We start from the raw sequence: 144,179 nt of genomic DNA on the forward strand, positions 1-144,179 counted from the left end.
GGGAGCACACTGACCACCAGGGGGCAGCTCCTGTGTTGAGCATCTTTCCCCTGGTGGTCAGTGCGCATCATAGTGACCAGTCATTCTGCCATTTGGTCGATTTGCATATTAGCCTTTTATTATATAGGATGGGGTGGTTTTGTTGTTATTGTTTGGAAACCAAGATATTTTTTAAATTTTTAAGAGAGAAATCACACACAATTATAAGCCTGCATATCTCTAGTGATTGAGTATGATTCAGAGGCCACTGGTAGCTCATCTTACTAGAATTGCAGAAAGAAAATGAAGATTATTGTTAAAAGAAAAAAAAAAACATCAAGAAACCATTTGAAAGGACTGAAATCTGTATGTTGGGATCTTATAAATGGTCCCTATAATCTTCATTTTAATGATCTAATAGAGTACCTACTTTTCTATTAATGGAATACATTTATTTTTCTTCTGACACGCGTAGCCATTTCTGATGACACGCGGCCACTGAGGCAGCCGCATGCCGAGGATGAAACATTTGCGAAATAATGTTTTTTCCTCAAAGTGACACACTACCCGAGTTATGCTCAGTTTTTTGGTGAAGTTTGACACACCAAGCTCAAAAGGTTGCCCATCACTGTGACCTAGGGCTTATGGGTAATATTTTGGCTACAGTGTGTAGTTTATATTTTATTCATATTGGCTAAAAATACAAACACTATTGTGTCATTAGTAGTTGGCTAAACATCATGGAGTGATTTACATGAATGTTATGTGACATATAATGTAAAATATTAAATTATTGTCTCTTCTAGTTTGAATTAGCTGGTTTATATCCAAATATCTTGTTTCTTCAATAGTATTTTCTGTTTTTCTTTTCTATGCTCCATCAGCACATTAGTTAAGCTTGCATTATTCTCTTCAGTTACTTTTCATGGTGGAAATTAAAGCTGTACATGACTTTTAAAATATCCTTATCAGTGTACACATCAGTAAACCCAACTGCAAGTGTCTGAAACCAAGCTAATCAAGATTAATGCATTCATTTAACAGATGGTTACAATGTTATTAAAATGCAAATGATTGGTTTCTGCTAATTGTTCCACATCAGAAACAATTAATCAGGAGATTTTTTTCATTTTCTAATAGCCTTTGTAGAGTTTACCTCCAGAGATTAACATAAAAGACAAATATGTACATTTCTCTCACTAACCCCAGGAGAGTCACTCAACTTGAAAGAAAAGTAGAATAATGATTATATATTAATAGTAATGGGAAGAATCCTTTTAGTACTATAATTTGCTTCTGAGTTGTTTTGTACCCAATTTAACTAGTCTCTATATAATTATGTTTACTGGAATAGCTATTCAAACATAATGGGATTTAATGCCTTACTTTGAGTCAAAAAAGACAATTTAACTTGAGTAAATAAACAGATATTGATACAGTTGTAATAAACTGGCCATTAATTAATAACAGGAAAGGAGTAAAGGGAAGGCCAGATAATATTGGCATGCCATTTGTGCCAGGAAGTTGCAGTTTAACATTCTTTAGGTCTTTAGATTAATGGGAGAAGGGACTGGACAATGGACACATGCCCAGTAAGGTTTGGGTGACTTGGGAAAGAGCTTGCTTGTCAATCACACCTGGGAGTGAGTCACTGGCCAGAATAGGCATGGCCACTGCAAGGGTGTGGAATCTGAAATACTTAACTCCTAAACAGAGTGCCCTTGGCCCTCTTGCTCTCTTGGGACTCTTGTGTGGGTGAGCACTCATGCTCTGCACTGACCCAAATGACTCATGGCCACGTTGACTGCCCACACAATGGACTGGTTGAGTGGGACTAGTCTGATGCTGTACCGAGCTCAATTCCCCTATGGAACGGAAACTTTGGACGTTGACTTGGCTTCTAGCTCTACTGAAGCCCCAGCTGCATATTTTCCAGGACTAGTTTAAGGGAAATGGGAACCAAGGGATATAATTACACTTGAATAAACCTTTCTACCACATCTCATTCTCCCGTGCAAGGCTTAGAAAATTATTTTTCCCAAGATATCATAAGAACCCCACTCACACTAGCATTGGAGAAATCCCACCGTGCAATCCTCTGATAACAATATGATGGTGGTTCTCACGAGAATAGTAACATCATGACAATGAGATAGAGAACATTTCAGATATACTAAATAATGTGAAGATAAAGCCCAGAGTATTTTATTCATTCATTCTTTCACTCAATAACATTCTATTGAATAATTCTTTGTATCAATTTATATTTTTTACTTTCAAACTATACTATAATAGTTATTAGAAGTTTAAAAAAGTAAATAAATAGCTAGGATTATTGTAGTTTGGTCTGGCATATTTTTATAGAACAGGTAGACACTTGAAATAAACATAGAGTTTTATAATGAACTAGAGGCCCAGTGCATGGATTTGTGCACATTGAAAGGAAATTAATTAGAAGAAATATTTTAATATCACTATTTGCCCTTTCTTTATAATAGAAGTGTCAACCAAATTTACAATCTACAATGACAGATGGAAACAAATGTGTGCTATGGGTGCCAGTGAGAGCTTTATATGTATCACACATGCATGAGTCAACTTAGCCTTTTATATATATAGAATTAGCTGCTTAATCAGACCTGCTTTCTGATTTAGCTAAACATTTTCCAGCCCAGTGAAGCACCCCAACTTCTCTTTCAGGTAATTTTCAGCAACACAGCAGTAAATATCAACACGAAGCAGATTATTATTGTAGATCATGCAGGAAGAACAAATGGTAAAATATTTAACTGCAGCAGTGTTTGACTATATTCTGTGCAGTGAGAAAACCTGAAGTCATTTTCAAGGTCCAGCATTTCTTACTTCTTTTCAGTTGGGTCCAGTTTCTAAACTTTCTAAATCTCCATTTTATGGCTAATGAAAAGAAAATAGGATTCTACCCAGTCTCCTTTCTACCTCCAGAACTTCTGTGAGGATCAGATGAGATGAGGCACAGGAAAACGCTTCATAGACATTTGTTAAAGTGTAAAATGTTTGCACCTGGCTATAAAGGAAGTTGTGTTCCTGGGCTGAAGAAACTACAAGGAGGCTAGGGAGAGGAAGCCAGGCATTGCTATGTGATGTCATTAACCAGCACCCACAGCGACCATTTCTGGTCTGGGCTGGTCTGGGCTGTGGGCCGCATTTTGTGCCATGGGGTCTTGGCATTGTCTGCTGTGATTTGGTGGGCTGTCGTTCCAGGGTGGTGGTGGGGGCCTGTGTCCCACTTGGGGGAAGCTGAGTGGTCCACGGTGCCTGTGCACATCACAGCAGCTCCTGCGTTGAGCATCTGCCTGTGGTGTCAGTGCACGTCATAGTGTTATAGCAACCAGTTGGACAGTTGGACACAGCATATATATATTTATATTATTGTCCATAGAGTTTTACAATGAAAACTCGTACTATATCCAGCAGTGCACACATCAGGATGGGTGTGAGTCATGCATTCTTACTCCCTCAGGAAGCTCACAATACAGGAATCCAAATCCCCACCAGCTGCTCAGTTGTCAGCATGGAATTAAAATAAGACATTTGGATTTATATTAAATATGACCTGAAAAAGAGACTGATTCACTGAATCATCTTAACCTTTTTTTAAATCACACTTTCCTCTTTTGTGTTTCTATTACTAAGTATTCATGCCAAAATTTCTGACTGACAAATTTGTTGCCTAAGCGTCTAAATATTTCAGGGTAAACTTTCACCAAGAGCCACAAAAGGATATATTTCTCAAATATGCCAGTTCTCTATGGATGTATCTAAATTTGCATTCTAATTTTGATGCTAATCTAGTCACCTAAACTCTCATATCACCAAAACATATACTACACTCCTTTTCAAGCCTAGACTATGACCTAAAAGCTTTTAAGTAAATATTAGCAACTTCCTTTGTATTTATGCCATGTACTATTATTTTAATTGCTTGTAGATAATGAGAAATAAAGGTGGACTTATTCAATAAAGCAAACACTATTTACAATGAAGGCTGAACAATTTAAAGACTAATTGACAATAGGTCAAGTCCAACAGAAATGGCAGATATGTAGCTCATAAATCTGTCTAGTTTTACTCCCACAGGATTAACCAATGAGTAATAATTATATACACATGAATGTAAGAAATGTCAAGGAAAAAAAAATCTAAACTTCTGATGTACCTTGATAAATGTAAACTATAGCAATATTGGTCCCTTGTTACCACTTGGAAATAATGTGCTGGAACTGAGATTTGGTTGCTTCATTCATATAGTTAAGTGTCTTCAGCTATCTTTCTATAGATGGCTTCATTAATGTATCCTATAGACCAGCAATTTTCAACCTTTTTCACCTCCTGGCACACATAAACTAACTACTAAAATTCTGCAGCATACTATATATATTTTGTCAATCTGACAAAAAAATAGATGTAATTTTGATTCATTCACATCAGACGGTTCTTTTGCTGGCTGTTGCCTTTTTTTCTTTTTACAATCTCAGGAAAAAGAAGTCAGTGCCCCTGACTAAATAGTCAGGTGTTACATGTTTTAAAAATTCTTGCTGCACATCAGTGAGCCTTCCATAGCACACAGGTTGAAAATTGCTGCTATAGACATTTGGAATGATATTCCTTCTGTAAAATAAGATAAATTTTGAAACACCTGATTTATATACCACACTTGATTTTAAGTATGATGCACTAAAAGCAAATTAGTATTGCTAGATAATACCATCTATTTATTTGAAAATGTTTTATTTATTTTATTGGCTTTATAGTTTTATTTGATATTAATATACTGTTACTTTTGGAGAAAATTAATTCTTAGTTTCAGTCTATGCATATTACTAAATTTAAAGCAAGTTTCTTATAACATGCTCTGTTTTTGTTACTGTTTTTTATTATTATCTTCATTGTTGAAAATATTACAGATGTCCCCCCACTTTTTCTCCTATTGTCCCCCTTCACCTGGCTCCTGCCCTGCCCCAGTCCTTCACCACTCTATTGTCTGTGTCCCTGGGCAATGCACCCATGCATATAAATTATGTGATCTCTTCCCGTCCCATCCTCACCTGCCTTCCCTCTGAGATTTCTCAGGCTGTTCCATGTTTTCATGCCTCTGGTTATATATTTTTAAATCCAGTCTGCCAGTCTCTGTTCTTCAGGTAGTATATTTATACCATTTACACTTAAGGTAATTATTGCTATTAGGGTTTAATTATTGCTATTGATCATGTGTTTTCTGCTTCTATTTCTCTGTTTCTCTTTTCTTGCTTTTCTCTGTGTTATATAAATATTTTTTTAGAACTCCTTGATTTATTTCTAGTGTTTTGAGTGAATCTCTTGGTAGAATTTTTTCAATGGTTGCTCTGGATATTTGTCTACAACAAATTACCTACCATAGGCTAGGTGGCTTAAACAACAAACATTTATTTTTCACTGTTATGGAGGCTGGGAAGTCCAAGTTATCTGTGGAACTCCATTGGTACAAATGTTAGCTTTCTTTATTGTCCCACGGGTTCATGAGGCTCTGTTTATTTTTATTTTTTAAAACATTTCTGTTATTGCAGTTCCCAGTTCTATAATTTTTATTTTTTTATAGCCTTTATTTCTTTCCTGGAGTTCCTAGGTGCTTTTGTGCATTATTTTCTTTATTTTTTCAAGAGAATTTATAACTTATGTTTGAACTATTTTTATGATAGCTGCTTTAACAACCTGATCAGATAATGCCAACATCTGGTTCATCCCAATGTTGGCAGCAGTTGATTATCTTTTCTTTTTTATAGTCTTTTTATTTTTTTAAAAATTCTTTATTGTTGAAAGTATTTAAATTGAGATTGTGATCCCCCTAGTTTTGGGCAGAATTAGTGTTTTTAATTATATTCCAGACATTTTAGCTGGTATTTAAGAGGTTTGGCTCCTATTTATTTTATTATTATTCATTTTTAATTTTTAGCAGACATTCATTCTGTCAAGTTTTAATATGCGGGTCATGCCTACGTTTGTGGGCTGTTGTGACAATGACCAATTTCAGAGTCTTCATGGCATTATTTTGGTCGGGTTGGTTTATCTCCTGCAGTTGATTCTTGTTCATGCTACTTGATGGTGGAAGAAGTTTCTCCAAACTACATCAAATGTTGCCTATATGGGGAGTAAGAGTCTCCAACCTCAAAAATGAAAGTGCTGCCGAAACCGGTTTGGCTCAGTGGATAGAGCGTCGGCCTGCGGACTCAAGGGTCCCAGGTTCGATTCCGGTCAAGGGCATGTACCTTGGTTGCGGGCACATCCCCAGTAGGGGTTGTGCAAGAGGCAGCTGATCGATGTTTCTCTCTCATCGATGTTTCTAACTCTCTATCCCTCTCTCTTCCTCTCTGTGAAAAATCAATAAAATATATTTAAAAAAAAAAATGAAAGTGCTTCCCTAGCAGGTGTCATTGTGGTAGAACACCCCTCTGCCTGTGGGGGACAAAGAGCTCTTTATGAGCTGAGCACTTGTGGAGGTTGGATCACACTTGCCAGTGCCCTGGTTGCACAGTATCACTAGGCGGAAGATGGGAGTCTGGGGTGTGACGGAGAAGAGCACGTCTCCTGGCTATTTATTGTCAGCAGTGTCTAAGCAGTCCTCCTTGCTCATTCTGTCAGACTTGCCTGGTGTTGTCGTCAGGACACCTGCACAGTCCAGCAGATGAATGAATCTATCGGGGCCATATTCTGTTGCTAGGTTGGGTGGCAGAAATGCCATGCCTGTGTCCTTGTCTTCAATTGTTCATACGAACCTTCAGAATGTAGGAACAATATTTAAAATGCTTTTCCAACATGTGATTCCTTCAGTCTTTGGATCCCTAATCAATTTTCCAGCATCTTTCCATTTTTCAGAGTTCTCATTGAGTTGCTGTTTGCATTATTTACAGGGATTATCCTATATAATAAAAGCGTAGTATGCAAATTGTCCCCTTGACCAGGAGTTGTCTGGGAGTTCAACTAGGGGGCGGGGCTGGCTGAGGGAAGGGAGGAAGGCCCTGGATGGTGGCAGCGGTGGCAGCAGGTGGCCAGGGGAGGGGAGGGAGTACCCGGCCAGCAGCTGACAACTGCTAGGGATCCTACCAGTGCACAAATTTCATGCACTGGGCCTCTAGTCCTATATAATAAAAGCCTAATATGCAAATCGACCGAAAAGCAGAATGACCGGTGGAACGACCAGTCGTTATGACACACACTGACTACCAGGGGGCAGACGCTCAATGCAGGAGCTTCCCCCAGACTGCAGACCCCAGGCCAGTCAAGGCAGGTGCCAGCGGGGGACCCCCAATCACCCCACCAGTTGCCCCACAGATCAGCCCTGATCTCCAGCCAGGCCTAGGGACCCTACCCATGTACAAATTTCATGCACCAGGCCTCTAGTACATATATATATATATGAGAGGAACATGGAGAGAGAGAGACTAGTCTATGCCAACTTGCATGGACCAAATGTGGCTTTGTTTAAAGATCTTTTGCACACAGATACTTTTTCTTGTTTTGCTTGTTTGATTGCTTTTGTTGGGTGGGGGTATTATTTTCGATGAGCTAGATTTGGTTTACATTAAATCTAGGTATAAATAGTTTTAGCAATATTTAAATGAATTCTCAATACCTGTGATTGTATTTTGGAGTGTTGTTTGTTTGTTTTTCTCATTTTGGTTATTTTGAGTTTTTTAAAAAGGTTAATCTATTACTTCAATGTGAGAAACATTACATACACACAGCAGATATATTAAAACCTTGGCTTTCTCAATATATTAAATCATATTACAGTAAGATTTTGCTGACCTGAGACATTTAATCTCTTTAAGGTAACTTAACATTACTTCTCAGTTCTATCATGCATACATTTTATAGTCGAACTCTCAAAAATCAATAATACGTTCCTCATTTTAAGTATCTTTTAACTCATATTACTGTAACCATTTATTACATATAATACCGTGCTTAATCTTAATGATCACTCTATGTAATAGTTTTTTGCTATCCATTTTTCACAGAAGTTCAAAAAGGTTAAGTAATTTTCCTATAGTTGAACAGAGATTGATGCACATTTCTTTCATTTTAATCCTCTTCGTTTTTTCATGCTATATTTTTATAAATAAACCTGTATAAGAAATACCTTAAAGTTTATGATTATCTCATCTTGAGAAACTTCAAAAGGAGAATAAATAAACAAATAAAATTTGTTTGTAAATACATATTACTATTATTTTTCAAAAAAGCAAGGACAATTTTTACTCATAACAGATGACAACTATAATATTTTGCTTCCTAGTATTAGTAATCATGCCTCTTTAGCAAGATAACAAAGTTAAGCAGCATAGAAAGTTTTTTCCTCAATTATATGATACTGCCTCTTATCAAAGGCAAAAGAAGCTAATAGTAATTTTTGATTAACAGCAATTTCAGTGGAAACATTTCTTACCTACTTTAATTAACCAAATCTCAGATTAACTGACATTCTCTATGTCTTCTCGAACACACACTGGGCTCCTCTATTAGTGATTTTCCCTCTGGCACACCTATGTTTTTTCTCTCCTATGAGTTACGTGCTTACCAAGAATCAATTATGTTTGTTCCCCAACCTGTGTATATAAATTACACATTTTATTGCCATTACATATTCTAATTAAATTTTGTTTCTAAAAATTAATTTAATACTGTGTAAATATTTATAAATATAGTCAATAAAATTACTACTAAATTAGGTATCTGCAAGACAATATTAAAACATGAGAAAAAGTAATATAAATCTACAGGATTATGCTCCTAATTGGATTCATAGATGCTTTTAGATCTTTTTTTTATTATTAAGGTATTATATGTGTACATATTTTACCATTGCCCCCCCCCACTCCCATACATGCCCTCACCCCCCAGAGTTTTGCGTACATTGGTTATACTTATATGCATGCATACAAGACCTTCGGTTGATCTTGTATCTCCCCCACATCTCCCTAACCTTCTCGCTGTAATTTGACAGTCTGTTGATGCTTTACTGTCTCTGTATCTATCTTTTTGTTCATCAGTTTATAATGTTCTTTATTATCCATAAACGAGTGAGATCATGTGGTATTTTTCTTTCATTGATTGGCTTATTTCACTTAGCATAATGTTTTCCAATTCCATCTAGGTTGCTGCAAATGGTAAGAATTTCTTCTTTTTGATGGCAGCATAGTATTCCATTGTGTAGATGTACCATAGTTTTCTGATCCAATCATCAGATGATGGGCACCTAGGCTGTTTCCAAATCTTAGCTATTGTAAATTGTGCTGCTATGAACATAGGGGTGCATCTATCCTTTCTGATTGGTGTTTCTAGTTTCTTAGGATATATTCCTACGAGTGGGATTACTGGGTCAAATGAGAGTTCCATTTTCAGTTTTTTGAGGAAACTCCTTTAGATCTTTTTATAATACTTCAAAATCATTGAAATTAGAAATCATACTTTGCATTGAACCAATGAACTGTCTCTTAAAAAACATTTTTAAAATAAGGGATATTATCAATGTATTGGGCATCCTTATTCAAGATACTTAACTGTTCTCTTTCATTAATTAAATTCAAAAAGGTGTCTTTTATTTTTTTTCCTTTCTATTAAATTTCACTTGCATTTATTTTGCATTCACTTGCATTAATTTTTACTATTTAATATATATCCACAAATTTATATGGAGAGAAATTTAATTTGCATTCATTCTATAACCTTAATGATCAAAGAACAATATCAGCAATTCTTTATATATAAAATCATTCCATAAATCTATTTTGCACATTTCCAATAGAATACTGAAATAAAGAGTTTATTTCATAAAAATAAAGTTGCTGCATGAAAAGGTAGATATATTTTTTAAGTATTAAGACATATTGCCAATTCTAACCTTCAGGAAGTATATACCAATTTACACTAATAGTAATTTATAAAAGTGGAGATTTAGAGTTAGTATCTAATAACGTGGTCAACTTGGTTGCTTTCCTTCATAATTTCCTGATTCTCATCAGGCTCAGGGGTAGACAGTCAATTGCAACATTCTTTAAGCTCCTCTGACACTGACCTAAACCACAAACTTGCTTTTTTCCAGTTTCTTTCTCTGTAATCTGTATGGTTAAAAAAAAAAAAATTATCTATATTCAGTCAAGCTACTTATTTTCTAAACTGATTCCAAACAATATTTTTTTCATAGTTATGTTCCTTGGAACATCTCCATATCATGGACAAAGTGATACATAAAATCATACTTCAGTTAACTCCCTCACTTTGAAGGCACAGGCGTCTTTGCTTATCACTTACTTATCATCCAAACTATGGATGAGCCTACAGTGTCCTTTAGACACTGTGACTTTAACAAAATTCCAGCTTCCCTGTCAACTCTGTCAAAAAGTTCATTTCCCTTCTCCAAAACTCTTTCTACATCTTAATAAATGATTATCCTCATGTCTTCCCTTAATCTCTATTCCTTATATTATCTCTCAGGTAGAAGGGGATCTGTCTCCTATCAAGGCTTAACTACAAGTGAAAGTTCAATCTTGGATCACTTACAAAAGTTCATGAACATTTCAAATCTAACAAATTATTCAAATATGCATATAAATCCCTCTAAAATAAAACAGATCCCAGAATTTAAAAAAAAGAAAAAAAAGTACTGACTGCAGATGGAGAACAGTTCATGGCCTACCAGTTGATTAGTCTACCACTTTTTCTCCTCTCAGAGGATCAAAACTTCATCTACGATAGACAATAGTAGCTTATAATTAGAAATGCACAATGTATTTTAAAACATTACATAACAAAGAAATTGTGAAATTCACTTACTATATGGAAGAATACTTTTTCTCATTTTTTAAAATCCCCTGTGAATTTGGCCCCTTAAATTGTCCATGGGGATATGTGAAGATACCTCCATATTTAAAGAATCTATCCTAATCAGCTGCAGGATGATGTCAGAATCACTGCTCGGGAATGTCAGCCAAAACCCTGCACAAATCCTTTCTTTCACTTCCCAGCCTGCAGGGTTTAGCAGACTCCTTCAGATCCACACTAGCAGAGGTAAGGACAAAAAGAAGCATGCTTTCACATTCGTCATAACCAAAAGGATTCCGTTGGTCAAAATCCTCAATACGCTCACATTACCTTACTCTTCCTTGTTTTTCCCGTACTCCAGTCATTTATCTTCAATTTTACTCATTCCATATGAGGATTTTATATATTCTCAACTCCACACCAATACTCATCTGTCTCTCACCTTTTAACAAGCATGTACCATGAAATTCACTCAACTAGTCAAACACTGATTCGTTATCCTACAAATACTTTGAAGGCTTGTTATATGGTAGATCATGTTCCAACCAAAGAGAGAAATCAGTATCAACATTTCTTGCTCTGATGCAGCTTCTCTGACAAGATGTGAATAAAATAACAAGAAATCAAGAATTAAAACTAGAATGTAGAAAGTTAAAGTAAGGAGTGAGCTTAATGTGACTTGGTGGTTGATTTTTATTGTTGTGAAGAACTGTGTCTTTCATATAAGTTTGCTAGATCAAATATAATATACTCAGTTGAGTTTTAGATCAACAAAGTCTTTATATGAGTATGTTTCACTATTGCATGGGACATACTTATGCTTAAAATATTATTTTTTCTTTAGCTGAAATTCAAATTTAACTGGATGATTTTATTTTTATGTTAAATATGATAACCTTACTTTCACAAAATCTCTTTAATCTTATAATTTTTAGGTAATATACTTATGAACATGCTAAATTCTTACATTTTTCTCTATTGTATTATAATCATTTCTTATAGTAGACCACAAATGTCTTACTCAATTTTGTATTCATAAGAATATAAAGCCAGAGTATCTTAGTAGTAACAGTTAGTGGTCCACAAATATTTGCTCAGAAAAATGAGATTAAGCCCTGGCCAGTGTTGCTCAGTTGGTTGGGCGTGGTCCCCTATAGCAAAAGGTTGCTCCTTGGATTTCCTGGTCAGGGCCTATTCTGGGGTTGCAGGCTAGATCCCCCGTAGGGGGCGTGCAGGAGGCAGCAGATGGATGTCTCGCTTTCACATAGGTGTTTTTCTCTCTCCCTCTCCCTTCTTATCTCTCTAAAAATCAATTAAAAATCATTTTACTGGGTCAAATGGGAGTTCCATTTATAACTTTTTGAGGAAACTCCATACTGTTCACAGTGGCTGCACCAGTCTGCATTCCCACCAGCAGTGAACGAGGGTTCCTTTTTCTCCACATCCTGGCCAGCACTTGTCGTTTGTTGATTTGTTGATGATAGCCATTCTGACAGGTGTGAGATGGTACCTCATTGTTGTTTTGATTTGCATCTCTCAGATGATTAGTGGCATTGAGCATGTTTTCATGTGTCTCTTGGCCTTCTGGATGTCCTCTTTCGAAAATTATCTACTTAGGTCCTTTGCCCATTTTTTGATTGGATCATTTATCTTCCTTTTGTTAAGTTGTATGAGTTCTCTGTAAATTTTGGACATTAAACCCTTATCTGAAATAGCATTGGAAAATATGTTCTCCCATGCAGGGGGCTTTCTTGTTGTTTTGTTGATGGTTTCTTTTGTTGTGCAGAAGCTTTTTATTTTGATATAGTCCCATTTGTTTATTTTCTCCTTAGTCTCCTTTGCCCTAGGAGTTGTGTCACTAAAGATACTGCTACAAGGTATGTCTGCTATTTTGCTGCCTATGGAGTCTTGAAGGATTTTTATGGTTTCCCGTCTTACATTTAAGTCATTTATCCATTGAGTTTGTTTTTGTGTATGGTGTAAGTTGGTGATTTAGTTTCATTTTTTTGCATGTATCTGACCAAATTTCCCAGCACCATTTATTAAAGAGACTATCTTGACTCCATTGTATGCTCTTGCCTCCTTTGCCAAATATTAATTGAGCATAATGGCTTTGGTCGATCTCTGGGTTTTCTGTTCTGTTCCATTGGTCTATGTGTCTGTTCTTGTGCCAATACTAGGCAGTTTTGAGAACTGTGGCTTTGTAATATAGCTTAACATCTGGTATTATGATCCCTCCATCTTTGTTCTTCTTTCTCAGGATTGCCCTATTTGACCCAGTAATCCCACTTCTAGGACTATATCTCAAGAAAACAGAAACACCAATCAGAAAGGATATATGCACCCCTATGTTCATAGCAGCACAATTTACAATAGCTAAGATTTGGAAACAACCTAAGTGCCCATCAGCAGATGAGTGGATTAAAAAACTATGGTACATTTACACAATGGAATACTAGGCAGCTATAAAAAAGAAGGAACTTTTACCATTTGCAACAGCATGGATGGAACTGGAGAGCATTATGCTAAGTGAAATAAGCCAGTCAGAGAAAGATAAAAAGATAAATATGACATCATCTCACTCATATGTGGGATATAATGATCAACATAATTTGATGAACAAAAATAGATCCAGAGACAAATGTCAGGGGAGGTGGGGGGGATAGAGAGCAAACAAAGGACTTGTATGCATGCATATTAGGTTAGTGTCTGTAACCAATGGACACAGACACTGGGGCAGTGGGGGCTTGCCTGGGGTGGGAATGGTTGGGTGTGGGGGGGGGTCAATTGGGGGAAAAGAAGACATATGTAAAACTTAAGATAATAAAATAAATCAGTTTAAAAATGAGAGAAAAATACAACCAAAACACATTTAAATCATCTACATATTGATTATAGATGTTTGTTTCAAATACATAGAAGCTTCTGGAAATCCAGGGAAGGATTGTTTTTAAGCAGCTACCAGGTTTAAGCACTGGGGTAGATGTCAGGATAATTTACAAGGCGGCTTAAAAATCACATTAAGGAATCAAAATGATTACACGACAAGCAATCAGGGAAAATAGAGATTGACTTGTTATTAATGAAATAGTAGTTTGAACATGTACTTATAAGGGCACTGGACCAGCATTCATACTTCTTGTTTTCATTATGTTTCTACTACTTACTACACAACAACTTAGGACACTTCACTTACTCTACCTGGTCCTTAGATTAATAATTTTGACATAAACTACATGTTGAAGGGGTAACATTTTGGATATGCTGAATTTAATATACTATATTACTAAAATTTATTTGGTGTGTTTTGTTTTTTCTGGGGGGGGGGGAGTTTGAGGGGATATGGAGAGGCCTTTTTATTTATTTCGTTTTTTCCTTTTTATAAAATTTATTCAGGTGACATTGGGAAACAAAAGTATACAGGTTTCAGGTGCACAATTCCACAACACATCATCTGCATGCTGTATTGTTAATTGGTTTTGTTTTACCTTCTTTTAGAGTGGATATATCCTATATAATAAAAGCCTAATATGCAAATCAACCAAATGGCAGAATGACTGGTCGCTATGATGCACACTGACCACCAGGGGGAAGACGCTAAATACAGGAGCTGCCCCCTGGTGGTCAGTGTGCTCCCACAGGGGGTGTGCTGCTCAGCCAGAAGCTGGGCTCATTGCTGATGAGTGCAGCAGCAGTGGCAGGAGCCTCTCCTGCCTCCATGGCAGTGCTAAGGAGCAGTGAGCTGAGCAGTAAGGAACAGCAAGCAGAAGGGTGGTAAGGAGCGAGGGTTCCAGGACTCCGAGAGGGCAAAGGCCAGGCTGAGGGACTACCTCCCAGTGCACAAATTTCATGCACTGGGCCTCTAGTGTGTGTGTGTGTATATATATATATATGCTTGCATTATATTTTACACTGAACACCACTGTTTTAGTAGTGTTGAAATTATGAAAATTGTATCTCTAAGTGAAAAATCTGTTTTTATTCTTTTAATATTTAGAAAGAATCTTCTGGGTTCGTTTTGGGTTTTTATATTTTGTTTTTTTACCTTTTCAAAGAAATAAAGCATCAACAAATATAAGAACTAATTATACAATAATAAAGTTATTCTAAGAATATATTTCTCATATTATGCATAAATCACTAGTAATAATTTGAAATTTATTTCAATACAGTTATTTACTGAAAATGTAGCCAACTAATAAAGAACCAAAACACACGAATCAGCTTTATAACTGTCTATAATTTGCATTTTAGTACATTTGCTCCTCTGAGGGAAACATTTACATAACGCAGTTTAAATTATCATGCTAAACTAAGATGAACATTTGTTCATGCTTTATTTATAAATGTAGCTGACACAAAAACACTGTAAAATAAATTAAGACTCCTACTAATACTACTAATAATTCTCTGAGTTAATAAAACTTTGCTTAATTTTTAACATTTCCTATGAGAAACAAGAGTATTCATTATTTAATGATTCATGTGAATTAATTCTTTCATTTTCTACAAACTAAACCCCTACATGAATCTTGTGATAAAATCACTGGCTGCTACTGAGCAATTGTAGACAGACTTGGTGGCCACACTGCCTTCACACAAAGAGGACCAAGATTCCATCCATTTTGGCTCCCTCTCCAGTTTATTTCCCACACTGGAAGACTTTGGGGATCATTTATCATTTCCCAAACCCTCTGCTGCTCTGTAAATCTCATCTGGTCCAAAACCCAGAGGGGTAGCCCCATTGCAACAAAAGTAGTTAACATTTATGTGAGCTTAGCATTCATTTAAATTTTTTCTTTTATGTAATAAATCATCTCATCTTCCCAAAAAGTCCATCAGGTGAGTAGTCTTATTATCTTATTATTCATAAGAAATGAAGGCACAGAAAATGTTCACTTGTCCCTGTTTTAAACTTGGAAATCACAGAAGTAGAATTAGAATATTGGAAGTCAGCTCAATGCTGGTGATCTTCACCACTATGCGACACTGATTCATGGTGCAAGAAATATTATTTTGTTTGTCATTACACTTTACCTAACAGCTCAAATCCCATGGATACATCACAATGCTTAGAAGTAGTAATTGTTAGTAAATCCTAATTAAGCTGTAGTTTAAATAAAAAAATAAATACATATACTTTGGTTATTGTCTAGTCTACATTTTACAGGTATTTAATTTAATGATAAATTCACAGAAAATATTTTATTTGTTACTATACCAATAAAACCCTTGAGCGTTTCTATCTAATTACCAAAAACATAGGATAACATTGATTGCACACTGTTTCTTGGGTAATAGTCGACCAGTGACTGTTATTTTTCAGTGTATATTGTAATGTTATCATAGTAATTTATGACTGTAATTTAAATTTATAGACCTACAATTGGGTGAGTATTATTTTCCTTCCTCTACCTCCTTTTCCTCTTCGTTTATATGTTAACCTAATTAGAAGTTGTTTTATAGCTCTGTCAGAATTGTTAAAATATTTAGCACTTTAAAATATTAATCAGAAATCATTACATATTCATTTAAAGACTTTCTGACTACCTGACATGAAGGGATATAAAAAATGAAATATCTCCCATAAAGCCATTGAAAGAAAATAAAACTGTCTGTAATATATTCATTACATGAAATAAATCCCTATGGACCTCTGGACTTGAACTCATCAGATTTCTTCCTGTTGAACGTTAGTTTGTATTTTGAGTAAAAATTGTGCAGTTTTCAATTATGAAGCTTTCATTCACTTTAAAATCAAAATTGCTAATTGATCAACTTCAAACACTAAATATCTGATGCATTGGGAACTTTACTGTCCTATAAAAAATGTATATGGATAAGCACTACTATAAAGATTATTCAGTTATATTGAGACTAGAGGCCCGGTGCACGGGTTCATACACCAGTGAGGTCCCCTGGCCTAGCCTGTAGGGATCGGGCTGAAACTGGCAGTCTGACATCCCCTAAGGGGTCCTGGATTGCGAGAGGGCGTAGGCATATAAAATCTTTGGTTAGTCTCTTCCTGCCCTCCCCCCCTTCCTCCTTCCCTCTGAGATTCATGAGTTTGTTTCATGTTTCCATGCTCTTGGGTTGAGCGTCTGCCCCTTGGTAGTCAGTGCGCATCACAGCTACCTGTCGAATGGTCGAATGGTCACTTAGGCTTTTATATATATAGATGACTATTTGACTTCAATTCCCAATTAATATAAATGTTTCCATTAGAGAAATTTTACATCTCTATGATGTTTTTCTTTGTAATCATGTTCAACCATCATGGATGTCACCATACCCCAACATCAATTAATAAGTACTTTTCATTGCATATTGAAAATGGATAATCAAAATGTGTTCCTTCCTGTATCTATCATCTTGCCATTTGTGACGTTTCATTTCATAATAAACTAGGAGGGGAAAGAGCACAGATACATTGACTGCCAAACTCCTGAACACTTTCCATCATCATCCGCTTCAGAATGGTCTCTCTCTTCCCTGGACATCCCCTTCATGCTCTGATAGACACATGCCTCTCCCCTCAGAACAGATTCTCATCTGAGCTTCTCAAGGGATACTTGTTTTATGTATTTGTTTTTTCTCCTCCTCACTGTGGAATAATTGGCTTGCAACATGTACCTATTTAATGTGCACAACATAGTACATTTTGGTATATGTGTACACCTGCAAATCAATCAGCACGAAGTATTGAGTAATATATCCATCCATCTTCTCCAAAAGTTTCCCCAAGCCCCTAGGATATAATCCTTCCCTTCTGCACTTGCATCTGTTTCCCTGTCCCAGGTGACCACTGACCAGCTTTCTGTAAGTTCTGTGATTTATCTTTTTTTTTTTTTTCCCTCTGTAGGCTTCTTATCAACACACCTCCAAGTGGCTAAGCCATTGCTGCTTCCAGACACCCTCTCTCACTTTCTCTTTCTCCTGGATCTTTAAATAGATGCTCCTTTCATTGTTCAACAGTATGTTCTCAAAAGTCTCCTGTTTACTTTAATATCTTTATATTTTCAAATAAAGGGAGATCATTTTGAGACCAGAGATGCCAAGAGAACATGTCCAGTTTGTTCTTGGTGCTGCTCTGAGCACTGGGTGTTGATCGCTTCCCTTTCTCAGACACGCTGCTGCACACCTCACGAGGCTTTCCTGGACTGACCAGTTCCTCCTCCTTCTGATGCCCGGGTGTGCAGGCAGTGAGAAGAGATGGCTACCAGGAAAAAGGCTAAATGTCACTGCGCTTCGTCTCAGTACGGATACTATGTTTCCCAAAATTCAAAGCGGCTTTATTAGTCTTCACCTTTTGTCTGTCTACTCATTTGAGCTATCGTCACTCGTGGGTCATCAATGTACTTTTTCATTTTTATCTGATTTATGGTGTGAGGAAGTCCTTCTGAAATTGTGAGATATGAACTGTCACTGTTAGTTATTAGGTGGTGAATTTTTGTTTAATACCCCTCTCTTTGGTATTTTAGTAGTAACCAGGGGAGAATATGACAAGTACCATGTGTCAAATGCTATTTGAAATAGTAAATCTTGAAAGCAACATTAATACTATTTTTTGAGTGAACTGGAGCAATTTAATCATGTTTCACCTCTTTTAAGAGACAAGAGGAATGCATTGAATCATGGTTTTCTTAAGCCACAGGCGTTCGATTTAAATATTTATTTCAGTCATACCATTTATAGCACATATGTGTACACTTTCCACTCAGTGAGTTTTACCACACATAGTCACAGAAATTGAGAACATTATATAAATATGAAGTTTATGTCATATACATCAATATCTAAGCAAGATTTTAATTTCAAATGCACTCTATGAAGCCTCTAATAATTAATTAACCTTCACACACTTTCTTAAGGGCAGGGATATTTTAATTACTTCAAACAATAACAGAATGATTTACCTATATATTTAAACAAATTTAAATTTTTATGTTTACCAAAAAAAAGATACAGCAAAAGTACTTCTGTATATCTAAATATTACTTGCATTTCCAAAAGAGTAATTAATTTTATTACATACCCTAGGAAAAGGGCACACTAACACGAGATTTTAGATAGCTCTTTTAGCATGAAACTAATTCAAATTAATAGAGGAATAATTGTCCCTCTCCGTTGCTACATGTATTATCTAATTAAAGAATGAATAAAATGTCACAGCAAAGAGAGTGACATTTATTTAACAAGAAATCATTAACAATGTGTCTGTTCCTATTGAATTCAGGAAAAGCTACCAGCTGAATGTGCCTGATAATCTAGCAACTATGTCAGTTCGCTTTCATCCACACAGCATGTGAGAAAAGACACACATCATTTTATACTTTCATTTTGGAAGCGTAACTGTGTATTTCTCCCATAAAATAATAATTAAAAAGAAGAGTTAAGACAGTTGTATGTCCTGTGGAAATATGGAAAATCAGTTAGCCATTTTCTCTCCTTCTGTAGGCTAAACTCTAATTGTTGGGTAACCTTAAAGTCAGCTCATAGCTGAGAACTTGAGGTTAGACATTTCTGTTTATAAGGGGCCTTATGCTATTTTCACCAGGGTTCAAGCAAGAAAGTAAAACATTTAAAGAGCCTGAAAATGGGCTTCATAATGGCAAGCAGACCTTTCTGTTCTTTTGTTTGGATATGGTTCTGAGTACATTTGTTCCTAATCACATATTATCAAGTAGAGGCCCGGTGCATGAAAATTCATGCACTGGAGGGGGGTCTCTCAGCCTGGCCTGCCCCCTCTCACAGTCTGGGAGCCCTCAGGGGCAGGAGGCGACCCGGCAATCAGGGGAAGGCAATGCCCCATTACACCTCTGCTGCTGCCACTGCCAGCAGCACAAGCCTTGGCCGGCCCTGGTTACCTGAGCCTTGGGTGGCCCTGGGCAGCTGGGCAGCTGCCATCTGAGGCTTGCCTGCACCTCAGGCTAGACCTAGGCAGCTGGGGGGCCGAAGGCAGGTCCGGCCGCACCGTTGCCTGCCACCCCCACCCCTCCACTGGGCTGAAAGGACTGTGGGACTCCAGTGGCAGGCACAAGGAGCGGCTGGACCCACCTCAGCCACACTATGTGTCTGCCACCTCCCCTCCCCCCCAGCTGGGCTGAAAGGACTGGGGGACTCCAGCAGGGTTGAGGGGACTGGGTGCCGCCATCTTGTGGCAATGGGACCGCCATCTTTGTGACAGTGTGATGGTCAATTTGCATATTCCCTCTTTATTAGATAGGATTTCCAATGTGGTGTGGGTAAATTTGATCACATGCAATTTAAACTGTAGCTTCCATCTCTAGATTCTCTCTCCTATTTAACCATTGTTAATGGTGCCTTCCTATTGCTGCTGCTACTATTGCCACTTCCACACTTTAATAGCAACTACAGCCACCATTGTAACTGCTACTACATGTGCACACACTGGCACACACACACAATGTGTTTGGCTTGCAATTGACAGATATATCTTCATCTCGTTATTCTGAACTTTTTTGTATCTCTTGTAATACTCAATATAAAACTGTATTTTTCTATTTACTTCAATTAGAGAAACTTTATTTTTCAATACAGTAAATGTGATAATTGACTTATGGCTAAATATTTATGGTATAACTAGAGGCCAGGTGCATGAAAATTCATGCACTGGAATGGGGGTCCCTCAGCCCAGCCTGCCCCCTCTCACAGTCCAGGAGACCTCAGGGGCAGGAGGTGACCTGGTGATCAGGGGAAGGCGACACCCTCATCACACCTCGGCTGCTGCCACTGCTGCAGCGCAACCCTCAGCTGGCCCTGGTTACCTGAGCCTCGGGTGGCCCTGGGCAGCTGGGCAGCCACCATGCGAGGCTTGCCTGTGCCTTGGACCGGCCCTGGGTGGCTGGGGGACTGAGGGAACTGGGCACTGCCATCTTGTGGCTGTGGGTGCCACCATCTTTGAGGGCAGTCAATTAGCATATTGCCTCCTTATTGACTGTGGGTGCTGCCATCTGTTTGAGGGTGTGACAGTCAATTAGCATATCCCCTCTTTATTAGATGGGATAATAAAATTATGGTAGTAAAGTTCTGCCATGGCATGTTTGAAATTGTGTAAATAATTGTATTCTCGTGTGTGCATGTGTGAATTTCTAGGTAGTTGTTGGTTTTATCAGGTGGTGGTGGTCTTTGTCTATACATGAGGGAGGGTAATTAATATGACACTCTAGTTAGTATATCTTCCAAGGTGTTATTAAAATCTGTAGGTAAGTAGGTTTTATGTTCTCACTTCTCCATTTTTCTTCTATCATTATTGCTTGATTTTGAAATAGGTGTACTAACATCAATATAAAGGGTCTTACAACATACTAAGTCCTATTTTCAGAAACAGAAACTTATCCAAGGCCTCCTGCTCTGTACTATACAATTTTATATTCTCACAGTTCATAAGAAGTTTAACTCCAAAGTCATTCTGTGGTGATTTTTTTCAGCCATAATTGCTGGTTTTGATGAGAGAGAGAGAGAGAGAAAAAAAAGAAAAGATAATTGCAGTTTTTAAGTGGTAGTCCCACTTGAGTCTGGTCTGTGGCAGCTGCCCCTTTAAGAGTTACGTGGTTCTTACCATTTGCAACAGCATGGATGGAACTGGAGAGCATTATGCTAAGTGAAATAAGCCAGTCAGAGAAAGATAAATATCACATGATCTCATTCATTTATGGAATATAATGAATGACATAAACTGATGAACAAAAACAGACCCAGAGACAGAGAAATATCGACCAGACCATCAAACCTCAGAGGGAAGGTAGGGAAGGGTGCGGGTAAGAGGGAGAGATCAACCAAAGGACTTGTATGAATGCATATAAGCCCAACCAATGGACACAGACAACAGGGGGGGTGAGGGCATGAGTGGGGGAGATGGGAGGGTAATGGGGGAATAAGAACACATATGTAACACCTTAATCAATAAAGAAATAAAAAAAGTTAAAAAAGAGTTACGTGGTAAGGACTACACTTGAGGTGAAGTGGCCACAGCACTATTGCTGTCGGATCATTGCCCTGGTTTTTATGACTGCATGACTGTACACTGCTTGTGAATTCTGACTGCTCTTGGCTACCTAGTTTGTTAAATGTTAGCATTGAGGAAATCCAGTTAATCAGCTGGCCAAGACCTTAGAGTTTTTAAGTAGTAGAGTTAAATTCACAGCCCATCGAGATGGCTCCCAAGTCTTTGCTTTTTCTTCTTTCCCACACTGCTACTCTAATTTTGTGTTGTTTAATTTTCCTCTTTCCTCTACCAAATGCTTTCTACAAGTTTTCAAATGACATGATAATAAACTCCAAAGTATTTAATAAGGCCTACAGGTCATGCATGTGACTTTCTGAGTGTATTTCTCTGGTCTCATTCTGATAGGGGGACCTCTAATCTGATAGAGCACTTGAATTAATCTGAAAAATAATAATATTATTTTAAATCTTCGAACACACATACTTATGTGAATTGGGCCTTAAGTTTTTCTTAACTTTCCTTTTCAAGGCCTGTGTGAAACAATTGAGGAGGTGACTCAGCTGTGAATCCAGCAAGCAGAACCAATAAGCATGGTCAGGCCGACCCACCAGGAGTCAAAACATCATTCATCAGCATCATCTCATCGCCTGATGATTAAGGACAATAGCTGACTTCTTCGGACCCCCAGGCCTGCACATAGCTGCATTTCCATTCCACTTCATAATCCTGTCCCCTGCACCTTGCTGGAAGACAGGATTTGCATGCTTGCAAGTGCCCTGTCTTCTTGGTTGGATAGTCTTCTCAATAAATGCCTTGTATGATTCAACCCTGCCTTCGTTATTGGAAACAGTGACAGGCAGCCGGAGCACAACTGGGGGTTTCCCGGTAACAATTCCATAAATCTCTCTCCATCACCTTGTCTACTGAGTGTAGCCCCAGTGAACTGCTTTCTGTTTTTTGAGGGTTCCACATGTTTGCCTATCAGAGTCTTTGCATATGTAGTTTTCTTTGTCTGAGAATTCTTCATTACCGAGCATGACCTTCTATCCTACATCTGTCTCTTAAACTCTTAACTTTATATAATTCATCTTCCAAGTCTCAGGTGAAATACACAAGAAGGCACTCTTAGCCCCCAGTCTTGATTATATGCCCACTATGTCCACATGCTTGAGCACTGTCTGACCCTCCCCCCTTTACTTAACCTCCCAGATCTATCTCTAGTCCTGCTGAAATCCTAGCACATTTCTCTAATTCTATCAAAAATTATTTTACATTTTAGATGTATGAAATCAGAATGCTATTTACAACCAGTATGCACATTTGTAGGAGCAGTTGTTTTATTATACTGGTACCAATTGTTTTCCTAAAATGCTGCTATTAAGAAGGCATATCTTATTTCTTAAGAGATATTAGAGATTTAAAAAAAAGCCTGCAGCGATATTTCACAAATAGCTCTAAGCAGTTTTCATATGATTTATGAGGCCGTTATTAGCACTATAGCCACTTAGTGACTGAGGAAACAGAAGCCAAAGCGGAAGGTTCTAAATACATTACTGGGTGAGGAACAAATGAATAAATCCGTCAAGTCTTTTATGGTACTGAACCAACCCCCTCTGTGACAATTAGCTTGTGCTTGCATATGTCAAAGTACCCTTGCCTCAGTGCCTTCCACCCCTTCTGCTGTCAATGTCCCTGGTCTCGATGGGGTTTTTTACTTGCTTCTCTGACCTTCCCATAAGACTGGTTATTTCTTAGAAACCCTTTCTTTCAGCTCAGGCTGAGGAAGCCTCTGCTGCCCTCTGCTGGCTGCAGCTTGTAGTTAGGATTTGTTTTTGAGATTCCAGTTCCATCTCAGTACAAATCAGGAGAAAGCAAAACAAAATGAGGAAATACCACCCAGCCAATTACATCACTAAAAGTGCTTTGTTTCATCCCCAAAGAGGGCATTATATTTGTCATAGGAGATATCAATTCAATGTTGTTTCTCTTCCTTTTGAACAAGCATGTGTGTGCCCCACGTCTATTTAGAGTGAGACTAGAATGTACAAGAAGACTGGATGGTGAATGGCCTTTCACTTTGCTCGCGCTATCCCTACCAAATAAAGTTTGTGAATGACAGGTGAAAAGGAAAGGCATCCCAAGAAATGATTACTCTAAAGGTTGAATTTTTATTGCAATCTTTTATCTGGTATATTCGGACAGAATGGCACATCATTCAGTAAACCGTCTTACTGTAACTATCAACCAATGTAATCTAGGAATCTATGCATTGGTAGGGTTCCCATTTTCCTGACTGCCACCAACATGTTCTGTGTTGCCACCCAAATTGGCACGTGTTCCTGAAATTGGCCACTATAAGCTAAAAATGGCCTCCCTTTCCCCCAATAGGAACAGTCATACCTCTATTATTCCTGGTCACTCCTTTTGCTCTTTTGTAATTTTTCTCTCCATATACTAGTGTTAGAATTGGCAGACTTTTTCTTTCTAATTCTTTTTTTGTTTGTTCTCTAAGTTTTCTGTAGCAAATGATATTTTGTGGTCAGAAGAGGACAGACTTCTAAATCAATACAATCAATACAAGTTTATTCTAAAAATAAGCAAGCTAAATTAATTAATTCAGAGAAATACATGTGAAGTGGAAGGATGAATGGCACAAATGAGAGACAGCTTCCCTTTTTTCACTGCTAAAATGGGGATGATGTAATATGCATGATCACGTTGGGTTTGTGGTGAGGATGTGACTATCGCCGCCCTTATTCTTTAAAATGTAATTTTAATATAATTTAAGTGTAGAGGAAAATGTTCACTTTTGATGACTGGTTCAGTAAGTTATGAAAAATACATATGGTTGTATAAATGCCACTGGAGTCAAGATACAAATGTTTTGTTGCCCTCTAAAATTTGTCTTGCTGACCCTTTAAAGTCAACCCCCAAACCCAGCTTTTACTTCTGGCAACAACTGGTTTGTTCAGTCCCTTGAAGCTGTCCCTTTTCCAGGTTGTCATATGAATGGAATTATATGTTATGTAGCCTTTGGCATCTAATGTGCTTTACCTAGGACACTTGCATATGAGATTTGTCTCTTGATGCTATTGTGCATATTAATATTTTTCTTCTCATTATGAGGCAGGATCTCAGTGATAAATGTATCACATATTGTTTATCCACCCACAAGATTATTTTTGGTTTTTGATGATTGAGAATAAAGTTGTTACAATTAATTCAGGTTTTGTGTAAGCATAAGTTTTAATTCTTTTGGCTACCTGCCTACGAATAGGATGAAGTATTCATATGATACGTGATAACTGTATATCTAACTCCATAATTAATTGCCAAAGTTTTTATCAAAGTCTGAGTAGTATTTTACATTCCGACGAAAAAATACATGTTGCTCTATGATCCACTTTTAATTGATTGTTATATAAAATTTCATCTTTTGGGGGTATAGATGTGTGTATGTACCAGACTGTTTCTTGAAAGGAATGTTTTCTCATTGGTTGAATTTTCTTTTTACCTTTGCCAAAAGTAGACTAACTATATATTTTTACTGTCTTTTGAGACTCTCTATTCTATTATATTTATCTATAACTTGATAATTGTAGTATTAGTGTAGCTTTAAATCAGTATATAGCAAGTATTTTTTTCCTTTTCACAATTATTTTTTATTGTATTCCCTTTGCATGTCCGTATAAATTTTAGAAACAGCTTGTCAAAATCTACAAACAAATCCTGCTGAGTTTTTTATTGGGTTGTGTATAGATTGTGTGTAAAATGATGTGTTGTCTGTATCTGTTTTTATTTTTTAATTGATAGCTCTAGCAATTACTAAAGGCATAGCTATCATTTAAAATGCTAATTAAAGTTAGCATTTACCAGTTCCAGTAAAGTGTTTATTTTTAAAGCCACATAGGTGGCTTTTTCTCCCTCATTTTATGTTATAGTTGTTACAAATATATTACCTCTATATACATTGAAATCCCTACTAGAAAGATTTTTAAATTTAGCTTGTAACATTCATGATTTTTTTAAATAAAAAGATAAGAAAATAGTCACATTTACCAAAATATTAACCTTTTCTCTTTTTTTTCTTTCTTTTTTTTTTTTTACTGTCATTCTTACAGTTTAAAGACTGCCTCTTTGCTTTGCCGGCATGGCTCAGTGGTTGAGTGTCAACCTATGAAACAGGTGTTTGTGGTTCGATTCCTAGTCAGGGCACATGCCTGGGTTACCTAGCTGGCTAGGTCAACGGTGGGGGGCGTGTGACAGGCAGCTGATCGATGATTCACTTCTCATCATTGATGTTTCTGTTTCTCTCTCTCTCCTTTCATCTCTGAAATAAATAAAAATATTTCCCCCAAAAAATGAAAAGATTGCCTCTATAATCATTTTTCTTAAGTGTGAAAAATTTCCTTTAACATTTTTTTATTTTTTTAAATATTTTTTAATTGATTTTAGAAAGTAAGGGGAAAGACATAGATACATCAACGATGAGAGAGAATCATTGATCGGCTGCCTCCTGCACACTCCCTACTAGGGATCAAGCCCACAATCCAGGCATGTGCCCTTGACTGGAATCAAACCTGGGACCTTCAGTCCATAGACCGATACTCTATCCACTGAGCCAAACCAGCTAGGGCTAACATTTTTTTAGAGTGAGACTGTTCACAGATCTTTTCATTTTCCTTCATTTGAGAATGTCTTTATTTAGCATTCATTCTTGAGGATATTGGCACAGCATTTAGAACTCTGGGTTGAAAGTTTGTCCCCTCTCACTTCCTCCCAAGCAATTTCAATGTATTTCCAATGTCGTCTAAATTACATGTTTTCCCGAAGAAATTCACAGTGATTTGAATTGTTAACCCCCACACCCCCTTAAGCCAAGTGCTCTTTTTTGCTGTCTGCATTCAGGAGTATATATATTTTTATCTTTGATTTGAGGTCTTTGATCATGATGTGCCTAGGTATGAGGTATACTTTTCAAAGTTTGCTGAACTGTAATCTATATGTTCATGATTTTTTAACCAAATTTGGGGAATTTTCACCATTATTTCTGCTTTATTATTCTGAACCAATCTCATTACTTCTTTCTTTCAAGGACTCCAAAGTAGTAAATATTAGATTTTTTGATACTGTCCCCCAAATCTCTAAGGCTCTATTTTTTTCTTTTATCTGTTTTCCTCTGTTCTTCTAATTGGACAAGTTCTATTGATATATCATCAAGTTCTTTGGCACCTTCATCTATCTTCTACATTCTGCTGCTATTAAGCCTTCACGGTGAATTTTCTGTTTTGGTATTGTATATTTCAGTTCTAACATTTCTACTTAGTTTTTTTTTAATAGTTTCTATTTCTCTGATAAGAATTCTATATTTCCCTTTTAGCCTGGTTAGGTTAATTCCACAAATGTGTCTGAGCTCTAAGTGATGACTCTGGGATCAGTTTGGTTTCCATATTCTTTGCTATCCTGTTCTTGCCACTCAGTGTATGTGCCATTGAGAGGTTCCCTGGGAATTGGACAGTTCCAGGGATCAGCAACTTTTCTTTATAAAGGGTAAACATGTTAGGTTTTGAGGACCACGTATGCTCTCTATTACATATTCTGCTTTGTTTCTCGTTGCTTGCTTACTTGTTTTACAGCCCTTTAAAATTTAAAAACTATTCCTACCTTTTGGGCTGTCCAAAGTCTGTCCATAGGCCAGACTGTTCTGAGGGACATTGTTTTTTAAACTTGACTTACAGAGTATTTAGTTCTCAAAGCCTCTACAGTGCTCCTTGCAATCTGTTCCGTGAATGGCATGTTCAAAAGTAAGCTAGAGATATTTACTGATTTCTGCAGAAAATTGCGGGGTCAAGGGAGTAAGCTCCCCTCTCACCAGGATCTCCTTCACAGTCTCTTAATCCCGGAGCCACTGGAAGTCAATCATAAAAAAATGTAACCGCAAAAAACACTATTTCTTGGTTTCAACAATTTTTACATTGTTAATCTTTCCAAGAAATGGGTCCATGGCACACACATTCATCAACAGAAATATTTTATGGTGTCAACTGCACTAGACATAAATAAAAAGAACTTCCAAGATACCTGGAAGTCTACAAAATGTTAACTCATAGCCCTAGCTAGTTTTGCTCAGTGGATAGAGCGTCGGCCTGCGGACTGAAAAATTTCAGGTTTGATTTCGATCAAGGGCACATGTCCGGGTTTGGGCTCAATCCCCAGTGTGGGGTGTGCAGGAGGCAGCTAATCAATGATTCTCTCTCATCATTGATGTTTATATATCTCTCTCCCTCTCCCTTCCTCTCTGAAATCAATAAAAATATATATTTTTAAAAATGTTAACTCATAAAACTGTCAATGTGAGAAACATCTTATGCAAACATATCTCAAAATTATACAGCACAGAATTTCTATATTAACCAGATTACAAATGATTTCTTCCAATGTTTGCATTTCCAAATGTTAACATATTCAAAATTGTGTCTATATGTACAGAATCATAATTTCACATTTTTCCATTATGTTAAGGTGAATAATTATGGGCTCAATTAAAATAGATAGGGAAGAATAGTTTAATAATAATATAAATATTAAAGTACACACTTAATGATCTGAGACCCTGGTACACTTATAGGGATAATGTAGGTATGCATGGTAAATATGAATTGACCTGATATTAATTATACAAGAAAAAATAATAAATCCAGGTGTATTCATTAATGTAATCCCAAAACCTTTAGTAGATAGGACAAATAATGTGAGGATGGATAAAGTTTATAAAGTTCTAGCCAGAACATTCTTCCTGAACATTTATAAATATTTTATAGTCCTAAAATGCATTGGTCTTAGTAGCAAACTGACGTCTTCTTGCATGCTTGGAATACTCTTAAGTCTCAAAACTTTAAAGTTATGTATTGCATAATTAGAGAAAAACATGGAATGAGAAGTGTGCACAATAAAATTCAAACCATCTACTTAAAATATGTGTTTTCTATAACAATGACATCAAAGCTTACTCTATGCAATTTCTTTATAAAACTAAATTATTTTGCTTTTAGCAGAGTCCTAAAAACTAACAACATCCTTTAAAATACAATGGAAGCAAGAAATCAATTTGTTAATTAAATAAACATCTATTCAGCATGTATTATTGCTTCCAATAAGAAGGCAGAAACCACACAGAATTCTGAGAGAGAGCTATTAACTGTAAGAGAGGATTGGCATAACAAGAGATTGGTAGTAAGACGTAAAGAAAACTCTCACATTACAGGGAAAGCGGATGGATAAGCACCGATTCTAGGCCTGAGGAAGAGGTGCCCTAGGCTGACATCCAGGCAGAGATGTGGTCGTGGTGCATGACGGCAGAACCTGCTGGAAATTTACCCTCCGTGGTACCAGGGAAGGCTATTCTAAGGTTGGTTTCACTCTGCTTCAAAATCACCAGAGGGCATCAGGAGCAGCTGCTGTCCAGGTTGCAGCCATACAAAAGTCAAGAGCTGGAGAAGCTGTGTGTGCTGCAGAAACATGGCGAGAGCAGCAGCACAAGCAAGACAGGAAAGGCAAGTCAGAAATTCAGAAGGGCCTGAGCTCTGAGTCATTTGAATATATTAGAAAAGAGCATTGGGAAAGGGAAGGAAAGGGGGAGGAGCATGTTGGGGGTTGAGTAATAACAGTTACAAGAATTGTCTTATAGGAGTATATTGGCCATGAGGTGAATAAGCTCGTTTGTCAGATGTGGTTATAGCAGGGTGGGTGACCAGGAGATTGGTGGCCAGAGAAGGAATGGGGTTTAGCCTGGTTAAGTTTGACAACTTCTTTGGTTTTCATTCCATGTGAGATGAGGAGCAATTTGACGATTTAAGCAAATGAGTGGCATGTTATTTAAAGGTGTCACACTGGACATTCTTAGGACTGAGTGTCGGGGAAAATAAGGTAGAAATTTTACAAACACTTCAGTGCCACAGCTTGACACTGATTTTGTGGCAGATATTTCGAGGGCTCACCAATATTTGTGTTTCCCCTTTTTTCCTGATCCCAGATATACTACATTTTCTGGCCTCCCTTTTTGTTAGCATAGCCATATTACTGATTTTGGAGGGGAAAGAATGTAAGATTTGAAGGATTTTTATTTTGATACAGATATTCTTGAAATGATTCACTGCCTAAACTGAAACTAGATGAGCAACTTACAGATACATAACAATAAACTCAAAATGCATAAAAGAGTTAAATGTAAGTTGTGAAACCATATCACTCCTAGAAGAAAACATAGGCAGTAAAATCTCAGACATCTCGCCTGGCCGCGGTGGCTCAGTAGTTGAACATTGGCCTATGAACCAGAGGTCATGGTTCGATTCCTGGTCAGGGCACATGCGTGGGTTGTAGGCTTGATCCCCAGTATGGACATGCAAAAGGCAGCCAATCAATGATTCTCTCTCATCATTGGTGTTTCTATCTCTCACTCTCCCTTTCTCTCTAAAATCAATAATTTTTTAAAAATCTCAGACATCTCCTGTAGCAATATTTTTGCCAATTTGTCTCCTTAGGCAAGGGAAATGAAAGAAAAAGTAAACAGATGGAACTACATCAAATTAAAAAGCTTCTGCACAACAAAACAAACCACCAAGAAAATGAAAAGGAAACCCATTGCATGGGAGAACATAATTGTCAAATTCTATAAATAATTTATACAACTCAACACCAGGAAGACAAGTAATTCAATAAAGATGGGCAAACAACCTAAATAGACACTTCTCCAAAGAGGATATATAGAAGACGAAGAGACATATGAAAACATGCTCCAGATCACTAATCATCAGAGAGATGCAAGTTAAAGCTACAATGAGATATCACCTCACACATGTCACAATGGTTACCATCAATAAATAAATGACAAGTGCTGGCAAGAATTTGGAGAAAAGAAAACCATCGTGCACTGTTGGTGGGAATGCAGACTGGTGCAGCCACTTTGGAAAATAGTATGGAGTTTCTTCAAAAAATTAGAAATGGAACTGCTGTTTAGCCCAGTGATCCCACTTCTGGTAAGGCATCCTAAGAATACTGAAACACTAATTAGAGACAATACATGTGCCCTGATGTTCATTGCAGCATTCTTTATAACAGCCGAGATATGGAAACTGTCCACGTGTCCATCAGTAATGAGTGGATAAAAAGATGTGGTGCCTTGGCCAAGTGGCTTAGTTTGTTGCATCATTGTCCCATACACCAAAAGGTTGTGGGTTCAATTTCTGGTCAGGGTACATACCTAAATTGTGGGTTCGATCCCTGGGAGGCAATAGGTCGATGTTTCTCTCTCACATCTATGTTTCTCTCTCCCTCTCTCTCTCTCTCTCTCTCTCTCTCTCTCCCTCTCTCTCTAAGAATCAGTAAAATTCTATATCCTCAGGTGAAGATTAAAAAAAAAAAAACCAACCTGTGGTACATTTACACAATGGAATACTACATGGCTACACAGCTATAAAAAAGAAGGAAGTCTTATCCTTTGCGACAGCATGGATTGACCGAGAGATTATGCTAACTGAAATAAGCCAGTCTGAGAAAGACAAATGCCATATGATCTCACTAATATGTCGAATCTAATAAATAAAATAACTGAAGAACAAAGTAGAACCAGAGGCCTGGAGGCATGAAACAGACTGACAAACATCAGAGGGGAGAGGATGGGGGAGGGACTGGATAAAAGAAGGTGAAGAGGCTAGCCAAAGAAGATATGTGTATAGCTTATGAACACAGGCAACAGTGTGGTGAAGGCCAGGGGAGGGGGGTGTGCAGGCTGAGTGAGGTGGGCAAGGGGGAGGGGAAGGGGGGACATGACATCTGTAATAATGTCAACAATTACAAATATATATGAATGTGATAATTTTTAATGGCCAGATGGAAAATCTAAACATCTGTTATGAGGGGAGATCGCTTAGAAGACAGACCTAATGCATATAAGCCTGTATCTCTGAGTGAAGTGACTGGAAGAAATCAGAGTAATGTGTGTTGTCTGGCTTCAGCCAGCTAATATGAAAAAGGAATGAGCGTGGGTAAGAACAGGCTGGTCTTTAAACAGTGATCAAATGAAATAGAGACTCAGTATTCAAAGGCCTGGCAACTGGAAAGGATGAGAGCTACTGGACCCCAATAACAAGCAATGAGACTAAAATGATTTTGAGCAACAAAGGCCAGTAAAACTAAGTTGAATAAAGTATTTCATGTATGAGTCAAAATGAGATAAAGTGTTTCAAAATAGCTGCCATTTGAGAAAGAAAGGCAAGGGAGTAATAGAAACTTTGTGAATCGGATCTAGGAAACATCTTTGAATATGGAAACTCACCTGCAAAACTGTGTAGAAGCAGACACTGGAAGCTTATGAACACATTTAGGAAATGGTATTGCCAATGAAATCTCCAACCTAGGATGAAAAATAACCTTAGGTCAGTGATTTTCAACCTTTTTTTATCTCACGGCACACATAAACTAATTGCTAAAATTATGTGGCACACCAAAAAGTATTTTTGTCAATCTGTCAAAAAAAAAAAAAGTATAGCCTGGCTAGTGTGGCTCAGTGGTTGAGTGTCAATCTATCAAGCAGGAGGCCCTGGTTAGATTTCTGGTCAGGGCACATGCCTAGGTTGTCAGCTCGATCCCCAGTAGGGGGCACACAGGATGCAGCCAATTGATGATTCTCATCCTTTGATTTCTCTCTCCCTCTCCTTTCCTCTCTGAAATCAATAAAACCATATTTTTTAAAAAATAAGTAAAATTTTTATTCATTCGCATCAGAAGGCTCTTGTGTTGACTGTGGTCAATTTTTTTTTTTTATTTGACAATTTAAAAAAAAAAAAAAAAGAGGTCAACATTCTCCTGACTAAATAGTCAGGTATTGCCTGTTATAAAAATTCTGGCAGCACACTGGTTGAAAATATCTGCCTTAGACAATTCAAGCAGGAAAAAAACACCTGCCCCTCCCCCCGCAAAACTTGCATATGTAGGAAGCAAGCTGAAAACCCTAGAACTGTAGAAAAACTATAGCACACCAAGGGGGGATGCTCCCAAACACCCACTTTCCATGTGGCTAAGGGAGATAAAGGAAACAGAAGAGTTTCCCAAGGTCAAATTAGGGTTTAGTCAGGGACTCTCTCTTAGAGAAAGGAACCTCACAAGGGGGAACAGCTACAGTCAAGTAGAAAGCTATAAATTATATGAAATTGCTTTGATATTCTTCTTCCACTTTTAAAAAATATTTTAATGAAATATGACATATAGGCCATTTTGTTGTATGCCATTGTTTTGTAGAGAGATAAACATAGCATAGCATAAATTTATCTATCTACCCCCTCATCATCATCTATTTATTTTGCAAAGAAAAGGATAAATGTGTTAAGGTAATTATACATAGAAATATCAGGGTTAATCGACACACAGAATTGTATAGTTTAAAATGTGTTTTCTTTCTATTTTAGTTCAATATAGAAGTATTTGTCCATTCTAAAAATAAATTCCAGGCCTAGTATTTCTACTTTGGTATGTTTCTGTTTTATTATAAATATAGGAGAGTTCATCTGTCCTTAGATAATAGCTCAGAAGCCATAGAAACTGCCTGTTTATATTATCTCTTCTCTCCTTCTTCTTCATAAACCTTTCCAACAGAGTGAAGGTACATTTTGGTTTTATTAGGCCATAAAACTTGGTGCAATACATCTCTCCCTTTTAAGAATTGTCTTGAGAACATTTTAATTGCATTTCATTGTGCCTTGGTGTCAGATCTGCTCTTTTATGACCGACTCTTCAAACCTTACTCATTACTCTTCTCAGTTCCTCTACTAATAAGCAATATTGTATTTCTTAACATCTTTTGTCAGTTCCAAAGCTGTTAACTTCTCTGAAAAAGTATTTTTGCTTGTGTTTGCTCATGTTTAACCACAGACTTCAATAGCACTTCGGATTCTTTTCCTAATTCTTTTCTGCATCTCCATTTTTCACTGTGACAAATTTCCCTTGTTTATTTTCTCTTGCCTGAAAAACTCATCTACAGTCATTTTGAAAAGTTGTGCTCAATAAAATAATCTATATTAATTTGTGTTCAATTAAAGATTTGCACAAATTAATTGTACCAATTAAGATGTTACAAATCCTTGATGGTTAACATTGTAGAAATGTTGTTATTCCTGACAGAATGCAGCTGGTAGTTGTATACAATATGGAAGTAGTGCTATTAGGGATGAGGGTGCAGTTTGAAGGTGTTTGGGAAAGAACTAAGGACAAATAGACCATAACTAAGCTCTGAAAGGCAATGGCAATCTTTGTTTATGCCAAGTAGGATAACTTAGAGACAATAAAAAACTAGAGCTATGTTGTTTTATTGGTATTATTTCTGTTTGCTCTCCTCTGTATCAGGCTTATGGAGGTTCCAGAAGATATTTTTTATTTAAAAAATGTATATTGTTATTGATTTAAAGAGGAAGGGAGAGGGAGATAGAAACATCAATGATGAGAGAGAATCATTGATCGGTTGCCTCCTGCATGCCCCACAATGATGATGGATCTCACAACCTGGGCATGTGCCCTGACCTAGAATCAAACTGTGACCTCCTGTTTTATATGTTGATGCTCAACCACTGAGCCATGCTGGCTGGGCAGATATTTTTTTCTTCATCTACAAAACTGTTTCTGTGAGGTGAAATCTGAGACTTCAGGAAGGGCAGTCTGGAGTAGTGACTGAAGGAGACACTCCCTTAAACCTCCAGATGAAATGCACAGCTTTAGAGGCAGTGAATGAGGAGTCTGAACAGTGCAGAACACTCTCTGATCCTCCAGGATGGAGATATGTGCAATCAACATATTTTAGAATTACGTGCAAAGGGAAGCCAAAGGCTGGGTTATTTGGAAGATAATTATATAGGTACTAGAAGCCTGGTGCACAAAATTTGTACATGGGTAGGGTCCCTAGGCCTGGCCAGCAATCAGGTCCGATTGGGGCCTCCCGCCTGCCAGCCGGGGCCTTCCTTTCAGCTGCTGGCCAGGGCCTCCCTTCCCCAGCTGCTGGCCTCCAGCTGCTGGCTGGGGCTTCCCTTCATTCCATGCTGCCCCCTGGTGTTCAGTGCACATCATAGCGAGCCATCAGTCTCCTGGTCAAACTCCCCCAGGGACAATTTGCATATTAGGCTTTTATAGATAGATAGATAGATAGATAGATAGATAGATAGCCTATTGACTGTGATGTCCACAACTGAGGATTCAAAGAGCAGAGAAGCCAGAAGGACTGCATAAGAGCAAAAAATGGAAGGCAGAGAATTTGGCTTATCTTTGCCTCCACTGGAAGTGAAGGATTAAAACTGATAAAACAAAAATTGAGATTTGGTTCACTACTTCATTTATTGTCTATATCTGTCCTATATATATCTTTCAATGTCTACATATCTATATTTATACTATAGGCCCAGCACGCGAAATTACACAAGACCCAGACTCGCCACACTGGTGGGACCCCAGACCTGCTGCGCCAGCAGGACCCCAGACCCGCAGCACTGCGAGACCCAGACCCGCCTCGCCACAAGACCCATCAATGCACCTCTTGCTGACCGGTCGTTTGGTCGTTATGGTGTTATGGCCACTGACATTTTATAATATAGATTACCTTTCTTAAATATAAATATGTAGGGCAGACTATTCAGGGCAATGAAAGAATGATAGAAAATGCACAATTAAATGTAACTGATTCCGGGGAGATATACTTGAAGGTTGCACAGGCAGAGTTAAGCTACTTGACTCAGCACTGTTTTATTTGAAGTACACTTAACATTTGGTTAAGTGTTAAATATTTTCTCTTTCAGATCTTTTGGGATATAAAATGGTTTGATTTAATCATTGTTCTTTTATTTTTCTTTTATACTTTTTATTAATGAGGTTTCTATTAAATGCAAAAGGCTGTACTAAAGAGATGATGCTGCCGAAACCGGTTTGGCTCAGTGGATAGAGTGTCGGCCTGCGGACTCAAAGGGTCCCAGGTTCGATTCCGGTCAAGGGCATGTACCTTGGTTGCGGGCACATCCCCAGTGGGGGTTGTGCAGGAGGCAGCTGATCGATGTTTCTCTCTCATCGATGTTTCTGACTCTCAATCTCTCTCCCTTCCTCTCTGCAAAAAATCAATAAAATATATAAAAAATAAATAAATAAATAAATATTGAGTGTTTGTGTTTAAAAAAATAAAATAAATAAAGAGATGATGCTATTTATATTAAAATTGATTTCAGTTTCATTAGTAATCATACCAAAGTAACTTCTTTTTAGAGAAAAATAATAAAAATTGAGGACTCACTTTTAGTTTTCTAGCATTTCCTTAGTAATAGAACTGCCATTATGCTGTTACAGGGAAAAGAGAACCCTGGTACACTGCTGGTGGGAATTCAGACTGGTGCAGCCATTGTGGAAAACAGTATGGAATTTCCTCAAAAAATTAAAAATGGAACTGCTATTTGACCCAGTGATCCCACTTCTAGGAATATATCCTAAGAATCCCAAAACAACAATCAGAAAGATATATGCATTCCTATGTTCATAGCAGCATTATTTATTATAGTTAAGATCTGGAAATAACCCAAATGCCCATCAGTAGATAAATGGATAAAAAAGCTGTGTTACATTTACATGATAGAATACTATGCAGTTGGAGTTTTTACTCTTTGAGATAGCATGGATGGACCTGGAGGTTATTATCCTAAGTGAAATAAGCCAGTCAAAGAAATATCACAAGATCTGACTTATATGTGTAATCTAATGAACAACAACAACAACAAAAAAAAAAAACGAAGAACAAAATAGATCCAGAAAAATGGAAGCATAGAACAAAATGACAGATTTCAGAGGGAAGTAGAGTGGGGGAGCAATTAACCCAAGAACTTGCATGCATATATGCATAGCCCATGGACACAGGCAATAGTGTTATGAAGGCATGGGTGGTGCAGGAGCTGGGTGGAGGAGAGTAAAGGATATAGAAGGGGGACATCTGTAATACTCTCAACAATATAAATAAATTTTAAAAACTCATTCCTTAGTTACTAGGAATTATTTTTTTTTAATTAAAGCAGACTAGCATAAACACCATTTAAGCTTTTAAAAAATTTAGACCTATTTCATAATATCTTGGTGATTTAATGTATCGCTTGGAATAAGTATCCCTATGGTACTGTGGCTTTGCTCTTAAAACAGAATAAAAGTTCATTACATTGTATATAATGTTTATGTTTAGTTACCTATATATAATTTTTATAATGTTCGATAAAATATGTATAGTTACCTTTAAATTAATTTGTTTGAATGATTTACACATGTAGATAATATCTTTCTTCAACAATTATTTATTATGTACCTACCATGGACGAGACACTGACTTCAATGCTGAGGATAGTTCTGGAAGAAGAAATCTAATTTCCTACTCTCTTGGAACGCCCATTCTAAGGGAGAGGAAAGAGGTGATAACTATATAACACACTAGAGGCCCAGTGCACAAAATTCATCCATGGCGGGGGTCGGGGGGTGTCCCTCAGCCCGGCCTGCAACCTTTCCAATCTGGGACATCCCTCTCACAATCTGGGACTGCTGGCTCCTAACTGCTCACTTGCCTGCCTGCCTGATTGCCCTTAACCGCTTCTGCCTGTCAGCCTGATTGCCCCCTAACCACTCCCCTGCCAGCCCGATTGATGTCTAACTGCTCCCCTGCCAGCCGGATCAAACACAACTGCCGTCCGCTGCCAGCCTGATCACCCCCAACTGCCCTCCCTTGCTGACCTGATCGCCCACAACTGCCGGCCATCTTGTGGTGGCAGCCATCTTGTGATGACATGAGGACATCACGTGAGGGCACCTAGGCTTTTATTAGTATAGATGTCTTATGTATATGTGTATGTGTATTTACAGTATACATAAACTTAATATTCAAAATGATAAAATCAGATTATATTACATGAGAACACTTTAACCTAGAGTAAAATTAATAGTTTTATTTTTTCTTAGTGTAAGTTTAAATAACTTATGAGGTAAATAGACTATCACTATCTTTTCACTGGATATGCCATGGAGGTGGCAGGTGGGGGTGGGGAGGGAGATACATTGAAAATCTAAGCACATATACAACAATATTGCTTAAACTTCTGTAAAATTATTTTGCCAATCAAGCAAAATTACCCAACAATTTATAGTCACTGATGGGTAGTTAAATCAAATCAGAACAGATGCATCATTCTGGAAATTAATCATACATTGCCTCTTATCCAAAGGATGTACATGGTAATTGATAGTACTAATTTGCATAATGAGAAGATCTTTAAGATGTACAAGAAGAAATTATTATTTTTGATAATGTTGGTACCTTAAATTAAATTATAAACCATTTAATTTAGTAATATGCATCCATAAGTTTCTCAGAACATAATGTTTAAAATGAAATGAACTACCAAATGAGTATAAATTTACTATAAAACATTTGATCTATTGTTTAAAGGTAATTCAATTTAGCATAACCAAAAAAGATTTATTAGGTGATTTAGAACTATTGTTTAGCTTTTCTGGTATTTCATGTTAGTTTTTTAAAATAAAATTTTTGTTGAGATGTAACTTCAATACAGGCAGTGATGTTATTGTAACACTCAACTTTTGTAAAGAAAAGGAATGCAAGTTATAAACAAAGTCAGGAAGAGTATTGAAATTTGTGGTTTACTTATAGATAGTGGAATTGTTAAAATAAAATTGTTCTATAGATAAATATGCACTAAAGAACATAAAAATCATTCAGAGTATGTTCATTTCCTTTGAACGGATTCATAAAACTCCTAGTTTAAGAAATATATAATTTTTAAAAACTGTTATATTTATTTCCAAACTGCCTTCTAGAAAATATTAAGACTTTACACCTCTACCAGTATATGTTAGTTTCAACTTATCCACAATTTTACCAACACAGATTGGTCAGCCAATTGACAGGTAACAATTGCCTAGTGTTTTAACTGGCACTGGTTTCATAAACTGGTCTCATTATGGGTGAGGCCAAATACTTACCTACTGGAACTAAATCTTTGCTGATTTGCCTTTGTATATTTTTAGGCTTTTTCTTATTTGCCTGTTATCCTTCTCATTGATTTATAAGAACTTTTCATACACTAAGAATATTAATCTTTTAGTTTTCATTTATATGGTAATCATGTTGCCTGATTTTATTTGTTCTTCAATTAAGGTTAGTGTATCTTTTTTTTCTACATAGCTTAATTTTGCATAGTGGAAGTCACCTACACTAATAAAAGAGAAAGATGCAAATTGACCATACCTCCGTGATGCCCACCAGCCCATCAGGAGTGAGTATGTAAATTAACCCAACAAAGATAGTGAGTTAATTTGCATATGCTGGCATGGAGCAAAGACTGAAGGCTCCAGCCCAAGCGAAGACTGAAGACTAAAGACTGAAGATGACTGAAGACTGAGGACAACTAAAGACTGAAGAGGCTTGTCCTCTCTGCTGTGGCCAGAACGAAGGCCTGGGTCCCGGATGCTGGAGGAAAACTGGTGCTGGCACCCAGGGGAAGGAAGGCCTATTGCACAAATCTTTGTGCAATGGGCCTCTAGTGCTTTTATGTTTGTCCAGCAATCTCTTTCCTGAAGTTGGTCCCTGCTATCAGCTCTTCCTTAATGAACAAGAACCATAATCATATGGTATAGAACTAGAAGTCTTTAGCATAAATTCAATGTCATGTAGAACCCCAAATATGTACACTGTTCATTCAAAGCCACAGAAGAGGTAAATTTATAGTATAATAGGAAATAGCAAGCCATGATCTTCAATGAGGAAACAGCAAGCCATGATCTTCAATGCCAATATTCTTGTCCATTTTCAATAGAGACAATGAAAGGCATGTTCTAGAAGAACACCTAGCCCTTGAGAAAGAGATCGTGTTTTCCAGACATTTAACTTTCCTGTAGGTCTGTCTCTTATACCTGCATCTCATTTCAATGAAATTTTCCTTTATCTTTTTATTAATTCTAATTTCAAATTAATAAGTTCTGCAAATGCTTATATTTTGTAGCTACCATCACAGTCATCACACGTGTTAATAAAGTCTGTGCTCTGTCCATGTCTGTCCAAGGAAATTAGGTCCTAAACCTGTACTCGGTATAACAGAGCTTTGCACCACCACTGGAAAAGGTTGATGCATGAAGCAAAGTTACAAAAAGTGTGTATAAACTAGCTAGTGATGGATTTTATTAAAGGTACCCTGGTTAAAAAGGAAATAAAAATCAGTAATGAATTCTAATGGAGTGAGAATAGTGAAAAATTCTCCAAACTGGTTTGTAAATAATTTATACTGTTTTATGCTGAGAAAAGAGCTTAATAATAAATTGTTTCCGTCACTTTATACTTCATGCCTAATTAAAGTGATAGATTGGTGAGATTTTTAGCCAAAAATAGGAATCTGTGATTGTGTGTATCATTTATATTGTAACTTTGCTTCCTGTATCAACCTTTCCCAAAAGAGAAGAAAATGCCCCTGAATGCCTAGCTACAAGTCTATACAGGGAAAAAAAAATAATTATGAAAAATTATAAAATCCCATTCGTCCAAATCTAGGACTACTAGATTTTAAATATGAAAACTAATGGTACATTTTGTGTTGCCCCAGTTTTTGTGTGACTTAAATGCATTGATTTTTTTTTTTTTTAAGACCTGGAATTTGGCAATTGGAATGAGAAGGTTAGGAAGTTATTAGAAATTCTGGCATCTTAAAGGGCACTTCCCTCTACATTAGCGACTTCCAAGCTTTTTCAACTCATTGTGCAACATAAACTAATTACTAACATTTTGCGGCACACAGAAAAATGTATTTTTACAGATCTGACAAAAAATAAATCTGAATAATTTTTATTCATTCACATCGAATGGCTATTGTTGTGTTGGCTGTTATCTTTTTTTTTTTTTTTTTTAACAATCTAAGGGAAAAGAGGTCCGTGCCCCTGACTATATAATCAGGTATTGCATGTTGTAAAAATTCTTGCTGTATACCAGTTGAAAATTGCTGCTCTACACCTAACTTTCCACTTCTTAGCACTTTCTGACCCAGTGATGTTAGTTCTCATTCTAAAGCCAGGGAACGTTGGAGGATGGGGGCCATAGGTATATGTTTCCTGCAGTTTGTCTCTGTCATTAGTCTCTAAATAGGAGCCTGACATGAGGACCATTAAGTGCATAACAATGCAGGAAGGTGGAGCCCTCTGCCATCTTATTCCTAAGCAACAGAAGCCCACAGGCCATTTCCCTTCTGGGCTACAGGCAGCTGTTTAGAACAAGCATTCTAAACTGTGCTGAGGATGCAGCAAGAAAATGGAAAATTGTAGGATCATACCTGTGTTGGGTTTTAATATCGGTTCCCAGGTATGAATGCAATAGAAATCTCACTGATGTTTCAGGGAGGTCATATTGCCAGGAGACCCCAGGGTCTATTAAACAGGGCTATCTCTGCCTATTTAAGCATTCACAGTATGAAAACTCCTTTCAGAAATCTGCCTACAGACTAAGAAAGTCAGTAGTGCTTTACCTAAAATGTCTTTTCACCCACCGGTTCCGTGTGAGTGAAGCCCTGATTTGTTGAGATTTTTGAGAAGGAATATCCACAAAGCAGTCACTAATTGTCATGGCAGGAATTTCAGAATATGGAAATTAGTTCATTAATTGGTTAATATGTAAAAACTGATGTTCTAGTATAATAGTTCTAGTACAATTTACCTGACAACCCAGCAGCAATTGTCCTCGAAGTATATATTGCATCTGTAAGTTGCTAGTTCAGAAGAAATGGTATCTCTATGTTCTAGGAATAAAATATGGTTGCACTCTGGAGAATTCTGTGAATTCCACTTTGATTCACTTCGCTTTTACTTTTCTTCTTTGTACTATAGTTCCATTTTTCATTACTGTTACACATAGAGTATGTTAACATCATTTAATCAATAGGTAACAAGATGAGAATTGTGTATGCCTGATTCTCAATATAAGTATGTTTCTCCTGAGTACTTTGAAAGCTGCAAGAAAGATCCCATGGCATCAAATCTGTATGCAATAGGGAGATAAGGTAGTGTTTCCCCTCCCATTCAAGAAAGTCTAACTGCTCTCTCCAACTCTCTCCCTCCCTTCCACTCTCTCTAAAAATCAAGGGGGGAAAATATCCTCAGGTCAGGATTAACAAAAAAAATTTTTGTATCATATATTCTTAGGTAAAACATACATTAAAAATTTCAGTAAGATGATTCAAAAAGACATCAATATCTCTTAATACACCAACTTCTTTAAGAGCTACTATCTTATTCTACTACAGGCATAGACACAAGGAAGTATTTTTAAAATATGTATTTTGAGATTTGAAACGATCACCTTGGCAAAATTTTAATTCAAGTATGCACAACTTCCAGAGACTAAATAAATGTAGTCCAACAATTATTCTGGTTATAATGCACATGCACTTGGGCATACACAATCACACCCACAGATGATTTGCAATGAAGATTGAATTTTAAACTTGGGTTATGTTAGTTTGACATTAATTTAAAGGTATCAAAAGATTTTAAAATGATAAATCAAAACTTATTCATATGCATATTATTTAATTTTAAATGAAGCTATATAATTATATGCTAGTGATTTGAAATACCCAGCAAATTAATGCTATATATAATGTCTCTAATTAAATGATTAGGTAATTGCACATTCTAAATAAGTAGTGATGTGGGAAGGCTCTATAGCAAGTTGGATTAGCATCTAAGAAGATACATGGTAGAAAATGTTGATCAGTTTAGCATACCTTTTTGAACATTATAGCAGAGTTACATTGGAAAAAAAATATTTATTACCTTTTGCCTATAAGGGAAATATTTAACTGATCTAACACAAAAAGAGGGGATTTATTGAAGCTATCTTGGATGAAGCATTCTTTCCCTTTCTCAATCTCGCTCATATACAGAATGTTTCCATCTCACAGGTTATTTCTGCACTTACTTTTTCCATTTCTCTTTTACTATTGATTAGTTTGACCATTCTTCTGTTCTATATATCTTTCCTATATTCTAGTATCTCCTTATTCATGATGTGCTTCCTTATAAATGCATCTTACCATGGGCTTTCATGAAATTGACTCTAACACCTGCCTTTTTACCATGTTCTTTCTTTCATGTCCAGCTCCTATTGTTAAATGTATCATTTGATTCATGTTTTGCAGTTCAAATTCAATTTACCAAGCTTAACTTTTATATATATATATAAGCCTAAGCGACCAAACGACCAAACGACCAAATGACCAAATGACTGGTCAGCCAGTCACTATGATGCGCAGATGCTCAATGCACAGGATCAGGGTTCCTCTTGTCTGGATCAGGCCTGTGGGGATCGGGCTCCCTCCTGTCTGGGTCGGGCCTTGGGGGTATGGCCAAAACCGGCTATCTGACATCCTCCGAGGGGTCCTGGATTGCGAGAGGGCACAGGCTAGCCCAAGGCACCCCACTGGTGCACAAATCCATGCACCGGGCCTCTAGTATCAATATATTTTGTTAATCTACATAATTTGTTCTTGAATCACAATCCAACTCTGGTTATATCAGCTATATTCACGATCATCATGACATTGATTTTCTCAGGTAAGAAAAATCAATTATGATGGGTTAGAATAAAATTTTATCAGAAGTGATAGAGCAAAGTAGAGGGGATACCTTTGGTAATGATGTAATACTGGCAAGGCTTGCTGTTAGCTTGAAAGTTTATATCAAAGATGGGTCAATGATGACTCATAGTTTTCTTCCTTCCTTTCTTTATTTCCCTCTTTCTTTCTTCCTCCCCCTCTTTCTTTCTTTCCTCTTATAACCTAGCACATGAAAGTGCCTTTTACTAGAAACTCAGGCACAGTAACAGATTTGATTTAGAAGGTTGAAATGGTTTTGGGAGTTTGTAAATTTGTGAACCTATAGAACATCCAAATTGACCTGCCTTGCAGATCGATATCCCAGTGAAGATTTCAGATATATATTTGAAGTCAAGTACATGAAGTATTTCCTGGGTAAGGATAAACCAGGAAAGTTAGAAATCTTTTTTATAAAAGGCAACAGCCAGCCATAGGGGACTCCTAAATTTATAGAGAAGAAACATCCTGAACAGGAGACTAAGACTAAATGCCCACTGAATTCCCAAGGCAACCAAGAATGCAAGGAGAGAGGATAGCCATCTGTGATTAAAGCTTCTAGAATTCACAATGTAATGAGAATAAAATATTCTTCATTAAATTTGGTAACATAGAGGTCATTGATGACCACGTAACATGTAGACTTTTGAAGTAGTGAGGAGGTAACCAGATTACAGTGTGTTAAAAAAGTGAACCAAAAGTGGGGAATTAGAGCTAACACGGGAGTTCAATAAATTTGAAAAGTTTTGTTGTGAAGAGGAGCATAAAAAATGAGTTAATATTTGATGCTTTGGCTGCTAATAAGAGAAAAATTAACTAAAAGAAGCTTAAATATAAAGAAAATTAAAAGAGATTTAAGTATTAAGAGAAACATGAGTATGAAACAAGAATCCCATAAGGTGGGTGGGTGTCTATAGAGTGTAAATTAGTGCATCAAACATCGGAGACTTGAGTCCTTTTCAGCTCTGCCCAGATAATTTCAACAGGTAAGCTACTCTCTCTGCATCAGATTTTATAAAGTATCTCTTAGGAGGTGACACAAACAATATATTTACAAATCAAAATAATTTAAATTTTAAAAGTTCTATGGAGAAAAACAAATCATTGTAATGTGATAGCTAACTCCTAGGATTAAAGACAGAGGTTGCTTTGGAAATAGTTTAGAAAGATCTCATTAATGAGGTAACATTGGAAGTAATATTTGATCCAAAATCAAAGAACTTGGGAGAGAACATTCAAAGAGAAAGAGCAAACAATAAAAGGAAAGTCCTAAGATGGGTCATAGAAATGTGGCTGCATAACCAAAACAAAGAAAGAAAATTATTGAGCTGGCATATATAGAATACAATGAAGCGTAATAGTGGCAGATCACATGAGAGAGGTAGACTGTGGTCAGGACCTGTAGGATCTGTTAGAAAATAGAGAGAATTTTACAAATTATTCTAATTAAAATGAGAAACTATTAGCAGGTGTTAAGCATGGGGATCTTATATTGCCACTTATTTCTTTAAGAGATCACACTGTCTGTTTTACTGACATTAAATTGAGTTGTGAAGTGCAGTTAGGAGGCTGTAGAAGTTCTCCAAGAGAGAGATGGTGATGTCTTGAACTAGATAGGTAGCAACAAAAGAGTGAGATCTTGACTGTACTCACAATGTATTTGAATGATTTTATAAAATTTACTGAGATTGTATTTGGGGTGTTGGAAAATACTTATATAGTTATATATGATCCCTAGATTTTGGTGTTGGGCAACAAAAGAGTTGATAATTCTATACAAGACAAGTGAATGCTTGGAGAAGTTTGGAAAGGGTGGTTATAAATTACCTGGTAGAATAAGAAATTGACAATATTGGTGGACAGGAGGACTATGGAAGGAATCAAAGTCTTTATAAGATCAGGAAGAATGTTTTCTAGATAGTAAATTGAATGATACTTCCACACAATTACTGGAGAGGAGTAGAAAGTTTGGAGAGAGAGGAGAAAACTCAATTTTGTTATGCCAGAAAATCAAACAGAACTTACTAGGCCATCCAATTAAAAACTGCTGATAAAAAATAAAATAAAATAAAAAAAATAAAATAAAATAAAATAAAATAAACTGCTGAGATGAGATACAGTATTTGAAGTTTTTCAGTTCAACTTAAGCAGATCCAGTATTGAACATTCTATTTTTTTTAGCTCAATTTCCTAAAATGGTAGATACTTATGATCAACTGGCATTGAAGTGTTCCCAGTTATTTAGGATGAAGAAATAAAGACAGGGATTGTATACATTTTGAAGGGAGAAATTTAAAGATGTATCCTGGGGACTAAGCTAGAAAGATGAGTTTAAACTAGAGGTGAGTTTAGAAGGAGTGTGTGCATAATGGGATCAATGTAGTAAATTGACTGAGGTTCAATAATTATATCAGTGAATGTACAAGATCTAGGAGGCTAGAAAAATAGGAGATGAGGTTGATGAATAAAGTATTTTAAATAAGTGTTTCATAAATAATTGTTGTTAATCAAAATGTACAAAGTGATGACAAACAGGATGACAAAAACCTAAAGAGTTGTTTTGATTTGTTTTCATTTAGCAAATCTATAAGAAATTTTCATTTAAATTATTTTAGACTGTTATCTTCTACTAGAGGCCTGGTGCACAAAATTCATGCACTCAGGGGAGTCCCTCAGCCCCACCTACACCCCTTTTGCAGTCCAGGAGCAGTCAGACATCCTTAGTGCTGCCACGGACGGGGGAGAGGCTCCCGCCACTGCCGCTGCACTCGCCAGCTGTGAGCCGGCTTCTGGCTGAGCGGTGCTCCCCCTTTGGGAGCGCACTGAATACCAGGGGGCAGCTCCTGCATTGAGCGACTGCCCCCTGGTGGTCAGTGAGCATCATAGCGACTGGTCATTCTGCTGTTTGGTCAATTTGCATATTACCTTTTTATTATATAGGATTTGTCGCAGTTCCCACAAGCTCCTGTGGACTTATATGCACTTTATCTATTATATCTTACCTGACATATCCCTGAAGTCACCCGGAAGTAAAGCTGTAGCCTAAGGCATGGCCATGGGAATAAATGAACAAAGTAAGTTTGAAAAAGTAAAAAAAACTGAGGTTCCAAGGTGTTAAATGGATCACACAATGGATTCAAAATCTTTGAGAGTTTTTACAGAAATAAGAGTAAATAAGAGGACAAATTAATATTCAGATTATCCTTGAGTAAAAATATAGGGAATTCTGTAGGTAATAATTTTGAATTAGGGAAAGGATGGTATAGTTGAATAATAAAAGCTGCAAAACAGCAGGGGATTTTACCCTCAGTTGCAACTTCTGCTCTTAAGATATGTGAAATATGAGACACAGGCTCCACTTGAGTTGGCAGCAATACGTATGGGCTCTTTTAGATAATATCAAGATAACTCACCCTAACCAGTTTGGCTCAGTGCATAGAGCATCGGCCTGTGGACTCAAGGGTCCCAGGTTCGATTCTGGTCAAGGGCATGAGCCTTGGTTGTGGGCACATCCCCAGTAGGGGGTGTGCAGGAGGCAGCTGATCCATGTTTCTCTCTCATCGGTGTTTCTAACTCTCTAGCCCTCTCCCTTCCTCTCTGTAAAAAATAAATAAAATATATTTTTTTAAAAAAGATATAACTTAGAAAAAGTAGATGGAGGTGATATTTTTAAAAAATGTTTGGGATGAAGTTTTGGTAAACAGAATTTGAGGTGGACAGCACACTGTTAGAGAAGGGTAGGGAAATCAATGGTGAAAAATAACGGAATATACAAAACCTGTGAGGAAAAGAGTCTAAATCATAAAGGACATATAAGAAGTCTTGATTTTAAGGAAGTGAGTAACATATGTAGGCATTATATAGTGAGTTGTGATCATTACCTAGAAAAGCTGGTCTAGTAGTTTTTCATGATCACACTCAGTGGTAATGTACCTTCGGTTACTGACTGCTACCTGGCCTACACAGTGGAGATGAGACAAAAAAGGAGCTTAATCAGTCAGAACACAAAAGAAATGGAATAAAGCTCAACATAAAATTTGTATTGAATCTGCATGGCAAATGACAAACTCTTAAATCAGCTATACATTTTACAATAAAAATGCATCAACTCAAAGGTAAAGCAAAGTGGAAAAGACATGGAAAGGGCGGACAAATTTGTGTCCAATAAACGCAAATAAATTTGTGAGGTTGGCAAAACCAATATCAAATAAAGTGAAAGAGACAGCTGCCTTTAAAGACAATCCCGTGAGTGTTTTTAGTGACCAAACTTCCATGCTCTGAGAAAGCTAGATCAGCTATAAATCTTAATGAACCAAATATAATAGTAGTGAAATATATAAAGCTAAACTCTTAAACTACAAATATAAGGTTATAAAATTTCAACATAATGGGTGATTTTGATGTACAGTTTCCAGAGGTGATTGATGATGGAAATCTAATTGAAAAATCATTTAGAAGCTTTAAATAGCATGACCAATAAGTTCTACTAATAACACTGTCTAGAACATTGGACTTTATATAGAAGCACTATATTTCCAGTGTTTGACAGACTTTGCAAAAAGAGAAATTTAATTATTCTCTTGGAAAATATAAATTACCACAGTATGTTTAGAATATAATCTGACAAGGAACATATCAACCTTTATGATCCTAATTATATTCAAAAACTCTGTCTTACAGAAATTAAAGTGATATTACATATTAATTAAAGTACTATTGTAAATGCAATAAGAAATGGAAACTAATGTAATGGAGAGATAAGTTTAAAGTGTTGTTGAATACTATGTAGCCATTTGGAAATTAAAGGAATTTGTTGGATTTTCATTCGAGGAAGACTGACTTAGAAGAATTTCAAAATATTTTCAGGAACAATGAAACACATTTTACACTAATGTGAGTACTATGTTTTAATGTTTAATTTAAAAACCCTCTATGCCTGGATGCAACAAGGGTGTACTTAGAGAAGCATACCATTTTGTTAAATGCATACCAAACTTATAAGTGTTTACCCCAGGGGGGAATTGAGTAAAAGACTTTGTAAGTTCAGAAGTTGTAGACAGAATGAAGATGGACGGTAAAGCCACAGTTGATGCCTGTCTATTGATTCAATTGTTGTCGAACGTGGACTGGGACCAAGGTGGGTCAGCCTACCAATTTGGAAATAGGTTTTTGCAAAGTTACAAGAAAATAATTTCAGGACTCATGCATAGGAGGATTTGAAGTATAGTGGCAAGATTTAATGGAAGGGCACGCAGGGCCTAGATGTGCCTGAAGAGGTTGCTGCACTGCCTCATCCACAACTGGGTGGCTCAACCAGAAGAAGTCCAACCTCCAGGGCTGAAGCCCATGCTTGTCCCCACCAAACCCAGGAGGGAGGCCGGTATCCAGAGATGCCCTTGCATTAGCTCCGCATCCAAGGCTTCAGTAGTCCAGCACAGTCTCTGTTCCTATCTGGCCCACCTGACCGCTAGAGAAAGAATGCACCTTTATTAAACTTGGATTATGTCATCTTGTGCTTGGGAAGGGGGAAGATTTCTTTCAATCTAACCAATTTGCTTCCTAAGTTTTCATGGGCTTGGGCTGGGCCTTCTCCCTTTCCAATATCTTTCTTACATTTTTCTGGGTTTTATACCCTTATTGATAGAATTGAAACCCAGAAAATATTATTTTTAAAGATCTACAAAATAGGTAAACCATAATTTTTAAAATTATATATATATATATATATATATATATATATATATATATATATAGTATATCTCTTCAGCCCTGTGTTCCTCCTTACCTTGATTTATTTTTATAGCATTTTCATATTCCAACAATTAATTATATACATTAAACATTTTTATGTTTGTGTTTGTTTCCATATTTCACCACTGAAATGTTATCTCTATAGGAACAAGTTTGTGTGTGTGTATGTGTGTGTGCATGTATTTATGAGTTAACATTTACTGATGTATTCCATTGTAAAGAACAGTGCCTAGATGCAATAAGCATTAAACAAATAGTTTAGAAATAAATATTATACTTAAAATATGATAGAATGTAAGAAACAAAGGTTAAGAAAGAGATATTCATGCTCCACATATTTTTAAATTTATGTATAAGAGGAAAAAAATGCCTGGAATAACACTCACCTAACACAGATTACATCTGATAAAAATACTGAATTCTGAATGAATTAAAAAGATCTTTAATATTTGCTTATATTCTTCTGAAGATATTGGATTGTGATACTCTTCAAAGGTGTCAAGATCAAGATAGATAGTGGAAGACTGAGGAATGATCCTAGACTGTAGTATACTAAGGAAACATTACACCTAAACAAATGTGGTAGCCTTGGTTGCATACTGGAAACAAACAAAAAAAAGGATATTTGGGGAAACCACATATAATCTGAGCAAAGTTTGTAGTATAGTTAATGGTAGTGCACTAAAGTTAATGTCCTAGTTTTGAGAATTGCATCATTTTATGTAAGATGTTCACTTTAGGAGAGGTTGCAATGAGGGTCTATAGAAGCTCTCTATACTATCTCTGCAACTGTTCAATTAGCATGAACTTATTTCAAGATACAACGTTAAGAGAAAATTCCAAACAATAGAAAAAAAAAAACAACACACTTCTGGACAAAATAGCTTTATTGGTGAATTTTAACAAATGTTTGATGAATAAAGAATACAAATGTTATACAACTTGAATAAGAAATTTGAAGAGAAAGTAAGACTTTAACTCACTTTGTAAAGGAAATATTCCCATGGAACCAAGATCAAACAAGACATTGCCAATAGAGAAAACTAATCAGTAGCCTTAATAAATAGAGACAGATAAGGATATGACATATTTACCAAAATATTAGTAAATAAAGTTCAGCAATATATATCCATGAACAAATTGGTTTGATCTAAAACAATGTTGGTTTATCATTCAAAAAAATCAATTGATATTAGTTCACCCAATAAACAGACAAAATGAAAAACCACATGAACCTCAACACAGATGCAGAAAAATTGATACATTTAACATCCACTTATAATAAAATGAATAACAAAATCGGAATTTTAGGAAATGGCCTTCATCTGAGAAAGGGAATCTACAAAAACCCTACAGCTAAAATTATAGTTATATTTTGAACTAATTGCAATGTCTGTTTTTGTCCCTTATGACAATATCTTTGTTTTCTATTTCTGCTGACTCCCTGTTTTTATTATTGATATTCTCTATCAAGTGATACAGATTTTATGACATAAAATCATATTTTCTATCCAGTCTTATTTGCACTACTTGATTGTGCCTTATACAATAAATATATAATCACTAGAGGCCTGGCGCATGAAATTCGTGCACTGGTACGGTCCCTAGGCCTGGCATGCAATCAGGGCCAGCCATCTTGCCCAGCTGCCTGCAGGCAGCCCCACCCCATGCTGCCACCCACCCCCAGTTACCTGTTCACCATCAGGTGATCAGAGCCTGCAGGCCGGGGAAAAGAACCAAGAGTAGGTCAGTGCACCTCATAGTGACTGGTCGAGTGGTCGTTATGGTCATTCTGCCATTAGGGTCAATTTGCATATTACCCTTTTATTATATAGGATAATATTGCAAAGACTAGTTCTTGTTTTTCAATTATGGCATTAGCCACTAGTCAAAGCATTTAAGAAAAGAATTTAAGTGCAATAATTCTTAATAATTTAAAATGTAAAAATATAGGAAAAATATAATTCACAGAGATGCTGCAAAGACCAGTGGGGGGAAAAAGAGTAAAGGGAAAATTTCTTCATCTTCCATAAATGCAACAAATGAGACATTGTTTAAAATTGATCGGTTCATAAAAACAACTTGCATATAACATTTAATGTCATTGAGATAACTAATAAAACAGTTGAAAATAATGTCACTTACTGTTGTTGGCAATGAAGCAGAATATCCTACTTGGGAAGTATATTTTGAGATAAATTTTGTTATTTTTCACAAAAGGTCACTAATAGAGAATGCTTAAAGTTGATAGCTGAAGAAGCAGAGGTGTTCATTCATTGAATCACAGATGATAAAAATGGTATGAAATATCAGTGAAGCAGACTTTGACTTTTCATTTTCTGCTTTAATATTGGTTGAAATAATTTATGCACACAGACATGCATGGTCACACACAGTGAGTAAAGAAGAGAAAGAAGAGTATAACTTCTGATAAATTAAATATAATTTAACTTCTTTTTGTAGAGTTTCAATTGTCTTTTATCCCATTGAAAATCCTTTTTTTGTGTGTCCAAAACCTATGTGTATGCTGTATATATTTGTGTATATGAATCCAATTCTCTCTAAATCATAAAATCTTTGACAAGGCAAAGATGATTAATTCATGGATATAAACAAGATTAAAACATTTAAATTATGTCCTCTTTGCTGGCTAAAAGGCAACCATTGCCAGTTGTATCTGGAATGACGTTCATCATCAATACAATAGAGTAGAGGTTCTGTCTTTAAATAAGAGGAAATGCTGCACATTTTCAGCTAAGAGCTTTAATTAAAACCCTGTATAACTGTTCCCTATATGATTTTCTTTTGCTATAAGGCCTTATATATTACAATAGTTATCCTTTGTTAATAGTCTAGATATTCTCTGATTGGAACAAAATAAAGTGTATGTGAAACTGTATGCCTGGAGATACTCATTATTTCCTCAGATAGGTTAGAAAAGGATTTCTGACAACTATATTTCAATCTTAATATTAGTTCTGTTCTTTGACTTAATAATTCTTTCTCTTAGTCTTTATCATAATACAAAATTTCCAACAAATATATATGCATCATTTTAGCTATTATATTTTTACCAGCTTTTGATTTCTTAGGTCAGGTTTTCTTTAATTAAATTAATTGAGGTGACATTGGTTAATAAAATTATATACATTTCAAGTATATATTTCTATTATACATCATCTGTAGATTGCATTGTGTGTTCACCACCAAAATCAAGTTTATAGCATAATAAAGAGTTATTGCATTTTCTACTCTTTTGTATTAAAAGAATCACAAATAATATTCTGTTTTCTTTCCTAAGTATAACAAAGTCTGTTTAAATTTATTTCATGAAAATGCTGTTCTTAAAGATTACAAAACACTGTAGAAATATATGACATCCAGGGACCAGGGAGGCAGACACATAAACAAAATCACTCTCAGCTATAACAGTAGTGATAATCACACTTCAGTTTTGTAATAAGATATCCTGCAAAATCTAATAAACTGGGCAAACCCCATTTGTATTAAACAATCGTATTTCAACATTAAGATAGCTCAGGATGCCTTGGAAGAAACAGGCTCATACAAGGAAATTTACAACACAGCTTCTCAACGATCCTCAGCAATGGCAACGAGGGGGAGCAGAATAGCAGCTACCTGGTGGGTTATAGTTTACTGCACGGACAGGGAAAAGGCACCAGATCAGAACCTCATAATTATATTGTGTACCTAACTCCAACTTTCAAAACGAATCTTGCAAAGAGAAAAAGGGGCAGGGGGAACAAAACTGTAAGAGCACCCCTTGCATCCACGAGGTTGGAGTGGAGGTACAGAGAGCAAGAGAAGAATTCAGGAAACAGTAGCCATTAAAATTGAGAATAGGGAACAGCATGTTAAAATTACCTGACACCTTGAGAAAAATTTATCTCTGGCTGTGTACCTTCCACCTTTGAAAAGAAGGGTTTTAGAGACTAATATCTTTTAAGAGCTTCTATTTGTGGGTACTTATTTTAATAACTTATTTGTGATTGTCTCTTAAATATATTCTCAAAATGTTCTTGTTTCAATTTGTACTGCTTTTTTAAGTGTCTGTTATTTCTTGCCTTTTGTTTTTTGTTTCTTTATTCAAAATAATATATTTCATTACATGGGGATATTATTTGTGGAGTTGTCATGCTGCCCCTATTCTCATTATACCTTCTTTACAAGGAATTTATGTTTTGTTTTGTTTTGTTTTGGAGGATCTGCTATATTCTGATAAACTGGCTAGGGATCTAAGTTACAGTAAATGGCAAATTGAACTTAGTTGTTTTCCTTCGAACCTTCTCACTAACGCAATTATGCTCCCTGGGGCATGCCTTTCCCTCTCAAATGCTCCCTTTACCTTTAATTTAAAAAAATGCCATAAATCCAAGGCAAATTTTGATGAAATATAGCTTCCAAATATAGGGACACTACACAGATTGAGTAAGGGTTCTTATAGCTGGCTCACACCTCTATAGATCCTAGCTAAGGTGCAGAATGCCCCTTTCTACAATTCTCTAATTTTCACTAGGGTGTTACAGATTCAGATATAAGTACAGGTAGAGGAAAAACAATGTGTGCCAATGAGCTCTGTCAGCTAAATAATAATAATAATAATAATAATAATAATAATAATAATTTGTCTTATAGAACTTTGGTCATAGACCATTAAACTTCTGGCATGGTGAATTTTCTAAAATAGTGTTGCTAATGTTCCTTTTAAGTGAACTTCTTTAAAGAACAAAAAAACTTGCATAAATATATCTTGTACATTTCCATTTTTTTAAGTTATTTTATGTCTTAAAATGTTTAAATGGTACTAGTATCTGCCAAAAGTAAGAAAATTGCCTAGGTTATAGGAGTTGGATATGACATTGTCTTTGACAGTATCCAGGAGTTTGTTGTCTTATTCCTCCTGAATAACGCCTTTACTCTTTCTTTTATCATTTTAATGAACTGAAATTATAAATGCAGTGTGGAAACTGCCAGTTCAAGCATATAATTAATTTTATAATATAATATATTCAACCATGGATTAAGAAACTTATCTTCCCTGATCAGTAGGCTTATGACTGTTTAACAATGTGAAGTTAATCATATTCACTTTACCAACAAGTTTTAATAAGTCAAATTCTAATTACTTTGAAAAAACAGTTTGTCCTGCACATCGCAGCAGTGTTATCATTTTGCTTTGGAAATATTCATGGGAGGCTACAGCCTTTTCCCTTAATTGTAAATAAATTTGATGACAACAAATTGTTTCAAACTTTGTCACATAACTAAGGAAGAAATAAATGAAGACAGTAGTAACATATTTTTAACATTGTGTTAGTCACTTTTAGCTGCTATAACAAATGCCATAGATTGTGTAGCTTAAACAACAGGAATTTCTTTCTCATAGTTCTGGAAGCTGGGAAGTTCAAGATCAAGGTGTCATTGACTCTGTTCCTGGTTTGCAGAGGCATGGCTTCTCTCTGTCTTCTCATGAAGGTAAGAGGTTATCCCTGTCATGTGTCTTCTTATTAGGGCACTAATCCTATTCATGAGGGCTACACCCTCATGACCTAATAATTTCCTGAAGGCCCCACCTCCAAATACTGTCACATTGATGTTAGGATTTCAATATATGGATTTGGGGGAGAAGCAAACATTGAGTTCATAGCACTTAGTAATATCTGTTGCAGTTTCAGAAAAGAATCAAAAAAGTATGAAATTCAAAATGTACTTTTTAAATCAGGCAATTCAGATATTTTTCATGATTAAATATGTTTAACTATATAGTATTCAATTAACACTTTAATGTTTTTTTAAAACATATTTTATTGATTTTTTTCAGAGAGGAAGGGAGAGGGATAGAGAGTTAGAAACATCGATGAGAGAGAAACATTGATCAGCTGCCTCCTGCACACCCCCTATTGGGGATGTGCCCGCAACCAAGGTACATGCCCTTGACTGGAATCGAACCTGGGACCTTTCAGTCCGCAGGCCGACGCTCTATCCACTGAGCCAAACCGGTTTCGGCAACACTTTAATGGTTTTAAGAGGAAGAAAATAAGATCTTTATGTAATACAGCTAGGGGCCTAGTGCACGAATCCGTGCAACTTGAAGAAACTGTGGGCCGTGAGGCTGTGGTGGGCACAGGAGCAGGTCTCGGCCCATCCACTACACCCCTGCCCAGTCCCTCCCACTGCGGCCCCAGGTCCCCTGTTTGCCAGCAGCCCTGCTCCTGCCACTGCCACTGCCACTCCCATGCCCTGATGGTGCCAGCCCCGCTCACACCCACTGACAGTGTGGAGCGATTGGGGCCAGCGCCAGCAGCAGGTGCAAGCAGGGCCATCATTGTGAGTGGGTATGAGCAGTGGCTGCTGCCCCAATTGCCCCTCTGGAGCAATGGGAGGTGGGCAAGCCCTGAGGGGGCCGGGCAGCCGCCCCTCACACCCACTGATGGCGCCGAGTGATGGGGGCCGGTGCCGGGTGCTGGCAGTGGGTGCAAGTGGCAGCTCTGGCACCAGCTGCGGGTCCGAGCGGGGCCAGTGCCAGCAGCAGGTGTGAGCACTCAGCAGGTCCATGGTGTGCTGGAGCAAAGAATTTTCAGTCACCACCAGAGGCTCGCCCTGATGACAGCGACCAGTGTCCCACCTTGGTCTGGTGCCCCCGCTCACCTGCTTCACTATCCTGCCGCGGCTGATGCTCGCCATGTTCCACGCTCTGTCACCTGCTGCTGACGCCCGTCATGTTCTGTGCATGCTCCTGGTGATCAGCGCACATCATAGAGATCGGTTGTTTGGTTGTTCGGGTGTTTCACCGTTCGGACTATTTGCATAGTAGGGTTTTATAGAGAGAGATATTTCTTGGACTGTTCTGTTTTTTTATAAGTAGAAACACTTTAATTTTTTTAAAGAATTAAAAATAAATTCAGTATCAGTTCCCAAGAGGTCCTTTAAACTTTCTGTCTTTCAGATTCTGAAAAGCTTTTTAAAATAATTTCAATATCATATTTAAAGATAAAATATAGGCCAGTATTTCTTTACTTTGAAGAAAAAAATTGGCAACTTCCTATTTAGAAATTAGTAGTATTACAGTAGGAGGGTGAGGGCATGGGCTGGGGTGGGAGCAGCTAGGGAGAGGTCAACAGGGGAAAAAGGAGAGATATGTAATACTTTAAACAATAAATAACTTAAATTAAAAAATAAATTAGTAGTATTATTATAACTTAAATCAGTTTAACTCCTTGGAAATTCAAATACATTTTATGAAGGGAAAACACTATTGAAGGTAATAATCTAAGTGAAGAACAGCCTTTTCTTACTGTGAATATGTCAATATTGGTTTGTTAATTATAACGTAAGTACCACAATAATGGAAAATGTTAATAATAGGCAAAACTGGGTAGGGGTATGCGGGAACTCTTTGTACTGTCTTCGTAATTTTTCAGTAAGTCTAAAATACTGTCTATTTGGAGGTAATTGCACACTGAAGTCAACTAGTTAAAGACTTTTTAAAATATGCACTCCACATGTGGAGTTCAGCCATCATGGTCTCTTGTCATTACAGCCCCTCTCACACCACGGGGACACACTGTACTTGTCCCATGCTGAAATGGACAGTTCCTGGAAAACAGAGAGAACTTAAACAGGTTTGGAGGTATGAGGACGCCTTCCAAGAATATTTGGGCTGGGGTTATGGGGAAGAAAATTAGAAGCCTTCCCCCCAAAAAAATGTAGCTATGCCCTTTTAGGTGTCATTTTGTGAATTAACAACAGCTTGTCTTTTTAAAGGTTTAACAAAATCTTGGCAATTGACAATGACATCTAGATCCATGGAAAATATAACACACACACAAAAAAAAATTTGCTATACCTTTCAACCTGACAGTTTTGTTTACCCAAAACAATACTACAGCTTATCTTAACAAAAAGTATACTTAGGAAAGTTGTGGACAGAGTATCTTATTTAACCTACTTGTGAACATCAGCTAACAGGTGTTGCTATTAATATTTTTATGAATGCTATCATGAAGAGATTTTGAACATTTAATAGCTGCCTTTAACTTGTCAACAAACATCTTATGCATGTTGGTTCGAACATTGGTTTTTTTTAAAAAAGATATTAAATTATGAGTCCATTAAAAGGTATAACAGAAAACTATATTATTCTAATTTATATCTGTGGGAATAAAATAATGTTCTTAATAAGACAAGTGCTTTTTGATCAAAATATACAGACTTCTTCAAGCATTCTACAAGTGGGAAATTTTTTAAACAAAGAAATTAGTAGGAATTTGGTGCTTCCCCCAAAATGGGCTTCAAAGAACAGTTTCTGGCACAGAACCAGAGAGAAGAACTTAGAGAAAGAGGGTTTGGATAGAGAGAGAGAGGAACTAAGCAAAGTCATTGTAGAAAATGAACATTATTCCAGCCCCCACAAGGGAGTTCTAAGTCAAGGAGCAGCAAAGATATATCTACGACAGAAATTCCAATTTTGAAGTGTCCTTTTCTGGGCTGTGCAGAACTGCCACCAACCGTCATAGAAACTGCTGTGTGTTAGGGATATGCTTTTTCAGGTGTCGGAGGTAAAGAGATAGTGGCTTTACCAGGGGAGTAGGACAGCAGCTGGAGCAGCAGAGAACAATTAGAATCCACAAGATAGTAGGCAAAGCTGTGGGATGGATTTTGATGGAAACAGATGTTAGCAAATTCTCTTCCAAGTGTTCCCAGATGGCTTGGAAAATTTACAAGCTGAAATACGAGTGCAAGAAATGTTGGAGATGGAAAAGGTGTTTGTTTGACTTCCCAGGTTTGTGAGTTGCTGGAACTTGTCATGCGGTTATTGACATAAAGGATGGCACAAGTAATTTGGAACTCATGGATATAACGTGAGAAATATAATATAGGCAACTTCGAATTATATAGACCTTGATAGGACAAGTAATTTTATATCATCCAGCATGCAATTTAATTCCTTAAGAAGTGTGTTTATACTCCACCACTATTTTGTTTTGAAATTTAAGTCTCAAAATATTTATTTTCTCCCTCATGCTTCTTCACAGTGTCTTGAAAGAAAAAGCTAGTACGTATAATGACTTAATATGAAGTTACTAAGAACTAGGCACTGTTAGTCATTCTATATTTGTTATCTTTTTCAATTTTGGGCATAGACAGTCATTTATTGACTCTGAAATTCCCATATCCATATTTCTCCTACGTCTTTAAATATAATCTTAGAAAAACTTATAGTAAATTATAATGAAAGTAATATACATTCATAATGAAATATATAGGCAATTCATATGCAATAAGGCATTTATAGCTATTAAAAGAAACAGCTTTGCAACAAGATAATGTGATTTCATTGCATTTTGGGATGTGAATTCAAAATGCATGTAGCTTACATATTATAGAATTCTAAATTTAATTCATTTTCTCTTCTCAACTTTCTATTCAGTTTATCTGAAGCATAGAAAATGGTTTTTAAAGCAACTCAGAAAATGAATAAATTGGAATTCTTGTCAGCATAAGTTCTGTGAACATATATTTAACAACATTCTCCTTTCAACATTGGCTTAATACATTTAACAACCTTATCAATCACTTCCAGAAATTTATGTCAAATATAAATAACTCGACTTCCCACAGAAGGAGTTCTGTGTTTAAATATGTGCACTTTATCCATATAAGAAGGTCAAAAACCAATATGTAAAACAATCCATATAAAAAAAAAAAAACCCTTGTTTCCAAATGTGGAAATTGTATGAAAAATGTCTTATTGCGCATTTGTTGGTGGCCCAGGATTAAAATTTTTTCTATTTTGGGGCTCACATCTTATTAAATAAGTATACTTTAGCCCATTTAACAACAAAATTTGTGACCTCCTTTGCAATAGGTAAAATCCAATTTCCTTTTCAGTCAACTAAGTATTATACCAAATGTCTTTCTTCCCACTCTGTTGCTCTCCTTTATGGCTTGGAGTTCATAAAGCTATTCCCCAGCCTGAGAAGAAAATAAACAAGCAAATGGCAGCACTTAAGGAGCCCTTGGCATAACACCTAGAGTAATCTGCAATATAACATTTATCAAGCAATAGTGAGTTACAAAACATTTGAGAAATTTGTTTCTGGAGGGAGTTGAAAGAGCTCATTTGAATCCACTTTGTCTCATAAAGGAATCATTGTGTTCATAAAACCACAGGAACATTAGGAAAACAGCTGTTTCCTTTCAAAAATAGAGAAGCCACATTAGGTATAAATTTCACCAAAGGTATAGCTTAATCAAGTATACCATATTATGCAAAGTACAATCCAGTCTGTAATTTCCAGACAGATTACAACTTTACATTTTTCTTACCACAATAAAACCTATACATGTCCACAAAGAAACATTTCCCACTTTTAAGTTACTAACTTTGAAAATGAAGTCTCATTTTATCTAATTTAATAAAATTTACTTTTAGAAGCTCTAACTGAAATTCTTTTATTGTGTCGTTGTTGATGGTAGTACTAATAGGCAGCAAATGAAAAAAATCAATAAAAATAACTGACAATAAATATAATCTCTGAAAATGCTGCTATTCACGTGTATAAACTTTGGAATGAATAATAAGAAAAGTTGCTTATTTTGCTATAGGTGTTCAATATAAAAAATTAAAAAACTAAGTCAATATATATTTTTAATTAAAAGCTTAAAGAAAATATAATGTTGAAATTGATTTCATGTACTATTTGCTATTATCATTTAGCAAATAAATAAAAAATTAATTATTTGGAAATGATTGTGATAAGGAACAGCAATTAACTTAATGTTGAACTAGGTTATTATTTGGAAAATCCACAGTACATTAGTATTGGTTCAATTGTTAATTTTTGAAGAAAGATGTTTGGTGAGATAAGTTACTCATACCTGAATATAGACAGCAGTATCCTACATAATAAAAGCCCAGCAACCATAATGGTGTAATGACCAGAACAACCACTTGACCAGTCGCTATGAGGTGCATTAACCACCTCTCAGTTCCTCCCCCCGGCCCTCAGGCTCCGATAACTGGATGGCAAACGGGGAACTGGGGTGGGTGGTGGTGGGATAGGACTGGGGACTGGTGAGTGGGTGGAAGGATGACCTCTTGGTCCCTCCCTCTGGCCTGCAGGCTCCCATCGATCACCAGATGGCAAACAGGGAACCAGGGTGTGTGGCAGCAGCGGCGGGACTGTGGACTGATCGCAGGCTAGGCCTAGGGACTCTACCTGTGCACGATTTTGTGCGCTGGGCCTCTAGTAGTTGAATAAAATGGAAACTATTATTTGCATATATTTGTCTGGGTTAAATGAAAAATGAAAAGGCTGGTAGAAGAAAGAGTAAAAGGAACATTTGTGTATGTATTATGCTGTCACTGGACATATCATTCTGAAACAATGCAGCAAATCACCTGGTGGATAAATATGTTTTTAAAAGTCATTTAAAATATCTTTATCATTTAAGTTACTTTCAAAATTTGCTATTCTTACCTCAAAATCATATTCTAATGGGATAGAGTGATACCAATCTACATTTAATACAGGTTTGATATGTATCATATAAATGAAGCATTCACTGGACAATTTGACAATTACACACTGTGATATTTAATTTTAAATAATCAATTTACTATAAAAATGACATTATTTCACTTAGGTAATTTATTTTTTATTTTATTTTATAAATTATAAAAATAATATTATTCACATGAATACTCTTATTTTTCCATAAATAATATGTGTTGTTGTTTGCATTTATAGTTTTATTATCTTGACCTTATCCTAGGCTTTTAGATGTGTAATCATGCTTTCACTTTATTTGATGTGCTGTGTTCTGTGGAGAGAAATAAGAATGATTGCTCATCCTTCACTTACTACTCACTAAACAATATTTTTAGCAGTCAAAAATATTTATTTGGTACACAATATGTGCTGTACCAAATATTAAGGGTAGATGGATATGAAGAATTATGCTGAGTCTAGGAGCTTACAACAATGTAGAACTCTAAGACTTTTTGAATCTCCAACATCATAAATCCTTTCAGTTCCTAAAAGCAAGCCAAGACTCTCCAACTACTTACTGAATGTGAATGCATAGTATATAGCAGGCATTGCGTTATGTGAGAAAGAGATAAAATGATTTAAAAAAAATCAGACACCTGATTTATCTACTTATATCAGTCAGAGAAACAGAACTGATAGGATATACCTATCTTTCAAATAAATCTCTTTATAAATTTGGTCTGTGTTCTTGTAGGAGGAAAATGCTCAAACTCAATTAATGGGGATTTGGCCCAGGGAAGAGACATTTAAGTGGTCTTGTTGTGGAGCCCAAAGCATATTTAAAGAACGTTCGTTGTATATTTCCATAGCGAAAGGTGTCATTTACCCTGTGCCCTCCCCATCCATTAAGTGTAAGAAAGAATTCTCCCAGTTCAGGGGCAGCACCTGGAGTCCTGCAGAGAGAGCACCTCTGCCTCCTCCAGGCTGCTCCAGCAGAAATAAGAGAATCTCCGGGGAGAAGGGGACAAGGAATCACAGCTTTAAAGATGATGCTGCCATAGTTCAGGGACGCTATTTCCCAGGAGAATATCGCCACCTGCCTGATGAAGCCCCAAGTACAAGGCTTAAAAAAAAAAAAAAAAAAAAGCAGCTATTAACCTACTTTATTGAGACTGAGCCCCTGGCTCATTGGGCCCATTCAGCTGTGAGCTGACTCGGATTCACCAACTAACAAGATAAGGGTCCAATCATCCTCAGTGGGAAACAGACAAGCTGGACCTAGCATCATCTCAGTTGTACATGAAAAAGGAACAGTTTCATCTGGGGACGCGGTGGGGAGCTGTATCCCTCACTCTGCTTTCGAAAGCAAAAGCACCAGCTCTATGCAGCCCCTGATTTAGAGGTTCTCCTAAATGCCCGGGCCTGGGTGACTGATGGCTTAGGTAAGATCAAAGCCACTGATGTCCTGCAGCAATCCAGCCTCAATGAGAACTCTGCAAGGCCAATCACGAGGAGCCACTCAGCACAAGGGGATGAAGTCATTTCCCTTCCTTACACAAGGCTCCTAAGGACCTGACAGGTTCTCTTACTAACACTCGGGCTGCAGTCAGATGCCCCTCTTTGGGTCATGACTACAACCGTAGGCCGAGTTGTCTGAGTCACACACTGATGTTCACATGTGGACGCAAATGTGATTAACTAGAGCCAACTTGCTGATGAAGACCGGGCCGGCCATGGCTACCAATGCTCCCTGAATCTATCATCGCACTGGACATGGCAACATGTCCCCTCACAGCCTGGAGGAAAGTAAAAGGTCACTCTAACTCTAACTCTCCTTCGTGGGTCATAATGAATACAGACTGGCTTCAGACTATCTTGATTTGTCTAAAGAACTACTAGTACCCCAGGAACTTATTACAGTGACCCAGACCCTGGAGGGCCGGGGACTGGGTGTGTTTGAGATCCACATTGCTGTTGGCAGTCCTGTTGACAGCAGCCCTAAATAACTTTGAAATGAGATGAATTGTGTGCTTCTCAAAACTGAGAAGTTAAGGCATTATAATTACTCTTACTATGTTGCTAATATGTAAGCATAATTGTCTCTATGGGTATTATTTTTACTTAGACACTTGCAGGGTTCTCTATTCCTAGATTTCAAAAATTCACAATATTTATTATATAGCTTCAAGATACATCAATGAATACTTTCATCTCCAAATTCAGGTATCTCTGGGTTTTTGTTGGGTGTGTGCTTTTTCTTCCTATAAAACGTGTGATTATTTTTTCAGTCCTGTCTGCTGGATCTCTTATTCCATTTCATGCATTTGTAATTACGTATTATTTATTTTCTTTTTGTCCTATTCTCCTTCTCCCTTTAGGAAGAGAGCTCCACGTTTGCATTCAATGCCACCAACTTACGTTGCTGCTGCAATATTATTTAGTCTCTTTAGTGCTTTTGGCACAGATTTAAATTTCAAGATTGCATTTTTACTTTCCTAACATATAACATACTCCATAGGGAGTTTGAGATGGTTAACTAATTAATATATCTGAAAATGTGTTAATCTCTATATATAAAAGCTCAGTGACCCTTAAGGCAGAACAATCAGAATGACCAGTTGCTATGATGCGCACTGACCACCAGGGGGCAGACGCTCAACGCAGGAGCTTCCCCTTGGTGGTCAGTGCATTCCCACAGCAGGAGCGCCACTCAGCCAGAAGCCAGGCTCCCAGCTGGCAAGAGCAGCAGTGGTGGCGGGAGTCTCTCCTGCCTCCGCAGCAGTGCTAAAGAGTGGCGAGCCAAGCAGTAAGGAGCAAGCAGGTGGACGGTAAGGAGCGAGCAGGCAGGTGGTTAGAAGCGAGGGGTCCCGGATTGCGAGAGGACACAGGCCAAGCTGAGGGACCTCCCCTGCCCCCCGCCATGTGCATGAATTTCATCATCGGGCCTCTAGTGTAGTTATAATTTTTATAATTTTCATCATTAATAACACCTTTTTATTTATACTTCACATAACAAATTCTTGTCATTTGTATATCTTTCATCTCAGCAAATAAATTCATATTTCTGATTTTCTCTCTCTATTTTTGCAATATACTTTTACTTTATTTTTATAATAAGGTAAAAGGAAAGACTTCAAAATGTATCATCCTTTATAGTCTTTCTTTGCAATGAGAATCCTGACAATTTTAACTTACTCTGTTATGCTGTATTTTTTTTAAGGCTTGGAATAAATGATTGTATCATTCATTCTAGAAGGGGAAATAACCCAAGTATAGTACTTGTTCATGAACTACATTTATAGAGTCATGTTCGATAGTAGCAGAGTACAGATATTTATCATTTAGGTCTCAGATTTGACCCACTCTTTCTGGAAAAACCTCACTGACCCACTTAAATTGAGATATGTACCCTGAAAACTTGCTTACTGTGCATTTGCACTATCACCACCTTCCTGAGAGTTCATCATAATTGTTTGATTACTATCATTCTATAAAATGAATTATGCTGCACTGATGGGAAGTGTGTCTGTTTTGTTCCATATTCTATCCCCCATGCTTACTACGTTGACTGGGCTATTGTCAGCTCTCCTTACACACAGTGAAAATGAAGGCAATGGCCTCGAATGCAGTTTGTTTGATGCAGTAGCTGAGGAAGTCTTAGGTAAGAGGAATCTGGGAAGAGAAATTTTATTTCTGTTCATCATCTTCTGTGTATTTGCTAAAGGTGCTTAAATGAGGACCAGACTTCCTTCCAAAACTCTATTTGAGGGAGAATGAAATAACTCTAAAAAGTATTTTCCTACCTGCCTTTTTGATGTTCTCACTTTCAGACCCTTTTTTATTCCTGCAAATAATGGGTGAGGGGGTTGTGACATGGCCGCTTCTACTGAGAACATTAGGGATATTGTTACCATTATCTTATTTACCTCTTCCCCCTCTTCTTCCATCAAAGTAACCAACAGAATGGAAATTCTTTTATATCATGTACCTTTTCTCATTATTCATGTATATCCAATGCAACTAATTACATGAATGCATAGATCTCTTGACATTTTCTGTTTTATAAAAAACGTATAACAACTAATTATATTGTGTGTACATCTCCACATTTTGCTTTTTTCATTGAAAAACACATTGCCTTTTTGGCTCTTACAAACTGGCTAATTCTCTTTTGGGTTCATTTTTCTTGATGATGATTTACCCCAATTAATTGCAGTTAATTCTGAATATAAAAGCATTGAAAACATTTTCAAGTAAGTGGCCTATCATTTTTGTTATTAAGCATACTCCCTTTCATTGACTTTCCTGATGATTGCATTATCAAGAATATTTCCTTTCTAGATTCAGGAGTTAAACACTATTTATGAAGATTTCCTTATATTGGACAAAGTAGTTCAAAATTGCATACCATATTTTTAAAATTTACATCTGAGTTTATTGAATTTATGGCAATGGTGTAGCCTTTAAAATATGTACTTTTTAAAAAACTTTTAGAGTTCCCTTAGAGCCAAGTATATGATTGATTTTGTAAATGTTCCTCAGATACCAATAAAAGACATATAAAATATATGTATTCAATATTCATAGAATGCAAAATCAGAGATTTATGTCTGAGTGAAGTTTATTACAGCATTCAATTCCTATATGTTATCATTTATTTGTTTCTCCTAGACCTTTCTAATTTTGAAAAAGATATATTACATTCCTTACAATCCTATTTTTATCAAGTGTTCCCAGCACTTTAAAAACATATTTTTTTAATTGATTTCAGAGAGGAAGGAAGCGGGAGAGATAGAAACATCAATGATGAGAGAGAAACTGATGAGAGAGAAAATTGGCTGTCAACTGCTATTCCCACACTGAAAATCGAGCCCACAACCTGGGCAAGTGCCCTGACCAGAATCGAACCATGACCTCCTGGTTCATAGGTCAACTTTCAACCACTGAGCCATGCTGGCAGGCTGCTTCACCTACATTTTTAAAAGCAAATCTATTAAAAAGGAAGTAATACGTTTTTATGTTAACATGAACCAATACAAATAAACTGATAAATATATTACTTTTTAAATCTCCATTTTATTTTCTAATACAGTAAACACAAATAGATTTAAAGCACATAAACAAAGCTCTTTGTGATCATTAATGGTATTTAAGACTGCAAAAAGTTCCTGAAACCTAAACAACTAGTTTGCCAAAACCAGTATGTTTGAGAACTGCTTACTTAATCTTTACCAAAAATAACACAAACATTTTTCAGGGTTTCTATACATGTTCCATTTTTCATCAGTAGTTAGAGAAGTTAGTGAGCCTGTCCAAAATTAAGACTGAAATCTATCAGGGGCTTTTCCCCTCTCCCACCTGATTGATTATTGCCACTGTATATCATCTGTTCTATTTTTCTCCTTGTGGAACTCATCTAACCCCTGCTTAATTCCATCTGTTTTAATTTTATTTTTTTATTTGACACATTTCTTTTAGCTGTATTGCACTGCAACATTTTTACTTAATACCATGCTTTTTGTATATTTATTGATATATTTTAAAATTAGAAAACATGATTCAGGTTGCAGAGTGTATATTCATGTTCTAAGGAAATCTCCTCACATTCTCTTCTAGTTTGGTAGACTCCATTGATTGTTCCAGGTCCATGGTAGGCAAACTGAGCCACACTCTTTAGCCCCTTGAGTGTGGCTCTTCCACAAAATACCACGGCCTGGGCGAGTCTATTTTAAAAAAGTGGCGTTAGAAGAAGTTTAAGTTTAAAAAATTTGGCTCTCAAAAGAAATTTCAATCGTTGTACTGTTGATATTTGGCTCTGTTGACTAATGAGTTTGCCGACCACTGTTCTAGGTCATCAGCTCCCTCTTCACTTGGCTCTTCCTGCTCTCTGCTGGTGCTTTGCCTTCCTCCCCCTTGTTAGTAGATACGATGGTACTTTGCCTACTCTCAGCTCAGTACGTCCTGGGAATTCAGTGCAACATCTTGGTATTCTATTAACAGGCAGCATTTCCTTGTGTTAAAAGCTCAGCTCTTGGGACTGCATGTGCACAAACCTTGCCATTTGTCAATATTTGTTTAGGGCAACACAATAATTCTTCTCCTCTCCCAGTGTTCTCATTTTTCACTGACTTTAGTTCTGCCCTCAGATGTTGTGAAAAATTCAGCCCATAGTATTTCCAGAGCTTAAAGACACACTAGGACTTTCTGGGACCATAATTCATATCAAGGGAAGGTGCTGCATTTTTTTTTTTCTCACAACAGAGCCCAGCTCTCCCTGGGAACCCTGAAATCATGATCCTCACCTCAGGCCTCTCCACCTTGATGGTCCTGGGATCAGGCAAGTGTTGTGTCAGAAGAGATCACATCCTTGGCTTATTCTTGCACCTCCCTGGGATTTCTGGAGAATCTAGGACTTTTCACTATAGGCTCTTTCTGTTTCCAAGTCTGAGCTACCACTTTTCTCGGGAGAAATCTATGTCCACATCTTTGATCTATAATGCTAAACATCCCAGAAGTCTGAAAATGAAGTCTTTAACAGCAAAGCCTGACCTAATGAGCCCAGCCGGTGTGACTCAGTGGTTGAGCATCAACCCATGAACCAGGAGATCATGGTTCGCTTTCCAGTGAGGGCACATGCCTGGGTTGCAGCTCGATCCCCAGTCAGCCAATCGATGATTCTCTCTCAGTATTGATGTTTCTCTCTCTCTCTCTCTCTCTCTCTCTCTCTCTCTCTCTCTCTCTCTCTCCCCTCTCCCTTCCTCTCTGAAATCATTAAAAACATTAAAAGAAAGCCTGACCTAATGAGAATATGCCTAGGTCTCAGTGTAGAATGATGTATGTGTCTGAGGATAGAGCAGTGCCCCAATCTCCCTCCCCATGGTTTTATGCAGTGGAAATTATATGCATGGTATTGCCTTTGTAGAATTTGAAATTTTCTAATAAACCTGACCCATTTGATATTGTGCTTCTGTATTGAATGGTTCCAAATTTTGTTGGTCTTTATGGTGTTTGGCTCTGAGCTATGGCTTCTTCTTTCAATTACCCTCCTCAACCACAGTTGATGAGTGAGTATCTGCCATCCTTGCTGCAAGACTGACTTTTAATTGACCTTTGTTACTCAAAGCATTCATTTGTAATTTTATGCTTACTGCTCAGAGTTTAGAAAGAGTTTTCAAATTATGAGGTCCCTCAATGCATGAACTTCTCTCTATTATGTTTAGTTCCTGCTCACAAACTAGTATGATTGCCTCCCCTCCCCACCGCTACCTCCAAGTTCTGATAACATTGTCTTTACCACCTTCCATTCAACTCCAAGTCAGTGGCACATATTTTGGGTTTTTATTCAGGATTGCACTTTTCTTTCTGTGCTAATTCTTGCATCAGCACAGAGACACCTGGCTATTTCTCATTCACACAATGTCTCCATCACAGGTTGACAGGGGAGCTGGGCTCATTGTTGACACTCAGGCTGAAGGAGCATCTACCGTTGTGAAGATGACTGATGGCCATGCCAGGACAACAAGGGGACAGTGTAAGAGCTCCCACCAGTGGGTGAATAAATTACCTAGACAGTTCATAATGTATTAGCCTGGGTTTGGAATATAGCCCCACCAAAGCTCAAGGGAGGAAAGAAGTACAATGAAACATTTGCCCTGAAAGGGAGAAACCAAAAATATTAGATGAAAAGCATTAATGAGTACCTCAGAGTGCAAGCAAAATATATCCTACTGATTCTGAAAGACAAAAAACTGATAGGAAAGGAATATTACAAAATAAACTCATACTTTATTAGATAAGTGTAAAATATAATAATAAAGATAATATGGTACAATATAATCCTTATTTTTAATTATTAGATAAAAGTTCTTACAATAAAATCTGTGTATGCACCAAGGTGAAATTCATGTAATTTCTGCTAATGGTGTGGCTGGATGCTGTGCAACATCTGTTGTTTACAAGTTTCAACTACCCATTGGATCACTTATAAATTCTCACACAGATTATAAACTTTATTATTAAGATTTAGGAGGATAAATAATTTAGCTGAATAAGTTAGTAGTATTTTAATTAAAAATTTTACTATTCCAAGCAAAATAAGTCAGACAGAAAAAGTTAAGAACCATATGATTTCACTCATATGTGGAATATAAAACTGAAAACAACCCATAAACAAACAAGAAAACAAACATTCATAGACACAGACAACAATATGGTGGGTATCAGAAGGAAGGGGGTGGAAGTAGTAAAGGGTAAAGCGGGTCAAATATATGGTGATGGAAGAAGATTTGACTTTGGGTGGTGGGCACACAATGCAATAAATAGATTGTGTATCATAGAAATGTTCACTCGAAACCTACATAATCTTACTAATCAATGTTATCCCAATAAATTTAACTAATTTTTAAGAAGATTAATAGCTAGTAAAAAAAGTGAGAAATATTCTTATTAAAATAAATCTGAAGTTATACTCATGACTGAATCTTAAATCCAGACAATTACCACTTAAAAATGAGAAGTATCATAAATATTGAAATATGTGTAGAATGCATATATACATATATATGTATATATACATACATATACACACACACACACACACACACACACACACACACGTGTGTGTGTGTGTGTGTGTGTGTGTGTGTGTGTGTGTATACATATACTGGAGGCCCAGTGCATGAAATTCATGCACTGGGGCGGGGGGTGTCCCTAAGTCCAGCCTGCACCCTCTCCAATCTGGGACCCCTCGGGGAATGTCCGACTGCCGGTTTAGGTCCGATCCCATGATCGGACCTAAACCGGCAGTCGCACATCCCTCTCACAATCCAGGACTGCTGGCTCCCAACTGCTGACCTGCCTGCCAGCCTGATCACCCCCAACCACTCCCCTGCCAGCCCGATCACCCCCACTTGCCCTCCCCTGCCAGCATGGTCACCCCTAACTGCCCTCCCCTGAAGGCCTGGTCCCCCCAACTGCCCTCCCTCCCATGCAGTCCTGGTTACCCCCAACTGCCCTCCCCTGCTGGACTGATCACCCACAACTACCCTCGCCTGCCAGCCATCTTGTGGTGGCCATCTTTGACCACATGGGGCGGCCATCTTGTGCGAGGCATGAGGGTCAATTTGCATATTACCTCTTTATTATATAGGATATATATATGTATATATGTATATATGTATATATGTATATATGTATATATGTATATTAGAGGCCTGATGCAAGAATTTGTGCACCGGTGGGGTCCCTCAGCCTGGCCTGCGCCTGCTCACAATGTGGAACCCTAATCTGGGGATTGGGCCAAAACCGGCAGTCTGACATCCCCCGAGGGATGTAGCAGTGTGCAAAGTGGCAGGTGGCCAGGGAGGAGCCTAGCCGGGGCTGGTTGCTGCTCCTGCTCATCCCGGCCCTGCTGCGCCTGCCACTGCTGCTGCTCAGTAGCACTGTTGTTGAGGTGGGAGAGGCTTGCACAGCTGCAGCTGCGCTTGCCAGCTGTTAGCCCCACTTCTGGCTGGCAGTGCTCCTGCTATGGGAGCACACTGACCACCAGGGAGCAGCTCCTGCTGTGCATGCGGCCATCTTGTGACAGCCATCTTGTGACGATGTGAGGGCATGACACCATCTAGCTATTATTAGTATAGATTTCCTCTGGAACCTATCCTTCTATTTATTCCATTATTTCAAATTCCTTTAGTGCCTTGTGTGTTTACTGTATAATGACTGGTGCGGAAAAAATATAACATTCTTTTAAAAATCATATTTTTCATTATTAAATTGTCTTAAATAAATTCTTAAATAATTAACCTTCTCAGGAGAACTTGCATTGAAGCAAACTTTGCAGCTACTGCATTGTATATCCAGTTAAATAGACAAAAAAGTTTCAAACTTCAACAGGCAACACATTAAATGAATATACTGAAGCATTTTTATTGTTCTTACCATGTAAATTTTCTCATGAAAAGAAAAATCAAAAGTTTTTATTATTTTCTGAAAAATATTTCCATTGGTTCTTAGCTTTTTTCAGCTCTTCTCAGATCAGTTGTAATTATCTTTCTCATGAATGCTTATGCATAATATAATCCACAATCCACCAATATCAACACTAGTTTCTAGAAATGGCATAATATATGAGAACAAATTATCTCTATAGAATCAATAATGTTGTAAAGCATATTATTTTTCTTAATCAAAGATACATTTATAAAATACTTTTCTAAAAGTCTGGGAGAGAAAGAATACAATCAACATTATAAACATATAATCACATTCCATTATTCTAGTTATGCAACAAGAACATTTCACTGATAACTATATTTAAAATTGATTGCATAGTAATTTAGAACTATTAATAGACATGCTACTTTTCTCTCAGTTGTTTTCCAAAGATTTATTTCCAAAAGTTAACACATTTATTTTCCAACAGAATGGCATACCCAGTATGATGAACATGCCATACAAACTTCTGAAATCCTTCAATTACTTCCCAAGTCGTCTTCACCTGAGCTACAAATCTTTACACAATTTGAGCCTTACTTTATTATCCAGGTTGCCTTGTACCTGTTATGTGCTCTCTTTCAGAGGCAATTTTATTAACCTTTATTCATTTCATACTCCTTTGCATGATTACTAAGTACAAGAGGATTAGCATTTGCTCTTTTCTCTGCATAAAACTGTCTCTGACCCTCTTTGCCTACTTACATTTCAGTAGACAATTTGTTGTTTTTGCATTTATTCATTCCTAGTTCTTTGTGTGACATTATCTCAGAAGTCCACCAGGAATCAGCTGTCTAGGTATCTTCAGTCTATGTGGCTTAGAAGAGGCTGCACCCAACTCCACAGAAGAAGCATGTGTCCTCAACATGACTGGTCATGACCATTGCATCCCTGTAGCCCACAAAGATTGTTGCAGGGATGGAAGCATGACCCCCGTTGGTCCATTTAGAATAATTTCCAGAAATTTTATGAATATGCCTAGGACTCAGAACAATGATAATTACACCCAAGATGCAGGGGGTCACCCTGGTCAATTTGGCTCTACCGAAGGGTCCCAGGTTTGATTCCTGTCAAGGGCACATACCTCGATTGCAGGCTCCTCCCTGGTCCAGGCCTTGGTCAGGGCTCATGAAGGGGGCAACCAATCAATGTGTTTCTATCACATCAACATTTCTCTCTGTCTTTCCCTCTCTCTTAAAAAAAAAAAAAAAAAAGCAGTGGAAAAAATATCCTCCAGTGAGACATGTTATAAGAGTTCTGTCAGAAAATCATATTTGAGTTATTTGGATTGTACTGGTGGCCTATTGCAATGGTTTAGCACACAGATGACATTTCAGTAACATTAAGATAATAAATGTTTCTGTGAAATTTATTTTACAAAGAGCATATTTAGTAATGGGATGTAAGACATATTTGGTATTGCATAAGCTATATGGAATTTAAAAAATAGAGAAATAAATATTCCCATATTTCAAAGCTGAACATCTAGTTTCCATTTATTATAAAAAGAGAGACTAACATATAATTTGAGTTTAAGGAGTAATGAAGAGATGATAATTTGCCCTAGCCGGCATGGCTCAGTGGATAGAGCTTTGGCCTGTGGACTGAAAGGTCCCAGGTTCGATTCTGGTCAAGGGCATATGCCCAGGTTGCAGGCTTGATACCCAGTGTGGGACATGCAGGAGGCAGCCAATCAATGATTCTTTCTCATCATTGATGTTTCTATCTCTCTCTCCTTCTCCCTTCCTCTCTGAAATCAATAAAAATAGATTTTAAAAAACAGATGATAATTTTACTATTATTCTTTAAAAATAAAAAAATAACTTCAAAAGTCATTTTAACTTTGGGATTACCAGAAAAAAATGAATGGTTTAAGAGCTCCAAAATGTTTGTTGAAGAATTTATCTTCATAATTTTGTAAATTTATAATTTTGATAATTTATCACTACCTTTAATTTTGTTGACAATGTACTAAATTGAAATTGTAAAATTTTATTCAATCCACATTAGTTAAACTCATTGAACTGATACAATGAACTATGTCACTTTGTTTGCAAACATTTGGTGTGCATTTCAAAGTCAGGTGGAAGGGCAAGCCAAACAAAATATTGAGTAACGGAATAAATGATTATGGGATATCGTAAGACAAATGCAGATTATAAAAGCAGATAAAATACTTTCATAAGATATGCCCCTACCACAGTTCCTTTAGGAAATTCTCCATTAACCAAAAATGGAGATGCTCATGAGGATAGCATTTCTTTAAAAATGCACAGCATACTAGTAACTCCGCAGAGATTCTGGTATGCTCACCTCCAAACACCTTTAAAAAACTGTGCTTATAAAAACCTATTACTAGAAATTATCTAAATGATATCTTTTATATAATAAAAGCATAATATGCTAATTAGACCAGATGTCCTTCCAGGCATCCTTTGGAACGACCTTCCTGATGAAGTCGGCAGCCAGAGGGAAGCCTGGGTCCTGGGTGCCATAGGGAAGCCAGTGCCGGCAGCCAGGGGAAGGACATACTCTTGCATGAATTTTGTGCATCAGGCCTCTAGTACTAAAATAAATAAGAATGTCAGAGATGTGAGTATGAGGATATTTATTGCAGTATTCTAAAGAATTTAAAACAAAACTTAACAATAACCAGATTGTCAAAAATAGGAGTCTGATGAGTTGTTTGGGTCTGTAATGAAACATGCTCCCTTTAGAAGAAATCAACATGAATGGTAATTATATAGCAATTGTTTTACAGATATTCTTAAAAATGTAAGTACATTTTTATACTTTTTTCTATATATACATGATATGTCTCACAAAATAAAATTTAATAAAATGCAAATCTTATGAAGCAGGATAATATATTTTACCTGCATATTTGTGTGCTATTTTAAAACTGAGTCTATCTATGACTAAATTATCTGCTCTCAAAATGTTAGTAGTGGCATTTCTCTTGATTTTATTTTAAGTTAATTCATCACAAAATTTGCATCTGTGCTGCAAAAGATATAATTTCTATCATTGAAATACTGTTACATTTTATCCCTAAAATATGGCACACTGTGAATATAATTATTGTAAGTTGATAAAACTCTTAAGATAAGCTTAAAAATGTATGCACAAATTTTACCTCTTCTATGTCATTCTCTCTGTGCTTTGAGCCCTATTTACAAATATATAATTCATTAATATTTAAATTCCATTACTGGTTTAATGCTAAATATTTAGTTTACCTCTGGTTCTCACCACGTTCAGAATTTTCAGGTTTTATTCTGAACATTAGTCATTGCCTTCTCATTCAAGTTATCTGGGAACACTGTTATAAACTCAACACTTTTAATTTCCTTCATCATCTGTTCCTGGCCTCAAGTTAAATTTTTCTGCATACCCTGGATTCTATTATAGCACTCAATCTTTCTTTTTAATTGCTATTAAAGTAACTTTGAGCTAATTTGAGGAAAATGTTATATTAACATTACAAAGTATAAGTAAGAGAGAATATTTTGTGTTTGGAATCACCTAAAAATATAGGTTCACTACATTATGACAAAGGTACTTACTAGCCATATGTAGACATTATGTGTCCACCATGCTCTAGTCCCTTCCTGAACAGGAAGGAAAACTACATTGCCAAGCTTCCTTTACCATTTGATGTGAAGCCATGTTACTGAAGTCAATGGAGTGTGGCCCTTATAAAATGAGGCAATCCTTTCTTTCCCCGGCCATGTAACCAAAGAAGCTCCATATTTGTTACGCCAGGTAGGCACAGGTACATATACAACAGAAGGAACTCAGATTTTGGAGTACTGCCTGGAGGAGAGGTGTGGGCAAGAACTGGCTTCCCTTCATACACAATGAAGTGACTGAAAAACATACAGCTTTATTTTTTAATAAGCCACTACTCTTCCAGGTGTAACTTGTTACTTTCATAGAACCTACTTTCCTCTGTTCAGTACAGAAATAGGTATCTTGAAGAGAAATATTGTTATAAACAATGTCTTGAAATGTAAGGACTAATTAGGAAGCTGATTTCAAATGCTTAAAACTTTGATGTGGTAGCAATTATGTGGTTAAAACTCTTATGTGCAGTAGCCTACACATACTGCAGAGCCAAGGAGCCAATGAAATAATTGGCTGATTGGTAAGTGTCAATGAAAAGAAAGAAAATGTTCATAAATGTAAGGATTTGTAGGATAGAAAAAAATAAAATAAAAGACTGATTTTGTGTCCCAAACAGTCAGAGGTTGGATTTTTTTAAAGACTTTGATAACAAAGGCCCAGTAAAAACAAAAAGTAGGTTAATAATGTGACAGGTTAAAGATCACATTTACCCTGCCTCTTGTTTTTCAAGTGCTTCAAGGTGTGTTCCATTGAGATAAAGAAACATGAAAGTGAGCCCTACTCAGTTTGGTGCAGTGGATAGAGCTTCCACCTGAGGCCTGAAGGGTCCTGGGTTCTTTTCTGGTCAAGGTCACATGCCCGGGTTGTGGGCTCAAGCCCATGTGGGGCATGCAGGAGGCAGCCGACCAATGATTCTCTCTCATCATTGATGTTTCTATCTCTCTCTCTCCCTCTCTCTTCCTCTATGAAATCAATAAAAATACATTAAAAAAAAAAAAAGAAACATGGAAGTGAGACCCATTTCTTTCTTTAAGACCTGTACCTTTGTTTTCTTTCTCCTAAGTTCCAAGGGCCTTGCTTTTGCTTCTGTAACTTGTTTCCTGAGCCCATGCAGCCCAGCTGGCTCACTTCTTCAATGGCTCACTTCTACCTCTGTAAGTTTGTTTGTATTTGGGGTGGGGTGGGGGGCACATTGTGAAGGACAGAAAACCAGAAGCAAAATTAATAGGAAGTTCAAATACATGATGGGAAGAGGAACAAAAAGAAGGGTCTCAGAAAATAGAGAGAAACATATTTTTAGAAGAATCTTTGGAGACAACAAAGTAGAGAGCCTTAGAATCATGAAACTAAAAATTTATCCTGGTCCATCCCCAATAACCTACATAAATAGGTAATTATGCAGAAAAGCCATCATGTTCAAACATGAGATTTGGGTGAGTTTCACACCCATAAATCAAAGAAGAAAAGAGAGATTAATTAGTTGAATGACATCCTAATAGATATGAAGACAATAGAAAGACATGGTCACCCAACACAAAAACAAAAAATATAATATTTCAAAATAAGCTAACAGAAATCAAGAAGACAATCAAATATGTGAAAGAGTAGAATAATCAGAATTAGAGAAACTCGGTTATGAATCATTAGGCAAAATATTAAAACACAAAGAAGAAACTGACAAAGGGAAAGAATTAGAATTTAGTAGAAAATGTTTAGAAAGAAAAAAATGATTGTGGGGAAAAATTTAAAATGAGAGTAACACGAGAGATTACAGAGATTTGAGAGAAAGCAAAGGATATAGAAGATAACCACAGAAAAATTAAATGATGGGGGCAAAACAGAAGAAAGCTTAAACAATAGAAAAAGGCAAATGCTAACATTTATCATTAAAATAACCTTTCTTAATTTAAAAATATAGTTGAACCTACATATTTAAAATGAATACTTACTATGCATTTAGGAAAATCATGCCATAATAGGAAGAATTTACATATGTTCTTATAAAACTATGAAACTTTAAAAAAGTAAAATTAAAATACCATTGGGCATCCAGACAAAATTACTTATGAGGAAAATACAATCATGTGGGTAATGAGGGTTCCATGTGCAAGCACAGGAGAAAGGCAAACGTGGGTACATAAACCATGAAACACCTCCTACCATGTGCTTAAAGAGAATACTCTTAGGAATTACACTTCTAGAGACATTCATAACTTACTAATATATATATTTTCTACAAGGTTAATTTTAACCTAGATCAAAGTACACATACAATGATTTTTATTTTTTATAGATTAGAACTATACTAGTTTTATATCTGAATCATTCAATATATCTCCCAGATGTAATAATATAGCAAAATAAAAACTTTTTTGTTTTAGATTATCTATCTCTAAAATACTCATAACATGTCATGATAGCATTGGGAGTTGTAATTATTATATCTTCAATGCCCTGAAAGACACTCTAGAAATAATGGGGCTTAATTACAAGGCCTCATGATACTAATTTATGTGTAATTGATATGAAATTACCTTTTCTCTAAAGGATTTTAGGATGTGAAAGAAGAAATGGAGCTAAATGCCTTAATACTAATCTGTTTAATGTTCTAAGGTTGTCAGTTCTGCATGAGGCAATAACAATGGCTGAAGTCCCCAAACATGTAGCGCCAGCCTCCTCCCATCATTCACTTCCCATCAACTTTCAACAGTCAATATATCCATATTTCTTCTTTAAAACTAAAAGGTGAAAAACAGAAAGCCACATTATTTATTTATGAAAACATAAATAGCTAAGTTATTAGGAAAAAATTTTATTAGGGAAATTCTATAAATAAGATGGAATATTGAATTTTTATTCTGAAAAATGTCCATCCTAGGATGATGAGTTAGTCAATGAGACAAAATATTCCAAATGCATGTAGTCATAATGTTATTTGTTAAAGGTCAGAAAGAAATTAGTCTTCATTAAAATGGCTTTGGTGAGTACTATTATTATGAGGAATACCACAAGGCCAATAAAATGTGAGATAATTAACATGGGAGGCTTTTCAATAGAACTTTCACAATCCTACCTAATAATAGACAAATATGGAAATTGACCACACCTTCGCTATGCCCAAGCCACGCCCACCAACCAATCAGGATGACTATGCAAATTACCCCAACCAAGATGGCGGCTAATTTGCATATCAAGACAGCATAGAAAGAAGCCAAGAGCTGCAGAAGGGAGCAAAGCTGCGGAGAAGCAAGCAAGCCGGGGGTAGGAGAAGGGAGGAGCGGAGGCGGGGCTGGGTGAGAAGGGAGAAAAGCAGGCGGGCTGGTGGAGAAGGCGGGGCGGGGGAGAAGGGAGGAGAGCAGGCGGGGCGGGGTAGAGTGCAGCAGGAAACCCTATTGCAGGATTCTTCCTGCAATGGGAACGCTAGTAAAAATAATATGTTTGTTTCTATTCGATAAAAGAAGAACATAGGAAAAGCTTTTGTGGATGTCCATAGAGAAAATTATACAAAAGGATTCAGCTTTAAGAAAACCCAACAGCAAAGGAAATCATATATGTGAAAATGATTTGTCATCTTAAGAATGTATACCCAATGTAGATATTTGAAGTAGTATAAAGATATTGGTTCTCCTTTCAAATGATACCTATACCTCAAGCCTCCTCAGATAATAAAATATGTTAAATACTCTCCAACTTGATACCAATATAAACCTTACATTTCTTGCTATCTAGAAGAAAAAGAAAATGAAAAGAAAGTAAACTAAATAAGAATATATAGATTTGTCAAAGTGGTTCAGGATCAGAATTTAATATATCTTATAGTTCTAAAATACAGCTTTGGCTGCTTTTCTGGCCATCATTAAGTGATACAAAACAAAGCACAAGAAATATTATAATAAAGTGAAAATAAACATCAAGATAGCTATCAAGCAGTCTATTATTACTTTTTGACCAAATGAAATATACTCAATATATATATATATATATATATATATATATATATATATATATATATATGTTAAATATATATATATATATATCATACATATATACTGCATATATAAATCATATATATATATACATACATAAATATCACAGTTGATATATATTTCATTCTTGAATCAACTTTGCACTTATTTTTATATAGCATGAAGAACATTATATAAGTACATACACCTTACCAAGCAAGAGTGAAGCATAATTTATCAAAAAGCATAGTTTTCTAAATCATAGATCAACTTAAAGCTGAATGAAAGAACATTACAAAAATAATGTTTGTAGTACAGTTCATTCAAATAAATGGAATATCTGAATCAAAAACATTTAAGAGCAAAAACATGACACAATGCTTTATAAGTTTATCATAGAAATGTTCAGGAAATTTTTAAAAAAATTGGAGTTCTATCCAAATGCCTCTGATAAATTGCCTTTACAAGTTTGCCTTCAGCTGCATTCACCAGTTTCATTCTATAATTTATATGGCAAGTAAAGGGTTATTCTCAGGGATCCTCAATCCATGCTTAGAAATTTCCTTGAAATAAGAAAAACAGATAGGTGGAGAAATTAAAAGTGTTAATTTTCATTGACAGATGTGTAGCTTTTCACCACTCTTTCCCACTTGTTAAATGTTAAATATTTAAAGGAAAAACATAAAAGGGAGCTCTATTTTTAGAGAATCTAAAATGTAAGAGATAAGGACAGCAATTATGATGGGGTGGGAAGTCATTTTATAGAATTTGAGAAAAACAAAGACAAAAGGAGAGATAAAAATATATATTATATTTATTATATTGACCTTCCTAAAGGTAAAATTGTTTAATGGCTCCATATCCTAAACAAACAAACAAATAAACAAACATGCTCTTGGCAATATCTTCATTTAGGGACTATCATAAAAATACAGATTAGTTCATAGACTCTAACTGTGATATATCAACTCAACTTAAAGTCTAGAGATGATTATAATATGATTCCATAGCATTACTATTTAATTATAACACTTTTTTGGGGGAAAAAACAACATGAAAGGCTATATTTCAAAATAATGAAATATAGTGAAGCAGGTTGAGAGAAGCCATATACCACAGTCCTTAACAACATTATGTATTTTATCTGCCTTCGATAACCTTTGTTTCCATTAAACTAATCTGATACCTGATTGTGACCAAAATCCCAGAATATCCTACCTAATAATAGACAAATATGCAAATTGACCATACCTCCGACACACCCACAAGCCACTCCCACCATCCAATTAGAGCGAGTATGCAAATTAACCCAAACCAAGATGGCTACAGCCACAGAGAGCAAGGTTTCCTAGGTAACAGAGGAAGCCAAGCTTTCCGCCTGCCCTTGCCAGGCCTAAGCCTCCACTCAAGCTACAAAGTTTCAATTATAGAAGGTAAACAAATTCAAACAAATGGCTGCAGAATGGAGCTTGAGAGAGCAGGCCAGGGTTGCCACCGGCAACAGGGGAAGCAAAGCTTTCTGCACACCCTGGCCGGGCCCACCTGCTTAAGGCAACAAAGTTTCAATTATAACCCCAACACAAATGGCTGCAGGCCTCGGAGGGAGCCCCAGGCTTGGCTCTGCATCAGGCTACAAAGTTTCAAATGTAGAAGGAAAATAAATTCCAGATACCAGGGCCTCCACTTGGGTCACCAGGGGGCGTGGCTGGCCTACAAACCACCACAGGCCCCTTGCTCAGGCTGCCCCATGCCCCAAGGGAACCCCCATCCTGATCCGGGACACCCTTCAGGGCAAACCAGCTGGCTCCCACCCCTGCACCAGGCCTCTATCCTATCTAATAAAAGAGTACTATGCAGATTGACCATCACTCCAACACACAATATGGCTGCCCCCATGTGGACATAAGATGGCCACCACAAGATGGCCAGCAGGGGAGGGCAGTTGGGAGGCACCAGGTCTGCAAGGGAGGGCAGTTGAGAGTGACCAGGCCTGCAAGGGAGGGCAGTTGGAGGTGATCAACCCTGCAGGAGAGGGTAGTTAGGGGTGGCCAGGCCGGCAGAGGAGGGAAGTTGGGGGCAAACAGGCTGGCAGGGGAGCAGTTAGGCATCAATCAGGCTGGCAGCAGAGTGGTTAGGGGGTGATCAGGCTGGCAGGCAGAAGCAGTTAGGGGCAATCAGGAAGGCAGGCAGGCGAGCAATTGGGAGCCAGCAGTCCTGAATGGTGAGAGGGATGTCCAACAGTTGGACATCCCTCGAGGGGTCCCAGATTAGAGAGGGTACAGGCTGGGCTAAGGGACACCGCCCCCCTCCATGCACGAATTTCATGCACCGGGCCTCTAGTATATATATATTTATATACTAGTGACCCATCGTGCGAAATCGCATGCTACCTGGGACCCTGCCCACGCCATGGGATGGCCCCGAGTCCCAGAGTGCCACCCCAATGCCCCACCTCTGGGCCATGCAGAGTGGCACCAGGCCCTGCCCCTGCTGTGCACACAGCCATCCTGTGACGGCGTGAGGGTATCACAGCGTGTTGGCATGAGGACCACCTAGCCTTTTATTAGTAAGATATAAATCCAGAAGCTGTGATTGGATGTGGATGACCACTCCATGCTAAGACAGGATTGTGCCAGCTCCTTTGAAGCTTTTGGAACTTGGAAACTTTGATCATGCAGGCAGCATCAAAGCCAGAGGAGCCAGGAGGAGTGATTGCATAGCACTGGATACCAAAGCAGTGCCCTGCACAGGGCAATTTTATTCACGCTTTAATGGAAATCCTGGTTTGAGAATTATACTGGAGACATAATTTTTGTAAGTCACAATTTCAGAGAGGCAAATGTGAAGTCAAATCATTTAATTGGTTATTCACTCACATATATTAAAAAATCAAGCCACTTCCTAAGCAATGGGGATACCAGGACAGAATGTTGTTGACTCCCTATCATCTGTAATAATATTATTTGAAATTTCAGTGGTTCTAAGGGAAATGAGTCTCTGTAGAAATGAAGTCCCATTATCCCAGTGGTTGTGAGTGCCATCAGCCAAGAGCCCTTATTTATTTCTCCTCTTGGAGCTGCCTCATTGGCAGTTGGTGTCCAGTGTCTGCCTAGCGATATGCTACATATAGTGGTCCCATCAAAGTATTAGTCTAGTTTCCCAGATGACTAGTTTCCGGACCCTAGCTCTAGCATAGGCCATTAGAAAGGTCATTTAGGCTCACAGTGCCTGTGAGGTCAGCTGGGGTATGGTTGGCACTACTGGGCAGCCCAATCTCTCCCAGGATCCTCTCCGGTCCCCATACTTTCTCAGACAATTCTCTGCCCACTACCTAATATCTATCTCAGGCACTGTTTCTCAGAGAACCCTACTCATCATAAACCAAGTTCATCTATAGCAGTAGATGCTCCTCATGACTAGCCTCCCTCCCTGTGTATTTTGCCCTGACTACCTTGTTTGCTTCCTTTGACTTACCTTTGTTAGACAAAGAGACCAGTGACAGTCCTGGTAGCTAACACAAATGAGCATCATGACTCTCCCATGTATTCAGAACACAAACTCCAAGCAACTGCAAAGTCATGTGCAACCATGAGAAAGCATGCAGGTCCTAGATTCAAACTGTGTGGGTTGCAATTTTCACAAAGTCTGGACAGGGGTTGTGAGAGTCTTCCATTAAATGTGAGGAGGTGTGTTAAATCCATAGGACATGGGAAGTGCCAATTAGAGTGACCAGTTGTCCCAGCTTATAACTTTTCCATTTTTAGCACTTTAAAGATCCATGACTAGGAAACTTCTCAGTCACTGGCAAATTGGGACAATCGGTTATGCTATTGCCAACACGCATTAGCCATCATTACTAAGTATATAAAATCCAGACCACTGACTGGAAATTCTGTTGCCTGTGGTAACTCCCACTAAAGGTAGCTTACAACATATTTTAAAAGCTCATGTGATCATTCACATAAGACATTATTTTAAAAATATGAGTCTTCTCACAATCTCCTGTTTTCATTTATTATTCCTGAACTGGAGGCATAACTTTCAAAATTCCAGTTTTTAAATTGTGCACATTTTAAATGGTGATGATGTGGGATAATACCTCAGGCTTCCCGACTGAGGATCATCTCACCACAGTCATCAGCCCATTAAGAAAGTTTTTCCACTACAGCTTTCTTCCACACTGGGCATATATCTCCTCAAAGACACCGAGGAAATGTGAAAACCCATATCCAGGGAGCAATTCATCTGTGTATGAAGTTTTATATATTTATAATACTGAATGCAAATGAAAAATCATCCCCCTCAGAGAAAATAAATCATAGTCTTCTCCCAAAAATTTCAGTATTTTGAAGTGGTTTTATTTTACATACAAATACATTTTATAATTACTCTTAGGAATGTTTCTTACTTTATAGATTTATACCTTTGGCAAACTCATCATCTTTACTTCTATTCCCAACAGTTTACTCTAGCTTCTCTGAAGCATTTAAACCCACTGTCTCTCTCTTTTGAATTTTAAGTAATTCTAGAATATTTGTGCTATCCTGTTGCATTTTTCTTGATGTTGTCATTGTTGTAAGCTATGGTGGAACCTTTGTCTCGTGGGGATAAGGTAAAATTAAGTTTTAGATGGCTCAAAAGATCTGCATTAATGATGAGGTTTTCCATTCTCTAAATAATAATGGGAGGTAGCAATTCTCAGGGCAAGTACCCAAAGTTTCACAGACTTAGATCTCAACTTTCTATTTTACCAGCTGTACAAAGTATTAATAACTATACTCATATGCCATAATCTATAATAATAAAAGCATAATATGCTAATTAGACCGGATAGCCAGACGTCCTTCTGGACAAAGCCATCTTTGGCTGCAAAGGCCGAGGGCAGGCGGCCATGGCAGCAGCGGCAGCAGCAGCAGGTTGATGGGGGCAGCGCCTTCCCCTGATCGGCCCAGTTGCCTCTAGCACAGGGAGTGGGGAGTGGGCCTAAGCTGTCAGTAGGACATCCCCTGAGGGCTCCCAGACTGTGAGAGGGGGCAGGTGGGCTGAGGGACACCCCCGTGCACAAATTTTCATGCACCGGGCCTCTAGTTTGTAATAAAATTAATGTTAAATAAGAATTTTATTAATGAAGTAAGCTACCTAAAATGCAGTTAAACCAGCTGCTCAAGATTAACATCATCAAAGACATGGTGAGAGTATGTACTGTTAATATGATGTGATAAGAATGTCACTTACCCTCTGTGTCTTCTTCCCCAAAACTCATAACCTCATGAAAACAAAAATCCTTAGAACTCAAGTGATGTGAAGTCCGAACTCGTCCACATAAAAAGACAGTATGGAGAAAACCAGGTGGAGAGGAACTGAGGTCCCCAGTTCATCACTAGTCTCAACCACAATGCATGTGAGTAAATGAGCTTCCAAATGAGTTCAGGTCCCTCCCTTTGTATCTTTTAACTGAGGCTACAGAGATCACAAACCAGAGGGAAGATATCTCCATTGTGCCCTTTAGAATTCCTGACATACAGAATTCACAGCATAATAATTGTTAAATGTCAATGGAGTTTTGGGTTATTTCTTATTCACTTATAGTACGGGGGGATCTCAATGATGTATTGGATGAAACTGTGTTTTATTGTGTTCTGTTCAGTCATCTCTGACTCCTGGAGACCCTATAAATGGGTGATGTCCACAATGTGTTTTCCTCAACAGCCCTGCTCAGTTTCCGTAGACTCATGCCTATGGCTTATTTTATGTTGTCAATCCACATCATATTTGGTCTTCTTCTTTTCCTGCTGCCTTCTTTTTTAACCCACCATTATGGTCTTTTCCAAAGAATCCTTCCTTCTCATGAGGAAAAGAAAATAGCTGTCTTCTCTTTAGACTAGAGTAAGTTCATTCCCTTTAATTCAATAGCAAATCGGATCCACTTGTTTTCTTCTCCTTTCTGGCCATGGGGGCTTTTGAGTTTTGCTTCCTTTAGCTCAGGCTTTCAATGTGCAGTGAAGAAACATCACAATGTGTATTATTTGGATACCAATACACATTCCTTGAACCCTAAGACCCTAAAACACCAAGCGTTGTGTCTTACATTAAAATTAGGAAGTGATTGTACTTCACTCTGCCAGCACTTAAATAAAAAAAATCCCTGGAACCAGGAAGTTTTAAACTAAAAGGTGTCAACATTTCAAGTTTCTAATTTTTCTTAAGGAGAGTCCTTAATGTCAGATTCTTCAAATTTTCATCTCATTTCACTATGGAATGGGAGGCATTAAAGTGTCATGAAAATAATATACCTGTGACATTTTTCTTATTAAAGCAATTTTCTCTTTGACTTCTCTGGGGTATAATAGGCTTAATAAAATTAAGTATTCTAAAAAGGGTTTTGTCCATTTGACTGTGCTTTTTCTTCAAAACTGTCCCCTGATTTAAAATAGTGAGAAAAAAAAAAGCTGTTAAGAATGGTCACTGTAAAATTATACCAGGGGCATTGCCTACTATTGAACTGAGAATGTCATCATGTTTGGGGGCAAATTGGTCTGATTCCATTTTCCATGCCAGTGTATTTAAAGGTCCACTTGATGATGGCTTTTTAGTGAATACCTGATATGTTGTTGCATTCAACATTCATCCAATTGCATGTCCATGACATAATAAAGATTTCCAAAGGCCAGGAGAGAGGAGTGCGTAGGACAGGTCCCCTTCTCTTGATGGCCTCTGGTGAGTAGTTAAAAATTTAAGTCAATAGTTTTATTTTAAGCTATTAAGTATTTCACATTCTAACTTCTCACCTTTCAAGCTTTACAGTTGACACTGATGAAGTGTTTTACAGTGAACTTCACTACAGTTTCTTCAAAGACAAGTCAAAGGCTACAGTCCTTTGAAAAACCTCAAAGCTGATTCTTTGAACTTAAAAGTCAGTGACTTAGAAATTAAGTTTCTTATATATACATTTTTAAATCCCCTAACTTCCTATTGCATATAGATTATTTTGAAATTTTATGTAACAAGATGTCAGGTGAAATATAAATAAACCAAACTTTATTCTTCACCCCAGCCAAAAACCAAAATGTAAATGTCTTTTTCTGGGATTTCTATTTAAGTTTTAAAATTCCAATCAAACTTTAATATAAAGGAAATAAATAAAATGAATGACTGTAGGCTGGAGAAAAATAGAAGTTTATGAAAACATGATAAGTATAGTAAGTTAAATTTTAAAATTCAAACTTCCATTCAAAAATAGCTCTACTCAAGCTATAAAATGTTATATCTTCTTTGCCAATGTTTATCACAAATTCTAATTTTGCTTGTAGCGAAATTTGCATAACCATGGATACCAAGTTTAACAAATTCAGAGGGATAAAAATGTATATTTGGCCCTGGCCAGTGTGTCTCAGCTGGTTGGAGCCTCCTGCCATACACCAAAAGGGGATGGGTTTGGTTCCCTGGAGGCAGCCAGCTGATGTTTCTCCTCTCTCCCTCTCTCCCTTCCTTTCTCTAAAATCAATAAAATAAACTTTTTAAAACTGTATATTTAGTGAGCAATTTTCTTTCATGTAAATATTGACTATTAGTCTGTCAGAAAGTTCTATGCTCATAAAGACAGATTTAAAAAGCAGTTACATATAACATGTTTATCTTTAACCCTTTGCACTCACTTGCTTTTTTCTTGATTCCTTTATTCTACTCGGGATTTAATTTTTTAAATACCCCAGATTTTACAAAGTACAGCAGTAGAATAAAAAACTGGAGTTTCTTTTCATACAAACTTATTTATTTGGATTTTTTTATATTTCAAATTATTGATACATTCAATACAATTTGACATACGAGCTGCTACCGATGCTAACTGTGTCAAGTCACACTCGACATCCGAGTGCAAAAGGTTAAAATCTTACATCCATGTGAATATTTAGAGGGACATATTATCTTTCTATTGCATTTTTACTATGACAATGGATGAAGAATACTTGGTGAATTCAAGTACCACTGCTAAGGAAGAACAATTACCATCAAATATAAATACACTAGCCACTCCTTAGAATACAGGAGTCTATACTTGTCTTGTTGTGTAATGACAAAGCTCAAAAGTGGCATGACAATCACATTATATCCCCTTATGGTTTTTGAACCTAATGCAGACACCTGGATGTTTTTTGAATAATTATATAAACACTAGAGGCCCGGTGCACAAAATTCGTGCACAGGGGGGTGGGGGGGTTTGGGGCAGTGTGTCCCTCAGCCCAGCCTGCACCCTCTCCAATCTGAGACCCCTCGAGGGATGTCTGACTGCCTGTTTAGGCCCGATCCCAGTGGGTGGGATCGGGCCTAAACAGGCAGTCAGACATCCCTCTCACAATTCAGGACTACTGGCTCTCAACCACTCGCCTGTCTGCCAGCCTGATCAATGCCTAACTGCTCCGCTGCTGGCCTGGTTGACCCTAAGTGCCCTCCCATGCAGGCCTGGTCCCCCCAACTACCCTCCCCTGCTGTCCTGGTTTCCCCTAAGTGCCCTCCCCTGCAGGCCTAGTCCCCCACAACTGCCCTCCTTTGCAGGCCTGGTCACCCCTAACTGTCCTCCCCTGCAGGCCTGGTCCCCCCGAACTATTCTACCCCCTGCTGGCCTGGGTCCCCCACAACTGCCCTCCTCTGCTGACCTGATTGCCCACAACTGCCCTCCCCTGCTGGCCATCTTGTGGTGGCCATCTTGTGTCCACATGGGGGCAGCCATCTTTGACTACATGGGAGCAGCCATCTTGTGTGTTGGAGTGATGGTCAATTTGCATATTACCTCTTTATTATATAGAATGATTTCTGACAGGTTATGATTTAAAATCTTGTCATTCAATTAGTCATTCACTCACATAACAAAATTAATTTCTGAGTTATTATAGGAGAACTCACATTTGTAGAAGAATAGTATCTTTCATTGCTCAGAAAGGTCATGAAAAGCAGGAGCTGCTTGACTATTCAGCTGTACCAAGTGCTTTGCCTGGGGCGTGGGGTGTGGGGGCAGGGAGGGCGGATTAAGAGCTAAAAAAGGCAGTGTGGAGCACTATACACAGGTAGTAATTCTTCAGACTTTCCATTTTCTTTATGATTTCAAATGTTCACAGAATAAAAGCAGAAGAAAAATATTTTTACTCTATTTCCATTTAAATGGGACCTTTTAAGATTGAACTTCATTAAAGAAATTTTCAAGCAAAACTCCAGAATGAGGGACTCTAGGCTGTTTTTCTTCTTTAAAGTTTTAACTCATTTCAAACTGAACTTCATAGTTTCCTCAAATGCTGGAAAACTCATTTAACTATGTAGTATGTGAACCTGTCAACAGATTAGAGAAAAGCAATTTTAGATGACAGAATAAGAAAACACTAAGGGGAAAAAACAATATTTCACAATGCAATCTCTGTGTTAAGATGCATTTATATTCCCTGTAATGTTACCCTTTGATGTACATATAATTTCTAAGGTAGTCAATTAAAAGATTAAAAGACCTTGCAGCCATGTTATGAATTATGATTATTTGAGCAATCTGGTGCTCAGGTAGGTAAATGTTTGTGTCTAAAAAATAGTTTGAAGATATTGATGCTTGTACAGAAGGAAGTCAAAATATATTCCTTGTTGAACTCAGCACTGTGACCTACTTTCTAAAGCACTTTGTCTTTTGATGTCAGATCTTTGAGCCACAGGTGACTGGCATTAATTAATTAATTAATTTTTTTTCAGAAAAACTCTGTAGATAAGTATATCTATTCTTATTCAAATTACACCATGAATAAGGATCTTACATTATAAAAACAGTCTGCCTATAAGTGCTTAACACACATTCCTTTAGAAAGCACCAAAGCATTTTCTCCTGCTGTTAAAACCAACTATAACCTTGCCAATCCCACCCTTTTCAAGTCTGATTATACTTTCTGTATTTTCCTCAGTTAGTAGGCACATGGATCCAATTCTAAGTCAGTGGATACTCCTGTCTTTGAGGTTTACAAGCATCAGTTTAGTTATAAAAACTTTACCAGCAACAATGACGATCTCATCCTTCTGGCAGATCCCAGCATTCCACCTAAGAACACTTCATTTGGAAGTTAAAAACACTTTCCCACTAAAACATGAAGCCATTTAAATTTTAAAAAATCAATAAAGACAGAAAACTTAATATTCTCAATTACAGACTCAGTTCCCAGCCTATACCAGTGATGGCGAACCTATGACACGCGTGTCAGCACTGACACACGTAGCCATTTCTGATGACACGCGGCCGCTGAGGCAGCCGCATGCCAAGGATGAAACATTTGCTGCTCCTGAGGATGAAACATTTGCGAAATAATGTTTTTTCCTCAAAGTGACACACTACCCGAGTTATGCTCAGTTTTTTGGCGAAGTTTGACACACCAAGCTCAAAAGGTTGCCCATCACTGGCCTATACAAATTCAGTATGAGATGCTTAACAATAGCCCTCCTAGTAAAAACTACAATGATAGACACAAACAGTTCAATGAACAGTAAACAAATTTATTGTGGAATAGTACGAAGCATCTGTAATTAACTTTTATTAGAAATGCATGAAAACATTTTAGACTTAACATGTTTATAACACAAAATATAATGAGCAGTTCTGTTCTATTCATTTATTCAGTGTATTAAAACCTACTTCATAAAAATTAAATCATTCTTTGAAGTAGATACTAAGATAATTTTCAAATAATTCAGACCTGAAATATAGGACCCTGAAATTATTATTTAACCTTATATTGTATTAACTTTATAGTAAGCAATAATTATTTTTGTAATGTTATATATGAACCTAAAATGATGACTGTTATGATTTACTAATTCAAATTATACTTATTGACTATTGATAAAAACTACTTATATGTGATAAATATGTGAGATATGCTCTATATATTTAGATATGTAAATTTTCCCACTATCTCACACAATATTTTGTAACCTTATTAAATAGACAGAATAATCTAGAAGTTCTTAATAAGAATTATATGGGACATGTTTTTTAAATTCTAATGTTAAGTTTCAATCTACAGAGTGTTAGATTGAACAGAACTGATTCTGAGACTAGAAATCTTCAATTTGAAAAATATTCTGTGTGGTTTTCCGGAATAATTCAAGTTAGCACCACTTTAAGAAGCCATTGGATTAGGTGTCATTATTCTAATTTCACAGCCCTCAATCAAGATTAATCTATGAATAAAACCTACACCTCTCTGCTCAAAAGCCTGTAAGCCACTCTATCACCCAAACATTCAGCTGTTCTTTTTATGCTCTATCAAACTGACCTATATAAACAATTCAAAATTTTTCAAAATAGGCATTGTTGACCAATGTTTTAGGCTCCTCTTGGGAGAGGATACCAATGAAATAAGTTCTGATATTTACAGTGTGTGTTTTACGGCGATGTATGATAGAGCCAGGATATTAATGTCTTTGGGTACTATAAAAACAGAAATAAAGGACAGTTTCTCCTTTTGGAGGCCTCCGTTCGTTTGGATACACCTGGTGACAGCAGAACCACTCTGCTAAAAAGCCTCCTTGGTGGAATATTCCTCCTCCTTGATCCCTGCCTCCCTGCTGAGGTTTCCTGTACTTCATAAGACAGTATTACTCTAGTCTCAGTGACTCCCTGGATTTCTGACATGTGTAGTGGCCTGAATGCTCTTCTGGAGATATGTACCAAAATCAGATAACTTGACTCGACATGCTTCTCAAATAACTAACATGATCAGTACCCTGGAGCGACAATTTAACTCACATTACATGAGAACAAGAAGCAAGAAAACGCCACAGAAAGTTCCCCTTTCCTTTTTATGCCTTCTGGGACTAATTCAAAGTGGATAAACGCAGGGAGAGGGACACATTGTGACCAAAAGTTTCCTTCCCTGAGTCTACAGCTTCTGCTAACAATCTCAAAACTCAAAAGTAGCAGATGCTGTTACATAATAATCTCTATTGAATATTTTATCTTCAGATCTCTAAAATACTAATTAAATGGCTAAAAATAGCTACTCATTCAATTTAGTAATTATGATATACTAGAGGCCCGGTGCATGAAATTCATGCACAGGGGGCCCCTCAGCCCAACCTGTACCCTCTCCAATCTGAGAGCCCTCAGGGCATGTCCTGCTGATGGCTTAGGCCCGCTCCCTGTGGTTCTCTGCTCTCTGCGGGGCTTGCCTGCTCCACACCATAGCGATGGGCAAGCAAGCCCTGCTGGGTGCTGCCTGCAGCTGCGCTTGTCTGCTCCTGGGTTGCTGTGGCAACAGCCAAGCAGACCCTGCTGGGTGCTGCCTGCAAGCCCACTTGCCTGTTGTGGGTCGCCAGCAGCTACGGCCAAGCAGGCCCTGCTGTCTGCTGTCAAGCTGCGCCGCTGGACCCACCCCCAGGCCCACCCTGAGGTTGCCTGTCCACCCCTGCCTGGCTCCCCGGGCCCCACAGCAGCTGCGGCTGCTGGGGTCTGGCCCTGCCTCCCTCTTTGGCCCCTGAAGCAGCCTCAGCAGCTGCTGACCAGGCCTTCCCCCAGTGCAGGTGCATGGAGGCAGGTCCCTCGAATGCTGATGAGGGTGGATCCGGGTGTCACTGCCGCTGCCGCCACTCCGACCCACAAAAGCTGATGGGTCTCCCCTCAGCAGCAACGGATCCAGCCTTTGAGAGGCTCAGGGGGCGGGACTGTCCCGCCCCCTGCGCCTCTCAACGGCTGGATAGGCCACCCTGAGTCCCGCCCCCCAGCCTCCCGCCACGCAATCGTGGGCATAGCAGAGTGATGGTTATTTGCATATTACTCTATTTGTATATGTATAGATATTAACAACAAATAGGCTGAAAAGGGACTATAATAGTTGGGTTATTTAATTACATCTGTTACAGTCATTTATTTTAATTATAACCCAGATTTTGGATGTGGTCCTTTCAAATATAAAAGAGATTTAGGTCTGCAAAGTCAAATGTTGTTACTAGCTTTGGGTATCTAAAACAATTTCTGCTGGGCAACACTATTATATTTTTGTTCTTTATAGATGTACTAGAGACCCAGTGCATGAATTCGTGCACCAGTGGGGTCTCCCATCCTGGCCTGTGGGATTGGGCTGAAACTGGCTCTCTGACATCCCCCGAGGGGTCCCGGATTGCAAGAGAGCACAGGCCAGGCCGAGGGACCCCACCAGTACACAACCAGGGCCGGGGAGGGATGTGGGAGGTTGGCCAGCCAAGGAGGGACTGTGGGAGGGCTCCAGGGCATGTCCAGCCCATCTCGCTCAGTTCCGATTGGCTGGACCCCAGCAGCAAGCTAACCTACCGGTCTGAGTGTCTGCCCCCTAGTGGTCAGTGCACATCATAGCGAGCGGTTAAGTGGTCTGAGCATATCATTGGCATATTATGCTTTAATTGGTTGAACAGCCAACCAGATGACTGGACACTTAGCATATTAAGCTTTTATTATATAGGATTGCCTCTGGAAGAGGTAATTTCAGAAGTGACACTGGAGTGATACAACTTTTAAAATGTATTCTTGTATTTTGTGTTAGAGAAAGGGATATAAGTAAAAACCAATGCTATTATCCAGTATCACTTTTGCCCTCTGGTAAGTAATTCATTGTGAATGGACATGCCTCCAGAAATGTAATCTTTTTTCTAAGTATGCCTAGCTCCTCACCATAGTGTTCCAATCTGTTCACAGCTTAGAAAGTAGCACCACTTAATCCCACTTAGCTTGAAAGAATAATACAGTGTCTATGGTGCCAAAGTTGCTGACCCGGGTTCAAATCCCACTTATGAGTTCTATAATCTTAGGTATCTGATATTTGGTCTTCTCATCATTTAACAGGCATAATTATGTTGTCCAACTCAGAAGGTGTTGTGAAAAATAAATATTAAAATATACAAGGATGCACATCAATCCTATCTAATTAGAAAAACATGCAAATTGACCATACTTCCAACACACCCACAAGCCATGCCCACAAGCCACGCCCATCATCCAATCAGAGCGAGTATGCAAATTAACCCAAACCAAGATGGCTACAGCCACAGAGAGCAAGGTTTCCTAGGTAACAGAGGAAGCCACGCTTTCCGCCTGCCTTTGCCAGGCCTAAGCCTCCACTCAAGCTACAAAGTTTCAATTATAGAAGGTAAACAAATTCAAACAAATGGCGGCAGAATGGAGCTTGAGAGAGCAGGCCAGGGTTGCCACCGGCAACAGGGGAAGCAAAGCTTTCTGCACACCCTGGCAGGGCCCACCCGCTTAAGGCAACAAAGTTTCAATTATAACCCCAACACAAATGGCTGCAGGCCTCGGAGGGAGCCCCAGGCTTGGCTCTGCTCCGGGCTACAAAGTTTCAATTGTAGAAGGAAAATAAATTCCAGATACCAAGGCCTCCGCTTTCGTTGCCAGGGGGCGTGGCTGGCCTGCAAACCACCACAGGCCCCTTGCTCAGGCCGCCCCACGCCCCAAGGAAACCCCCACCTGATCAGGGACACGCTTCAGGGCAAACCAGCTGGCCCCCACCCCTGTACCAGGCCTCTATCCTATCTAATAAAAGAGTAATATTCAGATTGATCATCACTGCAACACACAATATAGCTGCCCCCATGTGGTCAAAGATCCTGCCCCCATGTGGACACAAGATGGCCACCACAAGGTGGCCAGCAGGAGAGGGCAGTTGGGAGGCACCCGGCCTGCAAGGGAGGGCAGTTGAGAAGGACCAGGCCTGCAAGGGAGGGCAGTTGGAGGTGATCAGGCCGGCAGAGGAGGGAAGTTGGGGGAAAACAGGCTGGCAGCAGAGTGGTTAGGGGGTGATCAGGCTGGCAGGCAGAAGTGGTAAGGGGCAATCAGGAAGGCAGGCAGGCAAGCAGTTGGGAGCCAGCAGTCCTGGATTGTGAGAGGGATGTCCAACTGCCCGTTTAGGCCCGATCCCCGGAATCGGGCCTAAACGGGCAGTCGGACATCCCTCAAGTGGTCCCATATTGGAGAGGGTACAGGCTAGGCTGAGGGACAACCCCCCTTCATGCACAAATTTTGTGCACTGGGCCTCTAGTTTTAAATAATTATTTTACCATCAAATATGTATCTGTATTATGTATCTATTTACACCAGTTTCTGTGCAGATATGATGAAGGGGTATGCCAAGAGTATTCTCTATATATGTTTGTGAATGAGGTCAAAATAGCTCATTTTCTTCACTCTGACTGCACCTGCTTCAGAAGAACCAATATCTGTACCACATTCCCAGGCAAGTTCTCAAAAGAAGTGAGCACTGTCTTAACAGCTGCATGGCAACCAATTCCAGAAGGCATGGTGACTGCAGATCCTTGCCAGGACCAGGAGAGTATATTCTATATTTCTATTTATCCTTAAATATAAAAGAACAAAAAAGGGAGTCCTGCACAAGAGAGAAAATCACATGCTTTTTTTTTTTTTCACTTTTCTTTTGTCTCCTGGAAAAAAATCTTGTAAAATTTTTGGGGTTTTTTTTTTTTTTTTTTTTTTTTTTTTTGGAGAGTATCCAGGTTAGAGCAGTTACAAAAAAGTGTCTTCTGTCCAACATCAGCAACACAATATACACTTATGCTAAAATCAGCTAAAAGCTACACAGAGCAAATACTTCATTTCTTTTCTCTTCATAGAGATAATAGTTTATAAATTGTTTTGTGTTTCTGAACTAGAGGAAAAACACTATGGTGCATAAAATGCATTAAGCAATGCCCAAGTATGATTGCTGACTTTCTATGAAAGTTAGTTAGAGTGTATATACTAACCAACCTAAGTTAGTTTGTTTCAAATAGGTGCATAGGACAGCATATTTTAAAATATATGTGGAGTAGAAAAATTTTCATGAAATTATATACAATATTATTTCCAGCATTTTTAGTTCTAGCTAGTTAACATAGAGAAATTCAATATTACACAATTGACATAACATACCTATAAAATTAATAATTTACTTTAAATTATGTCAAGTGTCATTTCATATATATTGAGTTCTATTATAACAAACATTATCAATTTAACCTACTTTTTAATGTAGTATAATACTGTAGTATGAATTAATATTGGTATATACACTAATCTACACTAATAAAAGAGAAACATGCAAATTGATCATACCTTCGCAACACCCACCAGCCAATCAGGAGTGAGTATGCAAATTAACCCAACAAAGATGGCGGCGCCCACAGCCACAAGATGGTGGCACCCAGTCCCCTCGGCCCCGCAGGAGTCCCTGGTCCTGTCAGCCCCATGGGGAGTGGAGGGGGACTGGGGGGCAGGCAGCAGGGCATGGGGGCTTCCTTAGCTCAGCAGCGGTGGGGCAGCCCCAGGCCCAGCAGCCAGAGCCTGGACAGCAGGGCATGGGGCTTCCTTAGCGTGGCAGCAGCGTGGAAGCACCCAGGCCCAGCAGTCAGAGAGTGGACTGCAGGGCATGGGGGCTTCATCTCCATGGCTGCTGCAAAGCCCCCAGGCCCCTCAGAGAGCAGAGAACCACGGGGAGTTGGCCTAAGCCATCAGTAGGACATCCCCTGATGGCTCCTGGATTGGAGAGAGTGCAGGTTGGGCTGAGGGACCCCCTGTGCATGAATTTCATGCACCAGGCCTCTAGTCTATAATAATAAAAGGGTAATATGCTAATTAAACCAGACATCCTTCCGGATGACCTTCCAGACAAATCTACAGTGGTGGGGGCCTAGCCCCTTGCACAAATTTTGTGCATCAGGCCTCTAGTAATATAATAAAAAGACAAAGGTATATAAATTCTAGGAGAGGCAACAATGAAATACTATTGGGCTCAGTATGCTCAGTATCCCAGTGTGCTACAGTAGGGCAAAATTATCTAATGCAAAGTCTATTTTAGATAAAGTGTTTAATATATCCTGTAATCTGTTATTGTAAAGTTGAAAAACCATAAGTTGAACCACTGTCCATATATCTATATAGATATACAGTAGTATAGATAGAGATAGATATAAGGACATAGATATAAATATATATATATACTCCCCATGGGGCTGACAGGACCAGGGACTCCTACGGGGCTGAGGGGACTGGGTGCCACCATCTTGTGGCTGTGGGCGCCGTCATCTTTGTTGGGTTAATTTGCATACTCACTCCTTATTGGCTGGTGGGTGTTGCAAAGGTATGGTCAATTTGCATATTTCTCTTTTATTAGTGTAGATATATTCCTATCTTATAAAAGAGTAATATGCAAATTGACCATCACTCCAACACACAAGATTGCTGCCCCCATGTGGTCAAAGATGGCTGCCCCCATGTGGACATAAGATGGCCACCACAAGATAGCCAGCAGAGGAGGGCAGTTGGGAGGGACCAGGCCTGCAAGGGAGGGCAGTTAGGAGTGACCCGGTCAGCAGAGTAGGGAAGTTGGAGGTTACCGGGCCTGCAGGGAAGGGCAGTTGGGGGGGGGGACCCAGGCCTGCAGGGGAGAGCAGTTGTGGGGACCAGGCCTGCAGGAAAGGGCAGTTAAGGGTGACCAGGCCTGAAGGGGAGGGCAGTTAGAAGAAACAGGCTGGCAGGGGAGCAGTTAAACATCAATCAGGCTGGCAGGGGAGTGGTTAGGGGGTAATCAGGCTGGCAGGCGGAAGCGGTTAGGGGCAATCAGGAAGGCAGGCAGGCGAGCATTTGGGAGCCAGCAGTCCTGGATTGTGAGAGGGATATCCGACAGCCCGTTTAGGCCCGATCCTACCGGGATCAGGCCTAAGTGGGCAGTTGGACATCCCTTGAGGGGTTCCAGATTGGAGAGGATGCAGGCTGGGCTGACGGACACCCACCCCCCACCCCCGTGCACAAATTTCGTGCACAGGGCCTCTAGTATATATATGGAAGAGTAATATGCAATATTATATATATATATATATATATATATATATATATATATATAGATATATAGAGAGGGAGAGAGAGAGAGAGAGAGAGAGAGAGAGAGAGAGAGAGAAAGATGTAAATAGGCAGATATTCATACGTGTGTGTGTGCTCCTGAGATTGTGCAAGTAACCTACCTAGACTAATACATCATTTAAAGCAGTATGAAGAATACCTGGACTGTGGAAAGAGGCCAGCTCACAGTAAACATTCAATTAACTATTTTTATTATTTATTTTTAAAATATATTTAATTGATATTTTACAGAGAGGAAGGGAGAGGGATAGAGAGTCAGAAACATCGATGAGAGAGAAACAGCATTGATCAGCTGCCTCCTGCACACTCCCCGCTGGGGATGTGCCAGCAACCAAGGTACATGCCCTTGACCGAAATCGAACCTGGGACCCTTCAGTCTGCAGGCCGACTCTCTATCCACTGAGCCAAACCGGTCGGGGAATTTTTATTATTATTAATGAACAATAAAAATTTCTATTTGAACTCACATTATGGGAACTAGACAAAAGAGGGAGATATTAAGCAGGTAATAATAAGGGAAGAGCTCAGGAATTGAGAACATCTTGCCTGGGAGAGCATTCAAAGAACATTGTAAGGATCTTTCCCAAAAGTGAAGACGTGTTCCATATCACTGCAGATGAGAAGATTGGGACCACATAAGAGATATTTGTTGACTGAGAGCTTTATGGAAACCCAAGGTAGTGATGATTAAAGATTTATAAAGGGATGTTTAATAGCAATATAAAAATTAAAGTCTAGCGGTAATTTTCTGAAGGAAAAGGATCATAGAGGGAACTTGCTGTTTCTATAAACTTCCTGTTTCTTAAGAAAAAATTACAGTATAAAAAGCACGTTTCTTTCTCATGAGAGAGTTAAAAAATAGTGGATACATAAGCAAGATTTTCTTTAATAACAAATCTTTTCATAGATTATAACAGAACAAGACACTAAGTTGTCTTTTCACCATTTATTAAGCTCTATTGACCAATGAGTTTATCTGATATTTTAATTAGAACTTGCATTATGTTAATAAGCATTTAGTGCCATAAAAATATACCACAATGAAAATGTATGAGTTGTATGTTTTTTTCTTAAAATAATTATTTTTATTTAAGGGATATCTGTTTATTTATCTGTTTAATTAAAGACAAGACACTGAAATCTTTTGAAATTAGAGCAATTGAAATTATCCCTATTTCAGCCTTGTTAGAATGAATATAAGAACATAAAGTGACTGTACAACAGACTTAGACTGACATCTACTGAACAACCAAAATCTTCCTTTACATTAAGTATAAAAGCACAAAGTGTTTCTGTTGGAAAAACAGAAGAAAATGAAATTTCTTCAGTTTCCAAACAGATTTAAAATATGAGATTTAAAATCAGGTAATCAGATATTTTTTAATTTAATGTGACAATATAACTAGGTAAGCAAGAATCTTGATTCATAATGAAATATGTTATTGCCAAAGCATGCTGATGGTTTCCTTTATTCATGATTTTCAATTCTACAAAAGTTTAATTTAAGGGAACACATTTACAAGAATAAAAAAAGATTTCTTATGACAGGATCTGCTGGAAATGAGCAATGCATATATTAAAAACTCAAGAAATTTCAAGAAAAGAATGAGACATAGGAGTCATATTTATGCAAATTTGAGTATCTCTTATAAAAAATGAACAGTACAAGTTTTTAAAAGTTTATAAACAAATTTAAAAATTATTTTAAATATTCTAAAGAAATTTTAAAATTATTCATAAAATATACATATTAGCTATTAATAAATTGCTACCAGATAAATATATGACATGGGTCAATGACTAGTAGAAAAATATTAAATATTTTAATGCTAGTGAAATACATTATTAATGAAAACTGTTAAGTAATATTGCATTAAATATTTTTGACATATATTCTCATTTAATCAACCAAGTAATCCCAAGAGGTGGATATATGTTAGTTTAGCTGGAAAAGAAATCAGGGTGACATGAGTATAAGGAACCAGCCTCTTGACCCAAGGCAGGATGAGTTACTAGACTTGGACTTCAAAGGTCAATCCCAATGCCCTTCATACCACACAGCTCCCATTTAGGAAAAATATTACATTCTTTAAAAGCTGAATCCACTTAGATTTTAAGTCTTAGAAAATTTGACATGTTTCAAAAATAGAGTTGTTAGAAGTCATCACTTAAAATAGTATGTCATAACCCTGGGGCAATTATCTACATTCTTAAATTGAAAAATAAAATTGCCAAGTTTTTTTTTAATTTATTTTATGTTTAATTGATTTTTCTTTATCTAATATTATCTTCAATATTTAAAGATATTTTAAAATACTCCATTGGCACATACTGATTTTTGGCATGAGTTTATGATTGCAAATTATGGAAAAAATTATGTAAGGATTCAGCCAAATTTTGTTTATGATACTTTCATAGCTCATCAATAGAGAACAGATGGTTTAAAGAAAAACTTTCTATCAATAATATTACAGTTTGAATGATACAGAATAGTTCCTTTTAAATTTGTTTGAAGGTAAATAGAAAAAGATTTGGACTTCACATAATGTTCTTAACCAATGTAAAACATCAGTGTAAACCAGTGATGGCGAACCTATGACACGCGTGTCAGCACTGACACGCGTAGCCATTTCTGATGACACGCGGCCGCTGAGGCAGCTGCATGCTGAGGATGAAACATTTGCTGCTCCTGAGGATGAAACATTTGCGAAATAATGTTTTTTCCTCAAAGTGACACACTACCCGAGTTATGCTCAGTTTTTTGGCGAAGTTTGACACATCAAGCTCAAAAGGTTGCCCATCACTAGTGTAGACACTTGCTCTAATGCTCAGGATGCTGCTACAGCTGTGTGCTGATAAAATTTGAGCATGCTTTTTCAAATCCTGGCACCACTTAGTATTAATTTTAAATTTTGTTATTGCCTAACAAAGCAACTACCATTATGATGTATTGGTTAAAATTAAATTTGCCTTTTTTTTTCCATCGGCAAACAAGTTTCCAAACAAGGTATCTGAATCAAATTTATTTGTGAGGATTATTCTTCCTCTTGGCTTAGATTCCCTTTTCAAGTACCCTTATATATCTTCAAAAACATATTGAATGCAAAATAAATATCTATGATGATGATGATATATGAAAAGTGATGACTGCTATAAGAAATCATTATACATACACGGCAATAAAAAAAAATGTAGAAAAGCAAGAAAGGGATATTTATAAAAAATCTCTTCCAAACCGTAAAATATAAAATTCTTCCAAGGTGTACACTGTATGCTGTGTCGTCTACCTTTGCTCTTTGTTATTCAACTTAGTTTAAAAAAACCAATAGCCCTGGCCATTGTGTCCCAGTAGTTAGGGCTTTAGCCTGAGCACTGAAGGATCTTGGGTTTGATTCCTAGTCCAGGGTACGTACCTGAGTTGCAGGTTTGATCCCAGGCCCCAGTATTGGGGTGCATGCCGGAATGTGTCTCTCACGTGGATGTTTCTCTTTCCCTCTGTCCCTGTTGCCCCCTCCCTCCCTTCTGCTCTGTCTAAAAATCAATGGAAAAAATATCCTGAGATGAGGATTAACAAAAAACAATACAAAACACAAAACCTGTGGTTTTAAATACATTTTAAACTTTTTAATTTAAATAGTATAAATAACGTGAAGGTGTTAGATTACCCCTCTTGTACATGATTTATCTTCATTTAGCGAGTCTACTGTGTTTCATGAGAATATTACATCTCCACTTACCCCAAGGAGATTTTGTTTAAAGTTTCTTCTTAAAATATATTTAATGCTAAATAATTTTAATTTCTAACATGCAAAAATGAGTGAAATAAAAACTGACTAAATTAATCAATCTATTAGTAAATGTATATTTCTCAACACATTTTAAAATCAAAAGAAATAGAATGCAATATGATAAAAAAGAAATGATGTAATGTTGGTCTGCTGAAGAGGCATAGGTACATTTCCTACATGCAGTAAACTTTCTGCTAACCTTGCTAGGAACTCAAGCTAGGAATACTGGAATACTCATTCATGTTGTATTTCTAAACCATTAGAATTTCATTTCTCAAGAAAACACATAAATAATAGGGATCTAAGTCCACTGTATGCCTTCAGGTAGTTGAGGTATTTTTTGCATAATTTATAAGGAGACAAGAGAGGGCCAGAAAATCTAAATAATAGACAAAATTGAGCAGCTGATAAAAGGAAAATTTGGGACACAGGTAAACTAATAATGGAATAAGTATGAATTTTCAAAACCACAAACTTATTTAAATGATGTGATTTATTCTTCTATAAGTCAATTTCATCTCCACAAAGAGAGACAATATTAGCCTAATTAACTTCAGAAACACAGTTTATTTGGGTCCATACCCGTGGCCTCTTTCATTTCTCCTCCAGAGCAGTGTCGATTTCCGAGGGTGTTTGCAATATCATAGCGTGCATATGTGAGGGGACCTCTGGAGGTAACGGTGATCATCTATCCTAGGTAGCCTGTCATGTTGAGTAACAATAATAATTAGTTACAATTTCTCAAGGTTCTACTCTACGCCATAGACTGTTCTATGTGTTTCATTTATGTATTACTTTACTTAATCCTCTTTGTATTTTATTTGTATTTTTCAACAATTTTTTAAATATATTTTTATTGATTTCAGAGAGGAAGGGAAAGGGAAAGAAAGACTGAAACATCAATGATGAGAGAGAATCATTGATTGGCTGCTTCCTGCGTGCCCCCAACTGAGGATCAAGCCCGCAATCTGGGTATGTGCCATTGACAGGAATTGAACCCAGGACCCTTCAGTCCGCAAGACGACGCTCTATCCACTGAGCCAAATCGACTAGGGCTCCTCTTTATATTTTATATCTAAGGGAACTGAAGTATAAATATTATTTGCCTACAGTTCCACAGGTAGAGTTGGGCATATGACTTCCGATACTGAATTCAATCACTATACTGTATAGCCTCTGTGTGTTTCCAAGGTGCTAAGCTTTCTCAATCCTTGGGCATGGGTATATATCTACTCATATTGGCAACATAGAGGTGTTTCTCCCCACCTCACCTCCACTCTATCTCTAACTCCACTATTTTTGAACTGCTGTCCATTGGGATGATCACAGTTTTTTAGCTCTCTCAATGCTGTACTGTGTGTGTGCGTGTGTGGGGGGGGGTTGTGTGGGGGGTTGGGGGGGCATGTGTGTATGCTCTATTGACACATGTAAGAATCTAGTAAGACATCCATGTGGCTCTATCCATGCTCCACTCCAAAGCCATGTAAACAAAAAACTTTCTGTGGGAATTGCCTTCCAGCACAAGACAGGAAGTAGGACATAGATCTCCTATAATCTCAGATTTCCAAACTAGATGGAGATTCCATTATCCCTATCCTTTGGAGCTAATGCCAGGAGTGAACCCAAGTGCAGAGACCCTTTCCAAAGAACGGTTTATCTTCCTACTCTTCTTAGGAAATTTTTCCCTCTGTGTGTGTGTGTGTGTGTCTGTGTGTGAGTGTGTGTGTGTGTGTATGTGTGTGTATGTGTGTGTGTGTATGTCTGTGTGTGTATGTCTGTGTGTGTGTGTGATTGTGTGTGTGTGTGAGAGAGAGAGTGAGTGAGTGTGTGAGAGAGAGAGAGAGAGAGAGTGTGTGTGTGTGTGTGTGTGTGTGAGAGAGAGAGAGAGAGAGAGAGAGATAGGAGAGAGGACTGGTGGCTGTGCCTCAACAGGCATTCTTCCTGGATCTGCTTTACAAATGTTCTTATCTTTATTAAAGCTTAACATCCAATAGTTTGTTTTTGTTCTCTAGTTGACATGACCAATTCCCATTGTGACCTGAGGTATTTACAGGCTTGGATTTGGGTTTGCTTATGTAGGCTGCCATGGAAGTAGAATCACCTTCTCTATGGTCCTTCTTGTATAGTTAACTTAACATGGCCATAATATCTAATTTCTGTGGTGGCAAAATAGCCCTGAGACACCCATACTTGCCTCATACCAAAATAATAATAATTCATACTTGGGCACATACAGATTAATACATTTAATAGAATTTCAACTAATCTTTCAACTGTGATATCAGAAATAGCTAAAGAGAAAAATGTAAACAGAATGGCCTCAACCCACATCTGTGTTCTCTTTCCATGAGCCCAGAGCACACATATCAGGCCAGAAGCACTTCTCTAACATCGGGGATGCTAGTAGGTAGGGATCGGGTGGAAGTGGCAAAAGGAGCACCAGTTACTTAGCACAATCCTAGTGGATCTTTTTCTGTCATAATGAGAAACGATCGCATGGTTTCTATAACAAATCTAGAGGCCCAATGCATGAAATTCGTGCAAGGGGCTTGGCCCCCGACCACTGCAGCGGCCGCCTCTGTCTAGGCCCTCGCAGCCCCAGCTTTGTCCGGAAGGTCCTCTGGTCTAATTAGTATATTACACTATTATTATTATAGATGGAACCAACTCATGTTTCACAGCACACGTGTAGTGTTAGTATAACTTTTCATATCAATTACATCAACATCTTTCTGCTTTAGGAAGTTCTGAGGGTGGAGACAGGCAGAATTTTCTTCTCCTGGACCTGAGGTTGTTTGGTTTCTGAATAGAAAACATTCTTGCCTGCCTATAGCAAGTCTTTCACCGACATTCGACAAATGCCCATTGCTTGTTACTGTGAGCAAGGATGTTTTGTTTGCCATAGTATTTCCTCAGGATGTCAAAGCATGGTTCGTTACGTTTTAAGCTCTAAGTAGCCTTGAACATTCATTTGAAATGATAAACAAGTCAGAAACGTCGGTGCGATTTTGCATTTTACAGACTGGAAATGAGAACGAACTTCAGATGATCAAAGCGCAGAGCCCTGCAGAAGGTGGAAAGGAGCCAGGCTCTTGGATTTCAAGGCCTGCTTTTCTAGCCTTGAAAAGCCATCCGGTGTGAGGGTGAGACGTGTTTCTCATGGCTGGAGGCGGCAGGGAGCATGTTTTCCTCCTGTGGCCCAGGGTCAGGGTGGTTGCTGGTTTTCACAGGCTGAATTCAGATGAGGCCCTTGGTCTGCATTCCGCTTTGTTTCTAAGCGCTGAGCGATTTCATGCACTTACCCTTTCTTTTCCGCCTGCCTGGTTTCCATGGAAATGCAGGCCTCTTGGAAACGCAAAGCCTTGCACCTCATGCACAGGCAGCGTGTGTTATTTTTGGAGTCAACTGAGCAGTGAATGCATCCCAAAATGTCAGCACGAGCAGGTCCTGGTGGGGGCAGGCGGAGATGCGGACGGAAGGTTCAACACCCAATTGTCTTATTATGGAAAGAACTTCACGTCCAGCACGGTCACAGGTCATCCCTTGCTCTATAAGAAATTCAAGATTTACCTTGGTAAACATTAATCTAGACAGAGAAAGGAAAAAATACATAAGCTAGGGGAAAATTTAGACAGGGCTTTGTGGTTTCACTACATGTTGATTTAATGTGCACTCAACAATTATAAAGGTGAACTTTTTACTCAAGTCCGGGTGTAAATAAAATTATTTTAAACTTTATATTTATCAACATCTCCACTTGAATATGTAATTTCATGAAATTTTCCCCCCAGTACAGCTTAAAATCTGTTTCCCTACCACACACACCTCCTTTCAAAATAAAATAAAATTTAAATAATAATTTAAGGGAAAATATTTTTATAAAAAAAGAGATAATTGAAAAAAACTGTGGTATAAAATTGATTGTGGTATATAATGAAAAAAATGTATTTTTCTAAATTATATGCTGATGAAGAAAATATTTTAGTACCTGTTTAATTTTTGTTTAATTAAATTTTTTTGTTTAATTTTTTATTTTAATTCTTGACATGTTATAGCTCTATAACATGTTTAATTTTTGACATGTTTAATTCTTGACATGTTATAGCTCTATATTTTCTGTTTAATTCTTGACATGTTATAGCTCTATATTTCAACTGATTTTATTCCTATCATAACAGAATTTATTAAACCTCACATAAAATCATAGGCTTTTGAGAGCAACTCAAATATAAAATGTTAATTATAAAAGGATTTGCTTATTGCATAGTTCAATTACTCCTCTCTCTGTGCAAGGTAAAATTCAAAGACTTGTCCAAGCCAGATTTTTTTAAGAAGTGTTTTCTCTTTTCAATATGCACACCAGCAAATTTATTCACTACATCATAAGTGTTAGAAATAATAAACTATAAAAAGTACTGTGAGACAAACAAATCAGTGTACATTGGAGGAAAATATTTACTAAAGTCTGGCTTTTGTTCATGGAGGAGAGTAGGGAGCAAAATGATTTAGAAAAGAAAAATGTGTAATTTGGCCCAAACACAAAAGACAAAAATGTATATCCACACAAATCACTTTAAAACCTTTGTTTTGTATTTCCAGGGAAGGGAAGGCACATTTGCAAATGAAATAAGAGCCCCATCTGGTTTGGCTCAGTGGATGGAGCACTGGCCTGTGGACTGAAAGGTCCCAGGTTCGATTCAGTCAAGGGCATGTACCTTGGTTGTGGGCACATCCCCAGTAGGGGGTATGCAGGAGGCAGCTGATCCATGTTTCTCTCTCATCGATATTTCTGACTCTCTCTTCCTCTCTGTGAAAAAAAAGAAATCAATAAAATATATTTTTTTAAATGAAATAAGAAATGAACATATACCTTAGGCTCTGGGTGTAAATAAAATTATTTAATAAAATGAAATAAAATAATAAAAGAAAACTTTTATTATAAACTGAGGCAAAACTTTTGATTTAACCATAGCGATGGAATGAGAAAATCAAATTGTGTCCACAAGCCAATTTTAATACTTTAATGTTTTAATAAAGTTATAAAGGGATACATAGCTGGTGAACAAATGGTGAACCAGAACCAGAATTACATGCAATGAATCTGGGTTTATAAACTGCATTAAACAGGTCCCTCTTCCAACTTTATTGAGATATAATTGACCTATAATGTTGTATCCTATCTAATAAAAGAGTAATATGCAAATTGACTGTCACTCCAAGACACAAGATGGCTGCCCCCATGTGGTCAAAGATGGCTGCCCCTATGTGGACACCAGATGGCTGCCACAAGATGGCCTGCAGGGGAGGGCAGTTGTGGGCAGTTAGGGGTGACCAGGTCAGCAGAGGAAGGCAGTTGGGGGGGGGGGGACCCAGGCCTGCAGGGGAAGGCAATTGTGGGTGATCAGGCAAGCAGGGAGGGCAGTTAGGGTGACTAGGCTGGCAGAGGAGGACAGTTGGAGGAGACCAGGTCAGCAGGGGAGGGCAGGTTGGGGGGAACAGGACTGCAGGGAGGGCAGTTGGGGGGAGACTAGGCCTGCAGGGGAGAACAGTTGTGGGCAATCAGGCCTGCAGGGGAGGACAGTTAGGGGCGATCAGGCCAGCAGAGGAAGGCAGTTAGGGGAGACCAGGCCAGCAGAGGAGGGCAGTTGGGGAGGACCAGACCTATAGTGGAGGGCAGTTAGGGGCAACCAGACTGGCAGGGGAGGGCAGTTAGGGGTGACCAGGCTGGCAGGGGAGGGAAGTTAGGGGCAATCGGGCCGGCTAGGGAGCAGTTAGGCATCAATCAGGCTGGCAGGGGAGTGGTTAGGGGTGATCAGGCTAGCAGGCAGAAGTGGTTAGGGGCAATCAGGCAGAGGCAGATGAGTGGTTGGGAGCCAGCAGTCCTGGATTGTGAGAGAGATGTCCAATGGCCCCGTGGGATCGGGCCTAAATGGGCAGTTGGACATTCCTCAAGGGGTCCCAGATTGGAAAGGGTGCAGGTTGGGCTGAGGGACCCCCCCCCCCCCCCGCACCCCCGTGCACGAATTTCATGCACCGGGCTTCTAGTAAGTTATAACAAACATTTCTAATATAAGGTATAGATAGATAGTAATACATTTCAACTAAGAATAGCTCCTTGATATTAGTTTTAAATATTGTATCCTTCATAAGAAATTTGCATGCTTTTGATCCCATACATCACCAAAAGTGTGCTTGTTTCTTTAAAATAAAAAACTTTATCTCAAGTACCTAGGGATAGAAACAGACACCTCTGGTGGGAGTGTTGGTGGGGGTGGGGGAACTGAGCAAAAAGGAAAAAAAGAGAGAACTCATAGACAGGGCCAATTGTATGGTGACTGTGGCAGGATGGAGTGAGTGAAGGGGGAAGAGACAGATTGTATAACTGGTGATGGAAAAAATAAAATAAAATAAATAAATAAAAAATCAGTGTTGCCCATTCCTAATCATGTCTCTTGCAATTCAGTATTACAGAGGTTATTTGGGACTGAGCCTGAATAACACATTATAAATGCAGCTGGTAATTCAAATTCCATCTCAGAAAAACTTACAGGTACATAAAATTTATAAAAACCAAACATTTAAATTATTTTTATGACTTGGTGCCATTGTCTATTAAGTCCTCCAGTGGAATTTAATCATACATAAATGATAGGAAAATGCTCCATTGAATAACTATTGCTGTATTCAAATCTCAGAACTACTCCTACAAGTTGCCATTTCCATTCTTATCTTAAACAGTACAAAATGTTTCTGCTTGTGCTTACATTATACCTTCACTGTTCACAATTTGTTTATCCCTTGTCCATGTCTATACCTAAATGAGAACTAACAACTGAGAGTGAGATGTTTTGAAAATGTCCTGGCACAAATACATCTTTACCTTTTTCACCTTGTCTAACAGGATATAAATTGAGTTTGGTAAGTCTTTACTTATTTATTTGCTTGAGAGAGATTGAGGAATAGAGAAACAGAGAGTGAGAAGAGAAATGTAGATTTTTGTTTTTTCACATATTTATGCATTCATTGGTTGATTCTTGTTTGTGCCCTGACAGTGAACTGAACCCACAACCTCGGCATGAAGGAAAGGCTCTCTAACCAACTAAGCTACCCAACCAGAGCTTGGTGAGTTTTATATTTAGTGAATTTATGTTAGTTTCTCATGATCACTGTTTCTCTTTGTAAGTGTTCCAATACTTCAAAATAATTTTCTTACTAATTGGCTTGGAGATTTTGCCTGAGAATGACATCATCATTTTCAGAGCTAGCTAACATCTCTTCCAAGCTGTACAAATCCAATATTACTGATCCCAGCTTAGTGATGATAGCCAGGGTTCTTGGAGAGGGCACACTGCTGTGTGATGTGCTCTAAATTTAGAGCAAGTTTGAAATGCAGGTCTGGAAAGTAAAAGCAAAAATATTATATCAATCAACTGACTATCTAATAACCAACAATATGCTGGAGTTAGGCCAAGGATTCACAGTCTGTTTTAAGACTTCTTTAAGGAGCCTGGCTTGTGCACAACCAGGGATTTGCAGAGACTCTAATATCTTGACATTGTCAGACAGACAAGCCAAGGGCACAACACATACTCTATTTACATTTATATACATAACATTACCAGCATGTCTCCAAATTTGACATCCCCAGCCATTGCCTCATTGCTTCTTTTTGCACTAACAGCACTCTTAAAATTATTTTAAAAGGTGGAGCACAGGAGATTTTTAGGGTAGTGCAAGCACTGGTATGCCCTAATGGTGTAGCACAATTGAATAGCATATTAAGGAAAACAACTTGTGTTTTCAGCAATTGTGGCTAGACTAGATTCGGTCTTGTGAACTTCTGGGAGTGTCCATAAGACCCAAATAGCCCTATATTCTTTCTAATAGGGAAAAGCTCTTTCAGACGCAAGTGGGACCTACTGAAAGAGAAAGCCAGTGATTGTGAGTAATCCCAGGACCAAAGCTATTCATCTCAGACCCCATTTGAACAAGATGAGGAAGTAGAGGGGCAGCCAGGGGCTTTAGTTTATTTCTCTTATAGCTATTCCTACTACCTGTGCTTTTTGTGTGTGCCCCTTGATTCTTTCAGACTGTTTTCCTTTATTTTCTGATGGAACTCGTATTTAATGAGCAATTCACGTGACTACTTCGTAGGCAGGCCCTAATAGATCATACTTTGTGTTAGATTCTGGGCAGAGAGGAGAACAGATTCATTTTATCTTAATGTAAGGTACTGTCAAATTCTGTAAAGAATAGTTAGAAAAACAATGAACCAATATAGGCACACAGAGATGACTCTTTCAGTCATCTGTATTAGTCAGGACAAGCTACATTATAATAAGAATATACTCACCAAATCTTAGTGGCTTAACCTAACAGGGGTTTGTTATGGGTTGACTCAAAGTCCTCTTTAGCCCAGACAATGCATCGTGGCTTCAGATCTCCTAGTCTCAACACAATGATCCAAGGGATCAGAGCTCCCAACCTGCCGTAGCTACAACATCTGGATTAGGTGGCATCAGCGCAGCAGAGAAAACAAGTATAGTCATCCCTCGCTCTAGAATGAAATGTTCAGACCACAGATGTGACAAGCCACCTATTTATCACCAATTGACCATTGCTAGTTATACGATCTTGCTTAATCATAAGATAGTTTGGGAATAATAACCTTGCTTGTTGCTTGCCCAGAGCGAGAGAAAAACAAGATGTGAGCATCAGAAGTACCTACCCATTCTTGCTTGAAATTAACAAGATTAAATATTCTATATACTACAACTTTCCTCAAGTTAAACTTCAATAGCACAAATTGGAAAATGCTGCTTTCAGAATAATTTTTATTTGATTATAAAGGATTATCATGATTCTATTAAGGAACAACTAAAGTCTATACACAGTTCTGTGAACTCACCTGGGCTTTTTGTTTGCTTTTAATTCAAGCACAGTATATTTTTACCTATCATCATGTTACACAGAAACACTTTTTTAAAAATCTTTATTGTTGAAAGTATTACATACGTCCCCTTTTTTCCCTCATTGACCTCTTCTAGCCTGCCCCCACCCCACCCCAGGCCTTCACCACCCCATTGTCTGTGTCCATGGGTTATGCATATATGTATACATGTTCTTTAGTTGATCTCTTCCCACCCACCAACCTCTCCCGCCTTCCCTCTGAGATTCCGCAGTCTGTTTCTACACAGAAACACTTTTAAATATATTCTTATTCCTCCTTGATTTTTAAGTGTACTCTTATCTATTTTTCAGGATAAAAATATATTTGCTTTGTAATGGAAAGTAAAAGCAAAAATATTATATCAATCAACTGACTATCTAATTACCAATGTATGTAGGTAAACAGATCTCTATTTAGTAATTTATTTCTAATTTGTTTTAATGGCTCTCACAAAACTACAGGTAACTACAGAAATTCCTACCTATTAAGCAGAACCATCTACAACCATTGTGTTGACTATAATTAACGATGTTGTATGCTGTTTTTTCAAAATATATAGTTGTATTTAAGATGCATATTTGACTGCACTAAAAGCAGAAAGCTCTTTGCATGTTTTGAACACTATGATAAAACTATGCTCACTACTTCCAACAAATTCAATTATCTAGGACCATGGTTGGCAAACTGCAGCTCGCGAGCCACATGCGGCTCTTTGGCCCCTTGAGTGTGGCTCTTCCACAAAATACCACGGCCTGGGCGAGTCTATTTTGAATAAGTGGCATTAGAAGAAGTTTAAGTTTAAAAAAATTGGCTCTCAGAAGAAATGTCAATCGTTGTCCTGTTGATATTTGGCTCTGTTGACTAATGAGTTTGCTGACCACTGATCTAGGAAGAGCCAGGAGTCCACCACAGCTGAACTGACTTTGAGGCTGATTCTCCCACCAAGTGGTCCTTCATTGTAGGAGAAAGATGTGAAGTCCCAACCCATGACTGAACGGGGTGGGATGTGAATGATTGAAAGTAGGTCAGGGTTGCCAGAATCTGAAGCGAGTCAGACAAAATCTTACTCTGTAGCAGCATCAGGCATGTGAGAAGAGCCAACTCTGTGCTCAAAGTTCCTATCCACCCCGTGCCCTACTTCAGGGATGAAGGGCGAATTCTTTATGCACATTAACAGTGAGCTTTAATGTGCAAGGTCTTGCCTTTACTAGGAAAGAAAAATAACAAAGGCAAAACTATGGAAACAATAAAAAGATCAGTGGTTGTTAGATTCAAGTCAAGAAAAGGATGAATGGGTGGAGTCCAGAGGATTTTTAGGGCAGTGAACGTACTCTGTAAAGTACTCTGTAATGATGGATAAATGTCATTTACATTGTCCAAATCCATAGAATGTGTAACACCAAGAGTGAACCTAATATAAATTATGGACTTTGGTTTATAATAAAGTGTCAGTATAGGTTCAGCGATTATAACAAATATCCCACTCTGGTGAAGGAGTATTGATAATCAGGGAGGCTATGCATGCATGGTGTAGGAGTTATATGGAAAATCACTGTTCCTTCCTCTCAATTTTGCTGTGAACCTAAAAGTTCTCTAAAACAATAAAGTCTTTTAAAAAATGAGAAAAGTTCAACCAGTATAAAAAAGGCCTAATCTAATAAAAAGTAATAATTAAATTATTTTCTAACTATTGGCTATACAGACAGTTAAAAAATTTAACCAAATATTTCAATTATTCTGTAACCTGGAGCATGTAATAATGACAAATACCACATATCTTTAGCACTGATACAATTTATTTTTTACCTTATATGTTAATTCTAAAAATGTGAAATTGCTTAACTTATGAATATAAATAATTTCATAGAGACACATTATGGGATATACATCATGAAATATAATTGTGTGAAGATAGTGTTTCCTTTTTTTTTCAGGCAGATATTAATAAGTCAAAGTAATATATATATATATATATATGATAAATTAAAGCTTTTAGATGTCACAAAGACCTCTAATGTTTGCTTGTTTGTTTTTTACTGATAAATAGTTAAGAGGGCAGAACTTATGTGAGTAAATATTTTCCATGGTGTTCGATGTATTGCAGAATGCTTGGGGTTATTCCGATATACAGGCCAGTGATATTAAAATACATACAGGGTGTCCAAAAATGTATACACACTTTAGCAGCTAATAGCTCAATTTTTAAAATGAAATGTATTTTAATAAACACTGCCTTTATAATTATTCAAAGTATGTGTATACTAGTACATTTTTGGGGGGGACACCATATTTATATATATATATATATATATATATATATATATATATATATATATATATATATATAAATAAAATGAAGTGGCCACAAGATGGCAGCATTACATAAAAGACAATGCAAATGAAAAAAATTTACTAGTAAATACTGTAAATGCATATGCCTTAATTTCATCTAATCAAAATAAAAAATGCAAAAGAAATCACTTCTCTGTTAAATACTTGATGAGAATGGATCAGTAGGTCATATATCATTGCACATTATACATTTTAAAGTGAAAATAGCATATTATTTTACCATAATTTAGGAACATAGCTCCCAAAAGGAAATTTTGCAGAGGCCTAAAGAGTTTCCCTTCCTTAAATAAACGAGACATGTCAGAGTGAAAGCAAAGTGGATAGGTTTCACATACACAGACACATCATTCATATATACCCACAAATACAAAGTAATATGTAGGGAACTATAAATGAATTCTGAGAATTTCTGTATCTCCTTATTGAAGCTCAAAACCACTTTGAAATTTAAATATGGCTTTATTTGAACCAGTTTAAAAGTTATATAAAAAATATTAGAGTAGTAGCAATTTGTTATGAATTCTGAATAATTTAGTATAAAGCATACTAGAGGCCTGATGCACGAAATTTGTGCACGGGGGTGTGTGTCTCTCAGCCCAGCCTGCACCCTCTCCAATCTGGGACCCCTTGAGGGATGTCCGACTGCCTGTTTAGGCCCGATCCTAAACGGGCAGCTGGACATCCCTCTCACAATCCAGGACTGCTGGCTCCCAACTGCTCGCCTGCCTGCTTTCCTGATTGCCCCTAAATGCTTCTGCCTGCCAGCCTGATCACCCCCTAACCACTCCCCTGCCAGCCTGTTTGCCCCTAACTTTCCTCCCCTGCAGGCCTGGTCACCCCTAACTGCCCTCCCCTGCAGGCCTGGTCACCCCAAACTGCCCTCCCCTGCAGGCCTGGGTCCCCCCCCAACTGCCCTTCCCTGCAAGCCCAGTCACCCCCAACTTCCCTCCTCTGCTGGCCTGGTCACCCCTAACTGCCCTCCTTTGCAGGCTTGATCACCCCCAACTGCCCTCCCCTGCTGGCCTGATTGCCCACAACTTCCCTCCTTTGCAGACCTGGTCCCTCCCAACTGCTCTCCCCTGCTGGCCATCTTGTGGTGACCATCTTGTGTCCACATGGGGGCAGTCATCTTTGACCACATGGGGACAGCCATCTTGTGTGTTGGAGTGATGGTCAATTTGCATATTATCCTTTTATTAGATAGGATTAGATAGGATAGAGGCCTGGTGCACAGGTGGGGGCCTGCTGATTTGCTCTGAAGGGTGTCCCGGATCAGAGTGGGGGTTCCCTTGGGACGTGGGGCGGCCTGGATGAGGGGCCTGTGGTGGTTTGCAGGCCAGCCATGCCCCCTGATGATGCAAGTGGAGGCCCTGGTATCTGGGATTTATTTATCTTCTATAATTGAAACTTTGTAGCCTTAAGTGGAGGCCTGGACCCACCAGGGCAGGTGGAAAGCTTGGCTTCCTCCATTGCCGGGGGCAACCCAGGCCTCCTGCTCTCTCCGTGGCCACAGCCATCTTGGTTGGGTTAATTTGAATATTCACTCCTGATTGGCTGGTGGGTGTGGCTTGTTGGTATAGCAGAGATATGGTCAATTTGCATATTACTCTTTTATTAGATAGGATTGCATTGAAATTTTAAATCCCAAAGTTGAGAAGAATATAATTTTTACTATGAAGATATTCTGATATATTTTATCCATAAAGTTGGAAACACTTGAAAATATTAGATGCCACTGATTGTTATGTAAGTATGAAATTGTTCATGCTTGTTCCTCTTTACATTTCGGCAATGTAAGTCCACACATCAGCCCATTTGAGCATTAGAGTTCATTCATTCTTATATAAGCTGAGGGTAGGAGTATAACTCTAAGGAATTCTGACTCACTGGGAGGGAGGGAGGTCTTCCCTGAAGGATGGGAGCATCCTAGTGAGCTGGGGATAGAGGGAAGAAGGTCATATGTACTCTCTTTATGCCTTTCTCTCCTGAACCCTCAGACTCTAGGACTGTGAAGTGCCTGCCTGGGTTGTAGATTGAAAGGGTCTTCTGCCTCAGATTGTAACCTATAGGTGGTCAGAGAGGCTGGTAAGTAACAGAAAAGCAGAATCTGAGGGCTCTGCTGGGTCCCAAGTTTCTCTATTTCCCTAAGTCATTAACCAGGTTGTGTAAACAGAATAGCTGGACTCTCTGTTGCAGGGAATTGAAAAAAGGGGTAGAATAAGGATTTTTTTTCTACCTTGGACCTCAGCAGCCAAGAGGTGAACCAGACTTTGTCAGGCCACATTGGTAGTGGAAGAGGCAATCTGAGGGTGCTTCTAGGATCCCATTTCTCCAGAAAAAAACTCATGGATGCTCCAGAGGCAAGCACTGGTCTATTCCAGGTGGCATCTTGAGTTGACTTAAGAACATTGATGGGGGACTTAAAAATCTGGTAACATGTGCATATCTAGTTTCATGACTGTTCTAAAATTGGTCCCAAGATCTTCTAATTCAATCCATAATTAAATAAGTAAATAGCACATGAAACATTTTACCCATATAAGTAATAGATATGTAACTTGCAAAAGTGATTAACAAAAGAACACCAACCATGTGCTATAGAAAAAATGATCTCCACACACTTTGAGGTGTCCTGTGGTCCCAGCCTGATGGCATCTGTTTTCTCCCGCTCTCCCTACCTCCAAGGAAAATAGTTTCAGTGGTCCATACCCGATCCCGGAGAACATGAGAGTTCTCTTATTCTTTACTTTAACTATCAGTAATAATCAAAACATATTTCATCTTACTTTTTTCTTACTTTTTTGTTACATATCAAAACTTTGACTAAATTCAATTCAAGGGTAGAAAAGAAGGTTAATATGGCCCATCCACAAAAGAGCACAGTCTTTTCTACTCTATCTTGCACTCACATGCCTTCAGAATTATAAAAGTGAAATTTAATTTCAAATTTAAGTATGCTGATTAACTTTCCACTGTACTTATATTACTTGATTAAGGAAGTCAGGACTAGTTCAATCCATAAGTAAATAAGTAAACAGTACTTTTTTATTCTTCTTTTGCATTAGACCGTTAAGCTCCCTGTCCCTTTCAAAGAGTTCTCCATGAAATTTAGAAAATGGACTGAAATTGGCAGTTGAAGGACATGATGGTAGAGGAAGATGTCAGTGAGAGTAAGGAGTCAGCCAGCTGACTTTAATCTCACCGCATGGTATTCATTTATTTATTCACCAAAGTTTACTGAGATTTTATCATGTGCCTGGAAAGCACAGTGCTGTCCCTTCACTAACTCCCCCAAAAAGAAATGGATGATGAAAAAGCTGTCTTGTCTCAAAAACATGAAAGATGATTTATAGTGATCTTTATTTATCCACCCCAAACCTAGAATTGAATAGTACTATGGGTTGAATTTTATCCCTCTAAAGTTTGTATCTTGAAATACCAACTTCCGGTGCCTTAGAATGTAACCATATTTGAAGATGAGGTCTTTAAAGAAGTGATTGTGTTAAAATGAGGTCCTTAGAGTGGGCTCTGACCCACTATGACTAGTGCCCTTCTAAGAAGAGAAAGAGACACTAGGGATGTATGTACACAGAGAAAAGGTTAACCACAAGCTAAGGAGAGAGACTTCAATCTTACTGACATCTTGATCTTAACTTTCTAGCCTCCAGAATTGTGGAATAATACATTTCTGCTGTGGAAGCCACCTATGAAATTCTACTATGGCAACCCTACCAAACTGATAAAAAAAAAATAACTAAAGTGACAGCTATTTCAGAAAATACTTTAAGTAATTTGGATTATTGTTAGTGAATTAAAATGTGCTCTTATTATTCATTTTTAAAATGATTTTAACTACTGCCCATACATTTAAATGTTATTTTTTTAATGTAGTTGTCATTGCGCTGTGTGCACAGCAGAGGGCAAACATGTTCTGAGGATCTGTTTCTCATTTGTAAAGGATGGACTGCTCTAAACCCAAATGGCCATAATGTGCTTACCCTCGTGTTCTATCAGACAAAGCAGAGAGGAGAAGCGGCTTAGATTGCTGACACAGTACTGTGGACGTGTACATCAAGAATGAGACTCTCGCTCACATGAATTTTCCCATTCAGTGTCAGACAAAACAGAATCCTCTGTCTCTTTGTTCTCTAAAGGATCCATTAACTCTATGCAAGTTGGCTTTTAAAAATAATTTGCAACCACAACACCATCTAGTATTTGTCAATCTTGATATTTGAACACATCTTATGAAAAACATTCATAATGTATTTTTACAAATTAATACATAAAATTCATCATATTCATCCATTTAATATTCAGTTAATATTTCAAGGGTTAGGTTTTTGTTTGTTTGTTTTGGTAATTGTTGGAAATGGCAGCAGGACACCAAGAAATGTCCCCATCTTCTTGGTTTTGTCCCAGAATATTTCTTAAAAATTGTTCACACCTGGCTGGTATGGCCCAGTGATTAAGCATCAACCTATGAACCAGGAGGTCACAGTTTGATTCCTGGTTGGGGCACATGCCCATGTTTCAGGCTCGATCCCTCGTGGGGGGTGTAAAGGAAGCAGCCGATTCATAATTCTCTCTCATCATTGATGCTTCTATATCTCTCTCCCTCTCCTTTCCTCTCTAAAATCAATAAATACACATATATTTTAAAAAGAAAGTGCTTCCAATTTTATATATATTTTTTAATTTATTGGGGTGACATTGGTTAATAAAACCATATAGTTTTCAAGTATACAACTAAAAAAAAAAACCCCCCCACACACACATCTGCATACTGCATTGTGCACTCACCACCCAAAGTCAAGTCTCCTTTCCGTCCAAAGATTGGCTTACTTTTATTTGGGTCACACTTCTATCCAATGTGTCATCCCTTTTGAGAAGTAATATATTGCAGGAACTCCTGGCTGCAGAGAAGTAGTATCAAATCTGTAGCAAATGAAAAACAAGGAGAGATTGACTGAGCATCAAGATTCATTTCCATTTCAAGTTTCACCCTAGACATCCCCTGTCTAGGGTGAAACTTTCCTTCCTTCAATACAAGCAATAAGAAGTATTTTATGATCTAGGAAACATACTTCTTAATAAAACCAACCAACCTGCTCAAATTAAGACTAGGTATAACCTGTCTATACCTGGGCAGACACAAGCGTTTTCAAGTGGTGCTTAAGACCCCAATTTGGGGAAGCACACTCATAAGGATACAGACATTTTTATTTAAAAATCTAGAGTCGAAGTGAATAATCCATATTAAAGTTAATAAATGCATGCTCAGATGTAAACTCTTCCACTGGTGAGAAGATCTTGACAGTCAAAAGGATGATCTAATTCTCCATAGTTCAAAACAGAACCTTGAACAAAATAGATATTCATTATTTGAAAGTATAATTCAACTCCTATTAGGTCATAGATAGAATATACTTCTTGGGAGGTAGCCTTGAATAGGCAGCTTTTGCAAAAATGCAGATCTTGTTAGAAGAGAAAACCAGATTCCAGAGGCTTAAGGGAGCTGCCATGATCTCTATGTAATCAAAAGCGGGAGCACTATTATAATACCAACATAATATTAAACTTCAGTTTTGAAATTAGATACGTATGTTTTCCACATTCTTTTCAAGCATTTCAAGTTGCCACAGGCTATCAGGAATCACCTCACACCAAGCTGTTTGTAAATGCTACTCAAAAGTTTAGAACAGGCCACTAAAAGTAGACTTTGTTATATTATATCTGTATGATAATTCTACTCAAATCAAATATATAGTTATACAAACTGAAAATTGACCCATAATTGGAATAATGCTGGTCATTTATAATAGCATCACAGTTATCACTAGAATGAATATGCTGTGCTTTCCTGCCCACTAACTACCCAAAATGCCTCACTGGAGTATTCATTCAAAGAGACAGCAGAATGGTGCCTCTGTGAGTTCCTCCAACTTCCCCAGGTGTTCTTTCAAGCCTCCTAAAATCTATTAATGACTGGACCGTAACGTGGAGCATTCCAAATCTTCCATAGCTCTAGCCAATAGTGCCAAACCTCTGCATACCTTGTTACGGGGCTGCCTAAGAGAGTCGTTTGAAGCATACAAATTGCTGCCTACAAAAATAACTCACGTTACTTTCCTTTGGGCTGAATTTTTACCGTCTACATGATTAACTCTTACAGAAACAACTCTTTCTAGTGGCAAGAGAAAGAAAGGTAAGAATTTGGAGTCATGACACGAAGCAACAAGGAAAACGAAAGCCTTAGTATTACTTTGAAATCCAAGTAACGTTGCTTTCACTCAAGTGCATTGCCATGAAGGAGGAGCAAGCTTCAGGCCTTGAGTATTTGTACAGGTTCCTGTCAAGGCCCAGGGAGAGACGCTAGCAGTGTGTGATATGGCCATGAGCTTTTTGTGAGTTTATAAAGGTACAGTTTTTTATCCTGTCATTTAACTCTCCCACTTGCTTTCATGCTTTTCCTCCTGTCCACTGCTGCTGGAATGACCACAGGTGCTACTGGAATCCAACAAAGGATTGGCTAAAATGGGGGGACACTTGGTCTGGGTTTAATGGAGTATATTCACCTGGTTCACAGCCATGTCTGGCAGAATTAATTCATTGCTCGCCTTCCCAGTGTGTCAGAGCTTCCACGAACATGCATGTACTCCCTAAGCCAACTCGCTTTGCACAGCGGTGTGCAGGTGCTGGCGCAGAGGACCCATGTGAGGTGAATCATGTCCCTCAGCCCCAGGCACCAGATGGGGGAGGGACCTCAGGGAGCAACAAAGTGTGGAACAGAGTCCAAAGGCAGCCTGTGGAAAATTCTTCCTGTCATCAGCAATGTAAACATGTAATGGTGGGTTAGTTTCTCAACAAAACCTAGTCAAAATGGAAGTTTGCTTCTCTTAGAAATATATTTTTAAAAGGTATTATGTTGTGCAGCCAGTGTAGCTCAGTGGTTGAGCATCGACCTATGAACCAGGAGGTCACAGTTTGATTCTAGGTAGGACACATGCTCAGGTTGCAGGCTTGATCCCCAGAGGGGCGTGTGCAGGGGGCAGCCAATCAGTGATTCTCTCTCACCATTGATGTTTCTATCTCTCCCGCCCTCTCCCTTACTCTCTGAAATCAATAAAAAAATATTTTTAAAAGGGGATTATGCTAAGGAAAATAAGCCAGACAAATACCATATGATATCACTTAAATTTGGTATCTAAAGAACAAAATAAATGAACAAACAAAATAGAAACCTATTTATAGATACAGAGATGTCACATGAAAGAAATAAGATAAGGCTACAACCAAAAATAATATAGGTCTTGTGTATGGATAGTCACATCATTTTACACTGTACTTATCGGTATCTTTTCAAACTTAATAAATGGTCTGAATAAGCAAATAAGAATAAAGAAAACTATCAGCTGGAAGATCCCAGCTGAGTAGTTTTCTCAGAATGCTTTGCACAAACGATAAAGAGTAGGGAAAGTAAAAAGAACAGTTGAATTAGATCCATGATGCTCAGAAGTCCTAGCATGTGCCTTCCTACAGAATTAAAGGAGAGATCAGGAGACAGGATTTTAAAGGGAACCACAGGCAAGAATTCTGAAGACTAACACCTGAGCACAAAGACTGGAAGGCTTCACTGAATCTCAGCCTGCGGATTGTCTTTTAATTCCCTCAACAATAGCAAATCTTTCACATAGCAAAGATTTTAATGTTCATATTTTACATCCACATTGCATCGCTTTAAAACTAAAGTGGGTAAAGTCTGGAGTTCTTGGTCTAAATTTCTTCCTACTAAACTTAAAAGAAAAAAGAACAAGAAAAAGACCATTTTTTTTAAATTTGACTAAAAGGAGCATTTTTGTTGAAAGGTTGATTGCAAGATACATATTAGATTAAAAATCTATAATCTGGGAAGATATAATTCATGCTTAAAGAGACATAAAAGAACATGTATATGGTGAGTAGTATTTACAAGTAGAAGTGACCTTTTATTTAACCATAGTAAATATGTTACCATAGTAAATATGTTGCTTTCTTTGTATCAAAAGGGTGCAGGTTAAAAGATACATGGCTTCATGGGTAACTATTTTTTTCATGGTCACACAGCAAATAACACCTGAGATCATTTAGGGATATCCCTACTCAATAACATAATGACGGCTCTCTGTCATCTCATAGCATCTAGCTCCACAGCCACAAAGAGAAAGCTAGGCTGTGATCTGTGCTTCCAAATTTAAACAGCAAGGTGACATTTCTCAAAATTGCAGAGAATTGAAGGATGCCGCAGTACTCTGAATAGAAATCCAAATAGCCTACATTTCACAACTTTGGAGAAAATACTATATCTGGTATTTCAAAATGCATTTTTCTAATAAATCCAGTAGATGGCATAAATACCCCTATTTTCCAGGTGTTGAGTAGCATTAGTAATCATGAGCAGGATGCTGAAGCTCTCCAGACAGAAGGAGGAGGGATGGGAGTGTCCTCAGACACTGCAGGAAAAGCTGGGCTAGGTCTTGATTTGGAACTAGGCCCGAGCTTTTGTAAACAGACATGACTGCCATGATCTGTTTGCTATTGGTAACTTCATATTTTATAGAAATGGAATTAAGAGATATGGGTGTCCCTTATATATCTTAAACACAATTAATTATTTTTAAGCACACATATATTTTTGAAAACTAGAATTTAGAATATTACATAGTCTCACTAAACTCATGGAAATTAATTGCTGGAGGCTTGCAAATAACCAGTAATTAAGTAATTTAGTTGACAAGGAAAAGAATCTCTATTTGGCCCCAATAAGTTATTCAGGTTCATGATAGTCTCTTGCATAAGAAATTCTAAATCAGATCACAACATTTTAGCCAGCCTCATCTATTTAGGTTTTCCTTAGTCATGTAGCTCTAGTCACCTCTCATCATCTAAATATCTAAATCCGCCGAAACCGGTTTGGCTCAGTGGATAGAGCGTCGGCCTGCGGACTGAAAGGTCCCAGGTTCGATTCCGGTCAAGGGCATGTACCTTGGTTGCGGGCACATTCCCAGTAGGGGTTGTGCAAGAGGCAGCTGGTCGATGTTTCTCTCTCATCGATGTTTCTAACTCTCTATCCCTCTCTCTTCCTCTCTGTAAAAAAAAAAATCAATAAAATATATTAAAAAAAAAATAAAGTTTAAAAAAAAAAAGATTTTAAATATCTAAATCCCCTTTTAATATTTCTATAATTCTAGCTTTCTCCCATATCATATTTTTATAGTCAGTAGGTAATAAGGTAATGGTCTGCATAAGGGACATGTTTTTCCATGTGTTCATAAAAATGTACACACATTCACAAACACACACACCATTGGAGCACTTCTGTATCTGTTTTAGATGACAAAGATTTGAGTAAGCAGAAATTTATTTCTTTTATAGCAAAAGTCCAAAGATTCTTCTTAGATTGATTCAGTGCTTGATTATGTCATCAAGACTGATGTCCTTTCTATCTGTGAGGTCTCCTGGAAGTAAGCCTAAAGTTAGGGGCTGGAAAAAAGGGTTGAGATAGTCACCCTTAGCAGTGCAGAGGGGGACTATATGCAAGACAACCACCTCCAGAAGGCATGTGGGAAGGCAGTGTGCAATGTGAAAAGTAATAGAAGTCTCATGAGAAAGGTATCAGAATTCAGCAGAGGAGATGAATCTGTAGGAGAAAAACATTCAAAGAGTTTATGAAGTGTCCATGTAGGTAAAGGGAAAATCGGCAGATTAAATGGACTAAAACAAGATTTGTAAGATATATAGGGAGTGTGACTGCAAGAAGGCAGCACATTCACTGAATACACGTAGGCAGGTAACTGCATTGTCTTGATTTGAAGTCCAAACACCACTGGGTAGCATCTAACGTGACCTTGGCAATGGGTCTCAACTTCTCTGCCTCCTGGGTCTTCCTTGTACAAATCGGAGTCATCACTGTGCCTCTTATAGGGTCATTGTGAGAATTTAATAAAGAGGTGTTTCTTTCAAAAGTCTTCCTTGAATGATTTGTCACATCCTTAAAAATGATTTTTTCCAGAAAATACCCACCATCCGTGGTTTTTGAAAAGCTGCCACTTTGGGATAATGGGTCTAGAGAGAGCAACTCTACCTCTTTTTGTCACCTCCCTGTCCCTATGCTTTTGAGAGGGGGGTTTAATGACACCTTCCAAGGATCACGGAGACAAGATTATTTTGACATGACCTGAGAAACCAGAAGGCTTTCTGCAGGACCCACAGGAGACATCAAAAGATTTTGAATTTTTTTGCATGAGTTAGGAAAGATACCAATTTATATGTATGATTTTCCTGAATGAGTTGGGGATGGGCAGAGGGATAGTAGATATTCTTTAGAGTTATTATTATCATAAATCCTAAGACTGGAAATATGGGGTTTTCATGCATTATTTTTTCTGATAAAAACTGGAAAGGAATATAGGGACATGTGGCTAATGGTTTGTAGGTTTCACAGAACAAGATTTTGATATTCCAGACCATGATATAAGACATCAGAGAGATAATCTCCTGACAAGGTACTGAGTGCTCCTTATAAAGATCAGGACAGAGTGTTTAGAAGATTTGTTGATCTATCAAAAGGGCTGTCACAGGAGACTCGTCAGCTAAAAAGAAATGTACGATATTAGATTTGGAAAGCCAGGTACTATGACTGTGGAATAGAAGCTGCCAAGCCTCCTGAAGGCTTAAGCCGAAACTGGCCCATGTCTATGGGTTAAGGGAAGTCACAGGCCCAACTTAGACCCGATTCCCATTTGTAGGTGAAAAAAGTAAGGCTTTTTTAAAAGTTAATGTTGTCTTAAATGTTATACTGATGGTAAGTGCTTTGGCACAAATTTGATTTTGTATCTGCTTTCATGTTAGCATTTCCTCTCTATGAGATTCATCAAAACATTCAACAAGGACATTTATTATATTATAGAAAATAAGATGAAAATGAAAGTTGGACAATTATAGTTAGATGTGAACAATTTAGAGCTATCATAACTCAAAAATTTAAAAAACATTTTAATCCTGCTTTATTCAACCCTTTTATCAATTACCTTAATGTCATATTAATTACATCAAGTAATTAAAAGTCTTAATAAAATGAAGCTAAATTATCAAATGTATTTTATGTCCAGCACATAAGGTATCTTTGAAATTGTTAGTTATGCTTTCAGACAAAGAGCTAAATAAAGGATTTAAATCAAGAACAAAATTAATAAAATTTTAATATATTTTTTGTGAATATAGTATGCTCTAATGGAGCATACTTCAGAAGTTCATTTTTTAGTGCTATATAATTTCTATTTTTCCCATTTCTGTAAATCTGAATTTTTTGAAACACAATCATTAGGGTTATATCATTTGTAATTGTTTATGTAGGAGATTTTTTTTCCCCAGATATAGTTGATGGGATTTTCCCCAGAGTTTATATTTTCCCAAAGTATATATCTTATAACTGTGGAGTTGAGAAATAGATCACACTGGCCTCTGGTTCATTGCCCTCAGTTTCTATCAGTAAAGTTTATTGCATCATGATTAGATGTTGTTTTACAAATAGGATACATCACACTTTGGCGTTTTTCTCTCCTTCCACAAAAGCAACTGAGTAACTATGGTAGAGGAATAGGAGGGAATAAATACATGAGCACACTCAGAATGACAGAAGATAGCAGAGGGTGACAGAAAGTGGTTACGGTAGGAATGCAAGACAAACTACCTTCCAGGTGAGCACAGATGCAGGAAAAGACTGTGAAGGAAGAAGCTTTTCCCCAATGGTGAACAGGCATCAAAGAATCTCCAGACAGGGAGAGAGCAGGAAGTGGGGAGCTAAAATACTGCTTCTAGATATATCCTCTATTCTCTCTCTCTCTCTCTCTCTCTCTCTCTCTCTCTCTCTCTCTCTCTCTCTCTCTCTCTCTCTCTCTCTCTTTCTCAGGTGTGTGTTTTCTTTTGGGTTATTTTTTAATTCAGTTTTTCTTTATTGACTTCTAGGCAAATTACTCAACTCTATTGTCATGATGATTAATCCTCCTACCATATCTATTCTAGTATTGAGCACTTCAATTTAGTAATTATAGTTATAGTTATTGTTAGTGTATAAAGAATTTTTGATTTCTATAACTGCTTGTTATTTTAGCAACTTCTCATTTTAGAACCATGATATTGACTAGTTTTTTTCTAGTATAAGGAACAGATTCTTAGAAGATTGTTTTCTTTTTCTTGCAGTAGCTCTTTTTATACTGCTACATGTTATTATTTCTTTTTTCAAATAGTTTTTTATTCTTTTTTAAAAATATATTTTTATTGATTTCAGAGAGGAAGGGTGGGAGAGATGGAAACATCAATGATGAGAGAGAATCACTGATCAGCTGCCTCCTGCAAGCCTCACACTGGGGATTGAGCCCACAACCTGTGCATGTGCCCTGACCAGGAATCGAACTGTGACCTCCTGGTTTGTAGGTCGACACTCAACCACTGAGCCACAGCGGCCGGGCTGATCCTTGATCTGTTAATACATATATGTGAAAATATAAATCAGTTTGGCAACTGAGATGGGTTTCTTCAGCTGCTGGGGTACTGAGTGTTACGTGGTGGGTGATGGTCCTACCAGTTGGTTGCAGAGCTGTTGCTGCAGTGAGTGGCCCGGCCTCGGAGGCCGGTCAGGATCTGTGGCAGAGTTTGCAGGGATTTGGCTTTCAGTGAAGAGCTGTTCCTTGTTTATTGTGGCAGGAAATTGCCTGGGAAACTTTCTTTGTTTCTCTTTCTGACCTCAATTTCTCACGTTGGAAGTAGCAGGTGGCCTACTTCATTTATAGACCTGCTCTTACAGCTTTCCTTATGCAGCCATTAATGCGTGGCCTCTGAGACTGGACTGGAAATTCAGATTTCCGCTCTGAAATCTCCTATCATAACCTTTCTCTTTGGCCTGTGGGACACTGTCCTAAGTCCTGCTATCTCTAATTTAAGGGTTTTCTGTATATGTACACATATCCCATATTGCTCTGCAGGTTATAGTCTCAGTAATTGAATTATTATTATTTTTCTTTTACCTTTTGGATATCCTTCTGTTTCAGATTTACTACTGATATCCATATTGGTTTTGTAGTGATTATGGATTATTTCTTATTCTTATAGTGATTTCATTGTAATTGGGCAATGAAGAAAAATATACTTATTAGTTTTTCTTAACCTGAAGTCCAAAATCCATTTGCAAAATTTACACTACTCTAATGGAAATCAATCAAAGTAAAAATGATAGAAAAAAATCTCAACTCTATTATGAATATAAGAATAATAAAAAATATTTTCTTGTTTTTTTACTAGAATACTGAACAATATGTTGAATGGAGATCATTGTGATGGGACAGCAGTAAACAGGAGGTGGATTGACAGGTGTTGAAAAAATAGTCATTTACTGGGATAAAAAAATATTAGGCTACACCATTTTAACTCAACACTACAGGGATTTAAGAGAAGTAAAAATAATAATATTGAATTACAACATCCCACATCATCCAAAAAAGTCATATGAGGAGCCCTTTCCAATTTTTCTGTATAAATTAATTTACAGAGATTTAAAGCACTTTATTTTACAATTGATTATGGATTATAAAATTTCAAAAGAGAACAATAGGTTAATGCCTTATTTTTATCATTTCAAACTTAATCCTATATAATAAAAGGCTAATATGAAAATCGACCAAACAGCAGAATGACTGGTTGCTATGATGCGCACTGACCACCAGGGGACAGACACTCAACGCAGGAGCTGTCCCCTGGTGGTCAGTGCACTCCCACAGGGAGCAGGGCTAAACCGTCAATCGGACATCCCCCAAGGGCTCCCGGATTGCGAGAGGGTGCAGGCCAGGCTGAGGCGCGCGTGCCCCGTCCCCCGAGTGCACGAATTTCGTGCACTGGGCCTCTAGTTTATTTATAATATTCTTTCTTTAAGAATATGGTAACCTTAATGGTATCCTTTAATGCTTTTCTCTATTTTTTTATGCTGGTTTCTTGGACTCTCTATTTCATTGCTTTTTGTTTTCAATGAAACTACTAGTATTTTACTTCAGGAAATTGATATGAATTGAAAATAGACTTTTAACTTATTTTTGATCAATTCCAGATATCTTTCATCAATCAAATTTATAAAAAACATTTTTCCAAGCCTTTGTATATTGTTTTAGAATGGCTTTGCTAGATTATTTTCACCTTGCACACTAACTCATTTTAAATGGAATTCTCAGAGTTGATACATTCTCAATATAATGCCCATTATAACCACTTCTGTTTCCAGCATTCAATATTTTATTTCTTCGTTCTCCAACATAGTGAGAATTACAGTATATCTTTCAAATTTATAACCGCATCCGTGTTTTTGTTTGTATTCAACATTCTTAATGTTGCTATTTTATCTTCTCCACTGCTTCTTTCTCATATGAATGAAAGGAACATCCAGAGGAATCACAAGGCTGTTATCCAGTGCAAAAGATGCCATTCTACACCACAGGATTCTCACCCTTGAACACTATGACTCTGCCCATTGAGCCAGATCTCTCGGGTTATAAGTTCTTGGTGACCTTAATAGAAAACAAAATCTTTACACTTTCCTACCTAATTCACTAGGGAGTCTTATGCTATCACCACTTTGTTCCCAATTTAAACCAAAGCACAACATCTTTTCTTTACTAGCTCACAATAGACAGTGTGGTATTCCATAAAGCCTCCTGCTATCTGACTCTGCACTCAAAGTAATTGCCTTTGCCAACAATTTCATTTTCTGCATTTTCCCTTGTGTAATGTCATAGCAATTGTGTGTGGCTGGCTGCTCTATCCAAATGGCTTTCAAGCTGAACACATGCCTCCAATTCACTTAAGCATTCGGGCAGCCTGGGAATTATCTATTACTTAGGGTGCTCTCACAGACCTCATTTCTATTAGTGAGATAACTGCGCCCTTCCCAATCAGAGAAAAAAATATGGTGTAAGGTATGCGTATGAGTTCAGAACAAATAATACCTGAATTCTGCAAATATATCATTGTATCCTGAACTACATGTAAATCATTTAGTTTCTGCCAGTGTAGCAAGAACTGTGAAGATTTAATTAAAGTCTCTCTAATTTAGGTACACTTATTTCAATTTGATCATCATGCATCTCTCCTTTCCTCTTCTTTGATTTATTTGTTTGTTGTTGGCAAGTGGTACATAATAAATAAAACATTATTTAATATTTTAAATAGATTTTCTAAAGTGTTCTATAATTATTATAATGTCCAAAATTGGGGATGGATTGCAAGTGATCAAGTAGAAAAGCTGTTGCATATGTAAAAATAGTCCCCAAAATTGACATGAAATATTCATATTTTACTACATCTGAGCCAAGGAATGAAAAAAATTAGGATGTTGAAAAAAATGTTAAAATGTTTCCAACATTTTAATTAACATTAAAAATGTCCTGCCTAACAAATATTGGGGGAAAGTCAGAGGTATTCCTTTTAAAGAAGCATTTGTGTATTGTCTTCAGCATAAAAACATTTTCATTCTCAAAAAAGAGGAGACTTAAAAATTATAGTTATCTAGAACCCCCTGTCCAGATTTAACCTCCAATTGCCCCCCCTCTCTCTTTCTCTCCAGAACTCTCATTGAGTTATTATTTTGCTGAATGTTTCATATGTTTCATTTATTTCATTTATAAGAAAATGTGGAAGCGCTGCTACATTTTCCTTATGTCTTGTCATGAAATATTTAGTGGTGCTCCCTGTTTTCAAAATTTTACCAGAGGAAAACAGAATCCTCTATTCAGAGACCCCTCTCTTCAGAAAGAAGCCTCTCATGTTTCTTAGTTTCTTTGCCCTGTTACAGATTTGTCCTGAGAAGGTCTGAAGAACAAAGATGCAACCCTGCCCCCTCCTGTTTTCCTGAAACTATCTCTCCTCTTGGTAGGGCTCACTGACAGCACATTTAATACATGGCTGCGGGGAGCAGAATGAAGACGACAGATGTCAGACTTTAGACTTACATACATTTCTAACCTTGGTGGATCACATTTCATACAGTGTCTGTGACGTAGCATTTTAAAATATCACTTTTTCCCCCCAGAAGTCCATTGGAGGGAGCAAAAAACGCCTTTTAATTTCTCAAGTTGTTAAACTGCCCCAAATTATTTCATCATGCCACATAGAAATAATTTGACTTGGCATATTTAAAAAGAAACAAAGAAAGGAGATGATTAACATGCAATGGTCCCACCATATCTCCAGCCACTGGATAAAGAAAAGTGGTTTTGCTTCATTTGTGTCCCCCTCCCCCCTTTTCCTCTATCTCACCCCTCCCCCAAATATGGACCCCACCATCGAGTGTGTGCTCCCCTTGGGGTTCAGAAATGCATATTCAGCAGATAGAGAGGAAGCATGAGGACAGAAAGCACTTGGTGAAAAAAGCTGCATTGATTTGCATAGTACAGATGACGGGAAGAAGGGGAAGGAAAAAGGAAAATGAAAAAGAGAATCTGCTTCAGCTGGGACTAGAGAAAGAGCATTTTGAGAGAAAAATTAGAGGCTACTAAGCATTGCAGATAGGACAACATTTGAGAGGCAGTAAAAGAGGATGTGTGAAGAGTTGCTGGGACAATTATTCATTCATCATTAAAATTTCTTCTAAATGGTGCTAGGTAAATATTATTATTATTAATGAGTGATTGAGGAGTATTTCTTCAAATGGACATCAAAGCAGGGACTGCAGCCTAGCCGGTGTGGCTCAGCAGTTAAGCACTGACACAGAAACTAAGAGGTCTCTGGTTCCATTCCTAGTCAGGGCACATGCCTGGCTTGTGGGCTTGATCCCCAGTAGGGGACGTGGAGGAGGCAGCCGATGGATGATTCTCTTTCATCATTGATGTTTTTACCTCTCTCTCCCTTCCTCTCTCTCTGAAATCAATAAAAGTATATTAAAAAACAACAACAGGGACTAGAAACTGTGAGTGTGGCATTTATTTGGTCTGCTTGGAGGAATTCCATTTGGGTCTTAAGTATGAAGGTATACATCTCACACCTGTCAGAATGGCTATCATCAACAAATCAACAAAAGACAAATTCTGGCGAGGATGTGGAGAAAAAGGAACCCTCGTGCACTGCTGGTGGGAATACAGACTGGTGCAGCCACTGTGGAGAACAGTATGGAGTTTCCTCAAAAAATTAAAAATGGAACTCCCATTTGACCCAGTAATCCCACTTCTAGGACTATATCCCAAGAAACCAGAGACACCAATCAGAAAGGATGTATGCACCCCTATGTTCATAGCAGCACGATCTACAATAGCTAAGATTTGGAAACAGCCTAAGTGCTCTTCAGGAGATGAGTGGATTAAAAAACTTTGGTACATCTACACAATGGAATACTATGCTGCTATAAAAAAAGGAACTTTCACCATTTGCAACAGCATGGATGGAACTGGAGAGCATTATGCTAAGCAAAATAAGCCAGTTGGAGAAAGATAAATATCACATGATCTCACTCATATGTGGGATATAATGATCAACATAATTTGATGAACACGAATAGATCCAGAGACAAATGGCAGGGGAGGGGAGATTAGAGAGCAACCAAAGGACTTGTATGCATGCATATTAGCATAACCAATGGACACAGACAATGGGGCAGTGGAGGATTGCCCAGGGTGGGAATGGCTGGGGGGAGGGAGGATCAATCAGGGAAAAGGGAGACAGATGTAAAACTTTAGACAATAAATAAAATGTTTGAAAAAGTACCTCTTATCTCTGCTTTCTCAGATCAAGATCACCATCTTAAATTTGACCTAGCTACCTTCAAAATATATCTAGCTTATTCCAGCTTATTACTATCTCTTCATTTTCCACCCTCACCCTTAATCAATTTTTCTCACCTGTTTCCTAGATTATTGCCATAGATTGAAAATTGGTCTTCCTGTTCTACAATCGCCTCTATCTTTGCTTTCCTAAGTTTATTCTCCAAATAACTAATAATCCTTTTTTAATACATAAACCAGGTCATATTATTACTCTGCACAAAGCTCTACAGTAGCTTTCCATGTCACTTCAAAAAAAAAAAAATCCAATGATTCTTGCAATGACCTGCAAGGCCTTGCATGACTTACTCACTGGCATTATGGCTTTTTCTCCTACACTCTGACCCTCACACACAACTCTCCATCTATAGTGGGCTTTCTGCTGTTTTCCTGTTCCTCAAGAATGCATAGCCTCAGGGGCTTTTGGCTTGCTATTTCCTCTATCGGGAATTTTCATTGTGTACCCAGGGAGCTGTGGATCTTTTGCTCACATTTTTCAAGTCACTGTTCAAATATCAAACCATCAGGAAGATCTTTCATGACTAGACTATATAATATAATAAGATCACTTTCTCTCTATACTCTTAATTCTGCATAACACTAAGTATACTTAGTGTTAATACTTAGTGTTACTTTTTTCTTCATAACACTTACCATTCTCGGACATGTTATATACTTATCTATTTTTGTTTGTTGTTTTTTTTATCTCCCATACACTTACAAATTAGAATGTAAGCTTTATGAGTTTTGCTCTTTTATAAATATCCTTTGCCTTAAAAAAATGCCTGACACCCAATAAATATTTGTTGAATGAGTAAATAAACAAATGCCACATTCTGAGAAAAGAGTACAAAACAGCAACAGAGTGATTCAGTGTGAGCTACTTAGCTTTCAGAAGACATTATAAAGTCTATGGATGAGTTCTGGGAAGGTGGTGGGTGGCAAGAGTGGCATAGTTTTGCAAATCCTTAATTCTCCAATAAAAAATAAGCAGAGCAGAGTGGATAGCAAGATCTACAAACCCAAAGATGACATCTATAGTAAAACTTGTGGCAACACATGGGTCAGTATGTGGCAAAGCAGGGCGGCTCTAAGAGCCACTTGCTGTGAGTACATGCGCATGAGCAGCAATCAGGGAAAAGCAGAGGTATCTGATGGATGTGAGAAGAGAAGCCCTCTTGTAGTAAGCACTCAGACATTAGGCTAATCCAATTGGCAAATGGAATACAAGGCCATCATAGTAAGTTCTGAAAGCAGTCTGGGCTCCAGGCACTTTTGAAACCAACAATCTGAAGCTTTCTTCCAAAATAAAGACCAGCACTGAAAAAAAATAAAATAAAATATCCAGAAAAAAGAAAACAGATGATACAGATAACAGTGAGGGAGGAATCAGAGAAGGCACATCTCAGAAAGTAAGGGGTAGAAATGGAAAAGTTATCTTGCCTCTTCCCTCCCGTCTAAAGAAACAGAAATGCTTATTTTACTTAAAAGCTTTAAGGAAAGTAATTGCAACCCAATTCTATGTACAAATATCAGACATAACTGAATCCTTTTAGATAATGAAAACAATTTAAGAAGACAAAGCCACAAAACAAAAATTGTGATCTAAATTTCAAAATGAGTTAAAGGTATTGAAAATATAATGGCAACTATGAAAGAGTAACATAGGTTAGATTTTTTTTTTCCTGCTCTGTGCGTATTCATGAATAATGGCCAGAGCATTGTATTTTTTAAAATTTTATTCAATTTACTTAAACTGAAAAAAAGTTTAGATTTAAAAATAAACTCAAAATGTTGTTCTAAACAATGACTTGAAAAGAGGAGCTTATCCCTTGATTGCAGGTTTGATCCCTGGCCCCGGTCATGAGTAGGAGGCAACTAATAGAGCCAACCAATCGATGTGTCTGTCTCACATCAATGCTTCTCTCTGTCTCTCCTCCCTCCCTTCCATTTCTCTAAAAGTCAATGGAAAAATATCCTTGGGTGAAGATTAACAACAACAAAATGGACAAAAGACATGAACAGATACTTTGTCAAAGAGATATACAGATGGAAAATAAGCATATTAAAAGATACTCAACATCATATGTTATTAGGAAATTTACAAAATAAAGCAGAATGAGATGTGCTATATACCTATTAGAATGGCTAGAATCCCAAGCACTGACATCACCAATGCTTTGAAGATGTGGAGCAACAGGAACTGTTGTTCATTTCTGGTGGGAATACAAAACAGTACAGACACCTTGGCAGACAACTTGGGGGTTTCTTACAAAACCAAACATAAACTCATCATGTGATCCAGCAACCATGTTCTTTTTTTTTTTCTAAAAGAAGTTGAAAACTCATGCCAATACAATAACCTACACAGAAATGTTCATAGCAGCTTTACTCATAATTAATAAACTGTAGTGCATCCAGACAATGGAATGTTATTTAGCACTAACAGGAAATGAGCTATCAAGCCATTAAAAGACATGAATAAACCTTAAATGCATATTACTAAGTTAAAGAAGCCAGTCTGAAAAGGATACATGTATGACTCCTACTATATGACATTCTGGAAAAGGTGAAACTCTGTGGGCAATAAAAAGATCAGTGGTGATCAGAGATTGGAGTAGGGATGGATCAGTAGCCAGAGCACAGATTTTTTTCAGCACTGAAACTAGTCTGTATGATACTATGATGGTATTTACACTCATTAAAAATTTGTCAAAACCTATAGAATATACAGTATAACACCAAGAGTGAACCTTACTGTAAACTATGGACTCTGGGTAATCATGATGTGTCAGTGTAGGTTCATCAATGGCAACAAATGCACATAGTACTCTGGGGGATGATGCTGATAATGAGGAAGGCATGCATATGGGGGGTCATGGGCTATACAGGAAACCTCTGTATCCTCTGCTCAGCTTTGCTGTAAACCTAAAGCTGTAATTAACATTTCCTGTTAGTGTGTTATACTTGTTATAATTGGTGAGTGAATATTGATTCATCATTATTAAACTAAAGTCCATACCTTGCATTAGGCTTTACTCTTTGTGTTGTACATTCTCTGAGTATTGATTGACAAATGTATAATGACATTTGCCCACATCATAGCATGATACAGAATAGTTTTATTACCCTAACAATCCTCTTCACTCCATCTGTCCATCCCTCCCTTCCTCTCCCACCACTAATCATTTTGCTGTCTCCATAGCTTTGTCTTTTCTTTGTCTTTTGTCCAATGGTATAGTTGGAGTCATATAGTAGGCAGCCTTTTCACATTGGCTTCCTTCACTTATCAAATGCATTTAAAGTTCCTCTATGTCTTTTCAAGCAAAAATAACCTACAAGTAGAAAACACAACTACCTCAATGTTTTCCCACTAAGAAAACTGAGAAGAGCTGGTGACAAGGGATCTAATATGTAGATCATTCATTTATCTTGGTTATTAATCTTTGAGGCTTGATGCATATCAAGTCCCATCATAACTGAAGATTTATATACACAGTAGGGAATGGTGGGGTATATATAAGAAAAGTAAGAAAAAGTACTATCTATCATTCAGTATTTCAATAAGCCAAGTCTTACCAGGGAATACCATATTTTAGTCCTTTCTGGCAAAACTACAGTTAACTAAAATCTTGCTCCAGTTCCAGTAACTGAATGTAAGTTATATTTAATAGGCTAGCAACTGGGTTTCATGTTAATCACCATGGAAACAAATGCATCCAATCACTGGGCAAAATTTATGGCACACTTTTTGCTATATCTTTCAAATCCCATGCATAAAGACAATTTAAGTTGAAATATGCCTTCAACGGGATACATGTTTTCAGAGGGGATATATGAATATGTATATATGGAAAGAACACAAAGTAAAAAATTATTATAAGACTTAACAAATGCTAGTTGCAGATATTTTTAACTATCTTTAATTAATGTTGCTTTTGTTTATGGCAATTAAAATTTACATTATTCAATCAATTATTCCGACATAGAGGCTTTGAAGCAGGAGCACTAAAATATATTTTTCTTAGCCAGCCTGCTTTATGAAGTAATGTTCACAAGCTCCTTACAACAAATACCTTAAAATATTTCTGAAATAAAAACAAGATGTCTGAAATATTTGGCATTCAGTGGCCATCTATAGTGTAATAACTCAAATGGATGTAAATGTACAGTGGGAATCTTAAAAACAAAACAAACAAAAAACTCACATAACTTTACAGCAATACTTCATATCCCATCCAGAATTATGCCTAAGAAAAACACTGCAATAGAAGAAAGCAATGTGCAATGCTTGTGATTGAGGTAGAAGGACTTTTATCTTTGGACTTTGGATTTAGCAGTTAATTCAGTTCTGCAAATAGTTGGGCTTTTATTGCAACTTAATTCAGTGATTGGAGACTTTTTCCAAACAGCATAGGATGTAAGGTCAACGGTTGAAAAGTCAGTGAAATGGCAATCATGAGTTCCAGTATTTTTGAGATTTGTTTGTTTTGTAGTAGAATCGAAAAATAAATTCACAAGGTAATAAACCATTCTAAAGGGATAATTCTAATATGAACATAAATGTTTAAAGTCAGCATTTCCCCTTTTGTGCCTCTGAAAATTTAGGAAAAATCAAAAGAAAAAATGCAAATTTAAATGTTGACAAACTAGAAATAAATTCACAATTATTTGCAGGACTGCAGGAGACACACAGGAGGAAGTAAAGAGAAGCTGAGGAGACAGGCAGTGCCAACAGATCTCTGAAGAATTAGCAAAAATAGATTTACTGAAGGTGAAACAGCACAGCGTAAAAGCTGTATGTTGTGGCAACAAAGCGGGTGGAAGTTGACGTATGGGAAGCACCCTTAGAGCCAGCATATTTTACAAACAGAATAGGTGGAGCCACGCAAGCCTGATTTTTCTAATACAGCCTATGTCTGTAAAGAAATTGGGAGGTAAAGATCCTTAACACCTCCTGCTCCTTACTCTATCACAAGAACCTCCAACAAATCTCTGGCCTAGATACCTAGTCCATTCAATAATGAATAATTAAAAGATGTTAATAAAATCCTATATAATAAAAGTCTAATATGCTAAGTGTACGACCGTTCATTCGACCATTCGACCAGTCACTATAACATGCACTGACCACCAGGGGGCAGACACTCCAACCGGTAGGTTAGCTTGCTGCTGGGGTCCAGCTGATCGGGACTGGGTGATATAAGCCAGACACGCCCTGGAGCCCTACACAGTCCCTCCCCAGCCCTGATTGTGCACTGGTGGGGCCCCTCAGCCTGGCCTGCACCCTCTCACAATCTGGGATCCTTCAGGGGATGTCGGAGAGCTGGTTTTGGCCTGATCCCCAGAGGCCAGGCCAAGGGATCCCACCGGTACATGAATCCATGCACTGGGCCTCTAGTGTTTATAAAAAGGATTTTATAAATAAGGGAAACAGAAGAGCAGCAACTCAGTAACAGATAAAGAACTACTCGCCAGATGCATGTGGGAAAAAGACAATTGAAATTACATATTTTCCCCCCATGAAATACAAAGCAATCAATTCTAAAAAGTAGAAACACAAAGTGATCTGTGGAAGACAGCAGAAGTATATGAGGTTGAGCTGGCAGAACTCAGGAAAGTAGTATAAAGAGAGTAAAATTATCAGAGAAATATAGTGAGATCGAAGCAACCACTGATGAAAAGCCATTATGGAAAAACCTTATAAGAAACATATAATCTAGAAAGGAGAAAAGTAAACAAAATGTGTTATAAATAAACATTTTTTAAATCAAGAGGAAATTATATATATAAAACATAAAGTTGATTCAATATATGTATAATCGGATCCCTGAAATTAAATTCAATAATTATAAGCAACATATATTTACAATTCAGGAACATTTTCTAAAATAAAAGATACTTTGACACTCCACAGAAGAGCATCCAGTATTTCAGGAAAACTTGACCCCCACTTGTGAATACGGGCTATGCATTATTTAAATTATTGAACTTCAAAATTCATTTTTAAAAGTTCTATGGGCAACCAGGCAAAATTATCAAGGCACTTAAAAATTATCAAGGCATTTAAAAGGGGAAAACATCAGGCCCTGGAAACTCCGGAGTAAAATTCAAGAACAGATGACAAATGGAGTGAGAGTTGTAAGAATATTAATAAAAAATAAAAAAAAGTGTGAGCCAAGGACAAGTTTAACCCTTTGCACTCGCTTGCTTTTTTCTCGAGCTGCTACCGATGCTAACCATGTCGAGTCACACTCGACATCCGAGTACAAATTAATAATCCTCACAAAAAAAAAATGCTATGGCCCTGGCCACACAGTGGGAGGCAGCCAATCAATGTTCTGCTTTCACAACATTGAACATTCAAGCTTTTCTTTGGGAGAAACTACTAAAGAACAACTTTAGCCAATCTAAACATTTTTGGTGAAATTATAAGAAATTAGTGCCAACAGATCTGCACTATGGAAAATGTAAAAGGAAGTTCTTCATACAGTAGAAAAATAACACCAGATGGAATCTTGAAAATAAAATAGCTCCAGAAATAGCACGTTTGCTTCAACATTAAAATGAAACATTGAAAACCATGGGTTGTAGTACTTTGCAACAAAAGTTTAGCTTTAAATGTTTAAATTAGAAAAAGGAAAGTCTAAAGTAAATAATTTAAATTGCCATCATAAAACCCTAGAAATTAAATACCAATTTATAACTAATATAAGTAGATGGGAGGAAAATAAAATATTAAAGTCAATAAAAGAGAAAATGAAAAAGAACAGAAAAATCAATATAGCCAAAACTGGTTCTTTGAGATGCATTGAAAAATCCATAAACAGCTGCATAATGATCAAGATAAAAAAAGAATACATACATTACTGATAACAGGAATAATAGAAGGAACATGGCTATAGACATTAAATTGATTATAAAGATCTACTATGAACAACTGTACACCAATAAATTAACCATGTTCATTGCTGCTCAACTTATAAGTAAATACATGATGTGACATTAGATATTTAAATTCATAGCTCATACTTTTATTGATTTTAGAGAGACAGAGAGAGAAACATAGATTTGTTGTTCCACTTATTCATGCATTCATTGGTTGATTATTACATATGCCCTGACCAGGGGTTGAGCTCATAACCTTAATGTATTAAGACAATTCTCTAATCAACTGAGTCACCTGGTCAGGGCTCACAGCTCACACTTTTAAACAATACATTAATTGTTGCCAAGTTTATTGCTTTCTTTTTAACATTTTGGAATGATTTCTAATTCAAAACTTAAGGAAACTTAGATATCTCCTTTCCAATTCCTAATTTTACTTATATATAAACACAGCTTTTATTTATTAACATTACTTTTAAATAATAAACAATTAGGAAATTACATAGGTCTACTAATATTTAATTATCATTCCATGTTCATTAGTAGATCTTTCTGCAAAAATAAAAAGGCATGAATTCAGTGGGATGCAGGGACAAGCAAGTAGAGCCAAAGGGGCAAATGTGAGGATTGTCTAATATTAGAAACATTTTTATCTGAGAAATTTATCATTAAGTTGTTTACAACTTTCCAATTCGAAGAGGACACTGAAGATAGTCTGTATCCCACAACAATATCCAAAAGGTAGTAACAAATTAATCTTACTACAGGCCTCATTTCAATGGCACTGTTAAAGTCATTGATTTCTAGGACCCATAAATGAATAGATAGCTTGTGCCCATTTAATCATGCCCTAAATTGACTAATTTATTGACTACCTCCCTCCTCTGGGCAGAAAAATTGTTTTCACTCTCCAATCTGTCTCTCAATAAGTTAACTAGAACCAGCAAGTACTTCTCACATCAGAAGATTTAATTAGTACCAGAATAGTAACTGAGAGAGGAGGTGCGAACACACAGAGAGAAGTCTAGGCGACTGAATCCTCTACCTTCCTTGCACAGCACAGTGCGTTAGTTTAAAATCCAATGGAAAATCTAGCAAGTGTTGTGATAGGTGCCATGATGTAAATACTGCATCAAATGAGCTTGTGGGCAAGATGTTTTACTAATTAACAGCCACACCATATGAATAGATACCAGGAGTGTTCTAAAATGCTGCATGTGTCGAAAGCGAGATCACTTTTCAAGAGAGGCACCTGAATGAATGTCTTCGTTTAGAGATTCTTGTTTATATGGAGCCTCTAAATAAGTCCATCCAACAAGGAGTCCTGGAGAAATGACGCACCAGATAACAAGCTGAAGTACTAATATTATATAGAGTTATGTGTGGATAGTCAACAGTGTGTGTGCACATACATCTAAATTTAGGGAAGTGAACAACCCAATAGAAAAATAGGCCATTGTTATTGGTGGAAGTGGAATCCTTGGGATGCCCTGGCAAAAAGAATTTCCTGAGGCCCCCATGAGAGGATGGGGTTTTGTGGAAAGCTTTATTGATTATGTAAAGTTAAGGGGGTTCCCCTCCAAGATCCCATCTCTGTCCACCTCACAATGGAAGAACTCCAATCTTGTCTTTAGCAGGGTCAGAATTAAGGCCACTGCCCAGAATTTCTGTTCCATGTCATAGTCCAGTCCAGAATCGGACTAGTTTAGCCTGTGCTCCCTGCTGCAGTCCATTGCATGTAGGGCCCGTATTGCCGTGGGCCATGCTGCTGCTTAAGGCCACATGTTAGGTGAGCACACGGGGCGAGAGTGGGTCACAGAGCAAGAGAACAAGGGAAACGGAGAGGGAACTCTTTACCTGGGGACTTGAACCTTCCAAGATTTTGCGTGCTTCCAGTGGCTCCACTCTTCTAGCAACGATCTTTTTCCCAGGCTCGACCAAGGCAAGCACCTCCCCTACATCACCCTAACTTTACTGTGCATGCGCCCATCTTCCCCTTTGTTTGATCTTTTCCCCCAGTGACCTTCAGGGAATGGACCAGGGGTCCCTGGGGAGGGGGAAACTGTAGCTTCCTGTGAAGCTGCCCAGATGAGCATGCTTACACTCCCTTTGCTTCCTTTCTAGTATTAATATTAACAGCTAGCTAATTATGGCAATAATACCATGCCTTTAAATAGGCAATTACAGGAAAAGAAATACTATTAACTTTAAAAAAAAAAATGCTCACCGTTACTAATAATTAATTGCAAATAAAAAGAATATAAGTTATTATTTTTTACTTTTTAATTGTTAAAACAAAATCCAATGTTGGAAAGGTCATGAGAAATCACACAATTTCACTGTGGAAAGGAGTTTAAAATAGCACTTTTTAGACCTATTTAGAATCCGGTATTTATCAACATTTTCTACCAGGTATATGATAAGATATGTGATAATCTGTTTAAATGAGCACTTTTTGAGAGTAAGATTAATGGCAAGCATCAAGAGGACAAAATATTTTCACTTCCTGCACCATGTATATTTAACATTGAAAATATTAATAGTATGGTGCCTGAAATATGAAGATTTATAAGAAAATATATATTTTATCATTTAGGTGACCAAAATATATTTATCATATATTTGGTCTTTGTTCAAAATTCCCAGTAACAGCTCCCAAAACCCTTGTAATTTCCTAAATATTGAGAGTGACAAAGCTGTCTTTTGTTGTTTGTGAGGTGGCTTTTGGAAAGCACCTAAGGATGGGGGCTGGTTACCAGAGGAGCCAATCTTGTGATTGGGACTTTCATCCCCAGCCACTGCCCTCCCTGGAGGGAGGAAAGGGCTGGGCATTGAGTTCAGTTAGCAACGGCCAATGATTTACTCAGTCATGTCTATGTATGAAGCCTCCATAAAATGCCAAATGGATTAGGTTCAGAGAGCTTCCGCTGGTGAACACATGGAGATGTAGGGAGAGGGATGGGAGCTTGCCTTATGCATCTCTTCCACCTGGCTATTCCTGAGTTAAATCCTTTTACAATAAATTGGGGACTTAGTAAATAAAATGTCTCTGAGTTCTGTGAACCACTCTAGCAAATTAAACAGACTCATCCTTGGAACTTCTAACAACCTCCACTTTTGACTGCATCTAAACTCAGAATCACCAGTTGGTCAGAAGCACAGGTGACAACCTAGGCTTTCAACTGATGTCCCAAGTAGGGCCAAGGGCAGTGTTGTAGGACTGAACCCTTAACCTGTGGGATCTGATGTCATTCTGGGCAGACAGTCAGAATTGAGTTGAACTGCAGGACATCCAGCTGGTGTCAGTCAGAGCACTGCTTCTTGGAGGCGTGGAGAACCCCACATTTCTCTCTCTCTCACCCTCTCTCTCTCTCTCTATTTTTTTTTCTTTCTCTCTCTCTTTCACACACACATACACACATTGAAATTGAGTCCAGAAACCCAATTAGTGACCAAAAATAAAGACACTTGTACTATGGGTGTGAATCTTTTCTAAGAATTATAATTTAAACAATCTTCCAAGATGAAAAAAATGAATTTTTTTCTATCTTGTAAATTTTAATAATCAAATACTGTGTTCTTACCAGTTACAGAACAGCACTCTCTAGAAAGTTGGCACCTTCTCAGAGACATGAACTAAGGCACTGTTTATTATGAAAGCATATTATAATATAACTAGAGGCCCGATAGACGAAAATCGTGCAAGAGTAGGCCTTCCTTCCCCCGGCTGCTGGCACCGGCTTCCCTCTGGCACCTGGGATCTGGGCTTCCCTCGTAGCCCCAGCTTCATCCAGAAGGTCGTCCGGAAGGTTGTATGGTCTAATTAGCATATTACTCTTTTATTATTACAGAGGTACTGTTTGCTATAACATAGTGTAACAATATATATTTAACTATGTTTTTATTATAAATATATATTTATTATAATTTACATTCTATGTTTGAAAATGACTTAATATTATAATTTTCTGTTTGTATGCATTAGTTCACAGGCTTCAAATTCCTTAAGGAGAGGATTAGAACCTTGGCCCTGTGCTTTACCAACTGAGTCACTCTGGGTAATCCACTTGTAGGGGCTTTGCCCTCGATATTTCCTCTATCTAAAGTGCTCTTAATCTAAGTCATGGCTCTCTCTCTCTCATATTCGGGGGTGATAGCCTATGAGATCGGTCAACCCTAATCACCTGTTTCATACACAACACCTCTTCTGTTATTACCAAGCAAGCAATCCTTACTCTGCCTAAACTTTCCTCTTAATCTTTACCAAGACTTAGAAAATATATTTATTTTTGTTGTCTATCTATCCTGCTAGATTGTGACTCATGACATTAGGGATTATGCATGTCCTTCTTCACTGAACAAGGTAGTCAACATAGCAGACCTCCAATGAATATTTGATGAATAAATGCATAAATGAGGGACAAGCAGTTCTAAATCTCATTTTTTTTCATCTATAAAATCAGGATAACAATAACTACTTCCTGTGGTTGTTTCTAAGATGTTTAACTACAATTAAATGTTCAGCACATTTTCTGGCATGTAGTCATCACTCGACATGAATTTAAATTTTTATTTATTGTCTTAGTTTTCTACAATTTCACTGATTTTCCTTCTTGAAGAATCTAATGAATAAAAGTGATTTCAATTCTTTTCTTAAGACTGTTATGTTTTTCCTTTTTTCTCTAAATGTTTTGCGTAATTTTATTTATTTTGCATAGGCATTATTGCTTTAGTTAATGGACCAAATTTTAATGTGATTATGTAATTTGATGTTTATATCATTGTCAAGTTTTTAATTGCAGTAGGTCCTCCTCAGGAAATTACACTAAAAGGTGTTTTGGGGGGATATAGTTTAATAGTCTATAACAGAAAGCTCTCCTCACTGTTGTTAAAGGAATTAAAGATGGCTGTGAATAAAGGGTACTGACTGTTTATATGAACAATACACACATTTCTTCGACAAAATCACTTCATATCAAATGACAGAAAATTATTCCAAAGTACATAGAACAGTGGGCTCACTTGTTCCAAAGTACATAAAAGAGTAGGTTTACAAAATTTAAAGTTTGGCAAAGATTGCTATGTCTGATCTTGATACTTTGCTAGATATCAATGTTCCTGATAATATTTTTGTTGTTGTTGTTCGCTAAGTATTGCCATTATGGTTACAATTATCAACATACAAATATTTGTTGTTGCATTCCAGATGTTGGGAAGTATCCAAGGATAGCTATATCCTTCTGCAATTCATTTCAGTAAAAATCAGATAACAGTGAAGGAAATTTAAGAAGCATAATCTCATTCCTAGAGGATATTTCACTTTACATCACTCTGTGTTCCAGTAAATGGACCCTGAGAATTAGGTCACCCGAGAGAGACTTTATAACCTCAGACTGGCTCTAACTTTGAAAAGCCATTTCCTTTCAGTCTTAGTCTCCTCATCTACGAAATGCTGGCTGGTTAGATAAACATCACTTCTTCTCTAGACCCGCGCATTTATAACTTGCTCTTAGGGCTCCATGAATGAAACACTCAGTTCTGCATAACTACCAACAAACCCTAGCTAAAACTTTGGGAATTTCCTTGGGTGACTGATTAATGTATACAGTCAAGGAAAACAACTTATAAAAGCAGTTTTTCTATTACTGAAAATTTTAAGTGGCAGTTGAGAGAAATAATATTTTCCCTCTAAGGAACACTTGAAAATGTACTTCTTTTATATTTGCACATTAGTCATAGCACATTAGTCAGAATGGCTCTCTCCTTCTGCTAATTCCTATAGTATTCAAACCAGCCTTATGGAGCATTACAGACACAGCTCCTTTAGTCTGTTTGATTCCAATTATTAGACCAATAAATCCTTGTTTATAAACAGATTTTACAAGAATATAAAATATCTGTGCAAAGTCACACTGGAAAGGCGATTCTTTGATGCTAATGTTGACACAATTTATAAATTAAATTTAATCACAATCTTCAATATAGATTTCTTAAAGCTTGGAATTATAGGTTTATATTATCGTTGAGAATCTAATACTCATTTTCAAAATCTGTGCTAAGAAGAAACATTTTCCTGAACATATTAATTATCCTATGAGCTCTTGGTAACTATATGGCAAAAAGCAGAATCAGAAAATATTGTGAGTGAAATTCCTCCAGTTTCAATAATTTAAAAAATATTTTTAACCATGAGATTTTGGCACCCCAGAGCATATCTCCTCATTATCACGAAGAGTGAATGACAACAAACTTTAACTCATTGGGAAGGACCACTGCCTGCTAGACAAAAGGCTTTTTAGAAATACATTATAGATCTTGCTGTTTGGGGGAGAAATAGGTTTTCCCACATTGGACAAGCAAATTAACTGAGGTTTAGGGGAAGGTGCCCTTCGCTGGGGGCTTCCAAGTTAGGAAAAGCACAGAGTTCCCTAGAATGACATTGTTGGGCAGGGGATGATGAGAGAGCTCTCTTCGTAGCTTCCAGACATTTCCCTCTACCTTTTCTACGTGTTTTTTTTTTTTTCCCCCAACAAGAAAAGGTCTCAAAGATGTGCTTTTGTAGTGGAGAATGTTGACTTGTTTCTCCTAATTCCTGTGAAAGCTAAAGTTTTAGCATTCCAGGAGATTTTTATGGACTTCTTAGACTGATATGAAGCCATGAACATTTGGTTTCACTTCACATCTTAAGAATACTCTGGCTTTCTTTTTCATTAAAGGGAATTATCCATACCTTTTTTCAAATCTTGATTCTGACTAAAGGTACATGCATCAGCAAAAACAAGTAATTTGGAGGGGGGATTTAGTTGCTCTTCTAAGGTAATAGACAGAGAAGCATCAATGTGAACAGTCTCAAGTCAATTTCTGGCCTCTCTCCTATATTCTCAATGAATGGTTGTCTGAATACACAGAGTGAATTTTCCAGGATCAGCTGGAATCAACCACACTTCTTTCCTTTGCCAGACATCACAGTGAAGATCATAAAATACTAGAATCCATAATTTTTACTGCTTGGCCTGTCTTGTGCTCCTTCCTATTCCCCACAATCACCACGTGGGCAACCTTCTACCACATATCTCTTTTTTTCCTTGTTGTTTTGCATTAATGTGATATTGCATCTGGTTTGTAGTTCATGGGATATTGAGGGTGAGGTTTAATCATTACTATATATCAATCATAACAGAAAGGCTTCTTTTCTTTCTTTTTTATTTTTTTGTTCTACATATCCTGTTACTTTTATGATTGGAAGGAGAATTTTCCAAAATCTGTGACTTTTTAACAGCCATCAGAACCATATCTTTCCAAAGCCTTAATGCACAAAGGCAAGAGCTCTAATTTTAAAGATTCTAACAGATGTTCTTATTTTTACATAATATGATATGCTCTCCTATTTTATTGTATATGTCTTAAATGAGTTTTCCAGCTGAGTGAGAGCATGATCAATATACTCAAGGGATGGGTTAAAGGGAACATTTTCAATTGTAACTCATTTTGTTTTTCTTTGATAATATTCCTGTTCCTTCTAATAAATCTTTTTCTTCTCACCTTTATAATCAGCCCTATTTTTTACAGTCTTTTAGGTTTCTAGTTACTTATTGAGTATTTAAGAATATGTTTAATTATTATAGGTATATTATCTTTTGATTAGTCCCCTTAAGAGAAAATTTGCTGAACATATATATTTGGAAAGAAAATAAGGATTTATTTTTCTCTATAGAAATGACATAAGATTTTGTTTTCCTATATAAAATTAACATAATGCAATATTTTTCAACTCTTGTTCATCTAGTCATAAAGCCTTACATCCAGCAGCACAGTGATTAATTTGAAGAGATAGTTCCTGAATTTAAAGGTATAGAAACATCAATGATGAGAGAGAATCATTGATTAACTGCATCCTGCATACCCCTACTAGGGATGGAACCCACAAACAGGGCATGTGTCCTGACCTAGAATGGAACTTGTGACCTCTGGTTCATGGGTCGATGCTCAACCCCCGAGCCACACTAGCTGGGGTTTTGGTTCCTGGAGTTAAGCAGCTCACAGTATAATAAAAGGGAAAGGAAACCTATGATTCCAATTAAGATAAATAAATCTGATTCAGAACTATCCAAGA

The sequence above is a fragment of the Eptesicus fuscus genome, chromosome 4, assembly GCF_027574615.1.
Source record: "Eptesicus fuscus isolate TK198812 chromosome 4, DD_ASM_mEF_20220401, whole genome shotgun sequence".
NCBI lineage: Eukaryota > Metazoa > Chordata > Mammalia > Chiroptera > Vespertilionidae > Eptesicus > Eptesicus fuscus.